At 38.4% G+C, this 121,896-nt stretch overlaps 1 protein-coding gene across 1 annotated transcript; it reads right to left on the bottom strand.

Moving 5' to 3' along the window:
* Positions 1 to 659: 659 nt before the first annotated feature.
* On the bottom strand, positions 660 to 90,371 carry SMPX (small muscle protein X-linked). Its single transcript, XM_072615288.1, has 5 exons — positions 89,814 to 90,371; positions 78,731 to 78,786; positions 64,267 to 64,353; positions 48,385 to 48,535; positions 660 to 4,011 (listed from the first exon to the last, which is right to left on the bottom strand). Exons 2-4 carry the CDS (start codon positions 78,767 to 78,769, stop codon positions 48,398 to 48,400), a joined length of 264 nt encoding a protein of 87 aa, XP_072471389.1. The 5' UTR covers positions 78,770 to 78,786; positions 89,814 to 90,371; the 3' UTR covers positions 660 to 4,011; positions 48,385 to 48,397.
* Between the last annotated feature and the right edge of the window lie 31,525 nt (positions 90,372 to 121,896).

Here is a 121,896-nt window from a genome sequence, read left to right as displayed (position 1 = left end):
ATATGAAATAATACCCAATGTTATACTTTCCTTTCTAAAACCAGAAACATTCCAGATTTCTCTTTCACTTGATTTCATGTCGATCACTTGTACTTTGGGCTTTTTCCTACATTTTCCCAAGACCTTCATAGCAAGTGGCTAAATACTTGTGGGTAACAGAAATAGAAATGGGGGCAAAACCCTAATGTGTGTATATATATACTACATATATATGCTCCATATATATTTCCAGAAGCTATTTTGGAGTGAAATGTGAACGCGATATGACTCCTCTGATAGGACTTGATGGATCTTGTCCTTTCATTGTTAAATGAATTTTAATCAAATAAAGCACACGAATATTAAGCAACTTACAAAACCCATTTGAATTATCCTAATACTGGTTAGTATCATGTTGCAAATCTGACTCGGCCACTTATGTTAACAGATGGGGATTCTTTTAAATAACTTTAAACCAAAATCCAGTTCCTAAACTGAACATGCATAATAACTGAAGAATATAATTCTTCAATACAATTAAATAATATGAACTATGACTGGGGCTAACTGATGATATTATGATAATTAATTAGCATGAATACAACAAGACAATTAAGGTAGGGTTTTTTTTTTAAGATGATGAGATCTTTTGTAAGAATATTTAATAGAAATAAAAGCTGTTACAGTTTTAGTTCAGATTTATTGGACTGAAGAGGAAAACATAGCTGATATTGCTTCACTAACCTTAAGCTGTATAACAGAACCCATGGAGAATTATTTTACATCAATAATTAGCTTGAAGTCTGATATTGAAAATGTTAAGAATTAGATTGATGAAAAGAAAGTAGAGGTTCTTTCATTCTTTATACCCTCTATATCCCTAGCACTTAGCATCTAGCACTGTTACCTCAAACACAGTAGGCATTTAATGAATGCTTGTTGATGAACTGTTCTGTTGATGGGCATGAAACCCAATTCATTAAGAGAATTATCTAGAGACATTCTATGCAATGTTATTCTTTCCAACTTTGGAAACCAGTCGTAATTATAACATATAACAAATATGAAGTGACTGTCTTACATACATGTTAGATTCTTAAAAGCTCATGTTAATTTTTAGGATCACATAAAATTTGAAAACAAAAAGAAGCAACTTCCAAATTCACAACTGTTCATCCCAAGAAAGGTTATAGCTTCCCCTATGTAATGTGAAACAAACAAGAGAATTTGTAACCTCCAGGAGCCTTACCCATTGAAATCTCTCCACTACATAGGAAATTTGCCTGACCCCTGTCAGTGAGATAGCCAGGCTTTGAGAGAGTCACAAATAATCATTTACTAGATTATAAACTCCTTGATGTCAGAGAGTATGTGTTATGTCATCTTTGCATCTCTAGTATCTGTTAGTGTTCTTTGCCCTCACCATGGCAGGGGCTTATAATTGCTGGTGGGCATCTCTATTGATTTGTTTTTTGTTTGGGGAAATTAGGTGTACCCAAAAAATGATAATTACTTAGTCTTACTCAGTGTCTTGATTATATGGAAACATAATATTTCATCTACATTTGCACTTTCCATTTTTATGTTTGTAAATGCCATGCTTTATTTTGTAATCTGCAACTCAAAGTCCATTTGCATAAGTGTAATGGTAAATTAAATGGGAAGATCTTTCCCATTCATTAATAGGATCATGTGACCTGCTTAAATTACATGGAAGCCGAAGTCATATGTGGTAGAAGGAGCTTGCTGAATGGGTGGAACAGGAAGAGTGGAGCAGAACTGGGAGAAAGTTGGTGAGAATGGTTAAGGGTAGAGGAGAGAGAGTACATAGGCAGGCACAGCTAGTCCTGTGAGTATTTGCTTGTAAGGAGCAGGGAAGAGCTTCAAAATGGCTTTGTCCTCTGCAGTCCTAATGTGTATTGACTTCTTGGTTACTATGATGGACTTAGCTTTCTGAGGTTGGGATTTGGTTTTCTGGGGTCTGATTAAATGTTTTTCTTCTGCCTTCTATATGGAGAGTCTGTTATACTTTGTGATTCAGGACTATACCAGCATATTCATAGTCACCATCAGCACTATGACTATTGCCTTGGCAATGCAATAAGACTGTCCTTATTAGTGGATATTGATTACTCAATGCCCCTGCCTACATGAGGAGCAGAGTTGACAAGAACTTCAGAGAGAAAGAGAAAAGACATATGGTTCCAGATTCTATTTAGGCCCCTAAAGAGAGAGAAAGACTGTGGGAGTGATCCATACCTCAACCATGTTCGTATTCCCAGCTTATTACACTAGAGACTTTCCAAAGGGACTTTCCCCTGAAGAGAAATCTGGGACTCTTGGATGATCTGAGATATCTGGCTCCCAATGAGAGAGCTCATTCATTTTATGTATTGTCTGCTACATTCTTAGCTGTGTACCTTCTCTGATCCCTATTTGCAATTGGCTTGGATAAATGAATTTATTTACTTTTTACTGTATGTATTCATTTGGTGGGAAGGGAGTCAAGCCTTGGATTAAAAAGCTTGGGGCATCACTTCCTTCTTCAGGATTTGTGACTAAAAGCTCAGGTTAAAGTTAAAAATTATTTCCCCTAAACTTAAATAACTGAGAGGTGGGGGAATGTGGATTGATTTAATTAATAATGAGGTGAATGTAGTGGTCAGCCTCTCATCGTAATCTTCTGCTTCTCCTCCTGGCAAGAATCAAAGTCTCCCCTGGAGAAGGGTAGATGGAAAAGGCTAAAGAGATAACATATTCATGTCTCACTGCAAACCAAATCTAGACAGACTCATGTAGACATGTATAAACCTACATGAACACCATACTGTATCCCTTTACAATTGGAAGCAGGCTACATGAAGAAGTAGATACTTTAACGTCCAAGTTAGCTACTACCACTAACCAACTGCAGCCTACCTGAATTTTCAGTAAAGGCATTATTTTGTCCAAGTAGTCAGAGCACATAAATGAGTAACTCCGCAAGATCTAATTGCTTGTTCAGTGTTACCATTTAGTAACTGACTATTTCCAACTGGAATTTGAGTGGGCATGGATCAGTCGGTAATTGTAATCAATCAGTCACATAAGGATTTCCAGTTTTACAGCCTACTACTAAAAGACAGTACTACTACTGAAAGACAAATTGGATTGCCTTATCTGAATGTTGCAGTGGAAAGATAACTAGATTTGGAGACAGAGGATAGATATGGGTTCAAATTCCAACCTGGACCTTGCTAGCTGTATGACCTTGGGAATGTCTCATAATTTCTCTTGACCTCAGTTTTCTCTTTCGTAAAATGAAAGGGATTATCCTAGGTGACCTCTAAGTTTCTTCCAGCTCTAGGTCTATGATCCTTAATAAATCATTATCCCATTTTCATTCTAAATATCTTTCCTTTTAGAAAGCTATCAACTGAATTGTCAGCTCCTCAGGTCAATGTTAACGTTTTTGTCTCGTCAAATGTGGCCCCCTTGATTAACATGAAAAATGAGGTGCATTGTCTACTCTCTAATATTTCTATTCCATTATTTCAGCTTGAGAAGTATGATGACAGTATACCAGATTAACTGGGTCTTGATTAACATTCTATATTTATTTGACATTTATTTTAGCTCATAAAAAGTTTTATTGATGTAGTTATACAAGTGCGAGAACTAATATTCATTTTATTTCCTTTAAATATAGTTAAAATATCATGAGAAATTGTTGATATGATTTCCAATGAGGATGAATATGATTTAACATTCTGGGTTTTCATTCATCAGATCATAACTTGTTTTAAAACAACCCCTCCCCTGCCCCCAAACAGGTTTTGCCTGGATACTTTTCTCTGCAGGTGACATAAGCATATTTTAAATTAAGAAAGGCGGCCAACAGGAAAGAGAAGATATAAATGTATAAATAGAATGTTTCTTCTGGAGTCTCTGGTATTCAGGAAGCTCGTAATCTTCATACAAATATATAAAATATTTTAGTGATCTACATTCATTGGAATCCTTTCTTTTTCTCCTTAAGTCTTCAGTCAGGCCCTGCAAAAGAAAAAACCAAACAACTTCTTTTTAGTTTCCGCAAGTTATTTTAGAAGAAAGTTCATAAAAAAATCAGGTCAGAAACAACAAGAAACTGAAGCTCCAGCTTTCCTAGAACGTAACATCCCCTCAACTCCAATACAAAGTGAACTCCAACGGGAAGGTTTGCATCATCAGTATCTATCCAGGTAACTAAATAGATTGCAGATAATGGAATGATTTAAAACTCAGAGTTTTTACTTGCATAAAATAAATAAATGTGTGAAAAAGGATTCCATGTGGGTAATTACAGAGGATAATCCTCACTTGTGTCTCAGGAATAGGATAGGGACTGTTTAAAAATAAAAGAGTGACCCAGAGCACCGAGGAGGTTGTGGCTTAATGAGGGTCACATGGTCACTATGTGTCAAAGGCAATACTTGAACCTGGGATTTCCTAGCTGCAAGACTGTCTTTTTATCCACTCTGCAACTGCTGCTTCATAGGAAGTCACACAAAAATATCTGAAATGATCTTTCTGATACAACTTTGATGACTGCTGATGGAATAGGGTCCTTCCCACACCTTCAATCCAAGAAGATGCTTGATCGCATCACTAGTCTAAAGATTGTCATGCTAAAAGATGCTGCCCATCTCTAAAGAAAAAACTGGTAGAGCCTAGATGCAGATCTAAGATACTTTGCTCTCGTTATTTCTCTTTTTTTTGTCTGTTTTCTTTCACAGCATGTCTTACATGGAAATGTTTTTTGCATGACTACCCATATATAATCTATATCAAAATTTTTCTTCTCAATGGGGATAAGGGGATGGAAAGAGAGAGCTTGGAACTCAAAATTTGAAAAAAAGAACGTTAGATTTTTTACATGTAATTGAGAAAAAATAAAATATCAAATTACAAAATAAAAATATTGTCATGCTTTGCAAAAAGTTAATCTCTATTTCATTCATCAGTCAGGATTGCACTAAGAAGGCTATATAATATACTCAATATCTTCTCACCTTATTGTCACTGGCTGAAGAAGAATGAAAAGTAAGCCAATCAGAGAGACCATTAAAGCCCCAAACGATCATCCTGGTCAGTATGGGAACATAGACAATGAGCAGGTACCCAAAGGCTGTTGTTCAAGGTGGAGTTTGAAGCATGAACAGAAAGGCCCACTGCCATAGCTGGGCCCAAGCTGGCCTATTGCGCACTTGGATTCCTTGGGCAAAATATGGACGGTAGCTCTAAAGCAAAAGGGCCCAGAGCTCTATGTGTTACTCACTAATATGGTAGCAATCCCCCTAGATTTGGAGTTAGGCACCCTTGCTTTGGGGTCCTGCGTCTGCCACAGGCCAGCTTTGGGACTTGCCCTCATAGTGGGAACATGTCCCTTTTAGTCTCAGTTTTCTCATGCAAAAATGAAAGACTTGGACAAGACCAGGAGGTGTTAACCATTTTGGAGTCATGGACCCCTTTTGCAGTTAGGCAAAGCCTATACGTTCCAGAGAAAAGTGTTTTTAAATATATAAGACAGCAGACATGAGATTATAAAGAAAACTAATTGTATCAAAATACAGTTGTCAATATTTTTTCTACAGCTCACACACCCCAGGTTAAAAACCACTGAACTAGGGAATCTCTAAGGCAGGGGTGGGTAATCTGTGGCCTTGAGGCTACATGAGGCCCTCTAGGTCCTCAAGAGCAGCCCTTTCACTGAATCCATACTTCACAGAACAAATCCATATTCCCCACCCCTGCTTTAAGGTATCTTTCATGTCTGTAATCCTTGATTATACAAACCTATGAAGAGAATCTTTCTTGAACTACCTATCTTATAGGGAAGTGTGAGGATAAAAGGAGATCATGCATGTAAAATACCACGTAACATAAAGGCAGCTCAGTGTAGTGGATAGACTGCCACTGAGGCAGAAAGACCTCAGTCTAAGAAGCGCCTCTGACACGAGGTGTATAATGCTGAGTAATTCACTTAGCATCTCAACTCTTAGAGACTACACAAATACACGCACACACACATCAGAAAAGTTGCCCATCTATATTGGGTGTTCCCCACAGTTTATAATAATGATGAAGTCACAGGTACAAACAACAAACTATGTATGATATGGCCTCATAGTAGTGTGTAGGCTACTTCAGAGCAGGGATCATATTGTTTATTTCTGTGTTTGGGGTGTTTCTTATACAGAATGATTGTTAAATAAATGTTTCAGTGTGCCTCCAAACACCGAAGGACTAAGTTCAAGCTGTCGATTCATCAGTCAACTAGCATTGATTACAAATCTAATTTGTGCCAGGCACCGATCTGAGCCCACAGGTAGAAAGCCTCCAGAAAGAAAATCTTGGCAGTATTGATTCCTTTGTACAACTGGAAACAGACCCTTCAATACCAGTCCTCCTGGGGAAATCCTGCCACGGACTCCAGTCCTCACGTTTTGGTAGCTTCATTTCACCAGAAATCGTCCATCTTCAGTCCAAGCAAGCCATGTTCTAGAAACAAGTGTTCCTCCATGTGTAATATAGATATATTTTGTCTTTATAATTCCTAAGAAAATTTCTGAACAGATATTATCTCCATCATTCCAGTCTATGCTAGGAATGAAGATATTCTGCATCCAGGACAGTGGGTCCCCACTCTTTAAAGTCATGCCCAGACAGACCAGAACATCATCACGATCAACTCACCAATAAAATATGCTAGAGCTGATATGCCATTACCTCCTCAACGTCTGTATCCTGTCTTTTGCCCTAGTGATGCTGCACATGTGGTCAGTGTGCAAGCAACAATATTTGCTGCTAAGGTGACCTACTTAGCAGTATCTGGCAAACATCTCTCCCTTTCCTTCCCTGCTTCCTTTCTCTCCACCCCATCATTTTTCTCCTCTCTCTTTCCCCATCCCTTCTTTCCTCCATCTTTCTGCCTCTGTCTCTCTATCTCTCTTTCCCTTCCTCCTTTCCTCCTCTCCGTCTCCCTCTCCCTCTCTGTCCTTTCCTCCCTCCTTCTCTCTGTTTCTGGTATTCTGTCTCTCTCCCTCCTCCCCTCTTTGTCCTGTAACAGTAAGCACCCCAGCATACACAGGAGGGCCTGCTGCACAGGTTCTTAGATCTGCTTTTCTAGGAAAAGCAAACTCAAAAGGGGTAAACAATCTTACTTAATCAAGCACATATATGATTCACTTAAGTTCAAGGGGAAAAGTCAACACCCTGAAATTCAGAGAAAATACAAGAAGAAATCACAAGCAGAAATTACAGACAGAAAGACCCACAGACAAGGCTTCCAATTGTCTGACCACAGACAATACATACATCGTTACCAGAGACAGAAGCACCAACATCTGGATTTTCAAAGCCAAGGGCCTCTTTAATAACTACCCAGAGTCTCTCAGGCCTAATTACACAAACACTCTTCCAGTGATTTGTGCCCCAAAGCAAAACCTCACCTCAGAGTATATGTACATTTTTCAGAGCTTGAGGGCAAGACCTTGGTGACCCAGTGCTTCATTAGCAATTAACAAAAAGTGTGGGCCTTCATATAAAACAAGCCTCCCCAATCAAACTGCCCTGAATAGCCCCACCTGAGGTCTGTTAATGGGTGGGGAAAATTTTTAACTCCAATTACATATCCTCTCTCTCCTTCCCTCCTTCTTTCTTTCTCTGTCTCTGTCTCCGGAAAATACGACCCAAGCAGCTTTTTTGACAATGAGGTGCCCACTGCTCCACTGATCATCAGCAGAAGCAATTTCTTTTAGGTTGGATTTGCAGGATGTTTATGAGTGATCCCTGGACAGGGAAATACTACCCAGAAAACCAGCTGTTCAATCTTTCCTGCAAAAGGGAGAAACTGCAAATGAATTCTTCCTAAAAAGAATACTATCCATTGTCTATGTTCCCTAGCTCTGTTAACACACAGTTATACTGGGTGACTATAAAAACAGCAGGACCAGTAATGAGAGACAGCTAATTGTAGTGGGTGGAGAGCTGTTGGAGCCTAGAAGATGAGTTCAAAGCCTGATTCTGATCCACATGGGCTGTGTGACCCTGGACAAGTCACCTAACTTCTCAGTTCCTGAAGCAACTCTATAAAACTATGGGCTGTAGAACAAGTGCTGATCTTCACTGGGAGAAAGAGTTTCCTCAGTAGGAGTTCTCTATATCAATGAAATCAGTTTCAGTACAAATAATAATGATAAAAGGAATAATTGATGTTTATGTAGCATTCCTAAGGTTTGCCTACTGCTCCCTTCCTCATTTGAACCTCACCATAACCCTGTGAAATTGAGTCTATAAGTATTATTATGCCCATTTTCTCAATAAAGAAACTGAGTCACCCAACAAATTGGCATCAGAGGTGGGATTTGAGCTCACATCTTTGCTCACTCTGGATCCAACAGTCACACCATGACATACTACATAGATCCTTCTAAAATTCATATGCTATCTCTGCATTGCTGTATTTTCCATTGGAACATTAATCTGTGCAACCATATGTAAAAAAGAATACAGGAAGACGGTAGCGTCCATGGATCACTGTGTCAAATGAAGATTTCTGCACGTTATGCCTTCCCTTGCCTGAAGCATTATTATTATTGCTCGTCTCTGGGATCTCTTTTAGAACAGGAGAACGTTAGCTGTGCTCCCTCCGGAATATTGAAGGGAGACTAGGGAAAGGAGCAGTTAAAAAAGGAATGGTCTTGGAGTCAGATCAGGGCTTAAAGCCCAGATCCCATAATTAATGGCTGAGTGCATGTTGATGGGCTAGTCCCCTAACCTCCCTGTTAACTCCCTGAGTCTTATTTGCCTCATCTAAAAAATAAAAATGCACTGCCTACCTGATTGGATTATGAAGGGACAAGTGTTTTGTACTGCAATAGTTTCAGCAAAGAACTGTAGAAACCTTCATGCAGTTGACTACTAAGTACACTTGGATTCAGACACTACATGATAGCCCCATAACTAGTGTGGGGCAGCCAGGGCTTTGTCCCTAGGGAATGAAATGTAAAAGGTTCTGGAACAATCTGATTAATAAAAATAATTAGGTAAAATAAGAAGCTACATTTCTTTTACCTAAGATGAGATCCTTTCTGTCTCTTCCTAGTTCCCCCTACAATCTTTGAACATGCTGTGAAGTTTATTCCAGAAGTCAGAATTGTTAGTTGTAAGTCTAAGATGGGCTGCAGCTTCCAGAAATGTAGACAGAACTTTGCTCTCAATTCAAATGCCCCAAGAGATGCCCAAGAGATCTTTGTGTCTGAGATTTTTGCATACTCTTACAATAGCTTACTTATTCCTTCTGCCTTTACCCCACGTACCAAGGAGGATAAGATGATGCTCAACATTTGCCCCTTGCCAACCTTGAAAGAGACAACACATGAGCTAAAGAAAGACGGACAGTCCTAGGCTCAGAACTCTAGTTTTGACCGATCTCATTGAAAAGGGAAGAACTTGAAATGGAGATCTAAAATTGTCCCATCCCGTAAGCCACACTTGTTGTTTGAGTGCGAGCGCATTTAAGCAGAAAGCTCTTTCCTCATGTGCCCTTTAGGAAGGCAGCTTTACTGCAGGGGCCACAGCTGTCAGATTCTTGTGTGCATGCTATTCTGTTTTGGAATGGCATGTACAGACATATGGGGAAATCCAAGGTATTCTGCTAATGGCATTTGACCCATGCACTAAAACCCTAAACACACAGAGATTCGACGTCTGAGCCATACTTGGGATATCTGCATTTTGCTGACGACGAGAGGATGTGTTGAATATTTCTCCTTGTGCCGATATCTCCCCGTTAGTCCAGGCTGAAAAGCATGTGATGTTTATTTCTTGCCACGATCCATTTATAGATGTGTTACTCACTGCCCACAGTCCCCCATGCATCAATTTAGGAAATGTGGATCACTCCAGGCCCTTGCTTTCATTCGGCACTTTGACCAGACACCCGGCTAGCTCTACACCGCAGTTGTTCATTTCATACATAGTGTTAAATCACAAACCTAGAAACCCAGGCGAGTTTGAAAAATCAGTGGAAAGGAAGCACCGCATGCCCTCTGGTGCTGCTTTCAGGAACTGTGTACTAGCTCATGTAACTGAGCAAACTGGCCAAGACTGAGCCTTCAGAAATTAGCCAAGTGCAGGAGTACCTTAGACAGTGGATAAAATTGCTTCTCAAGATAGCCTAAATTCAGCTAAACACCTTACCTTGGGATCTGTGAACTACTTTGTTTGTACATTTTAATGGTTATTCCAATATAATCAGTTTCCTTTATGATCCTATGTGTTTCATTTTAAGTATTTGAAAATATTATTCTAAGAACATATCTATAACTTTCAGTGAACTGCCAGTGGGGCCCATCACACACACACACACACGTGCACATACACATATGTACATACTGTTAAGTACTCCTGATGTGGTGTGTACAAAGAGCTGTGCTGGAGTCTGGGGAGACAGAATTGAAGAAGCACACAGTTCTTGACCTCAAAGAAATAACCAATTTAATAGTGAGTTTAAGCAGCAGCTAGATGGTTCAGTGAATACGGTGCCCAGAGTCTGGAGCCAAGAAGACTCATCTTCCTGAGTTCAAATCTGGCCTCAGACATCAACTGTGTGACCCTGGGCAAGTCTCTTAACCATGTTTGCCTCAGTTTCCTCTTTTATAAAATAAGCTGAAGAAAGAAATAGCCAACTACTTTAGTGTCTTTGCCAAGAAAATCCCAAATAGGGTCATAAAGACTCAGGTATGACTGAAATGACTGAACACCAACAAAGGGGACTCAGGAGGGTCACAAGCAAAGATTCGCACACAATAGGAATGTAATGAGGGGCAAAGGAAAGGTCCAGACAAAGTGCTCTGAGGTAATTTGAGGAAGTGATTGCATTCATCTCAGGGGAACAGGGAGAAGATTATATAGGGAGAATAAGACCTGGCCTTTAACAAATAAACCCAGGGAATGTGACTGCTATTAATAGCTGTCATGCCTAGAGAACATGGCGTCACAAGATTGAGAACTAGAGAGGACTTTAGAGGTCATCTAGTCCAGGGGTTTGTCACTGAAGTGTCCCAAGATAGATTTCAGGGGTCCAGGAACATGGATGGGAAAATCTTTATTTTCATCTATGTTATCTGTTATCTTTATTTTCTCTACCCTCTAACTGATATTTAACATTTCTTTCCATTTATTTAAACATATTATTCTGAGGACATCCATGGGCCTCCACAGATACCAAAGGGGCCAAAGTCACACAAAAAGGCTAAGAACTCCAATCCAGCTCAACCAGTGCAGAAGAGGAAATTAAGGCCCAGAGGTCCTGTGACTTGCCTAAGCTGCACAGGAGAAAAGTCATAGACCTGAGACACAACCCTAGATCTTCTGATAAACCCAGGACTCTGGATACCACTCTGGGTTGTAATGTGCCTTAAGGGACCTCATTCTATTGACTTCTGGCTACTTGGGTTACAATTTTAAATTTCAATCCTGCATTCCCAATCATTGGAGAAGAGTACACTTCTTATTTCACTACTGAAAACATTCAAGACCCACTTCTAGGACCAATCTGTAGAGACTTGCTTGTGTCTCTCCCAACCTGACAATGAAGCCCCAGTAAGGGAACATATTCTCACATGTCTCAGACAGTTAAGGTTCTAAGCCATTTCCCACCCAGTTCATTAAGGAAGATAAAGATGTTGGCACAGTGCATAGAATGCCAAGTCTGGAGTTGAGAAGACTCATTTTCTGAGTTCAAATTTGGCCGCAGACATTTATTAGATGTGACCCTGGGCAAGTCACTTAACCCTGTTTGCTTCAGTTTCATCATCTGTAAATGAGCTAGAGAAGGGATCTTTGCCAAGAGAACTGCAAATGGGAAAGGCAGACACAACTGAAAAATGACTGACTGACAAAAGATGTTGCATGAGGCAGCATCTTCTATTGTGGGGTTGAATGGGTACATCAGAATACCTCTAAGGTCCCTTCCAACTCTGTATTATTCTACCATCCTAAGTAGAATGTGGCATAAGTCATTGCAATATAGTCGATGAAGGGCCAGACTCCGGAGTCAGAAAGATCTGACTTCAGTTCCAGGCTCTGACAGTTTTTAGCATGTGACCATGAGCAAGTTACTTACTTTCTCCAGGTCTCAAACTCTTCATCTGTAAAATGGGCATAAGAAAAACTTAAAGCCCTTAACTCACAGGATTGTTGTGAGACCCAAATGAGCTCTTGTATGCAAAGCTTTTTGCAAACTTAAAAGTGTTATATGAATGTCAAAATGTCAGGGGCAGCTGGGTGACCCAGTGGATAGAGCACCAGGGCTGAAGTCAAAAGGACCTGAGTTCAAATACGGCTTCAGATACTTTTTAGCTGTGTGACTCTGGGCAAGTCACTTAACCCTCTTTGCCTCAATGAATTGGAGAAGGAAATGGCAAACCACTCCAGCATCTTTGCCAAGAGAACCCCAAATGGGGTCACAAAGAGTCAGCCGTGACCGTACAACAAAAATGTCAAACAGTAAGTGTTCTAGATCCATCCCTGACACTTACTCATCTTTTAAAAGTTAGTTCACCTTTCTGTCCTTCAGTGCCTTTATTGTTAACTGGCTTCAGGGAGAAGCAATAGATGATCCTTAAGGTCCTCTCAGGTGACCCCTTCACTGTACTCTCTTTCAGGAATAAAATCCTAAGGTAAACTCAATAGTCTCACGACTTAAAGTGGCCATTCCAGATGGAATCTTACAGTCCCCATCACTGCCTGCTTTACACTGGTATATGTTGTGTGGGGCTGCTGGGATCCTTATATCTGTGACCCACCCCCTAGAACTACAATAGAAGTGAAAGACTTCCTATACAAGCCCCATGGTGTTCCTAGAGTTCATGCCTCCCATCTCTCTGCCTGCTTCTATCTGATGTTGACTTCATACCCCCATGTAATGGACAATAAAGCACAGACCACGGACATGCTGCTCTAAAGCTGTCCACGCCCCAGGATGGCATCACATCCTCGTTTGCTGTTCAGTCATTTTCATTCACATCTGACTCTGGGTTTTCTTAAAAAAGATAGTGGAGTGATTTGATATTTTATTCTCTAACTCCTTTTATAGATGAGAAAACTGAGGCAAACATGTTTCAGTGGCTTACTCAGGGTAAGGATGAAGACTGGAAAGGTAAGAACTGGGCCAAAACTCTAAATTCAAATATAATTGTGATAAAGACTTGACCATTCTTGTGGTAACCTACCAGAAAACAAAACAAAACAGAAGAAACAAACAGTTTGCCCACAGACCCATTCCTACGGAGTTTTGCATTCCATTCTCATAGGATTTAGAGCTGGCAGGAACTTTAAGAGTAACATAATTCAATTCCCAAATTTTACAAACTGAAGCCCAGAGAGGACAATTAACTTATCAAACAACCAATTCGTAAGACAACCTGGGCTCCTGAATCCCATGCAAATCCCTTCTCTCTAGCACACTGCCTTCCTTAAAACAAACTGATGCAAATATACCATACACACAATTCTATTCAACAATAAATTGTTTAAATGTTTATTCCATTCCAAATATGTATTATGTGTCTTCTTCCTACAAAGCACAAAGCATTATCTTTGTGGATACAAAGAAAAAATAAAATTGTACTTTCTTTCAAATGGCTTGCATTCTCCTATGGGGACATAATGTGTAGAGAAATAAGAAAAGAGAAGGAAATTAAAGGAGAGAGAAGAAATCACAACTGAGAGGGTTAGAGAAGGCCACAGAGGAGATGATAGCCATACTGAGTCTGGATGAGAAGATCTGGATTCTGAAAGAAAAAAATAGGAGTATTTTAACGCTAAAGGGACCAAAATTTAACAATAACTTGAAGAACCAAGCAAATTTTTTACATCAATTGACTTCTCTAGGCCTTTTAGTCATTATGGAAGGTGGCTTCTGCAAATGCTCAGAGATGAGAGATAGAATGTCAAATTCAGGGACCAGCTAGTGGCTCAGTTTAATGGGAAGTCAAAGTATATGAAGGGGAGTATTTTGAAGTGAGGCTGGAAAGGTAGGTAGGATCCAAACTACGTAGGACATTAAATGCTAGGCTGAAGAATTTACATTTTGTGCTAAAGGTAATGGAAAGCCACTAAAGATTTTTGAGTGACCTTTACAGAACTAAGACATGTCAGTCAATCAATAAGCATTGATTTGGACAGATGTGTAGAGGATGCACCAGAGAAGGGAGATATTGAAAACAAAGAGGCTATTACCATTGTCCAAGTCCAAAGGGATGATACACTGGACTAGGGTGATAGTTACGTAAATGAGAGAGGGAGAAAGATACTAGAAATGCTATGGAGGTAGAATCACCAGTTCTGGATAATTGATTGAATTTTGAGCAGGTGGAAGAAGGCTTGAGAAGGTAGTAGTAACCACAACAAGAAAGAAAGAAAGGAAGAAAGAAAGAAAGAAAGAAAGAAAGAAAGAAAGAAAGAAAGAAAGAAAGAGAGAAAGAGAGAAAGAAAGAAAGAAAAAGAAAGAAAAGTAGGGAGGGAGGGAGAGAGAAAGAGAGAAAGAAAGACTTAGGAGAGGAGGAGTTATATGTGGGGAAGAGGAGGGGATCCACTTTAGACTTACTGAGTCTCAATATAGACTTGTGGGGCTCAGTGTGGTAGGGGGAATACTCATGCCTACATGACTAGGGCATACAGATATAGACACATAGCAGGCATCTATTTTTTGTGATTTTTTTTTTTTTTTTGGTGAAGCAAAACTAGAGTTTGAGAGAGAAGTGATATGTTGTTGTTCAGTCCTTTTCAGTCATGTCCAACACGACCCCATGTGGGGATTTCTTGACAAAGACACTAGGTGATTTACCATTTCTTTCTCCAGCTTATTTGTACAGATGAGGAAAACTGAGGCAAGCAGGGTTAAGTGACTTGCCTGTTGTCACATGGCTAATAAGTGTCTGGGGCTAGATTTGACCTCAGGAAGATGAGTATTCCTGACTCCAGTCTCAGAACTCTATCCACTGCACCACCCAGCTGCCCAAGAAGAATGTCTGTTCTTCTCAAAGACAAAAAGCAGAGGAAGGCGTGGTCAGCATTATGAAAAGAGAAGTCAAAGAAAATGAAGGCTGAGATCCTTCTCAAGTCTGCTTCATCCTACTATCAGGACCACTTTATAAGGCTGGAACCTTAACATAATGATTTTCTCAGCCACCTGGAAGTGTTAGCTTTCTCCTTCCTTGGTTTAGTCCCTATAGTTAGCAGCACCAGAAATATTGTTCTACCTTACTCTTCCATAGAACTTATATACAAATTTTGCTTTTTACAGATGTTTCTCTTTCAGTTCTGTTCATTCAAAACCCTCTCATTAACATTCATATTTCATTTCTTTACACCTTTCCTCACTTGTTTAAAGCTTCTATAATAGGGTCCACTAAGCAGTCTCAGGAGTATAGTGTATGTGTGTGTGTGCGTGTGTGTGCGTGTGTGTGTGTGTGTGTGTGTGGTTGGGGGAAAGATGGCCAAGGGTAGCCAAGACTACTCCCCATGCTCTCCATTATTGACTGCCAAACTCTTGCAATCTCCTCAGGACACTTGCCACACAGTACAAGTAAATGCTCATAATGGGTTCCAGCTTCAGAAGAAATGTCAGTTCCAAAGGAAGTTTAAAAAAAAAGATTTATTTTTTTAAAAATATATTGGTGTCCCCAGGTTATTGATCTCTGTGACAGTGGTATTTATATATTTATATAAAACTTCATGGGTCAGAAAACAACACCCTTACAACCATCCCAAAAGATAGTTAGTCCCTCTTGACCACTCTTCTTCCCAATCACATTGAACCCCACAAGTCTATCCCCCCAACACCACCCCCCCTATATATATATATATATATATATGACTGGAGTAAAAGGTAAAGTACTTTCTGACTCTGGTGCCAGGCCTAGAGGCCTGTGGGCTACCCGAGTCTTTTTACCTCACCTCCCGAGGTCTTTGGTTGGCCAAACCGGATGCTCGTATGAGAGAAAGGACGTTCCAGAGTTGAACAAGGGTTGAGCTTTATTTCAGGGTCTCGGTTACAAGTGCAGGGGATTTCTTCCTTAGGAGGGATAGAAGAATCTCCCAAGGAGGCAAAGATCTTACAATAAGAGATTGGAAGTAGAAGTACAAGCGGGGAGAGAGGGGGAGGGGAGAGAAGGAGAAGAGGAAAAGCGGAGCCTTGTGTCCTCTTTGGCTCCTCACGTGCTAAGAGAGCTTTCAGGCTTCCCTGATCCTACTTAACTCTCCAGCAGCATAGTTTGCATCTAAATACCGTGCTGTTAGGTAACTAGGTGTGCTCCAATCTGGGACATCTCGAGGGCGGGGAGATCTCTCTCCCATCACGTTTCTCATGGGAAGAGGCGGAAATACACGAGATAGCTTGGTTCACCTCGATTCCCAGCCGTTTCCTGGGGGGGTCTCGTGAGAGCTCTAAGATTTAGAAGTTCCCACCTTTACATGCCCGAGACTGTCCACACGGAATTGAGCTTCCAACCCCAACACTCTGGCTACCTACCTATTAATCTATGTCCTCCCCTCCCCTAGGATGAACAATTCAACATCCACACATCAATGCAGTTTCATAATCAAGAAAATTGCACAAAATGGAGCAAAAGAGGACCTTAATCCTTAACCCCAATATGCCATGACAGCTGAGAAAATCCAATATTGATTTTGTGTTTTAGATTTGATTCCATTCTGTGATGTATTCTACAACTGCCTCAATCACGTTTTTTCTCTAATTTAAGCTCAGAAGTTCGTGAGTCTAGAAGTTCAGCTTTCCTCTCTGAGTTAAGTTTAACAAATTAAATTTCCCTATAAATGACTTTAATTGAAAGAAAACCATTGTCTTTGTGCCAGGAGCTGCCCTGATACAATTAAAAGAAATTTGTCTTTAAAGGGTGCAGATGGATGCCAGGGAGTCTGGTTTATTATCTCTGCACCACTGACCGTCCTTCAAGAAAGGCTGGTCTCTTGCTGTTATGACACTAACTGGCTTTTGGGATGTGTATAGCATTCTCCATCATGAGTCTTTTGGAACTGTCCTGGATCATTGTACTACTGAGAACAGCTATGTCTACCACAGCAGATCATTGCACAATGTTGTTGTTACTATGTACAGTGTTCATAGGTGGACATCACCAGTGAACTTTCCATTCAACAAGATGGAGAGGGGTTGTTGCTAGACCTTCATTCCTGACTTCCATCTAATCATATTGTTTTTCTGTGATGTATCCTATTTATTCTCTTGTACATCCCAAAACTAGACGGAGAGGCTGGTAAGCCCTACTTTGTGGTCTTTTAGCTGACTGAAGAGCTGAAAGAACCATTTTATTGGTAATTGTCAGCCATGCCAATAAATTGAAAATACTCAAAATTTTGTGCCTTAGTTTACCTTAATTTAATTTATAATACAGCCTTAGGAGTAACTTAGGTGTCGTGGAGAGAATCTGTTCTCCTACTCACCAGTCCATCAAAATTCTCTGGGGATTTGGTTTGGTGCATCAGGGAGGAAGAAAGGTAAATCTAGATGTTATTTGTCCAAAGGTCAGTCAAGTTGTGCATATCCTTTGATACAGCAAAACCACCACCAAAGAAATCACAAAAAAGAGGAAAGGATCTAAATGTACAAAAAAGTATTTATAACAGCCCCTTTTGTGGTGGCAAAGAATTAGAAACTAAGGAAATGCCCATCAATTGGGGAATGACTGAACAAGTTGTGATATATTAATGGAATGGAATAGTAGTGTGCTATAAGGAATGATGAGTAGGCAGACTTCAGAAAAACCTGGAAAGACTTATATGAACTGATGCTGAGTGAAATGAGCAGAACCAGGAGAACATTGTACATTGTTCAATGATCTGCTATGGTAGATATAGCTGTTCTCAATACAACGATTCAAGACAATTCCAAAAGATTCATGATGGAGGATGCTATACACATGCAGAGAAAGAACTATGAAGTCTGAATGCAAATCAAAGCACACTATTTTCACTTTTTTGTTGTTTTTTTCTCTTTTGCTCTGTTTCTTCTTTCTCAACATGACTACTGTGGAAATCTGCTTACATGATTGTACACGTATGATCTATGTCAGATTGCTTGCTGTCTTGGGGAGAGTGGATGACAGGGAGAAAAAGTTTGAAACTCAAAATCTTATTTTTAAAAATGAATGTTGAAAACTATCTTTATACATAACTAGAAAAAATAAAATACTATTTACCTAAAAAAGAAAGAAAATAAAGAATTGCTGTTTGTGCTCTATCACAAGAAGAAAAAGTATGATTATTACCATTTTATAGATGAAGAAACAGATTCAAAGTGTTTAAGAAATTCAAAATACAATTTTCCTGATTCCAAGTTCAGTGTTTTGTCACCTTCAGTCTGGCAAGGGTGACCATTTCTGAGGGCTGAGAAATGTTTCCAACCTTTCTTTAGAGAAGAAAGGTATGAGAGTTAATCAAAAGCCCTTTGCCTGCTCATAGAACTTTAAGCAAGTCCTAAATCCTTCCCAAATAACCCTTGCTCTGTCTCAGAGTCAAAGTTCATAGATTTTAGAAGAAATAACTTTAGAAGATATAGAGTACAATCCCTTTATTTTGAGTTGTGGAAACTGAGGCTCAAATAAGTCAAATGACTTTCCTACGGCCAGATCACAAATAGGAGTTTTTATTGAAGAAAGCCATTTATCCAATTCAATGGCAAAACAGAAATCAGAGAAAGTAAATTTAGGAGAGTATATATCAACAGAGTGAAGGAGCTCTCCCACTGGAACCAAGGTAACTCAGATCAACCAGGACAGCGTTACAGCTCTAACCCAAGAAGCTCCCCAAAGTCTCTAGCATAGAAGGCAGGGGACAGGGATGTGATGGACACATCCAACTCCTTTCATGTTGGCTTCTTCCCAGGGTCTTTTCCTTCAACAATCTAAAATGAGGTTGGATTTTAATCTGGATCCTCTGATTCTAAATCCAGTGTGCTTCCCACCCCAATACAGCTTCTCACAGAGATTCATAAAGGAGTGCATAAAATGAGAAGCGACATTGGAGATCAGAGCCCAACTCTCTCAATGGCACTCAAACTATTTTGAAATTAATAAAGGGTAATGGCAAGGACATATTGGAGCCAACTCAAGAATGGACCATGATTGTTAAATTTTTCAACGTGAATATTCGTACCTCGGAAATCTGTAAATGTTACAAATCAAGCCTTGATTGACTTCTTTGTTGATTGACTACTTAGATCAGTGATATCAAATTCAAATGGAAACAGCAGCCACTAAACCCTAAACCATACATAAAAATCCATGCAGGCCACCTATTGACTTAGAAAACCACATATTAACATTATCTGTACTCTATTCAATTTTATTTTTTTGTTAAACATTTCCCAATTACATTTTAATCTGGTTTGTGCCGTACTTGAGGGCATGACAGTTGAGTCACCCAGCCTGTGTTTGATACCTCTGATGTGTCACTGTTTGTCTATTCCTAATAAGGACCAATGACATTGTGAGGCTGATGTCTTGACTTTCATGGTGAACAGGATTTAGGTGAGGCAGAGCTACACAAAGTCATCTGCCTCACTCTCTCCTTCAGAGTCATCAAAGATGACCAAGTGATGGCCTGGGATGCAGTGGGTGATGTGGACCTTTCTAAATGAAGGTCTTTCCCAGGTCTCAGTTTTCTGAGGTAACACCCATTCAATGACTAAGAGCCAGGTAAGACATGAGAAAAAAAATGGCCCATTTTACCATCCCAATAATATCGACCTGGGAAGAGTGTAGACTGAAGAAAGAGATAAAAAAATGTTAATCATCCAGTAAAGGGAATTTTGTTTTCTTCCAAAGAGAATGCTTTTAAGCATTTATCAGCACAATGCTGAATAATAAATAGTATGCAAAACTTTTACCTTTGGGTTCAGATTTTAAATATATGACAGAGGAAAAGTCCTAGAGGTCCCACAGACTATCAGTGAATAAAAGGCAAGCCTGGACTTCCAGGAAATCTGGACAAGTTCATACTGAATTCTTCCTCCACATTCTACAGTGCTCCGGGGCCTGCAGGAAGTTAGATTTGAAATCCAGTAGAGACATAAAATCTCTGTCCTGCTGCCTTAATTGGCTGATGCGGCTGAAAGCAGTATTTTTGAGAAGAATCATAATAGACCTAGAACTGGAAAATATCTAAGAGCTCATGTAGTCTATACTCTTCATTTTGCAGAAAAGGAAAGTGAAGACCAAGGAAGTTTTTTAAAATGACTTGCCCAAGGTCACCTGGGTAAATACCTAACTGTTTCTAATGACTTAGCCTTCTATAAATAAAGCTTATTAATGGTAGTCACACAATCCCCAGCATAATAACTTGAACACAACAATTCCATAATAAATGTTTGGTTAATGGAATTAATTTTTAAAAACATTTCAATATTTAGGCAGAGGAAGGAGCGGTCTAGGCATGGAGGAAGTTGTGCTTGCTGCCTGATTGCACCGATCAGAGCCAAAGCCTTCGTTGTTCTTCACTTAATTGAAAGACTACCTCTGATACACAAGAGTTCTCTCCCAAGGCTCCTTCTCTCAGATGAAGCCTCTTCAAACACGACCCTGAACAGAAAGGAGTCAGTAAAATCATTTTATTTTTCAGCAATTCGTGCTTAAAAGCCTGTTTGGCTTGAGATAGTGAATTTTGCAGGGAATTACTCCATCCTGGGTGGTTCTAGTTTATTTGGGGTTATGGAAGCCTAAGGTCCACAGAAGGGATTTTCTCCTGCTCCATTTCACTCTCTCTGCTGCCTTCAGGTTTTTCTCACAGATCAAGAGCCACAAACATCAGTCGGATGGAGAGGAGTAGGATAGGACCGGGATTTATCTGGATAGAGTCAGTTTTTAGCCTCAGCAACAACACAAAAGGATTATGCTAGCCAGCATTTGTACTTCAAGGTTTGCAAAGGGCCTTCCCTATGCTATCTCATTTGTGCCACACAACCCAGGGAGGCAGGTGCTATTATCATCCTCATCTGATAAGTGAGAAAATTGAAACTGAGAAAGGTTAAGTGACTATGTCACCTAGATGCCTCCGTATATGTACACAAGTCGAATCAAGTCAACAACATTTATTAAGTGCCTACTATGTGTGAGACCCTGTACTAGAAGCTGGGGATACAAAGGAAGGACCAAAGAAGAGTTCCTGCTTTCAAGGAACTCATAGTCTAATGGAGAAAGACAACATGCAAACAACTAAGGGAAATTCTAGCCAAGACTTGAAACAAGCCGGGGAAACCGGGAAACAGCAATGAGGAGGAAGAGAATTCTAGTGCACATAGTATCTGCCTGGTGGTATTTGAAATAAGACCATTTATCAGGAATTTTTGAAGCTCAGTTATACTCCTACAATCTCAGTTTCTTGGAGAAGTGTGAGTGCAGAAATATCCCAGCCTACAATTAGTCTCCAGGAGTGGGGAAGCTGCAGCCTCAAGGCCACATGTGGTCCTCTAGGTCCTCAAGTGTGGTCCCTTTGACTGAATCCAAACTTCACTGTGAAGGCCTCAAGGCTGCAGCTTCGCTACCCCTGTAATAAATTTCTAGGCCTCATGAGTGAAATAAAGGAGTTGGATCACTGAATCAGCTCTAATGTGCTGTGATTCAGTCCAGCTCACTCAGTCTTTTCTCAGTCCCACACCCCACATCCCACCCCATATCACAGCTCCCCCGTTTGGTTCATCACTGGGCCACCACAGAGGGATATATTTGTACATCTGTAGCATTTCCACTCTTACCAGAAATCCTTGGCTGCTTTTCACAGTCCAGATCTTTCACTCAAGCATTTTTCTCATATAATAAAAGGTATTTTGTATACATAGTTAAAGAGAAAACATTTCCAGGGTGGAACTATTTAAGTCCAGTTAACGTGGGAAAGTGCTGAGTAGGAGGGTTCTGTTCAGGTGTTTCTTACTAGGCTATCTCAGTAGGTGCAGAGTTAAGTCTGAGCATGACTTAGGAGAACAACAACCAAAGGAAGAAAAGATGCCCCAGATGTAGTTATTGTGAGAGGATAAAGCACGTAGGGTACACATCATGTCCCAAAAGTCTTAGTGCAATCACACTAAGACTTTTGGGACACCCTGTACTTTGTGTAGGGAGGGACTTCAAAGGCCATCTGACCCAAACACCTCTTTTTACAGAGGAGTAAACTGAGGCTCAGGGACACCGTAGAGCTATAGCTGGAAGAAGCCTAAGAGGCTCTCTGGTCCAGAACCCAAGGCCCAGGGAAGTTAAACAATTTGCACAGTCACTAGCTGCGAGTATCAAAGATGAAATCTGAGCCCAGGTCCTCTGACTCCAGAGCACAGTGTACTGTGCCATGATGCCTCTTAGCTTCTTACCTGAGAGCTCTGAGACCCTGAATTACTTAAAACTTCCACTTACATTGGAAATCATCTAATCCTCATGACCTTTAATAACCCAGCATTCTGCACTTGCCTGGATTTAGGGGTACTCTAATTAGAAGAGAATTCAACTTTGTCCCTGGGGGACCAAACTGTGTGATTCTTACTTCCTAGGAAATCTTCCTTGTTCCTTATGTCATAATATTTGAGAGAAGATGCAAGGCCTATTTCTTCTTCAAAACTTCCTTCCAAGCAATCAGTCAGACACCTGGCCATTCCACAGTCCTAGCTCCACTTTAATTTGAACAGAGAGAAAACACAGCTTCTCTTTTTAGCTCCAGCTCCACTCTCTTGAAATTCAAACTAATTATGCTAGAATAAAGTTCACAGAAGCCAATCTTTTGTTTATACACCTGTCTGAAACTAGGCAAAGAGCTGTCTCGGAAATATTGGGACTAAAATTGTGGAAGTGATTTTTTAGACTCCTCATCAAACATTGGGCACCCAGAGTTCATGCCACTGTACCTAATATTCCTGTGGATTAAGTTCTAACACAATTTATATGAAAACATAAGTGTTTTCACAAACATTATCTCTATTTAAGTCTCATCCATTAATTCAATAACTATTTATTAACCTCTTAATATGAAGATTACAGTTTAGGAAAGGGATAGCAGGCATTCCAAACTAGATAAAACAGCCAGGGTCCATGAGGGAGAGGGGGGCAGAATGTGCCAGGCAAGTCAAACCAAACTCACCACTACCTTAGACAACATCTCCCCTTTGACCCTGATGGAGAAAGCACAGGATCCTGAATCTGAGAGTCTTGTGGATAGCAATGTCTCTCAAACATAGAACCCTCCCCTCTTCCTCCCACAGCCATTATGGAGAGAATAAATATATCACTGTGGACAAGGGGCCCACCATCTTCATCACCACCAGCAGCAGCTGCACCAGTGACCAAATTTTTGCCAAGAAAACCCCAAAGGAGGAGTTGGACATGACTGAAAAGACTAAAAAGACACATAAGCACAGTAGCCTTGGGAGTAGTCACACGGCCCTCCCCAGACCACCAATCCCACTTCTAGTCCCACCCTCACAGACATCATCCAGAGAAGCCACCACTGCAGAGGAGCCAGCCATCTGCATCAACTGCCAACCAATTGCCACTATGGTGTAAACAAACCAGCCTATCTGAAGTAGTAAGGTACCCAGAGAGAGAGAGAGAGACAGAAGGCAGCATGTGCTACCCATCACTACCTAGACCACCAGATTCTCTTGGGCTCTGATGGAGACAGTCTAGGGTCCTGAACCTGAAAGCCTTAGGAATATCAATGATTCCAACCCCATGTCTGCAGCAGTCTTCCTAGGAAGTAACCCACTTTGAGGTATGACCTGGCAACTGTTCCTATTGGGCAGCTAGGTGACTCAGTGGATCAAGTACTGGCTTGTAGTCAGGAAAACCTGAGTTCAGATGTGGCCTCAGACACTTACTAGTTGTGTGACCCTCAGTAAGTCACTTAACCCTGTTTACCTCGGTTTTCTCATCTATAAAAGGAGCTAAAGAAGGAAATGGCAAACCACTCCAGTATCTTTGCCAAGGAAACCCCAAATGGGGTCATGAAGAGTAGGACACAACTGAAAATAACTCAAAAACAACAACTGTTCTTGCAAGTGATACAGTCACCTAATGGAGGAGATAACCTATGGGGAAGGATTCAGTTGCAAATTAGATGGAAAAATTCCATGGTCCAAAGCAGATGATGATGCCTCTTCCTTTAATGTTTTTTCCATGGATAAAGTGACATTGGTTTCTGATTTTGAACCATTTAAGAATACTAAGGACTTTGGTAGCAAGAACTTTTTTTCCTGGATCTTTAGTACCCATGACTGTATTATCTGCAGAAGTAGTTGTTGTGTTTGAGTTATTTTCAGTTGTGTCCTACTCTTCATGACCTCATTTGGGGTTTTCTTGACAAAGATACTGGAGTGCTTTGCCATTTCTTTCTTTAGCTTCTTTTACAGATGAGGAAACTGAGGCAAACAGGGTTAAGTGACTTGTTGAGGGTCACACAACTAGGACTGACTTTCCTTTTTGTTTGTACCCAAAACATTTAGCATAGTGTTTTGCACACAGGCAGTGTCTAATAAATGCTTCATCTATTATAGAACAGAGACACAAATATGAAGTAATAGGAAATAAATAGGAACAGCGATTGAATTGGGATGGGGCAATTGGAGTTTTATTTCATGGCATTAAAATTTAGAAAGTACTGAAAATACCTACTATTAAGTTGCATGCTTATTAGAAAATGTGAGTCTACATTGATTAGATGGCTTAATACCTTAGTATGAGGTCCCTTTTGGTTGTTGAAATTGGGGTGAGAGGGTCGGGATTAAAATGACCAGGCATGAAAGTGAGAAACTAATTGGATCATTTAATCAGATTTCTTAGATGATTGAAAAATACATGCACAATGTACAATTAAATTACAATTTCATTGAGGATAAGGAATGTGTTAATTTCCATTTTGTATCCCTATAACTAGCACAGCGCCTGGCATAAAATCGGTACCTTATGAATATTGATTGAATTGAATTGAAGCTGCAACAACATTTGAAGGATATGAATGGGGCCCAAATGGATAGCAAACACTCCCAGACTGTTTATAGAATGGCAGAGAGCAATCAAAAAAATCTTGGAACTTAGGCTTGATGTGCTTGGGAGAATGGATATCCCTACACAGGAAAACTTTACAAACAGCAACATTATGGCAACATGACAACTTGGTCCATTACCTCTACCCATTTTATTCAAGGTTCAGTATTATCCTATGAATCACTTAGTATGTCAGATGATACAATGGGTGTCTCCTGTTTCTTTGCCAAATCAAAGGATAACACTCCTGATTTGTGGTTCAACTCAGATTTGCAGGGAAGGTCATACTGGGATGCCACCTGGGCTCCATTTTTACTTAGGACACAGTATTATATTCCCTCCTAAATTTTCCAGTAGATGTAAAATAATCTATTGTTCTTTGAACTTCCTTTCCTTTGTCTTTGAAGGACTTTTCCTGGTCACCTACAGAATTTGTTTTTTCATTGAATTGTTCAGTTTAACCACTATATGTCTTGAAGCTTGCTGCCTTGAGTTTTGGGTTGGTTGGTTGGTTTGCTGGAGGCAATCTATTCATTCTTTCAATTGGTATTTCATTTCCTGTGCTCAAAAGTTCTGGGAAGTTTTCTTGCATTATTTCTTGCGTTATAGTGTTGAGCTTTTATGACTTGTTGTATTCCTCTGGGAGACTTGTGATCCTTAGACTTTCTCTACATAACCTGTCTTCAAGATCAATCAGTATGTTTTGTTTGAATACAAATGTTTATGTTATTTCCTTTTACTTCTCTTTTTCTAGATTATCCTTCTTTTCTATGTACTTACTTTCCCAATCAGTGGTCTCCCCTTTTGCTTCTATGTGAGAGTTGTCATTGCAGATTCAAGTTTTTCTATTCTGTCAATTATTTCTGCTGTGAAGCCTATAGGTTAAGCTCATACAATTCTCATTTCTCTTTTAAAACGACTCAGAAATAGTGTTGTGGTTCATATTCTCCCCAAATTCCTCTCTCTTTGAATGCTGGGTCATTTTCCTGTTTTGCAGTATTTATTCACACATGCCTGAAATCTTTTACTAGATCTGGAGTCATATGGTCTTTTGCTACTTCCATTTTCCGTGTTGATTTATCTGCTTACGTTCAAAGTCTTTGAGTTTTCTTCCTTCTGGGATCTTTGGTAATTTCAGCTTTTTCCTATTACCTTCTCATTTTGCTCACTTTCTGACTCCCTCCCCTCTAATGATGGCTTTCCTGAGAGCTGGATCTCAAAGGGTCTAGAGACAGAGATGATTCCTATCATTTGGACTTTGGATTTCTGAGACTCTGAGGGGAATCAAGTATGGAGGTTGAATTCTACTTCAAGTTCAGACATGTGTCCCACACTGTTCCCTCTGTTCTTCTGCCTTCCTGCAGAGATCTTTGGAAGCACTGCATGCTGCCACAATGCTAACTACTGAGGTCTCAGCAAATTTCTGCAGTTTGGAGCTCAGATCTCTATAGCACTGGAAAGATGGAGGGGACTCAGGGTGCAAGGTTACATTTTGTTAAAAGATGATAGGTCTCGTATGCTAGTTTAGCTTTGCTGCTAGTAGCATGGTGGTTGGTGGGGTAGGAAATGCTGAGTGATCTCAAGATAGGAATTAATTCATGAGATTTTTAACCTTCCTTTGGTTAGGTTAAACCTAACCTTCCATTGTGGACCTTGGAGACTTCTAAATATGTAATTTCTGTTATGAAGAGGTATGAGAGATTGTGAGTGTCAGAAAAAAATGTCAAGTCCTCCATCTTGTTTGATCATGTGACCCTAGCATGTCTTCTTAATCAGTAAATAAATAAGGTCAGTTAGAGCCAAGCTGGTTATTTTTTTTATAATCATGATCAAAGAAATAGGTTCTCTTTTTTCATTCACTAAGAAATCTAACTCTTTTTTCATTATGAGTATAGTGGAGATTGCTAACCTTTTCTATCAGAGCACTACAGCTGCTTATAATCAGTCGTCTTGCTGGGAACCTGTCGCAAATAGTGGGGTCCCAATTTTCAGTTTAAGAGGAATTATACCTAGTGTTATATATGTGAATTTAATTAGACTTAGCTAATAATTAATTTTCCAATTAGCTTCCACTTTGGAAAGTATATGTTTCCATACAGGAAAAATATCAAACCTCTCCTTGCTTGGGAAAGCCACTTGAACTCTTGGTATCTCAACTTCTTTACTTATCAAATCACAATAAAAATTCCTGTTTCATGTATCTCACAAAGGGGTTTTGAAGGACCAAATGAAATAATGGATTTAAAAGTACAAACCCGTAAGGTATCGTCATTCTATTTATTAGGGTGATAATTTAGCTTGTGATATAAAAACCACAACAAACAAGTGTCCTTTCATTGCTTGGCACATGACAAGACTTCTGCTTTGTTCTCCGAAACTCTGTATCATTTAATTATAAATATGCCTGGCATATGGTGGGTGCTTAATAAATGTTTATTAAATTGAATTGAAATGTCAGAATCTGTAGAAGTGGGATAAAAAGGATGCTTTCCAAAGTAACATGACTCGGAAAGAGGGTTGGAGTGAGACCAGTGACATGATAAAATACACATCAAAAACCCAGGTACTTCTGAGCTGCGTGTATAAATATGTCAAAGTGTACAGAGACATTTCATCTTGCAATGCTATTGAACGGAATATATAACAGAACGTAACCTGCAAGGAGAGTATTGTTGAAAAGAACAGGAAACTCTGGTAGTCAGGGCAACAAAGAAAGATAAATTGAGCCCTGCATGGAGTGTTTTGTTCTGTTTATACTTACAAGCTGGGGAAAGGGAGGAACTTATTTTTTTTCCTCATCTAGGAGTTGGAGAATGTAGAAACTCAAGAGAGAGTTGCTGGTGAAAAATACAAGGAAAGGGGGAATTGGAGGAGAGAAGTGCCTTGAAATTTCCAAAGCAAATCAAAAAGGCGTTGAAACAAAGATTTATAATTTTATCTTTTTCAATGTTAAGTGCATTGAGGCTGGAAGTCAATGAACATTCTAAAAGCCACATGGACCTTGACTGCCTCCTTCTGGGGAAAAAATGCCTGCACTTTATTCAGCACTCCTGGGCCTAATAAATAGAAAACTGTCAGCCTGGAAATTCTCCTTCTTACATGTTTGAAAGGCCTGTAACAGAATCGTTTCAGGCACTGCAAATTAATAAGCTTTTTCACGCTCAGTGAGGTTTCTCATATTCTCTGGGTAAATGCATGGAACTGTTGCTCTTTTTAGAGACTTTAGAGTTCCAGTACTTGGACTACAGCATTGGAGGGATCACTCACAACCTCCAACCAAGTATTTTATCATGAGACCTGGGTCTGTAATACTCTAAGACTACCATAGATTCTTTCCGCACATTTGCTGCGGACTAAAAACGAACATTGAAAAGTCCTATTAGTTAAAATGCAATGGATTCTTCTGTTACTGTCATTCCTACTACCAATGAAGTAGGTACGAAAAGGAAATTCAGATAAAAATGTAGACAGACAGGTAGAGAAAGTGTTATGAATTCTCTCAAAGAGCAGTCAAGCAAAAAAAATCTTGAATAATTTAAGGAGATGATAATAATGGCCTGAAGTTTTTAAGCATTTTACATACGTCATTTCATTTAATCTTCACAATGACCCTATGAAGTATATACTATTATTGTCCTCATATACGTATATCAAATACACATATATATGTTTTTAATATAAATTTCTGATGATTCCTCTTGGTTTTACATCACCTAAATTTCCCCCTGCATCCCTTCTACCCCTACCAGAGAGAAAATTCTCCACATCAAAGACTTTTTATTGCAGAGGAAAACAGGGAAAAATCAGCAAAATTAGTTAACATATGCAAAAAAAAATCTAACAATATGTGCAACGTTCCACACTTGTGGGCCCTACTTTGTCAAAGAAGAGAGAGACAAGAAAGAGAAAAGAGAGGAGGTAAGGTTGGAGGACAAGGAAGAAGAGATGATTCTCAAGTCTCTTCCAAAATTTCTCAACATTCATTTTTAATTCCATTAAACAAGCATTTATTAAGTACCTACTCTACGCTTACGCATGAAGGATACAAAGGAAGGTAAAAGATAGTCCCTGGTCTCAAGGAGCAGGGTACATGTAAATAACTATGTACAACCAATATATGTTCAGGATAAATTGGAGATAATCAACAGAGGGAAGGCATTAGCATTTAGGAGGATCAAGAAAGGCTTTTTGAGCACTGACTTACGAAATCCTGAGTTCAAATCCAGCCTCAGACACTTAATAGCTATGTGACCCTGGGCAAGTCACTTAACTCCCATTGCCAAAAAAGAAAGAAGAAAAGAAAGGAAGAAAGAAAGAAAGAAAGAAAGAAAGAAAGAAAGAAAGAAAGAAAGAAAGAAAGAGAGAAAGAAAGAGAGAGAGAAAGAAAGAAAGAAAGAAAGAAAGAAAGAAAGAAAGAAAGAAAGAAAGAAAGAAAGAAAGAAGGAAGGAAAAAGGAAGGAAGGAAGGAAGAAAGAAAGAAGAAGAAAGGAAGGAAGAAGACTTCTTGTAGAAGTAAAATTTTAGCTAAGTCATGCAGCAAAGTGCAAACATCCTGGAGTGGTTGGCCATTTCCTTCTCCAGCTCATTTTACAGATGAGGAAATTGAGGCAAACAGGGTTAAGTGACTTGCCCAGGGTCACACAGCTAATAAGTGTCTGAGAGGAGGCCTATCCAACACTCTAGCTGCCCTTACATAGCAGGATGCAAACACCCCCTTCCCTCTCAAGTCTTGGTTACGTATTTATGTCTCTAAATGTGTGTCTAATAATGGATGTGTCTAAAGTGTTTGGTGAGATCTTGAAAACAATTTGTTCTAAACACTTGCTGTGTGACTTCAGATAGGCATTCTACTTCTCTGGTCTCAGTTTCCTCTTTTATAAATAAAGGGATTAGAGCAACGGAGATGGCAGGGCCTGTCCACCTCTAAGATTCCGTTCTGCTGTCCTCTGTTCTGTCTGTCCTGCTCTGCTCTCTATTGTTTATGCTGTTAATTTGTGCCTCAAATGTTTGCTCAGTCAAGGTAAAGTCATTCTGGCCTCTCTCTAAATCCTTGCAGATACTGAATTAATCAAGGTTGAATGAATGAGAATTTGTTTTGGTCTATTTTTAAGCTTAATAGATCTATTTGATAATTTTCCTTAATTAATTGGTCCTTCTGGACCAAAAGGGCAGCTACCCTCTTCAAAATTGGGATCAGTCAAATAAGTTCATTCACTATTCAGTATTAGAGTAGTACCTGTTGTTTTGCATAAAAAGATTTTGGAAAGACAAAGTTATACTGCCTATTTTTCTGTCCTTTTTTTATATCAATGCCCCTGGCCATCTGTTAACAGGTCATACTTGGGGATTTTTTTCTTTCCAATGTTAATGATGAATTACTCCTAGCCATTAAAACCCTCAAGCCCAGGATTCTCTGTAACCAGTAACACATAGGTCCAGAGCAGTAGTCTTTGGCAGCTTAATATTCATTTTGGGTTTTTTTTTTTCCTTCTGGGTAGGTTAATTGAATCACTCAGGATCAATTCAGCAAAACAGATCTTATTTGCATAATACTCTTAAGTGACCTGATGTGACTGCAGCCCAGACTGGTGGTTTTGAAGAAAGCACACAGCTAATAACTGAATACTTCGGTAAAGAACTTGAACTTCAGTTACTGACTCCTGATTTTCCCTTCATGAATCTTCCTCATGCCCACGGACCACAGAATGTGGAGGAAGCTGAGACAAACAGGGCTGTCACGATGCAGTGGCTTCCTGCCTGATTGCATGCTGGGTGACTCAGCCACTCAGCTCTGTGAGTGGGCTGTGCTCAGTGTGAGAGAGGAGGGAGAGAAAGATCCAAGCAGGAGAGGATAGGGCAGGGGCAGGGGAATGAGACAGCTCTTCACCTGTCTGGGGAATCCAGATTTGATACAGGGTTGGGTTCAATATGTTTTAGTTTGTGCAAAAATGGAGCATGTGTAGGCTCCGATCTATTCATGGTCTGTTCCTTCTGCCTCTCCCTCCATCTGTCTCCCCCTGCTGTTCCTTCTTTTTCTTCATTTCCCTTATACATACATACATACATTTAGTTAGTCAGTTAACAATTTATTAAGCTTTTAATTTGGTAAGTAATAGGGAAACAGAAAGGCAAAAAACCAAAAATTCCTCCTTGCTAACAGTGTGATGGGAATGACAACATATAAACAACAGGGAGAGAGAGACAGACAGACAGACAGAGACAGAGAGAGAATGAGAATGAGGATGGAAGCTAATCTGTAAGAGAAAACCATTAGCAGCTGAGGAGACCAGGAAAGACTGCCTGTAAAAGGTGGGTTACATTAAAAAGGGGGTCCTTATTAAACCTTATTAAAAGTACTCTAGCTAGAGAGAACACATATGAAATAAGGCTTTGTATTTGGAGATCTGAAGTAATTTTAAATAATTGCTGGGCTGTTTACTATATTTTGGCACTTTTAAGATAAAATAATCCATCAAAAAGCTGTTAATGGGGGAAGCATCATGTGTGAGGCTCTGTACCGGAGCTCAAGAATAATTCTTAGTGGGTATTCAGTGTTTGTGATTTATAGACGGATAGTACTTCATTTAAGTGTGCCTAATCCCTATTTCAGTTAGGTCTAAGATTGTTGTTTCGTCATGTCAGTCATGTCTGACCCTTCATGAACCCTTTTAGGGTTTCTTGGCAAAGATAGCTGTTTAAAGAATAAGAAATTTAAGGGAAAAATACAGCAAACCCAAAGTGGTTTGAGACCAGATTTGAACTCAGGTCCTCCTTACCGCCAAGGCTGGCATTCTATCCATTGAGCCACCTAGCTTCCCCAAGTGTTGAACAATATGACTATACCAATACTCTTCCCATAAATACTTTTCCCATAAACAAAATCAGTTGGTTCATTTTCTCTGAGAATCCTGTCAAACATCTTCATTTAAAAGGAAAAGAAGCTTTCGATAAGCCATAAGCTCTATCCCAACATTAACCTATTAGGTGCAGCTGAAACTCTGAAGAACGATCTTGGACACCTTCTAAGCATCTAGGCCCATGTGAATGTAAACAAGAGATCAGTTGGACTTTGGAAAACTGTAATTTGGACTTTTGAGAATTCCCATGAAAGATTATATAAAGCTTTTCTGTACTTTTATATTTATATACGACCATCTGCCCTTTGGATAATTGGTTCTGTAACATCATCTTCAAAACCTGCACCTAAAAAATTTCTATATAATTATAGTTCTTACCTATCCCTGTGTTTCATCAGGATCCCTGTTGGGACGTTTTACTCTGAACTTTCATGTATACTCACAAAATACTCTATTGCCAATACAGATTTCTCGCTAGGAAATCAAACATGAAATCTTACAAATATATATTTTAATACAGTGCCATTGTGCTGGTTTATTGATTGAAACAGAAATGCAGTAAGTGAATTTATTGCACATTGCCATGACTAACTTAGTCTTTTCTTATTTAGCCTAAAGAGTTTTCTTTCTTTCTTTTCCTTTTTCTCCCTTCCCTTCCTTTTTCCCCCTTTTTTCCTCTTTTTTTATGTCTGCCCTGGCTGCGATAGTTTCTAGGACAAGAGATTCTTCCAGAAATAAAAAAAATTGGATGAAATCTTAAAGCAGTTAGACATGGTGAATCCATTGAAACTCTGACCCAGTAAGTGGCAGCAACAAAAGACACCATTCTAAAGCCAGAGGAAAATTATCCTCAACCAGACAGCAGCATATTCCAGCATGAAGGCATTCTATTCAAAAAGAGAGAACACAGTTCTTAGAATCAGGTCAAAGCATCACATATTTCAAAGTTGGTGACAAAAATTGCCCAGTACAGTAAGAGCGGAAATTTCCAGGCGATGCTTTCTGAGTTTAGATCTCTGTAAGCCAAATAGTTGACCTTACTATTGATGAAGAAGGAAAACTTGTGAAATAATAAGAAAAAGATGACGCAAAATGAATTATTCTGATTACATGTCAGAGAGATGACATTTCATATCATCTGTCAAATTAATTAACTGTAAATTATGCAAATATGCTAACTACCTGGGAGAGGAAAAAGTAAATTTCCAAATTATGTGAGCTGTTAGCTTTTCACCTTTGGTGTTATAGATCTCCACTATATGACTCATGAAACGGTCAGAGTAAGCCTCACTAGAGTTCAAATATATATCAATACCCATTGAAATAGTACATTGGACTGGGAGATAGGATACCTCCCTCAAGCAACTCAATTGATTCCTCGGGGCCTCAGTTTTCTTTTCTGTAAAATGAAAAGGCAGGATTAGAGGATCTCTATTTTGTCCTACCTCTACCATTCTATGATGCATTTTATGGTGGGCTTAAAGATAAAATTTCCTCCTTAGTTCTGCTTAAAAGTCCTTTGGTTAGCCAGCTTTTGATTAAGCAATAAAACTTCACAAAGTGGAGATCATCTATGGCAGAGTCTTTACATAATAGGAAAAAGTTATCACTGGGTTTTTTTTCCTTTGCCATCTATCCTGCTCCACATTTAAGGAAAAAACTGGAAATTTAAAGTTTTTGTTGCAAGTTGCAAAACTGACACCATCCCCCCGACCACTTCATTTTGCACAATTTCCTATATGTTCCTATGCCTGTATTAAGCAGTCTTTCGATCTTGTTTTACAGATGGGAACAGACCCAAATGAAGTATCAAACGTAAAAATAAAGCCAAGAAACTTCTGGCTGAGATGGAGGTGTGAAAGGTTGTAGAAGAACCTAGCTTCCAACATATACACCAGCAATGATCTAAAAAAGCACCGGCTGGAATAATGACCAAGAAATCCAAGGCAAAACAATAGTTAGCTCTTTCATCAAGCCTGGGACTGAATAAAACAGAAAAAGTAAAATGCCTCAAGAAGAAGGAGGCTTCGAGGAAACACTTTATGAATTCTTAATAAAATCAAACAATCATACAAAACTAACAATACAGTAACTTCATCTAAAAGTGCATACATTATACATAATTAACAGCAATATATTTTCTCTCCCTCCCACCCACCCCCATCTCACTGAAAAAAAGAGAAAAGGAAAATAAATTCCTTGTATCCAATATAAATAGTCAAACAAAATAAATTCCCTCATTGGCTATATGTAAATAATAAAAATCTCATTCTGCATCTCTCTGTCGGGAGGTAGATAGCATGTTTCATCATCAGTCTTCTAGAATTATGGATGGTAATTTCATCCATAATAAAATGATGTCTTTTAACTCCCTCTTTTAATTATTTACTATTCATCCTGTATATAAATTTTATACACATTTGTTTACTCACTATCTCACCCATTAAAGTGTAAGCTCCTTGATGACAGGAACCATCCTTTCCTTCTTGTATTCCCAATGTATAAGGGCCTCATTTCTCAAATATATCCTGAATATTAAACTGAGTCAGATTTGTACAAACAAGAGCCATTTTACAATTTACAAATAGTCAAAGGATACGAACAAGTCCTTTTCAGAAAAAAAAATCAAAGCTATCTATAGGCATATAAAAATGTTCCAAACACTATCAGAGAAAGGCAATTAAAACACCTCTGAGGTACCACCTCACAGCTATCCAAAATGACAAATAGTGAAAGAGATGAGAGAAAATAAGCACATGAAGAACTTTTGCTGGAGTAATTGAGCTGGTCCAAGCATTCTGGAGAACCATTTGGAATTATGCCCAAAGGACTATAAAGCCATGGAACCCTTTGATCCAGCAATACCACTATTAGGTCTGTACAAAGAGTTCAAAGAAAGAGAAAAGGATCTATCCGTACAAAAATATTTAGAGCAGCTTTTTTTCATAGAGGTAAAGAACTGGAGATTGAGGGAATGCTCATCAATTGGGGAATGGCTGAGCAATAGGGCATATTATTATGACGGAGTGCTAGTATGCTATAAAAATGATGAGGGAGATTTCAGAAGAACAAAAAACATGGTAAGACCTATATAAACTGATGCAAAGTGAAAAGAGAAAAACTGGGAGATCATGTGAATACCATACCATACAAATAGCACACATACCAGATGCATGGTAATGGCAGCGTTGACATGATAAACAACTGTGAACGAACTTGCTACTGCAATCAATGCAATGATCCCAGATAATCCCAAAGGACTCATGATGCCATCCATTTCCAGATAAAGAACTTATGAACTCTGAGTGCAAATTGAAGTATAGTTTTCTCCCTTCATTTTCTTTTATTTTTTGTGTGTGATATGGCTATGTTTTGACATAGATATATTATATATATGTGCACATATACATGTATATGTATGCATGTATAATTGATATTACATTGTTTTGCTTCTCAGTGGCTGTGGGAGGTATGGAATGGAGGAAGAGATCTGGAATTCAAGATTTAAAAGGAAGAGAATGTTAAGAATAAATGGTTTTTTTAAAAAAAACAGTTCAAAAAAATTGAAGAAAATTAAATATATCTACTATTCAAAATATGTGCCCAAGGGAATGGTAAAGGAGAACTCACTTAAGACCCGCCCCCCTTCAAGTGCCATGACCAAAAAAATTAAAAGCCTGACTGTCATAGGAAACAACCTAAATCTACTAGAAACACATAGGAAAGTAAAAACATAAATAATCCATTTATGACCTCCTGAAAGACACTCCAAATGAAAACTCTCAGTAATGCATGGCCATACAGGGTTTTCATGTCAAATAAAAAAATGCAAACAGTGAAACAAAAAGAATTCAAATATTATACCACAGAACTACAATCAAGATCACAAAAGTTGTAGTAGCAACTACTATAAGGAAGAGAAAATTGTAGAATATGATATTCCAAAAAGCAAAATATATTGATTAAAATCAATAATAACTTCCTTGTAATACTAAGTATAATCTGTGGGAAGAGGGGGGAAAGAAAGGTACCTTTAGTGGAATAGAGGACTTCTAAATATTCTTAGTGAAAATAGATTGAGTAGAAATTTTGATTTTAAACATGAGCCAAGAAAAACCTGAAAAGGTAAATACATTTGATCAACTAGAAAGGTTCAAACAATGTTGAAGTATACACCTTTTAACAGAAGAAGAGACAAATGTTCTTTGAAAATCGCAATGACTTTAAGGATAGCAAAAGAGCATTAAATAAGATCAACAGAGGGACTAGGGTTGTATTGTTTTAAAAATCTTAAGAAAGGGTACAAAAGGATAGGAAAAGCAACATATTAGAGAAGAGATAAGAAAAAAGGGAGCTGAACTTTCTACATTTCATATAAGCTTCACATAAAAAGAAGAGTTTACAAACATGGAAGAATGGATGGAAACAGTGGGCATCCCATGAATCTGACCCTTATCTGAATAGGACAAAGGAGGGTTGAACATTTATTCATACATGCCCATATATAATTGTAGTGATACATTAAACTCAACAGGGAAACTAGAAGGCATGGAGAAAGAGAAAAAAGGTTTTAGAAGGAAGGGTTAAAAAGGGAAGAGTCACAAAGATGAAAAAGAGCAGGAATAATATAAGGATATAATGGAAAGAAATTCACAATTAACAACCACAACTAAATATGAATGGTATGAACTCACCCATAAAAAAGAAGAGAACAGATAGAAGAATATATTAGAAAGCAAAATTCAACAATATATCATTGGCCAGAAACACACTTGAGGCATAAAGAGTCTTACAGAATTAAAAATGAGGACATGGAGAATTAGTTCAAATTATTCTATTGATATTTCATTATTATTTTATTAAATACATCTATTGTGATCCATATCCTCTGACTCACTAGTAAAAGTAGAGTATTCTTATCCACAAAATAAGTAGAAACTGAGAAAGCTTGTTAGGAGCTCATGGGTGAGGTAGGGAAAGGGGAGTCTCTCAGGTGTTACAAAGTCATTTCTATGACTACATATGTGAAGTTAGGTGGCACAGTGGATAGAACACTGGGCTTGGAGGCAGGAAGACCTAGATTTAAATTTGGCCTCAGATGCTTACTAGCTGTATGATCTTGGGTGACGACCTTAACCTCTGTTTGCCTTAGTTTCCTCATCTGGAAAATGTGCATAATAACAACACCTGCCTCCCAGACTTACTGTGAAGATCAAATGAGATAGTCATTGTAAAGCACTTAGCACAGTGCCTGGCACAGAGTACATGCTACATAAATATTAACTATTTATTATTATAGTTGTTGTTGTTTACATTCAGTATGACGTTTTTTTAATAGAGATGGTACATTTTTTTTCTCCTAGAAAAAAAGTATTCTGAAAGTGCTTAATAATGCCAAAGTATTAAAATGGGAAGTGGTCTGGGGATTTCCTTAGAGCTTAATGAAATGGGAAGTGTTAAGGTGAAATATAAAAACAAATCTAAGATGACCTTATACTATAAATGTTTTCTCTCTGGATGTCAGTTAAGAACAGCCTTGGATTTTTCATAGTCAGGCAAAAAACTCGGTAAATAAACATACAGATTCAGAAGGAAGGTTGTTTTCCTAGGAAATCCTCTGTAGTAAAAGAAGGAAATCAAGTAAAAACAGCCAAATTGCTGAAATATCATATGGAAATGGAGTATTGTTCTTCCCCCTGAAAAAATTAGCTATAATAATTTCCCTCCTGGACTAAAATATTTGCAAACTCATTTTTAAACTGAAAGGCACATTTGTCAAATATGTTGCTTCCTGTGGCATTGTGGGGATTTTTTGTTTTGATTTGTTTTGTTTGGGGAGGCAGATCCAAGATGCAGAGTACAGGCAGCAATCCAGCTGAACTATCCAATATTCCACTTGAAAATAACTCCTCGAATTAAATTATAGAGCCAATAAACAATCAGAGTAGGACATTTTTCCAGTCTGAGACAACTTGGAAGGTTGACAAGAGAAGTCTGTGACACTGGGGTGGGAGATGGCCCTGGGCACAGCAGGAGCACCAATGATGAGCCTTGGAGGTAGTGAAATAGCAGCAGCTGCTTCAGGAGCTCTCAGCCCACAGATGGGTAAGGGGATCAGACAACTGGTCAAAAAGAGATTACCCTTTGCTAGCACAGGGGTACAGTTAATGCTGATTGGCAACTTTATTTCTTATAAGCAATTCTGGATCACAGTTCCAGGGTAGAGAGGAGTTTTTGTGATCTGTCACAAGGGAACAGAGGCGCTGATCCTAGATACAAGGCAGAGAGAAAGACTAGGACTTTGAGCTTCAGGAGAGCCAGGGACTATGTCATCATTCCAGGACCAACAAGAGGGGTAGTATTTGTGGACACAAAAGAGCAGGACCCATTCCTAGATAAAGACTAGAGTTCAGACCAGAAAAGCAGTGACTACACCTCTTCCTGGATCACAGAACCTTGAAAACACCAAAATCTTGCAGAAAACTAGAATTAGCAGAATGAAAAAGTCTAAAGTTTAGAATAATGCCTTTCCACCCCAAGGTGAACAGAGCTCAATTTTAATATAAAGTACAAAGTCAAGATATAAGTTGTAAAAATGAGCAAACATTAAACAAACAAAGAACTGGACCATAAAAAGCTACTACAGCATCATGGAAGACCAAGACATAAACTCAGAAGAAAACAAAAATGTGAAACTAATTACAAAAATGCCTCAAAGAAAAATGCCAATTAGACCCAACTCCACCAAGAATTCCTAGAAGAATTAAAGAAATAATTAAAGAATGGTGGAGGAAAAAAATTGGGAAAAATAAATGAGTGATACAAGAAAACTATGAAAAAATAAAGAATTATTTGATTTGGGGGGAACACCAAAAAAAGCTGAAAGAAAGAACTTAAAGAGCAGAATAATGCAAATGGAAAAAAAGAGGTACAAAAGCTCAGTGAAGAAAACAATTCCTTAAAAATTAGAGCAAGTGGAAGCTAATGACTCAGTAAAACATTTTTTAAAACCAATAAAATAAAAGCCAAAAGAAATGTGAAGCATCTCATCAGAAAAACAACTGACCTGGAAAATAGATCAAGGAGAAATAATTTAAAATTTTTGGACTACCTGAAAGCCTCGATTAAAAAAGAGCCTATGCATCACATTTCAAGAAATTATGAAGAACTACCCCTATACCTTATATGCAGAGGGTAAAATAGAAATTAAAAAAATTCACCAATTGCCACCTGAAAGAGATCTCAAAATGAAAACTCCCAGGAATATTATAGCCATATTCCAAAGTTTCCAGGTCAAAGAGAAAATACTGTAAGCATCCAGAAAGAAACAATTCAAATACCATGGAAGTAAGGAGCACACAAGATTTATCACCTTCCATGTTAAAGGAGTAGAGGGCTTAAAATATATTTCAGAAGACAAAGGAGCTAGGATTACAACCAAAAAGAACCTATCCACCAAAACTTAATATAATCCTTCAGGGGAAATATAAATATTTAATGAAATAGAGGACTCTCAAGCATTTCTGATGAAAACAGAAATTTTAACATTCAAACCCAAGACTCAAAAAAAACATTAAAAAGCTGAACATGAAATTATAATCACAAGAGACTCAGTAAAGTTAAATTATTTACATTCTTATATGGGAAGATGATAACTGTAATACCTAGAACTTTATTAGAATACTTAAAATTAGTCTACATAGACCCAAGACATGAGTATGGATCAATTATTTGGAGATGATCTCAGAAAATGAAGGGATGCCCTGAAAGAAGGAGAAAGGTAGATGTACCATGGGGGAAATTATGTCACATAAAAGAGGCATGCAAGAAAGAACTTTTACAGCACAGAGGAAAATGAGGGAGTGGCAGGCAATGAACTGAGGCTGAAATACATATATATGTGTATGTGTGTATATAAATAAATATGCACATATATACATATACACATACATATACACATATACAGATGTAATACACATACTCAACTGACTATAGAAATCTGTCTTACCCAACAGGGAAATAGAAAGGGAAGAGGATAAGAGAAAGGGCAGGGAAGAGGATGATAAAAGAGAAGAATTAAGAGAGGAAGTGGTCAGAAGCATAACAGGCTTTTTAGGGAGAACAGGATAAAAAGAGAGACAGAAGGATAAACTGAAGCAAATAAAATGAAGGAAAATACACAGTAATCATAACTGTGAATGTGAATGAGATGAGCTCACCCATAAAATGGAAACAGCAGAATGAATTAGAAATCAAAATCCAACAATACATAGTTTACAAGAGACACAACTGAGACAGAAAAGCACACATGGTGTTAAAATAAAGGGCTGGAGCAGAATCTCTTATGCTTCCTCTGAAGTAAAAATGTCAAAGGTAGCAATCTCAGACAAAGCAACAGTAAAAACAGACGTAATTAAAAGGGATAGTCAGGGAACTATATTTTACCAAAAGGAACCATAGACAATGAAGTAACATTTTTTGCGGCATGTTTCTCTGCTAAAACCTCATTTCTCAAATTTTTAGAGAAGTGAGCCAAATATATATAAAAAAAATAAGAGCCACTCCACAATTAATAAATGTTCAAAGGAGATGAACAGGTAATTTTCAGAAGAAGTTAGAGATACCAGCATGAAAAAGTTCTCTAAATCACTATTGAATAAAAATTACAAATTAAAACAACTCTAAGGTACCACCTCACCCTTTTCAGAAATGACAAATGCTGCAGGAATAAGGGCAAAATAGGTACACTAATAAACTCTTGGTGGGGTTGTGAACCGGTCTAACCACTCTGAGGAACAATTTGGCACTATGCTGAAAGGGATATTGACCCAGCAATACCAGTACTAGATCTGGACCCTAAAGAAATCAAAGACAAAGGCAAAGGACCTATACATATAAAAATATTTATAGCATCTCTTTTTGTGATGGCAAAGAATTGGATCATCAAGGGAATGATCAACAGTTGGGAGAACGACTGAGTAAGTTGTGGTATACAACTGTGATGGAATAGTATTGTGCTATAGGAAATGACAAGGTGGTAGTTTCAGGGGGAAAAAATATGGAAAGACTTATAGGAACTGATGCAAAGTAAACTGAGAAGAACTGGCAGTTCTTTGTGCAAAGTAACCGAAATGTTATAATGATGATCAACTGGAAAAGACTTGACTACTCCAATTAACGTAATGATCCAAGACAATTCGAAATGATTCATGAAGAAAAATTGATGCCTACCTCCAGAGAAAGAACCGATGAAATGCAAAATGAAGCACAATTTTCTTACTTTATTTTGAGGGATATGGCTAATATGGAAATATATTTTTCATGATTCTACATATATAATTAACTGATTTTATTTTGCTTACCTTCTTAATGGGTGGGGGAGGGTTGGGATAGAAGGAGAGAATTTGGAACTCAAAATTTAAAAAAGAAAATAATGTTTCAAATTATTTTAAAAGAAGGGGTAATAGCTGTATTAGTCTCTCATAAAGTTAGGTCATTTGCTCCAAGTACCTTATTTCATGTATCACTCTGCCATCCTGCCAACTCTATTAAAATAATTTCTTGAATTTGGCAGCAATGACAATGATGTATGATACTTCAAGTTTTAAAGTAATGAATGTCTCCTATCTTCTTCAATCAAAGATGACATTCCTCTTATTTATTGGTCTGTAAATATGTCTTATCCAGAAAGAAAAGCTTATTTATTCAAATAAATTCAGCTTAATCCTTGTAGAACAATTTTCTCAAAGTTCTTCATACTTTTTCTTTTTTCCCCTCTAAGGAGCACAATTCAAATCCCCAAAATCTTTGAACTATTTTCTGGCATTTTTTCCTCCAATTTGCAGAGAAATAAAGGAAGGATCAATGAACTAAGTGGTAAAACTTTGAACTCATTTGTCATGGAAAGAATGAACTTAGCCCTTGCTAGATACTGATGTAATTTTCCATGGAGGTTGCCCTAACACTCATACCCTACAGGATTTGGAGAGCAGAGTAGGATCCAGCTGATCTGATAGAATGTAAATGCAGGTAGTGTTTCATTTTTGTCTTTTTCATTCCTAGCCCCTAGCACATGGCAGGTATCTGATAAATATGTGGTAGCTCATTGATTTTCAAGAGCTTCTACACTGATGCATAACGATTTTACTATGAAGTCACAGTGATTCCCCCCTAGATGGAGAAGTTAAACATTTCCTCCATTTCCTGGTTCTGTGGAACCCATGAAAATCACAGTCAAGGTCAGTGTGTCCTACTTTGGGACTGAATTGTGAAACTATTGTGAAACTATCTTCTGTTAAGAAATTAGAAACTATTTGAGTTTAATATTCTAACCTTATGTCCTTCTCTCATACTATTTCCATATAAACCCTTTTGTCTCCAGTTAGACTGGACAGTCAACTAGTCATCAATTACATATGAGTTGTGCCTTCCTGACTATGCTTCCTTTGATCCTTTCTTTACTCTTCTAAGAATTTTAAAGGGGGGGGGGAGAGGAATATGCAAGAAATAGACCAGAAAAAGAAAGGATTGAGGAAAAAAGAGAAAATATACTCCTTATACACACATACATATACACATACACACATTTATTGGATGTCCTTTTTCCTGCCAGTTGAATTATGGATTATTATTCCTGCCAGAATCATTGACTTATGGATTTGAAAGGGACTTACACAGTTGTTGGACTTAACCTTATTCCTAAAAAAGAATCCCCACTCCAATACACCCAAGAAGTAAACCCTCTTGCAACTTTTGTTTGAAGACTTTTGATAAGGGAATCCTACTACCAAGGCAGTCAATTCCACTTCTGGAAAGCTTAACATGGTGCCTGACACATAGTAGGTGATTAATAAGTGTTTATTTCATTCATATCTCCATTAAATTTCATGTTGTTAGATTTGCTGTAATGTCCTACGTCAACTACAAATTTAATCAGAAAACCATTATTTGCCTTTATCTAAATAATTCATAAAAAATATCAAACAGCACAAATCTTTGAGCCACTGTATACCTCCTTCCAAGTTCATATTAAACAATTAATGAGTCCATTTGAGATATGACTGTTCAACTACTTCCAAATCTACCTAATTAAACTATTATCTAGCTCATATCTCTGCATTTTTGTTTCTAAACAAAAGTAATGTGAAAAGTTCTGTCAAATGTTTTGGAAGAGTCTAGGTAAACTCTATGAAATTCCTCTTTTCTTCTAGCTTAGGAATCTTATTTAAGAATGGAAATAAAATGAGACTGATATAATACAGTGGCTCTTTGTGATCAATTCTTCCTCTTCTTGCTGTTCATTACTCACATATATAATAAAATGCTCAAGAATTTTGTCTAAAATTTGAGTCATGCTAATTGACCTATAGATAGTAGACTCTTCCCCTTAAAAAATAATTAGGACATAATTGGTCCTTTTCTATTCCTCTGGAATTTGTTCCAGTCTCCCAAAGATCATTGACAGTCACTTAGCATCCACACCTACTGATTCTTTCAACTCCTGAGACTGAATTTCACCCACACCAATGACTTAAACTCATCAAGTCCAGCTAAGTGCTGCCTTACTCTCTCCTTATATATATCTCTACTATCAACTCCTAATAGGCATATTGGTTTTAAATTTTTTTAAATCATTATGTTTTTAAATTTTTTCAAATTTTCAGTTCCAAATTTTCTCCCTCCTTCTAACCTTTCCCCCACCCATTGAGAAGGCAAGAAAAATGATACTTATTAATATTATTCTCCTTGATAGAGAAAAAGGAAGCAAAATAAGGAATCAGCAGCACTATGTTATCTGTCATCAGTTATCACAGTACTACCAGCCTCAGGCAGCAGTAATATCACTTCCTTGGTCTTCCTCACATATTGACCCAATCAATATATTCCAGTTTTACCCCCGACTTAGAGTAATCAATATAGATATTCTAGCAGATAAGAGTTTCAAAGTACCTTTGAGTTTTTTATGGAAGAATGAAACAATATAAAAAGCTACACTAGTGCTTTACACAATTAAAATTTTTAAGAAAAAAATCACGATTCAGATCTTGACTGTAGGAGACCATCTTCAGAGTAATAAAAAAAGTGGTTTTAGTTTTGAAACCTGATAGCTTTATGAATATTTTACTGAGCAGGAAGTTTTCCCTTTAACCATTTATGCTAGAGTAATGAATCAACTTTCTTGCCCATGCCAACTAATCACCATACTAGATTCCTCCTTAAGTTAATTCTACATGTTTTAGGACCTTCCAACTAAATTCCTTCTGGAAAGAGAGATGAGGTTAAAGCTAGAACAGTATAGATTTAATAAAAGCAAACTCTCTAACGATAGAATTAGAAATTCATATGTCCAACCAATGAGGAAATTGTTTTTCTTGACTATCTACATTTGTTATGGTTTGGGACTTTCTTTTTAGTTTACAATTGAGGGGAAAGGTGTGTGTGTGTGTGTGTGTGTGTGTGTGTGTGTGTGTGAGAGAGAGAGAGTATGTGTGTGTGCACGTGTGTGTGTGTGTGTTCATCCTTCGTTGCCAAAGAAGACCATGACATCAGAAAAATGATGACATGACTTGCACTTGACTTTGTTTTGAGTGAGGGAAGGCTGTGCAGGTCACCAGCCTCACTTCTCCTCCAGAGCCATCTGAATCCAGTGACCAAATATTCATCAGGATGACTGGAGATGACCCAGGATGAGGCAACTGGGGTTAAGTGACTTGCCCAAGGTCACACAGCTAGTGAGTATCAAGTGTCTGAGGTGAGATTTGAACTCAGGTCCTCCTGACTCCTGCACTAGTGCTCTATCCATTGCACCACCTAGCTGCCCCGAAAGGAAAGGAATGAATAAGGTTAAGGCATAAGGTTCTTTCCCCTCAAATGAAAAGAAAACCCCAAAAAATGCCAGAAGAAATCACAAATAGGACAATTTTGGAAGTTATATGTTGAATGTACTATATGAATATACTATACTCTGCACAATTCTCAGTTTTACCTACAATCCTCTCTTTCTATTCCATAGTATTTGTGGAAGTGGCGGTTTCATCGGGTGCTTGGTAAGTTCAGATGTTTTTATTTTCTAAAGAAATTCATGTATCTAAGTCACCTTCTTTGATAATCATATCAATAAAGACCATAAAAAGTTGATTTCCTTTCTCTGAGATTTCCTATAAGAAAATGCTGAAGTTTCTTAACAATCACATTTTATCTCAGTTGGCAAAGCTGCAAAAGGATTAAATAACAGTAAAAAAATATCAGTGTGCTCACTGATGGCATAAAAGTAAATTATGTTGCAACATGTTTCCAGCTAAGTCCCTCTAAATATACATCATTTACATCAAAGTCCCTGAAATTCTTTCAGTAGTTACTGCTTCACTACATTTTGATTCTTACCCTTTTTTTTTTTAACTACGCTCAAAATCAGGAACTGCTCTTTTATTTTACATAAAACAGTTTTTCTCTGTCTCTGGGCTAAAAGAGTGAGTTTCAGGAGGAAATTTTCAAATGTACCAGTTCAGTCAGTTTAGGTGTGACCCAAATAACTTGGCTTCCTTGAAGCCAGATTGAGCTATGCCCTCTGAACAGAATGTTTGTTCCGATTCTGTTCCCAATAGATGGTGAATTCACTTCAGGACCCTTGGCATTCGACGACTTACTCCTCTATTTTTATATAACTAGCAAGTTCTTCATTAATATCAGTGAGGAAGATTAAGCCAATGTGTGTCATTTCTAGGAGCAGAGGAGAGGGATTCTTTGTAGCTGGATGAACAAATTCCTCTCTTATTAACCCAGGGTAGCCCTCTCTCATTGTGACCTGACTGATCCTCACTAGGTCAGTCTACTTGGGGAGCAGCAGGGGAAAAGGCATTGGGGTCAGAAATGGTTTTGTTGCAAATTTTAGACAAAGAGAGAATTTAATCCACATATCCAAAGGAAAAGAGGAATTATTTGAGCCCAATGCTCCTCCTGCTGGCTGAATTCTCATTCAAGTCCATGGGAGGTCTATCCACAGATGGAGGACTGGATGGAGCCCCAGGCAGGAGATCACTGTTGTGTGGATTAAAAGGAAAATGAAAAGAGAATCACAGCCTGTGATCTTGGTATTTCATCTGTTCAACTTCTAAGTTCTCTGAGGGGATCCTGACTCTCTAAACTAGGGCTAGGCTCTGATTCTAGGCTCCTACGACTGATGAAGCCAGCCATAGGACTGTTTTGGAGAATTGGGCTGTATGTGAATATTTGCCATTTTGTTTCCATGACATGACTCTGCTGAGGGAGAATCCTCTGGGACACTGCCCTCTAGCAGAGACACCAGAAGATCACTGTTGGAGACATTGCTGCTGAGGGGATTCTGGGAGCAGAGTGGCCAGTAAAGAGCTTACCTGAGGTGGGGGATCTCTAGGAATAGGAAGTATATCGTCCTTATCGTAGCTTCCTATTTTCACTGTTCTTGCTAAATAGTTGCTAAGTTTAGGTATGGCTAAGTTGTTGAAGGAATCAGTGCTGTCCTCACCTTCTGTATCCTAGTTTTAACTCTGCTTCTCAGCTTCCAGGTAGAAAAATGGAAACAGGAGGTTGTTATTCCCTGACTTTCCAGCATAAGAGGGAAAAAGTCAGGGGGAAGGGGGAAATCTTTCCATGCATCCTCTCTCTCTCTCTCTCTCTCTCTCTCTCTCTCTCTCTCTCTCTCTCTCTCTCTCTCTCTCTCTCTCTCCCTCTCTCTCTCTCTCTCTCTCTCTCTCTGTCTGACTCTGTCTGTCTCTCTCTCTCTCTGTCTCTCTCTGTCTCTCTCTCTCTGTCTCTCTCTCTCTGTCTCTCTGTCTCTCTGTCTCTCTCTGTCTCTGTCTCTCTCTCTCTCTCTCTCTCTCTCTCTCTGTGTGTGTGTGTGTGTGTGTGTGTGTGTGTGTCTCTCTCTCTCTCGTTTCCAAAACTAGATGTCTAATCAAAAGAACAGAGGCTTCCAAAGCTCATCAGTATGTCAGGCATTTGAAAAAGTAAGCTAGGCAAAAAGAGAAATGCAAACTCTAAATGAACACACGAGACCACACTCCTGATCACTAATAAAGAATTGCAAATTAAAACAATTCTAACATTTCACTTCACGCCATGCAAACTAGCAAAGATTAAACAAAATTAATGGGAACACTCAGTGTTGGAGAGTTTGGGAATACAGGCACACTGATGACAGTTGGTGGAGCACTGAAGTGGTTCAACCCTATTATTTCAGTTTGAAACGATGTAAGGAAAGTGACTAGAGCAAGGTATATTCATAGTTGTATTTCATATGGGAATAAAAATTGAAAAACAAAGTCAGCCCCCATTGAGTGAAGGGTGACTGAAAAATATTATAGTATGGAATATTATTGTGTGGTATGAGATTACAAATATGAAGAATTCAGAGAAATATGGGAAGTTTTGTGTGAAATAATAAAGAGAAAAATCAAGAAAACCAAGAAAACAACATACACAATCACCAAAGTGATGGAAATGAAAAGAACGTTAAAACAAAACTGAATGCTACATAGTTATAATGAATAAAAGAAAGAAAGAACAGCTGAGAAAATATACTTCCTTCCATTCGCTGTTGAGTTGGGAACTCTAGGTATGGAATATTGTGTCAACTGTCAGACTTGGTCAGTGTGTTGGGTGACTGCTGAATTACCTTTTTTCCTTTCCTTTTTAATCTGTTACAAGGAAAGGTAGGTCCAAGACCTCAACCACATCAATGAAAAGGTTCATCATAGGAAGTTGAATTCTGATCATGGAAAAACCAGTAAAGATCCTTATGAAAAGAAATTAAATTTACCTCTTCTCTCACAGTAGAGAGGTGGCATTCTCTCAGTTCTTTTTCTTGTCATTCTTATAGCTAGATTTTCTAGTGCAATATTGAACAGTAATAGTGATCATGGAGATCCTTGATAGTAAGTCTACTAGGATGCGAGCTTTATTCCATAAATAAAAAAATAAAATTAAAAAGAAAAATTAAAAAAAAAGAATCACTTAAACTGTATGTCAGAATTGTCTCTACATGTAATTGAAAATATAAAGTACTATTAAAATAAAATTTTTAAATATACTAGGATAGAATACTGCATATACTGCCAGATATAGTTCTGGAAAGGGTGCTTTTGATTGTTTTTCTTTGTCATAAGAGAGGGCTCAGTCTCAAGGGATGGGTTTGGAAATGACTGTGTAAAGACAAAAATTCTCAATAAAACATATTTTTTAGGAAGAGAGGAAAATGTAGCCAATACTTAAGTTAATGTTTGTGTCTGCACACATGAATGTCTTTGCACTATATGCAAGGAGTTGAAGGAAAAGTGACTGGCCTCCATCATAGCAATCAATAGTTGACAGAAGTGCCTGTCCTTTCGCACCCATCCTACCCAAAACACCTTTGGAATTCCAGGCACCACTCACTTGGCTTTTTTTTTAACGATTTTACCAAAGTTTTGGAAAATTAAGAAAATGCTCACCTTTCTCTCTTGACTACTGCTCAGCCTTGGGGACATATTTCAGTTCACTTTTTACATTCTGGATCTCTGATAAGTTAACTGCAGGTCCTGGCAGTTTCTTTGCTCCTGGAGGTACTTTCTTCTCTGAACTTTCTGTGGTAGGAGGAGGGCTCTGAACAAAAAGGGAGAAAAACGTCACTGAATTAAGAGGGAGCCAAGATTCTTCCTCAGGTCACTGCTACACTACCCACAAGGATGACAGACTAATAGATCACCCAGTAACATTGTCTCACTTTACAGATGTGGAAATTGGATCTCCAGAGGTGAAGGGACTTGTACAAGATCGCACAGAAATTGTCGGGCTGGACTCCAGCCTATACCTTCAGACTCCAAATTCATTGCTTATACATAAATATATATATAATATATATGTTAAATATATACACATACATATATATGTATATGTACATACATACATACACATATATGTATATATAGAGAGAACATAAACAGCAAAAATGGTCATATCTATTTACACATATGACACAAAAAGAGGATTGTATCGGTAATTATGAATCTCTATTGCATGTCAAATTTTTTAATGTGAGACGCACACATTACTTTGAAAACTGGCTTGCTTATACGTACTTTCTAACTTCTTTTTGTTCCCTTTTAAATTAAAGAAAAACTTCAATGGCTTTCTCTGTCCCTGTCTCTCTGTCTCTCTCCCTCTCTGCCTCTGTCCTTCTGTCTCTCTCTGTCTCTTTCTCTGTCTCTGTTTCTCTGTCTCTCTCTTTCTCTCTGTCCACCCCTCCCTCTGTTCCTGTCTTCATCCCTCTTTCTCTTTTTTGGAATCAATATTAATAACTCCCTAGACAGCTTTCAAGAGAGAGAGACAGAGAAAAAGACAGAGAGAGATGCACAGTTAAGCAAAGTGAATCCTCAGAGTGAGCAAATCCAAAAATATATCTCCGTCTATATCATCACCTCTGGGCAAGTCAATCGTTCCTGCTCCTTTCCTGGGGTGGGGGAGTGAGGGGGAAATGAAAAGTATATTGTCTCTACAATGACACTCTTTCATGTAGAATGAAATTAATTTTAAAATTCTCTGTGTTTTTATTATAGATTAAATGCAATACATATTCATGTTACTCCTGAGATGATTGCTAATTGTGCCACATTTTTAATCATTTCCCTCCCCATAATACTTATGGTAAAATATTTAAGCAGACAGTCCAGCTGATGGATCTAATGAACATGAAGTTCTTCAGGGTTTCCTGTACAATATTTAATAAACAAGTGTGGAGGGGAATGTCATTATGAATTACAAATCTGTAACTAATGCAGGGAAAGTGGAACTCTGCCCCAAGATGCCCACATTCCTAGGGACTGGTAAATTTCATAGCCACAGTGACTTACTCTCTCTTTACTTCGTCTTATGGTCCTTTTCCAGCCCATATCACTCCACAGTATGACCTACACCCTACCCCAGCCTATCACCCCCAGGCCCTCGCCTAGAGAATCACCTTCCCCTCAATCCCTGTTTTAGCATGATCTGGATTCTATTGGGGACGAGTAATTCCCTTTATTGTCATGGCTGCATAGATAGTCAGACTGTACTCTGTGTTCCCCCTTGCAGCTGAAGCTGCCCATCAAAAACACCTCGTTCTAATAGAGTCTATTGATGCTGTTATTAAAAGTGAAAGGATCCCCAATTGATAAATGATCAAAGGATATGAACAGTCAATTTTCAGAGGAAGAAACTAAACATATCTATAGTCATATGAAAAAATGCTCTAAATCACTACTGATTAGAGAGAAATCAAAACAACTCTGAGGCACCACATCACACCTATCAGATTGGCAAACATGACAGAACAGGAAGATGATAAATGCTGGAGAGGATGTGGGAGAGTTGGAATACTTATTCATTGTTGGTGGAGCTGTGAGCTGATACAACCATTCTAGAGAGCAATTTGGAACTATGCCCTAAGAGCTACAAAAATGCGCATACCCTTTGACCCAGCAACAGTGCTTCTAGGATTATATCCCCAAGAGATCGTAAAAATGGGAAAGGGTCCCACATGTACAAAAATATTTACAGCAGCTTTCTTTGTGGTGACCAAAAACTGGAAATCAAGGGGATGTCCATCGGTTGGGGAATGCCTGAATAAATTATGGTATATGAACATAATGGAATACTACTGTGCTATAAGAAATGATGAACAAGAAGATTTCAGAGAGACCTGGCAAGACTTATGTGATCAGTTGCTGAGTGAAAGGAGCAGAACCAGGAAAACTTTGTGCACAGCAACGACCACAGTGTGCAAGAGTTTTTTTCTGGTACACTTGGAACTTCATTGCAATGCAAGGACTTAAAAAAAATTCCCAATGGTCTTCTAAAGCAAGATGCTTTCCACATCCAGAGAAAGAACTATGAAATTCAATCGTAGATTATAGCAGATCATTGTGTGTGTGTGTGTGTGTATTGCATTTTGGTTTGTTAGATGATTTTTCCCACTCATTTTAATTCAACATAGCATGACTATAGTGAAAATGTATTTAATAGGAATGTATGTGTAGAACCTATACAAAATTGTATGCCATCTCAGGAAGGGAGGGGGGAAAGAGGGGGAAGGGAGGGGAAAATAATAATCTAAATTATATGGTAGTTATTGTAGAACACTGAAAATAAATAAAATTAATTAATAAAAAGAAGTGAAAGGACAAGCCACATCATTTTCCTGGACTTCAGTTTCCTCGTTAGTAAAAAGGGAGAGCTGAAATAGATGGTTTCTTAAGTCCTTTACAACTCTAAATCCTAGGATCCTGTAAGTAATATTATATCCTTTGAAAGGTTTAAAATGGCAGGATAACATATGTGAGGCTGTCCTAATCAAATAGTAGTAAAGAAAAGTGTTTGCATACCAATGATACTGGAAACCTATATTGGCCCTTTGGCTGTGATGCAAGAAAGTTCAGATTTTGGTTTAGGTTTTGGGTTTTTACTATAAATTTATCATTATTTGAATCTAAAGTCTCATGTAGAGCACTGGGCCTGGAGTGAGAAAGACTCATCTTCCTGTTCAGATCTGACCTCGGACACTTACTAGCTGTGTGGCACTGGGCAAGTCACTTAAACCTGTTTGCCTCAGTTTCCTCATCTGTAAAATGCGCTGGAGAAGGAAATGGCAAACCAGTCTAGTATCTTTGCCAAGGAACCCTCCAATGTGGTCACAAAGAGTCAGACATGACTGAAATGACTCATCAATAACAACAAAAGTCTCCTGTAGGTAATTGAAATTAATCCTACAACATGACTTGTCTTCCCTTTAGGGGCTAGTTAGCCTTCCTGAGGATTAGCAAAGCATTTCTTGAGCAGTAACCAGACTTGAAGTCAGGATGACCCAGCAGAATCAGGAAGCCTAGCTTAGAGTTCCAAGCTCAGTCACTTACTATACTGTCTGATTCTGAATAAGGCACTTTACCACTTAGAAGCTCAGTTTCCTCTTCAATAAAATGACAAGGTTGAACCAGACAATCTTGAAGATCCCTTCTACCTCTGGCATTTCATGCCTTTAAATCCCCCCACACACACACCTTCTCTATGAATACATCCCAGACAACTCCAGGCTGCAATGACCTTACTCCCTTCTGTACTCAGAGAACCCATTTTCTGTGGGTCTCTTATCTTATCCCTTGAGTACCTTTTTTTGTGTTGGTATTTCATTCTTTTATTTTTTTTTAACTTTTCATGTCTTGTCTTCTCTAAACTCCTAAACAACAGATGCTGTGTCTCCACATCTCTCCCCTGTATCCTGCATACAGTAGTTGTTCAAAAAAGTATTTTTTAATGTTGAAGAGGAGAATCCATAGAATGCAGTAGATGCAAAGAAGTCTTGAGAGTGTGGGCTTAGCCACATGTTGTCTTTGGGGAATTTGCAGGAAAGTTTAGAACTGATATTAATACAATTTTGAGATTACAAATAAACAAAAAGAATTGAGAATAATAATCCACAAGTCATAAGTAGCAATTATGTATCTATACAATGTTATATAGTTGCGTGGTTTAACAATGTGATTAGTTTCAGAATATGACTTGGAAATTCATCTTCTGAGTAACACTTTGAAGCTGCAATTAGAAAGCACTTTTGTATCAGTTAACTAATCAACTACCACTTATTAAGTGCTAGACACTGTGCTAAGTATTGGGGCTACAAAGCCAGGCAAAAAATAATTCCTTCTCTTAAGGAGCTCACTGTCTAATGGGTTAGATTGGCCTGCAGACTGTGTAGGAGGCCATTCTAACTCTGAGCAACTCTCTGCTGTCCTATCTCATAGATGCAAGGCACTCCACTACCTGTTGAGTAAACAATACTCACCTTTACATGACACTGTTCAGAGGCCTAAATTTAAAATATGCAATTATTTTCCACCACATACAACTTCATGAATTGAAACAGAACTCAGAAACATCTTGTCAACTAAGAACATTCTCTAAATTCCTTAGAGAAAAACATTCCCGTTGAAATATTAGCTAGCATTCACATAACAAATCTATGTACATATACACAAAAATGCCACAAGTCAATGCTAACCTTTTCCAAGTTTTAAAGCATCTTAGAATGCTTCAAAAATCAGGGGTGTTCAATATTTTTTTACGTCATGGTCCCTTCAGCAATCTGGTGAAAGCTACGGTCCCCTTTTCAGAGTAATGTTTTTAAATGCATAAAATAAAATATATAGGATTACAAAGGAATGCAATTATATTGAAATAGAATTAATTTTAAAACCAGATCCCTGGTTAAGAACCCAATTCCTGCAATGTCTTGAGTCTGGTTCAGAATTAAGGATTAAATCAGAAAATCAGGCCTTGTCAAAAAGAAAAGCTAGCTATATATAACAGGCATCTACAAAGTCATATACAGCTCTCTTTTTCTGTCCTACTCTGTATGTAGAAATGTCCATGGGGGAAGAGTAGAAGTGGAGGGATGTTTATTAACAAGAAAAATTTTTTGAAAAAGAAAATTCAGGCCAGGAATAAACTTTTGCACCTTTGTTCTTTGTAAGAGCCTATGACAACTTGCACAGAGTTTCTCTGAGGTTTAATCAAGGCCACAAAAAGCATACAGACCTCAAGTTAGCCATAGGATGAATCAGATTCTTTCCCCAACTTTTCTTTTTCCTTCCCTTACCCTATCAACTAATTGCAATGCTCAAAAACCCCAAAGCATAAATCTGGAAGTAGAGATAACAGATAGCTCCTTGTTACTCTACCAGTCACCATCCTGATGCCCCTGAAAAGTGAGGGAATATCCCTAACATATAGTGGTGAGGAAGCTTTTCCTATAAAAAAAATGGAAGGCAAAAAAAAATCACATTTGGAGGAGATGCCACATTCCTACTCTTCCCTACTCTTGTGGGACTGCCATGCTACCACCCCAATCTGAACACAGACCCAGAGATCTGCAACCTCTCTATTTCCAGTCTGTGGCCTCTCTGCAACACCTTTTAATAAATCTCATTTGGACACCTGAGTCTTGTGCATAGATTTTCTCCTTTTCCGTCTGATCTGTTACAGGATCACTTAGTTGGAAAGACCTTTGACACCAAATGTTGGAAGTAAAACAAATAGAAGAAATTGATTAATTCTCCTTCTTCAAAATGCCTAGAATTCACACAAATTCATTAAAATTGTTACAGTGAACAGTCCTAGTGTAATTCAGATCAAGAGTAGGGTAAATTGGTACCCCTTTATTGGGGCTAATTCACAAGCCAAGTGAAAAAAAATAAAGCATTGAGGTACTCAAGGGTTAATGACATTTTCCTTCATTTGTTACCTTCCATTCTCTTGGGGCTGCTCCAACTAGCATATTCATCACCCTTATAACACAATACCAAAATAACACAATACCATCTACCCCTGCAGCACACGTCTGAAAATAATTGCCCTCTCCTTGGTATATAAACTGTGAGCCACAGGACTATACTTTCTCCCAAGTGTACATTCATTTGGAAACATGAAGGAAGAAGTTTGAAAACCTTTTGCTGAAACTGGCACACTAGAAAATTCTGCTGGGACTTTCTTTAAAAGAATGTTTAACAGGCTGTAAAGATGGTTTTTAATACGTACAGTGTTGACATGAATGATCTTCCCTCCTTGAAACTGTTTCAACAGTTTCAAGAGAGATAAGTTTTAGTAAGGAAATGGAAAGGAAAGAAAAATGCTTCCTATTCAACCTGTTAAACTCCTGGGTAAAATTACATTCTGTATCTCTGTAACATCCCACCACGATGTATTTGCAAATTTTATACACAAAAGTAATGTCTGCATTTGTATTTATACGTGCAAAGAGTTGTTACATGAACTTACAAAGAATAAAAATAATGCCAATGAGAGTAGTATCTAATATTTGAATGAAACTCTTCTTCCAAGGAATTTAAATCTTAGTGTATCATATTCTTCTTTAGCAAGATACAGAGTTCTGTTTTCAATAGATCAGGATGCATACAACAAAAAATAAAGGTGTTTTTCAATTTAGGCATCCAAATGGTGTTCTGTAAGGGTTGTTTATTTAACAAAGCTTCCATTAAAAAAATGAACATTGTGCATTAACTGTTCTGATTTCTCTGAATTTAAGAATCTTGCTTTGTTTGGGGCAGGAAATAGGCAGATGGTCACTTTTTATAAACTCTTGGTGATAGAGAAGTTCAACGTTATGAGGATCTCAGAGGCAATCTAATCCAAATAATTCCTGCCAAAGAATCTCATCTATAAAATCCTTTGCAAGGAAGTCATGAAGTAGTCATTCAGTCTTCAAATAAGGACTTTTCATGAGTTGGGAAGCCATTATCTCCCAAAGCTCTTGGTTACACTTTTGGATAAATTCTAATTAGGAAGTTTTTCCTTACGTCAAACACAAAACAGTCTTTCTTCAATTTCCACCTTCAATTATTACTCTTAGTTCTTCCTTTGGGGGCCAAATGGGACAAGTATGGGCAGCTTGATGGCACAGTGGGTAGAGTGCTGAGCCTACAGTCAATAAGATGCAGCTTCCTAAGTTTAAATCTAGCCTTAGGTACTTACTACCTGTGTGACCCTGGGCAAGTCACTTAACCCTGTTTGCCTCAGTTGTCTTACCTGTAAAATGATCAGGAGAAAGAAGTGACAAAACACTCCGGGATCTTTGCCCAGAAAAAATGGGGTCATGAAGAATCAGACATGACTGGAATGACTTGAACCACAGAGAACAAGTATAACTTTTCTTCCACATGACAATTTTTCAAGTATTTGAAGTCTTCTTTTTTCCTAGTTTAATATCTGCAGCGCTTTCAAGCATTTGTCCTGTGCCATGACTCTGAGTCCTCTCCACATCCTGGCTACATTCCTCTGAACCATCTGGAAGTGATCCACTTACATCCCTAGGTCTTTCTTTCCCTCAAAGCTTTGTGTCATCTGCATAATTGATGCACGTGCTATATAAGACTGTATCAATGATCCTGATAAAAAAAATTTGGGGCATTATGAAACCAGGGAAAAATACTTTAAGCACTCCACAAGATACCTCCCTCGGTGAGAGCCTACCCATTCTGTACCTACTTGTATCTGTCCAATGCTTTGCTCAAATCAAAGTAGATTACATCTACCACATCCTCCTGGTCTACTAGTACAATAACCCTTAAAAATACAATGAAGCTGGTCTGACATGGCATGTTCTTAAACTTACCAAGCACTGTTCCCCCTTGGAGGTATTTATGAACTACACGTTTAGTAATACATCCTGGAAATCTGCCCAGGAACTGAAGCTAAGCTCATTGATCCAGCGCTTAACACAGTGCCCAGCACATAGTGGATTGTTAATAGATGCTTATTGATAAATTGACCTATAGTTTGTAAGTACTTTCCTTGAAAGCTGGGCCATTTTCCCTCTCTGATCAATACTTCTCTCATTCTCCATGATCTTTCAAGGATTTCTGATAGCACCTCAGCTATTACATTGACTGGCTCAGCACCCTGGGATATATATAATCTGAGCCTGATGACTTAAATTCATTGAGAGCAGCTAGGTATTCTCTTACTACATGCTTATTTATCTTGGATTTAAATACTCTACTAGACATTTTATTTTTTCCTTTCTAATGCAAAGATTATTCTCCTCAGAAAAGAAAATAAGCAAAATAGTAGTTGAGTAATTTTCTCTTCTATCATCTGTTATCATAGTCTTATCCACCTGAATAGCACTCGATCTCTTCTTTAATCCTCTTCTGTTTCCTCAGAATAGGGAAGAAAAAGCCCCTTTTCTCCAGATCATTCATTATTAGCCTTTACTGGGCCATGACATTCTTTTATATTCATTTTCCATTCCCTACCCTTGTTTCTATCTCCAGTGCTTGTCTTTCAACTCCAAACTGGTTAATGAATTCCATGGTATCCATCTGTATCAACCTCTTTAGACAACTCCTCTTTTCTCCCTCAACAGAATTTTTTCCTCTTTGTGCCTTTAGACTTTTATTCCTTAAACTCTGGTTAATGAAATAACCAATGATGATTCCAGATAACCAGTGACAAAACATGTTACCTCCTTCATATTAGAGAGGTGATGGACCCAAGCTGGAGATGACACGAACTTTTGGACACAGTCAAAGTGGGAATTTGTTTTTCTTGATTATTCATATTTATTACAGGACTCCACCCCCTCCCTTTTTTTCTTTTGGAGGTAGGTGCTGGAGAGGAGAGAACTAACTATAAAGCTATCAAAAATAAAAAGGAAAACAAGAGGGCTACTGAAACATTTTAAATACACCAAAGAGACCAGAAAGAGGACCAAAAGGAAGGACAGAAAAGCAGGACATCTTTGGAAATTACATGGTGGATTTCTTATATTCTTAAAAGGAAAATCAAACTGCATGATAGAGATTCATGGCTTCACAAGAAATCTTCTTTTCTGGTTCAGTTTTGTATATGAAAATGATCAATTTATCTGGCATTCAGAATGCAAATAATTTCTTTTTAAAAATGATTCATTCTTAAGAGTTTCCCAATCTTCTTGAGTTGGCTCCACCTATGAAATCTAACCCCTTTTTTTATAAAAGCCTTTGAAATCTGCTTCCCCAGTATCTACAGCTGATGTCAGATTATGATCAGCTTTCCTCTGCCTCAACACAAAGTCTAACATGAAGCAGTCACCTTTGTCCAACATTCCCATCATTTTTATTTCAACCACCATTTCCTCTTTGTCAAAATCAAGTTTCAAACAGCAGCCCCCATTGCTGCTTCTTCCACTTTTTGGAGAATGAAAGTGTCATGAAGGTGTAATAAAGAACTGACCCATCAGTCCAAGGAGTCCAAGGAGGCCTAGAAGGTTTGGCTGATGCAATTCCCACACAGATTTTTTAAAAGGCATATATTTTGGAAATGTTTCTGGTCTACTAGATGTGATGAAAGATGTGACTATGCAGCCAATCGAAATGTAAATGGCAATTTAAAAGACCCTAGTCAGTAAGAGCAATTCTCTTACTTGGGACTGTTTCTAGGATGTTTCACCCAAGAATGTGGATGAATTGCTGAGTATCTTTGGGTGAGGCAGAGCCTCAGGCCCTCTCTTACTGGTAGCTGGCATGAACTGGAGTCTGCATTGCCCTGCTTTTGCTTTGATTCTTTTCTGCATTTAAGTGAAGATTAATGATGGCTATTTTCTTGCAAATTTCTAAGAGTCAGAAGATCAAGCTATGAGGAGGTCTGGGAATAGCCTGTTCTGGGTTTAGAGACCAGATAGTCCATTATCAGTGCCCAAAGAAGGGCTTTTGGAAGCTTGCCCAGGGTTAGGAGATATGCCATTTTTTAATCTGGTGGGATCAAACCTATGTAGAACCTATGCTAAGTTCAAGCCCTCTCTCCACAAGGACAGAGCTGGTACAGTGAAAAGATTGCCCCAGATGTTGGGAGGAAATGTTTGGTACTTCTGTTCCAGCTGTTATGGGACTAGGTCACTAAATACTGGGGCCTAAAAGGAGGAGGAACAGAAAACCAACCAGCTTCCTCAAAATGGTTCAGGCTGACTTCAGCACGTAGAAAGCTATAAGTACAAAACTGCCTCCTTATTTTAGGGATCTCTAGTTTATCTTACATTGTGTATTCGATAATAGATATGACCATGGGATTGATTGCTGGCTCTTTTGTTGGATTTTTCACCTGTGAATCACCAGATATCTCTACCACTAATATCCCTGTAGGGGCAGCTGGTGGTGCAGTGGGTAGAGTGCTGGGCCTGGAATCAGAAAGACTCCTTTTGATGAGCTCAAATCTGGCCTCAGACACTTACTAGTTGTGTGATCCTGGGCAAGTCACTTAATTCTGTTTACCTCAATTTCCTCATCTTTAAAAAAAATGAGCCAGAAAAGAAAATGGCAAACTCCTCCAGTACCTTTGTCAAGAAAACCCCAAATGAGGTCATGAGTGATAAGACAGAACTGAAACAACAATGATAATCTTCCTATAGTGAGCTGTTGTTCCCTAAAGCATTTAGTGTAGTTAGTACAAACTAACTCCAACTTCCCTCCCACATAAAAGTCTTCTTCTTCAGATTTTTAACTAACAAGTATGTTTATTTTATCAATTTCTCATTTGTAAATAGAGGCAGTAGAAGATAGAATGAGTTGTTTGATTTAAAAATTAAAGAGGGAAACTACAAATCTCTTTTCAATCAGCAGCTGTACTACCCTCACAGAGCACTGGGCCTGAAGTCAGGAAGACTCGTCTTTCTGGGTTCAAATCTGGTCTCAGACCAAGATATTCATAGCTTTTTTTAAAGAAAGCCAGTGATATCATGTCTTGAATGGAGCATAAATTGGATTTAAATGAGGCAGGGTTGCACAAAGTCATCAGCCATACTCTCTCTTCTGAGTCATCACAGTCCAGTGGCAGGACAACAGTCAAGTCAACTGGTGATGACCCAGGATGCAGGGATAACCTTGGCATCTCAATGTCTAACCAAGCTCTAAGTGCTCCTCAGTGCCTGCTTCAGTTGTCTTCATGACCATTACAACAAATTGTTCTCATCTACCCATTGTGCCATTCAAGTATGGGTATTGATCTGCACCAGGAGATGGTACTGGGTACATAGATTATATCTAGGTTTAATATTAATTCCACCAGAAAGTTTAAATAACTAATCCATTCTCATACCATGTCATAAGCGGTAGAACTGAGATACACTTGAGCACCCAACTGTACAGCACCCCCTGACTGAAGATCACTTACAGCCATTTATAAATTGGTGTGGGGAGCTTCAGAATACATTTGCACCATAGTTGCCATGCCATAAATGAAAATTATGTTCCCATTCAAACTCACAGGACGCAACCAAATCCATGATGCCACTGAGACCTAATGATTTTTTACAGTGTTACTTCTAAAGGAAAATGTGTTCTGAAACCACTTCAGAACTTGAAACACTGGAAATATATCTCTCCCTTCCACCCTACCCCACCTTATTCCAGCTGTGGCAGCTGGCCCAGCCATGAGAGTTACCAACCACCAAAAAGGATGGAATGTAGCTCCAGGGGTCACATTGCACCTGCCTCTCCAAATTCACCATAACCATTGGTCTCCCAGCCAAAAAGGAGTACAGTGACTGGAACATCACTTTATGTTCTTCAGAGATTTGGGGATATTCCTGTCCATAACACAGCATGGTGCAGAATTCACAGAATCACACACTTTTAGAACTGGTAAGGACTTTAAAATCCAATGCAATTCAATAAGTTCATAATGTCTACCAGGTGAAGAGCACTTAGGAAAAAAATATCACATTTACATCACATGTTAAAGTTTATAAAGAACATTCCTCACAATTCTGTGGAGTAGGCAGGGTAAATATTATTAACCCCATTTTACAGATAAGGAAACTGAGGCAGAGAACGATTAGTTGACTAGCCCATCAATATACAAATGAGAAAGTTTTGAGCTGAAATTAAAGTCTAAATATCTTGATTTCAAGTCCAACATTCTTTCCAAGAAACTTGCTGCCTCTCCCCCAAAGTTACCTCCTCCATTTTACATGAGAGGAAACAGAAGCCCAAAGGTGTGAAGAAACCACACAGGTGTGCGTACTGGTTTTTGCAATGGAAAAATGTGTTCACATGGACATTAAATGAAGTCTCCACTTTTAGGATGTGTCAGAACCAGCAGAGAAAGATAAAATGAGGGTAAAATCACAATCGTTAATGGCAAAATAATTCCCTAAACATTTAATGAAGGCAATTGTTTTAAGGAACATATTAATTGTTCCAGCAAGAACCAAGTGACAGAATTTCTGTGGAAAAGTGGCAGAGCAAAAAAAAAGTCTGATTTACAATCATTTCAGGCAATTGAGTGAGAACAACCAGGTCATCAATCCTTGACAAAATGAGTCAAAAACAATTACTTATTATCATAATGGCAAAATAATCAGTTAATGAACTAAATGTTTCTACATTAGAAGGAACCATCTAATCCAAGGGTTCTTAATCATTGTGTGTGCCATGAATGTCACTGGCAAACTAGTGAGGCCCATGGATCCTTACTCAGAATGTTTTTAAATAAATAATAAATGATGTTTTAAATAAATAATAATGTTTTGAATTAAATTTTAAATTTAAGATTTAAAATAATATTCTAAGTAAATGAAATACATAGGATTATAAAGGAAACCAATTATATTGAAATACAGCTATCTAAATATCTTTAAAACAAGTTCATTTATCCCATGTTTAGACCCTTTAATCTAATACAATACTGTCATTTTACAAATTAAGATACTGAGACTCTAGGAGAGTAAATGATTTGTTTGAGGTGACACAAGTAGTATCAGAGGTGGGACTTGAGCCCTGGTTCTCTGACTCTAGAACTCCTTCCAGGGCAGAACACTGCTTTGTTCCTGTGATGTAATGCAGAACCACAACAGCAAACAGAGGGAGATACTTCTATTCCATATAATGTGGACTTCTAAAGAAACTTACAGATTACGCTCATACCTTCACCATCTCATGCAACCCTGTGCCCTTTCTTGGAACCTGAGAGACTATGGATCACAGACAAAGCCCTGTTAGCTAACGAATAACCCTAAGTGGGTTAAGAATTGATCGATTCTGTGTCTCTCTCTGCCAGTGACTCTCTGTGTCGTGGTGAAAGAATAATATCACTTCCTTTCCATCAAGTAGAAAAGATCACTATGTACCTAACCATGGTATTGGGAGAGTTTGTTTTGAAATCTTTTGTATATTATAAATGTAACCTATGCCTGCTGCTTCATCATTGCCCCTGTGGGTGCACAACAAAAAGGACCCAGACTTAATGGTCTATCTTTAGCTTTCATTGTTATAATTAATCCTGTTTAGGCTTTGTGAGTATGATCTGATCTCCGGATGGGTATTATGTAAAGTCAAAATGAGCTGTAGACTCAAAGAAGGCTTATCTGTCAGTATTTTATTGTATGCCTTCTCATAATGAAGTCTTATAAAGGAAGGAAGGAAGGAAGGAAGGAAGGAAGGAAGGAAGGAAGGAAGGAAGGAAGGAAGGAAGGAAGGAAGGAAGGAAGGAAGGAAGGAAGGAAGGAAGGAAGGAAGTAGAGTGAGTAGGGAACACATCTGTAGTGCCAAAGCACCATTTCTAGTATCTGAAATCCGTTTTAGGAACCTACAGGTCCCTAAAATTGTCAGATCAATAAAGACCACATGAATGAAGCCCTAGAGAAAGATAATGCCACGACTACCTAAACGAATTCTGGAGTAATATCGCCATATGCCCATAAAATTGCTCAAAAATAAATGAGTAAGGAAAGATTTTCAGCTGAGGTCCAGGTGTGCCCAAGTTGGACAATGCCCTGGTGTGACATAACCCTACCTGTTTCTCTTGGAATTTTTAGACAAGAAATTGAATGAAAGAATACCAAGTCTGTCGCACCCCCTGAACTGCCTTTGAATCTGATGCCTCAGAATTTTTCTTTTCATTATAATCTTCACCTCAGGCTAGTTTCTTCTTATCCTTACAAGTAACTTGCTTTTTTTTTTTTTATCAGCCTCTCTCATCTTCAAAGTTAAATTAGGAGATGAACCGCCTATTCCCATGAAAAAGTGTCCTAGTTCATCTGGTGCACAATGGCAGTGATGACTGTCTTAACGGAGGGATTTAACAGCAACTAAAATTTGCCATTGAAAATGAACTTTCCTGTCTTCTACCAGATCAAAGAGATCTCGAAAAGGGAGGAAATTATCCCATCTGCCCCTGAAAACTATGTTGTCTTGACTCTCCAGGCTCCTAGTGGAAGATTTTATTTCACATTTCCCCAGACAATCAGGGTGATCACACATGTGAGCAATGAGGAGGCGTCAGAACCCTGGTCTCATGACCTAAGGTCAGAAGTACCCTACATATAAAGACAGTTAATGTAGTAGATCAGAGGAACAAATACATTCACAAAAGTAAAATAGACTGAGATATTCCATACTGGTCCTAACATAAGCACCCTCCTCGCTTTCCCTTTTTCTAGCTACTCTTTAGGTTTTGTCCTCCCCTATTAGAAGGTAAGCTCGTTGAGAATGTAAATTCTTTATTTTTATAGCCCCAGCACCTGACACAGTACATGGCACATAGAAATATTTTAAAAATGTGCTAGCCATCCATCCATCCATCCATCTATCCATCATCTGTCTATCCATCTACCTATCTATCTATCCATCTACACCAATCCAAATATCTAGGTAGCACTGGTAACTCTGGGCCTGGAAATGGAGAAAATGGAGAGGATTGGGCCTCTGGCCATGTCAATAAAGTCCTCCAAGTGCTTCTTCTAAATTGCTCATTTCTTTTTGGCATAAGAACTTAAAACTACTTCAAGAATGTTCATAAAGAAAATATTGGACACAGCGAATAAAGTTTTATTAGAAACCACAGGTTGGGTATTTGGTGTTCAACATCAAATCACTCGGTCCTTGGAGTTAAAATAACCTTTAAAAAAAAGTTTTAATACCTATCTTCTCTGCCCCATGGGCCCCGTTAGATTCCATTTCCTTTGCCTTATTGTAGCAAATGCTTCTAAAACTTTTAAATTATTATTTCTTTAAAGCCAAACTCTCCCCGTTTCATCAGGGATGTTACACAGAGGGAAAGAAACAAGCATTTAAAAGTAAAGAAAGAACCTTCATTTTGGCTTCACTATTCGCCTTTTTAGTCTGACTTCCATTTTAGCTCAACAGTTTCTTGGTCAAAAAGAGGAAGGAGAGAAAAAGGCGCAAGGAGGATTGTCTGGGAGAGCTCATGGCAGAAGTGTTATTGATGTTGTTTTGGAAGGGAAATTTTTTACTTAATGTACTTTAAAATTTTTGTTTGTTTGCCTATTTAATGCTCCCACACAACTTTGTTGGCTTCCTACCTACCCACCCACTCAGCTTGGGTTGCCCGAGTCCATCCCACTCAGATCCATCCCACAAACCTCCAAGCTGGAGCAAATGCATTAAATTGATTGGATAGAATTATAAAAACCAGAATGAACCTCCACCCTCTCTCCTCACATTCCCCCCACTCCCATGAATCAGCCCCCAAATCAATCAACAAATATTTAAGGAATCCTTTTGTACCAATATACAAATAATACAAAGCTTAACTAAGTTTTAAAATACAATCGCATGGGAAAATTGGCTCAAAACTAATTAAACTAGGTACTGGGGAAAAAAAGTCACTTCACTCAATATAGTGGGAGATAGATGGAGAAGATGTCTCCAGACCAGGTTAGTCAGTATCAGTTAGACTCCCAAGCCCAGAAAGAGCTACTCATGGACCAGCTCGTGGCCTCTGCTGCCCTCTACCGGGAAGAGATGGAGCTTACAAAAAGCATCTCCGCCCATGTTTTCATCACCTGCCCTTACCTCATCTGTTTCAGGAGTAAATTCTTTTCTTTTGGGAGGCTGTCCTGCTCCTGGCCGAAAGGCTCCCATTGGGATGTTGATATTTGCCTAGAAGAGAAAAACATTGAGAGATTGGCTACAGGAAAATAATGAGCTGACCGTGAATTCCCGGAAAGACATCTTGCTGCACAGCTAAGTACTGGAGAGAGGAGGGTTCTGGGGAGAAGGTATACAGATGCTGAATTTTCAAAGAAAGGATGACACCTTCATGTGTTTGTTGTAACAGAACTACCAGCTTGTCAGTCCAAAGCTATTTATAGCCAACCTCATTACTACCCAAGGGTTCCACCCTTCAGTTTATAGAATATGAACCAAAGACAATAAGGGCTGTCATTTCCTGCAGTACATGGCTCTTTCCTGTTCTGCTCTCTTCTGTCCATGATGGAAATGCATATTCTCTAAGCACAGAGAGGAAAGTATTCTCTGTAGCCTGATTCGAATCTCTTCCATCCCTCCACGTTTGCCCAAGGCTTTTATCTGCAGTGGCAGATTAGCTAGGCTAGACAGTCTCTCTCCATATCCTCATTCCATAAAAGTTCACAGACATTACCAGCATATAAATGAGTCTTCACTCCCTATTATGCAGTCATTTGTGGTAGTGACTGAGAAGGGCAGCAGACTGGAGAAGCAAGGCTCCCATATACCATTCAGATGATTTAATATAGTCATTATATTAATCAACAACATGTCAGGATTATGATACGAAACTTAAGCACTCTAAATTTTAAAACTCTTTAGGAAGAATGTTAAGACACTATGAGTTGTATAAAGCTACTCATGAATGAATGAATGACAAAGCATTAATAAAGGTTGAGAATGTGCCAAGCACTGCACTAAGCCCTTGGAATGCACAGAGGAAAAAAGTGAGACAGACCTTGTTCTCTAGAAGGTCACGTTCTAATAGGCAGAGATGGCAAAGATAAAGGAATTCATCTGCAGGGCAGATGGAAAAGCCCCAAAGGACTGAGTTCAGTGTGGAAGACAAAGCTTAGAGATCATAAGAGTCCGTCCATAAGTCCTACATCAGGGGCTAGAAGTTATAGTGGTAGCGCAAATAACCGGACCCCAAAGGACCCAGTGGCAAGGCAGATGGTAAGACCTGGGGGTCCTTCACTGAAACCTAATAGTTTGAACTTGAACCTCACAATAGTCCTTTTAAGTGAACATTCTCATCCCCATTTTACAGACAGGGAAAATGAATTGCAGAGAGGTTAGGTTATTTATTTGCTAATGGGCACCCAGCTAGTGTCAGGGAAAATATTTGAACTCAATTCTCCTAACCTCTCTGTGTCTCAGTTTCCTTTTCTGTAAAGTGAGACATTTGGACTTAATAGCATCTAAGGATTCTTTCACCTCCAAATCTATGATCCTGTGACTCCAGGTATAATATTCTATGCACTATCCCATTTGCTGTTTCTCAAGTAAAGTAAGTACTTGAAAAGCAAAATAAAAATGTCTTTAAATATCATAGAATCATGGGATTTAGAGCTGAATGATAACTTTTGTCATTGTCATTTTTCAGTTATATCCCACTCTCCATAACTCCATTTAGAGTTTTCTTGGCAAAAATACTGGAGAAATTTGCCACTTCCTTCTCCAGCTCATTTTGTAGATGAGGAAACTGAGCAAAAAATGACTGGTCCAAGATCACAGAACTAGTAAGTGCCTGAGAGCAGATTTGAACTCATGAAGAGGAGCCTCCTGACTCTAGGTGCAAGGTTCTTTCCACTGTACCACCAGTCGCCTAAGAGGAAGCTTAGAGCTTACAAAGATAGGGGAAAGGAATGGGGAAAGTCCAGCACTTTAAAAAACTGAATATGTATAATATAATGAAATATAATATTTCAACATAAATGGTCATTGGACTAGCTTATGATTTCATTTCAATGGTATATAAAAATATTGTTGCCTGAGCAAACAGAGTACAGAAAATTTCCTAATACTGATGGTAGGTATTAGATGACCATATTAGAACGTATAGTTTAATTTCACAGAGTGTACGCCCTCACACACGCTCTCAAAAAATTGACTAAAAGTTTGGGGGATGGAAAAAAAGTTTTTGGATACAATGTTTAAGGTTCAAACTCATTAGATGAGAAGTTAAAGGATTATTTGAAAGATTAATGAAGGGAAGTATTTAAAGGACCGAGAATGTTACTTCTAAGAATCATCTGCTAATGACACTTTTTGAAACAAGTTTTTGAGAGTTTTGCCTCTTTCCTCAAACTATGAATGAACTGATAGTTCAATGCTTTTGACGACACAACGAACACCCTCCACAAGTATAAATTGTAACCCATCAGTTCTATGTGGTTTTTGTCCATGTCTCTTCTTATAGCCCCTCCATAGAAGATCAGCCAACGCACAAAACCAAAGGTGATTCCCAATATCTTGGAGAGCGTTAGAGAGTGGGTCGAAATAGAAGAGGGATCCCTTTAATAGACATTGTTCTCCAAGTATTCCTGTCAGTATCAACACAGATTGCTTGTATCAAGTCCAGAAACATTACAGAACTGCCTCAGGATGACCTATGGCTATTGAAAAAGATCAGTCAGATAAACTAAGAGGATGCAGAACAGATATAATAGCTAGTGATTACATAGCACTCAAAGATTTGCAAAGCAGTTTACAAATATTCTAATTTTATCCTCAAAACAACCTTGAGAGATTGTTCATATTATCCCCAATTTAAAAACAAGGAAACCAAGGCAGGTAGAGGCGTGGGTCACACAGCTAGTAAGTGTCTGAAGCCAGATTTGAACTCAGGAAAATGAGTTTTCTTGACTTCAAGCAACTTCCAGGACTCTATGGCACCTAACTGCCCCTTCTGAAAAATATGGACAAGAATTTCAAAGAATGAGAATATATAAATGGTTTGCTATCTGTACTAGTGTGAGCGATCACATGAAAGAGATGAATATCAAAAGATGAGAGCAAAAAGAAAATCTACAGAGGCAGCACATAGTAGGGGGGAAACATACTAGAGTCTGGATACCTGGGATCTAGTCCTGAATTTACTACAGAGCATTAAGGAAGCCATTTAATCTCTCTGCACTTTATTTTACTTATCAGTTAAAATAAATTTTCAATTGGGCCCCATTTAATTCTAAAATTCTATGACCTATGCTCTTCAGTAATGCAAAATTAAATATGAATACTAGATACATGAGAAAAAATGAAAGTTGAATTTTTCTTATAAACAGAATTAGAACACATATGACCAATGTTAACTAAGTCATGCTTTCGGAAAAGACTATTATGTGCAAAACTACACATTTTGGTTTATTTCTGCAAGAATTGCAATTTTATTCCGCTCAAGTACACTTTAGTCACACTCAGCTTGTGGAGTCTTACTTAGCAGAGGCCCTTAGGAGACCTGCCTTACTGAACAGATCAGAATGGTATGGAGGTTTCATAGCAATTATTTGTATTTGTAGGTTCTTGAAAACAGTTGATTTCCTTAAGAATATAGAATTCATTGTTGTAAACTCTATAAATAATGGTAGGAAATGCTTGACATCAACAACTTTAATTTTATAAACGGGTAAGAGTACCTAAAAGAAGAAACTGCAGTATTATTGTAGCTTTTTAAATATGTATTCACCATCCTGAGGGAATGTTTATTTCTACTCATAAAAAAAAAATGTGGAATAAACAAACTGCTGTAGTTTTTAATCCAGATTATACAAGTAACTGAAAGCCTGATGCTTACCACCACAGAACAAGAATGCCTTCAAGTTTAACGTCCCCTAAAAGAGGAGGCAGCATTGCAAAGTATGAGGGATATGTAATAAAAGGACCTGGATTCAGATTCCTGTTCCGTTACTGGCCTTGGGCAAATCATTTAATATCTACGGGCCTCAGTTTCCTCTGCTGTAAAATGAGTCAGAGTGGGGGGAGAGGGTGGTCAGACAAAATGACCTGTAAGGTCCCTTCCACCTCTAAACATGTGATCACAGTACTTATAAATTCCCACATTTAAGTTATGGAAAACTGATTTATTTATTTTTTTTTTAGCAATTGTGGCTTGCTCTTACCTCAATGATTGGGAAGGATGCAAAGCTGTTTCCACAGAATACAGCTCCTTTCTAAGAGGAGTACCTACCAAGTACATGAGCCAATATTGGGTAACAGAGCACAGATACTGAGAATCGGTCCTTAGGAATTTCAGCTGTGTTTATCACATAAATCACTCTTGGAAAGAAGGAAGGAAACAAGCATTTATCAGGTGCCAGTCACTGTGCTAGGCACTTTATAATTATCTCATTTGATCCTCACAGCAACACTGGGAGTAGGTGCTAATGTTATCCCCTTTTTGCAGTTGAGGAAACAGAGGCAGGCAGAGATTAAGAAACTTGTCTAGGGTCCTGTAGCTAGTAAACTCCTGAACCTGTATTTGAACTCAGGTCTTCCTGAATCCAGGCCCAGAATTCTTTTCACTGTGGCACCTAGACTGGATTCAAGTGGGGAGAGGGGGCGTTCCAAATGGGAACTAAACTGGAAAAATATTATTTTCTCTGAGGTTAACTAACTGAAGTGAGGTCATGTCATTGCAACATATTTATTAATTCTTGATAAGAGATGAGTGAGGTTAACAAATTGTCATTTTTTTCATAGCAAATAAAATCTAAAGAAGTGCATTTCCTGTATACTTAGAGTGTGGAGTAGTAATCAGGAGAATCCCTAAACAATTTGGTGAGTACCCTAATCCACTTGAGGAGATTATGGGATATGATCAGATTGAGAAGCAGGAGCCTTGCTGGAGGACACAGTGAGCTCTCTGATTGGTCCCTAGTGACTAAGGCTGCATCAAAGATTGCTAATGGAGAGTCGGGGGTTATTCAGTCAAAGAGCCACACTTGAGGACCTAGAGGGCCACATGTAGCCTTGAAGCAGCAGGTTTCCCATCCCTGGGGGGATGAGGGGGATAGATTTGTTAAAGGAAACTCTCTGAACCAGTCTATAAGAGCTAGGGGAAATGGTTCCATCTATCTCTCTTTTGAAACTCTTTTACCTTCTTGCAAAATTTCTATTCAGAAATGCCTTTCAGCAGTGGGATGAGGAGAGGGTCTCTCTTTCCTCCTCCTCCTCCTCCTCCACCACTAGCAACTGAAAGAATAATGTTGACTTATAACAGAAGCACATTCAATAAAAGGCATGAACTTGCCCAGAGTTGCCTTAGAGGGGAGTTTCTAGAACATTCAATTCCCAGATGCTTTTCTTGTCTTTCATTTCCTTTGCTGAGTCTAGGTCGAGCAAACAGCAAGCAAGATAAATGAAATTTATTCCAGCCTTGACAGTTATCTTGTGGGGTGAGAATTCCTGAGCTTAGTGTCCAGGTGTCAATTGACCAGAGGGAGGAAATTTTCCATAACAGCACACTTCTCAGAGGAGAGAAGGACCACTGCCAGGATTGCCCTGTATCCATAGAGCTCGAGAAAATAATGCTGGCTGGTCAGGAGATCTAGACCTTGCCAGCCCTCCATGATAATTGCTGTGGGTTTCATAGCCAGCGCAGGTCTGAGGGGAATGGGAAATGTCTATTTAAAGTTACACAAGAAGTCTTTACCTTCCTGGGGACAGAGAGAAAGGGAGGCAGAAAAAAATGAGTGTTTCATGTTTCCATTCTGTGGTGGAATTTTTGTTTCACACTTTCCTATACCTGATACCTTTGTATCAGGAAAGGTGCCCTATGATCAAATTTGAGGAGCCCCTCCCCCTTTCAGCTTCCTTTTGCATGTTATCTTTCCCCAATAGATTGTAAAGTCGATTATACTGTCTTTCTTTCACATTTGTATCCCCAGCATGTAGCGCAGAACCTGGCACACAGTAGGCAATTAATAAATGTTAAATTGGTTGACTAATTTACCCAACTCATGACCCATGTCTAATCTTTGTTTTAGAAATTTCCCCATTTCAATCCAGACCACAGTCAGAGAAACAGATATGCTTTTTGGTGTTAACACCCCTCACGATGGGCCAAGGTCCATGTGAATCCAGAATCCCCTGCAGGTCCTGAGCCACAGGGCACAGATGAATAAAAGGGGTTACCAGTGCAACATATTCAATGAAATAGTATGGCCCCATTTCCATAAGATTTCATATGACCAAATTATCTTGCCCTAAAACTGATTTGGAGTTAAAGGGGGAGCCACTATCCCCACATATAAATTAGCTGCTCACACTTCTATCTCATCTCATGGGAGGGAGAGTTTGAGACAGTGGAAATATGAACCTTGAATTGGGAATCAGAAGATCTGTGTGAGAGTTCCGTCTCTGCCAGTAACTTATTTCAGGCACATTACCTCACCTTTCTTGGTCTCAGTTTTCTTCTCTGTACAAATAGGGGAATAGATAGATAGACAGACAGACAGAAAGATAGATAGATAGATAGACAAAAATATGGATCATAGATAGATAGAAATATAGATAGATGATAGAGAAATACTATGTATGGATGGCTATGTGTGTATATACCTTGCCATATGACACATATAAAAATAATATATATTATATAACTTTGAAGACCCCTTCCATGTCCAGACTTTTTCTACAGATCTATATTGTGAGAAAGGTTTTCAAAATAAGTGCATAAAACTATTCATGCTAAAGGCAGAAAAGAAATAAAGACCAGTCTGAAAAATGTTGATAGTTACATGAATAGTCTCTGTTTCAGGGAGCTTAATACTTAAAGAAACTGCACCAGAATATTTTTAACACAGATACTATCTAGAGAACCCCAAGTGATCACAGGCACTGAATTAAATATTTCAGAATTCAGCTATTTAGACAACATGATATACAGCAAAGTAATTACAAGCCTAAGTTTTTGGATAACAACCTTACCATACCCTCAAATTATTATCCCATATCCCTGCTAACTTTCTGAGCCAAAATCCTAGAAAAGAATTCACTGTCCCCTCACTTCCACCCTTTCCTCTTCTCTTACTCCTTTCCCAGCCCCTTGTAATCTGGCTTTGGGTCTCATAATTTAACCAAAACTTCTCTCATAAATTGTTGGTTGATCTCTTAATTATCAAATCGTGTGTACCTTTTGGGCTCTCATCCTTCTTGACCTGTCTAAAGCAACTGAGTGACACAGTAGATTAGAGTGCGGGGTCTGGAATCAGGAAGACCTGAGTTCAAAGATAGCTTCAGATACTAGCTGTATGGCCCTGGGCAAGTCACTTAACCCTGTTGGCTTGATTTCCTCCTCTGTAAAATGAGCTGGAGAAGGATATGGCAAACCACTCCTGTATCTTTACCAAGAAAATCCCAAAAGGTATAACAAAGAGTCAGGCACAACTGAAAAAGAACTGAATGGAACCTAATTGGTCTCCCTACCTTAAGTCTCTTCTCACCTCAGTCTATGACCCATAATGCTATTAGAATGATTTTCCTTGTGTATAGCTCCATGTCACTCATTCCCTACTCCTCTGATGAGTTTTTAAAGCCCTTCACAACTTGGTCTCAAACTATCTTTTCAGCCTTGTTGTACACTACTCTTCCTTCCACATTTTGCAGCCTAGCCAGTGTTCTCTCTTTTCATCACACACAGTACTCCATCTCCCATCTTCAGGCAATTGCACTGGCTTTCTTCCTGGAATCCACATCCTCCTCACTGCCTTCTTATTGCCTCCCTATCTTTCTTCACGACCCAGATCAATCACCACCTTCTCCCTGAAGTCTTTCTGGTGCTCCTCCCCTCTCAATTGTCAGTGCCCTCCTTTCCAAAATATCTTGTATTCAACTTCTTTCTATATGTTTGCATTTACTTACTTTGTATTTATGCTGTATATATATATGTGTGTGTATTCATATGAGTCATAAATGTATACGTGCATGTACATATATCCATTAACTTTCTGTGAAAGCACAAGCAAATCAGGTTCTCTTGGTGACTTCACTTTTCCATCTGTAAATCAGACACAAGGTATTTTACCTCTTTCAAAGGGGTGTACAGAATAATGAGCTAATTTCCTAAACAAAACAAAACACCCAAAAACAAAAAAACTCAGCTGAGATCAGTGAATATAAATAGTTATCAAACTGGCCAGGGAGCTCCTTTGTAGCCATGTAGACTCATTATTATAATAGCCGTTCTGAATAAAGGCAAAGGAAATCAGCCTCTAACGTTTTTCTTTTCTTAATGCAATCAAACAAATTCTCATTGTCCTCTCCTTTTCCTTTTCCTCCTCTGTAGTTACATCTGCCAGACATTTCTAAAGACCCTCCTGCCTCAGCTGGCATTGCTCATCACTTTTCCAAGCTAGGCATCGCTAGTTACATCCTAGAAGCTGGAGACGGAAAAGATCAATTAGATCCCTAGGCTTGTCCTCTGCCAGAACTGGGTTAAGTTCCCCGATAGGCAACCTATCTGATGTGAAACTGATCCTACAACTGATCTCAACAGATGGACAGGAGTAGGAATGAAGTCCTTGTAAGCCAATTCCTCCCCTCTCTGAATTATTTCTACTGTTTTCTGCATGGCCTCCTACTTGGCCCCATCATTTGGGTACTGAGGATCCCAGAAGCACTATTCCCCTACATAGCCAGTAACCTTCGCTGCATTAGATGGAATAATGTCTCTTTCCCAACTTCGCTGGATTTGGGGTGTAGCTACTGAACACTGTGGGTTCTTATCTGTCTTTGTTTGCCATAACCCCCCTTGCTCTCACCCTCACACCTTTCCCTCCACACTCCTCCACTTTTCGCCTCCTCTCCTTCTGGGAGCTGGCCAACACTTGCCACTTTCATACTTGCTTTTAGATTCTTTTCCACTGATATATTCATAGTATTCAAGATCCTTAACCCCCTCCCAGAAGCCCCTGCCAAAATTAGTATTCCTCCTATATACCCTTTGCCAACTTAGCTGTGATGAATGAATTTTTGGAGTGGGGGCAATGTTACATGGCTGCATTTTGAAGTATGGTATTCTATCTCTCCAAGTTGTCCTCTTCTCTTACCAGACTCATTCTGTCCTTTCATTAACAGCTGATGATATTTTGTAATTTATTGCTAAGACAATAGGAACTTCCTTCAAAGAGCTTCTGAAAAGATATGAGTTTTATTGTTAGGTTATTTTAAAAATGAGATACTTTCTTAATAAGTCTTTGTAAATTCAAAGCAAAAATATATATTTAGGAATATATACTAAACCATTAAAAGAAAGGAATAAAGAAAATAAGGAAGGAAGGAAGGGAGGGAGGGAGGGAGGAAAGGAAGGAGGGAGGAGGGAAGGAAACAAAAATTCTCAGATTCTGCCTCAAACTTTACTAACTGTCGGACCTTAGACAAGTCACTTAACCCTGTGAGCTTCAGTTTCCTCATTTATAATATGGGGGTAATAATACTATCTACCTCACACGGTTATTACAAGGACCAAATGAAATAATGTATGAAGCCCTTTGATGACGTAAAATGCTAGCTATTATTATTACACATATCATATGTAAGAGGATGGTTTAAGTTAATGTGCTTTTTTTAATCTCTCTCACCTACAACTGTTTTCTTCAATGTTGCTTAAAGTTCACTAACAGAAATTCAGAGAATCATAGTGATGTGACTGGAAGGGGCACTTGATGTCTTCCCATCTAAATCCTTATTTTACAAGTGAGGATATTAAATATTATTTTGTATCAAACATTGCCCTTTCTGTGACATTTTTTAAAAACATATTTAAAAAGATCTACTCCTGGAAGCTGTAACTCCTTCAGTTGCTAAAATCTTAGTGTGAATAATTTGCTTTTCTCTCCAATGGCCCATGAGAACTTTAAGAGATAAGGAGAGAGAAAATGCTAAAAAGGAATAAAAGTTTATTTGCATCCAAATTTTGCCCAGGCTTGGGTCTGAGTACTGGCTAATACCACTCTGTAAAGGTACTAATGGAAAGTCTTTTTCAACTTCATGAGACCACAAGTTGGGAACTAAGGAATTTTTTAAAAATAATTTTCATTTCTTCAAAGGAGGAAAACCTTGTTTTATCTCATCACAATGATTTTAGTCAATGAAGAACTAAACTGGAATTCAAAGGACCTGGATTTTTTGGTTTGCAATGCCTTGGTTCTCCATGGGACTTAGAACTAATCACTCTGTACTTCTTTTCTCCCCCCTTTGAAACAAAGTTTTGTTTCCTGTCTCCCCAGAGGTTCTGATGATAAAAGATATAATATTTATGGAAGCTCTCTGGATCCATTACTCTTCATGGCATGGGAAACATCCTCCAAATAACTGAGTAGTGTATATCTATGCATTGGCATCTAGTTTCTTCTACTTTCCTTTAAACTACCAAGAGTCATTTTTGAATCCTTGCCCTTTGAACCCAGAGAGAAGAATGTTACATGAATGCAGGTCTAATTTGAAGAGAGCCTTAGAGTTGCTTTCAAGAAGCTCTTAAGTTTCTTTTAGGAACACCCAAAGGATACTGCGATTATAAGTTGGACCAAGAAAGAGAAGTGATCTTCAGTTCAGCTCTGGAGGGGATTTTTTTAAAATATTGAGCCTAAAAAATGGAAATGATCACCATGGCTCCCAAAATAAGGAGGACTTTCTGAAAAGCAAAAAACAAGAGATGGTGCCAATGAGCTGTATGTCATTTGGTCTCATTAGGAAGCTGTTACCATGCAGATTGTTGATAGGATTAGATGTCACAGCAGTTCTAGCTTTCATCACAACCTGTCATGTCAAATTCTTTAACTGCACATATCAGATCCAGTGCACCCTGGTGTTTTCTTGATTTCCTCTGCTTTCATGTCAACATTGGAAGAACCTGCACTTGGACATCATGCCCTAGGAAATAGCATAGCTCCGCCAGAAATTCAACAGAATAAAAGTTCTCCAACCTGGGTGACCATCAACTGAAATTCTTTTGATTTGTGATTCTACTGAACTGGCTGAGGTTTTATTCATCCAGGCTACAAGGTATTTTGTTATGGTTTCTCCTCATGAAAGTTGATGGGATGAGTGATTGGTGGGTCATGGCTCACCTCCTCTAGAGGTAGGCAGAGAATCACTAAGCTCTAGTTTCTCACCACACAGTTTCACTAAGTAGATGAAACCAGTTGGAAAGAAAGCAAATCCACATTGGACATTACTGTGATGACTTTTGGCTCTATGTCATTGACCCAAGAAGGGTGCAGTAATCCTATTCTTTTAATTCCTGGCCACAGGTTCAGCGTGGATTAGTCATATTGACTTGATCCAGATGAGGTAGGTGAGATGCTGACAGAAAAGAGAAAAATGTGGTGTGTATAGGGCAAGCTACTTCAGTCCTTCAACCAAAATTCACCCTGGTGAGTGAGCTCCATCTTTGACAAGCAAATTCTTAGGACCTCAGGACTGAAGCATATGCTTTGGATTAACATAGATTAATATGAAATTTTTAATCCTTATGATTAGTAAGAGTTTTTTTCAAAATTTCCTTTTCAATCTTTTCTTTTACAATAAGTTATTTTAGGCAGCTAAGTAAGATAGTAGGTAGAGTGCTGGACTTGGAGCCAGAAAGATCTGAATTCAAATCTCACCTCTAACACCAACTGTCTGATCATAGGCAAGTTATTTAATCTATTTCTCAGCTTCAGTTTTCTCAACTGTAAAATGGGGATAATGATCACATCTACCTCCCAGAACAGTTGCCAGGATCAAATGAGATGTGTTTTACCAACTTTAAGGTGCTAAATATTGCTAGTTATTTTAATTCAATGTGACACTTTTTCAGTATCCCTCAAATGACATCAGCTACTCAAAAACATGGTATTGGGGAAAATGAGTGGCTCTGCAGTGTGGGAGGACTGTTTCTGATGGACTAAGCCCTTCACAGCAATGCAACATCCCCATGGGACCCTTGAGGCAAAATATCATCCACATCCAGAGAGAGAACTATGGAATTGGAATGCAATTGTGTTAGGCTATGTTTTGTTTTGGTTTTTTCTCATGGTTTCTCCCATTCATTTTAATTCTTCTATACAACATGACTAATGTGAAAATGTATTTAATAAGAATGTATGTGCAGAACCCGGATAAGATTGCATGCCCTCTTGGGGAGAGAGGGTGAGAAAATTTAAGACTTATGGAAGTGATTGTTGAAAACTAAAAACAAATAAATTAATTAAATTTTTTTAGAAAAGACAAAAGTGGCTTGGGCACAGGATCTGAGTTCAGATCCCATTTCTGACACGTAATCTGTCACCTTGCAATAGCAATATAACCTCTCTGAACTCCCATTTTATAAAATAATGAGTTTGGGTTTACGTAGCCTTTAAAATTCCTTTCACTTCAGCACCTATGGTACTAAGAGATTTTTAAAAGCAGTAAATCTACTCCTAATGGGAAAAAGAGTACATTTCTTCTTCTTTGAGGGTGTATTAAATCAGTCTACTTAGAGAGCACAGAGTTTAATGGAAGAAGTCGTACCCCATCCAAAAACATAAATTGTTGGTAGCATGGACATTTTTGGGGTTTTGGTTGGTTGGGCCACTTTGGTTTTTACCAGAATAAACACTATTAAGATTGTTTAATAGTTTCTTTTAAAATTGATACTGAAACATTTCTATATCTACAAAGCTATTAGGGCTAATATTGGCACATTTTAAGTGAAAAAGTAAGAGAGAACATGAAGCAAGAGACATCAGCAGGGATTTTTTTCCCCCAAAAAATAAGGAAGTGGATTAGATCAAAGGGAAAAAATAAACATCCTCAAAAACTGTCCATGTATCTGTGACATATATAGGACAACAGCAAAATTCATTTTAGTACATTGTCAGTGCTATGAGATAGTATGACCTATGGGGTGTCATTAGATAGTGGTAACTGACAGAGATCTTTGAAGTTCATAACACACTTTACATACATAATTTGAGTCTTACAAAGTGCCTATGACATAAATTGCATTATTGTCCCCATCGTATAGATAAGCAAAGTTCAGAGAGGTCATAGGACTGGTTCGTGGTCACACAGCCAGTAAGTATTAAAGGCTAGAATTAAGCCAAAATCTTCCTGACTGTCAGGATGTACAGCAGTCAGAGCATTATATCATCCTGTCTGATCCAATTCCCCTCCCCATCCTCATTTTCCCATGGCCATACAGCTAGTAAGCATCAAAGTTAGCATTCAAATTCTGGTCTCTCTGATTCCAGGTCTAGGATTCTATCCCCTACATGAAAACAAATGAAATAAATGTCAGTCATTGAACCAAGAAAACAGAGAATAATTAATTAAATGCGTAGGCCTAGGACTTCAAGTCATTTCAGCTGAGCACACAAGAAATTAGGATATGTCCTACTCCACGAGATAGAAGCTCATCTGGTTACAAAGGCCATGCAGAATAGCAATTAGTGAGGTCCATCCTAGGTCTTTTGTTCACCACAGAGTATCCAGGGCATGCTGGACATCTTGCTCCATTAATTAAGAGCTCCATTAATTCAAGGATATACATTAGTCATGACTGATAATGTGCTGTGCATTCCCTCACAGTTCCCACTATACCTTGTGATAGGATTTCTCCAGTGGCTCCGTGGCAACCCCCCCATACCTGTATCTCAAAAACAGCCTTCATGGCTTCCCACTCTACTTCTGATATGATAAAGTGTCAGAGCTAAAATTAAAATGAAACTCTTTAAACATTATTGTATTCAAGACAGAATCGAAGCAAAATTAGAACTATTCCCTTCAGGGAAAGAGATTGTCTCCATTTTTGTCAGCAGATACCAGTAAACCAAAACTAGAGTTAGGATGTTGCTTGGAAATAAGTCTAATAGAAGGAAAGGAAAGTTGAAAGGTCTCTTGGGGTCCTTCAGAGAATTAACAAACCAAATGGATGACTGCTCAAGCAATATTAACAACTTTTTTTTACTTCATTTCAAAATGCATATACCCTCCTTTCAGGGTCAAGCTAGGTTAATTTGGCTAAGTGGAGACTAAGTATGAGAGAATGAAAACGAAGGAGAGCTTAAATAGATAAGACAGGAAAATATTATAGGACACACAAAAGCCCCAAGAACACTTTGTTTCAAGAAAGTAGTACTTGTAATTCAGATCAATCAATGAAAACATGAAAGTGAATGCATCATTCACTTTCACGTGGTAGACCTTTTTTTTAAGCAGCATTTAGAAGGAGAAATAAAGTATTTTCATTCTCATTCATAAATTCATTTCTCTTTGTTTTCTTATTTAGAAAAATTAAGTAAAAATGGTTTCTTATTCTTTACTCGTGCACATATCCCCAAGAGAACTTCCTTCTGTTCTTGGAGTTAAAGATCAACTAGTCTGACTGTAATGAACAAAACCAATAACAGTAAGTATATATGTATGTGGGTGTCTATATATATATATATATGTATATATATATATATATATATATATACACACTTTATTAAGCAGACAAGATGGAGATCCCACAGTTATTGCTAAAATAAATATTGTTGCTTACCTGAATGGCCCTGACGTTGGAAGCTGGCTGTTTTGACATATTCAAGAAGTCTTATCCTTGGAAAACAAATAAGAAAATGTTAGAGCCTGAAGCATTCAGATTCTCCACCTTGATAAATTAGAATTCAACTCGTGATTCTACTGGACAGGCATACCTTTCACTAGTCATATACCCTTTCAGTCTCAGCTTTCAAAGCTACTTAGCTATTCCCCTTTCAAATACCTGAGGGAGAGGGAACACCTGAGCTTTCCTGATAAATCATTCATAGAAAGAAATGATGATATCCCTTGCACCTAATGTTAATGAGAGGCAATCAGAAATGAAGGGTGCTATCATCTACTTGCCCCATCCCATCCATATGAGTAGAGCAAAGAAAAACCATTGTGGGCATTGACCCTCCATTATTGTCCATCACTGCCACAAGCTTTCTGCTTAAAGCTAGACTTTGGAGATGAGGAAGGTGACCTAGAGAAACACTCCTCCTCTGGATTTCTCTGATGTTTGTTGTCTGAACCAACTCTTTGGCACTCTTGTGCTGCCCTGTATAATTAGCTATAACTTTATGTGCTTGCTTTTCCCACTCATCCCCCCATTAGACTGTGAACTTTTTAAAGGTTTTTTCATTCTATCTCTGTGTCCTCGATGTCTAGCACAATACTTTGCACATATCAGGTGCTTATTAAATGCTCATTTGGATCATAAGATCATAATGGGCAGTTCAGTGTCACAGTAGATAGAGTGCTAGGCTCAAGAGGACCTGAGTTCAAATCTGGCCTCAGACATTTATTAGTTGTGTCACCCTGGGCAAGTCATTTAACCCAGTTAGCTTCCATTTCCTCATCTATGAAATGAACTTGAGATGAAAATCGCAAATTATCCCCATACTTTTGCCAAAAAAACCCCAAATAAGGTCATAAAGAATTGGATGTGATCTGACATGAACACCAACAACTGAGCAACTGAGCCACAAGATCTATAATTGGAGGACACCTCAGAGGCCATTGAGTCCAACTCCTGACTTCATAGATGAGGAATCTGAAGCCAGGGAGGCTAAGGGACTTGCCCACTGAAGAAAATGCTTACTTTTTTTAATTTCATGCATCTCATCATCATTGACATCTCCTTGAGGACTAGACCCTGTATCTTATTTGTTCCTTTGTGTTTACCATAGTACTCACCACAGGACCTTACTCATAGTAAATAGGAACTCATGAGCTTTAGTGCCAGAAGATATCCTAGAGACTGTCTAGTCTAAACCCTTAATTTTCCAGTTAAAGAAACTGAGATTCTCAACAAATGTTGGTTGATTCCTTTGAGATTCTGACAAACACTGTTTCCCTCCTTTTAACAAGAAATTACTGTCTCAAAGGATGTGGCAATAATCTCATATTTGTACATCACTCAAAGTTTTTAAAGCATTACCCTCATAATTCTGTGATATAGGTAGTATGAGTATAATGATCTCCATTTTACAAAGGATAAAACTGAGGTTGAGGGTTGTGTAGCTTCCTTGGAGTCACACAGCTGGTATTTGGCTAATGCCGAATTGCCAAACTCAGACCTCCTGCCCACAAGTCCAATTTCTTTTTTACTATACCTTGCAGCATCTCAATTTAATTGAATGATGTTATATCATTTGTTCAGATCTCAAAGATCTGGAAAGTTCTTTTTTTGTATAGGATTTTCTTCACTCTACTACACAGAATGTTAGGAAAGAGGGCTGGGTTTGCAATAAGATAGATGTAGAATTTATTTGTGCCCTTAATAACTATGTCATTTGGGAAAGGGGTTGGCAGAGAAGGAGGAGAAAAAATAAATCCTTGCTAATTGAAAAAGATGTTAATTGAAAAATAGATAAAGGTAGGGTCACTCACTTGAGGAAGCTCCCTCTGAACCAGGAGGAAATGTCAAACAGGAGAGGCCATCTCTCTCCCACTTCTCTCCCACTTTGAAGGTAGCAAACCTCAGAGTTAAGGTTCTTAAAAAAAGGCTTCTAAACAATTCTAGGCTTAAGACCCTTTGCCTTCACTGGAAAGAGCACCGTAACACTCAGTCAAGTTAGAGTCTGGAAGAGATGAAGATTGCAACTATCCATCAAAGAGTGAACCTGGGAGTCCAGATGACTGACCTGTCCAGCACACCCCCTGAAAAGAACTCAGTAGCAGAATGACCTCCTTGGTGCAGTCAGGTAGCAGCCAAGTCTAGTGAGAAGCCAGTTCAGCAGCCAAGTGACCTACTTGGCACAAACATCAGATTGGCCATCCAGCCTCCCCTAAAAGATAAGCTGCCTATCCAGAAAAAATGCCATGCCCTACCCTTTGACCCAGCAATATTGCTTCTTGGGCTGTATCCCAAAGAGATCATAAAAATGGGAAAAGGTCTCACATGTACAAAAATATTTATAGCAGCTCTTTTTGTGGTGGCCAAGAACTGGAAATCAAGGGAATGCCCATCCATTGGGGAATGGCTGAACAGGTTGTGGTACATGAATGTAATGGAATAATACTATTGTGCTATAAGAAATGATGGACAGGTGCACTTCAGAAAAATCTGGAAAGACTTAAATGAACTGATGCTGAGTGAAATGAGCAGAACCAGGAGAACATTATACACAGTTACAGCCACAGTGTGCAAGGACTGTTTCTGACAGACTTAGTCCTTCACAGCAACGCAAGGACCTAAAATATTCTCAAAGGACTCTTGAGCCAAAATGCCATCCACACCCAGAGAAAGAACTATGGAATCAGAAAGCAGAATGAAGCAGGCTGTTTTCCCTTGTGTTGTGTTTTGGTTTGGTTTTTCTCATGTTTCTTCCATTCATTTTAATTCTTCTATGCAACATGAATAATGTGAAAATGTGTTTAATAAGAATGTATATGTAGAACCCATATAAGATTGCATGCTATTTCAGGGAGGGAAGGAGGAGGGAGGGGAAGAAAATTAAAAACTTATGGAAGTGATTGTTGAAAACTGAAAACAAATAAAATAGCTAAAGAAATAAAAGGGGAAAAAATGTCATGCCCTGCAAGAAGCCAGTCCCCCTGAAGAGTGGAGCATCACGGATGCTCCTTACAGCAAAATTCATGAGGTTCTTCTAGAGAAGAAAAGGACCTGAAGGCTCTGCTCACAAAGAGCTGTGAATTTCTACACATGTGTGTTCTCTCCACATGTGCCTTAATCCCATTGTACTAGAAAAGACCCTGATGTTGGGGAAGATTGAAGGCAAAAGGACAAGCGGATGGCAGAGGATAAGATGGATAGATGGTATCATGGAAACAATGAGCATAAGCTTGGATGAACTTCGGGAGGATAGAAGGGCCTGGGGAGCTATGGCCATGGGGTCACAAAGAGTTGGACATGACCCAATATCTGAATAACCATTGTGTCGATGCTAACTCTCCCCACACAGACTGTATGTATTTGTGAGAAATCATGTCCCAGGTTTTAGAGGCTTTATAACTACTATACTTGCTACATCTTTTCTAAAATTAGTAAATACATAACTGTGTCATTTTGGGGAAGTCACTTAGTTTCAGAGTCTCTATTTCCTCGTCTATAAAAAGAGTACAATAACACTGACCCCGACTCCCTCAAAGGGAGTTGCTATGAAACCAAGTGAAGTAATTTCAATATCTCTACTCATTGACATCTTCCTTTAAATCTCAGTTAGCTCAGACACTACTTTCTGAAGGAAATTTTCCCCAATACCCCAGACCTTCCCTTCTCTGTCTTTTCTCTTCTCTGTTGAACTTTCCCTAGACAGTTAAGAGTTAGAGCCTTTGGGATCATCTAGTCCAACTCCCTCATTTGTAGACCCTTAGAGTTGAAGTGACTTGCCCAAGGTCACACAGTAAAGTGCAGAACTGAGATTTGTACATATCCATTTATACAGTTTCTTATTTCAGAGCCAATGCTCTTCCTAATATTCCTTGTCATACTGATCACATTCTAGTTTATATTGAAGTAATTTGTGTGCATGTTTTATCCCTCCCTCCTCAGATTGTAAGTATTTTGAGGGCAGGGACTTTTGTCATTTTATGTTTGTATCCTTGGTGTCTAGTACAGTCTTACACATAGCAGGTTGTTAAGAAATGCTTCCTAACATCATGGAATCATAAGATAAAACTAACTTATAACCATATAATGACTATAAATCTAAAGCCTGATGGGCCATCAGAGCCTGTCTACTCCAATATCTTCATTTTATAGATTGGGAATCTCAGGCTCAGAGGGAAGTGACTTACCCAAGGTTATATAGCTAGAGGTGACTTGGATTTTCATTTTGTATCCCTAGATAGCGGTGGGGAACCTACAGCCTCAAGGTTGTATGTGGCCTTCTAGATCCTCAAATGTAGTCTTTTGAATCCAAATGTCACAGAACAAATCCCCTTAAGAAAAGGATTTGTTCTGTACAACTTGGACTAGGACCTAGAAGGCCACATGTGGCCTTGAAGCTGCAGGTTCCCCACTCCTGCCCTAGAACATTCTTAGTATCCTTGCTAATAGTGAGAGGTTCACAAACATTTCGTGAACTTAATATATGTGTAGTGGTAGCTATCCCATGGAGCTTGTCTACAGATGGGCCAGGGTTCTAGACCCTTTGGTGAACCTCATGTGCCCTGGCCCTTGGATAAAGGACATGCATGACTAAGGTCTCCTGGTATCCATGGCCCAAAGGGCCAAAACCAATTGGTGAATGAGACAGGAAAAGCTCCTGACTCCAGAAGCAGTAAGAGGAGAGGACAATCTCTGCCTCTGTCTCTCGTATTCTCCTTTCAGTGTGTCCCCCCGAGGCTCTGTCAGCTTTCCTTTGGACTTCCAAAGGGAGAGTGCAGGGAGCAGAAATTTTCCCCATCTCTCTCCTAAGCAGTAGCAATGGCAATCATGCATTGATCAGTGGTAACACGTGGTTGCTCAATTTAGCCTGAGTCTGGATTCTTGACTGCCTCTTCTGCTTTAGATTTCTATCTCTGAGGACAGGTCACCAAACAGCAAAACTGAAGGATAGCTGTTTCCAGCCTCAGTGATGCCTCATGTTTACAAGGGAGTCAGAAGCTAGTTGATCAGTGAGAAAAGAGACCTGAATATGTACCTTTTCTGAAGAAATGATGACCACTGCCTGGGGAATAAACCAAGCCCTAGTTGGTGAAAAGAAGTGGACCTTGAAGTTTTTTTTTAATACCGCAGACTAAAGTAAAAGTGAAATCTACTAGCCGTCCCACAAGCCTCCTGGGAGCCTTTCCTACCTCATGAGAATATGATAGAGGTAATGGGTTAGAGTTTGTTTTAAGTCGTTGTTAATACATGCTTCTGCATCCTTTGTGCTTTAAGGGTTTCTTTTGAGGTGGAAGAAATAAATGGCTATTCAATACCTGCTTTCTGCTACTTTATACAGTGAATACCTTCCTAGAAGGGACCTTGTCAATCCCTTTTAGCGAAAATTCTGGATATGGAACCATACCTAAGATCTTTTTAAGAGATTTTCCCTGATAATTCGCAGTGAGGGGTACAATGGCCCAGCCTATCCCAGGACTGAATCTGGGTCTGCTTCAATTCAGAACGTGAGTCCCTTCTGAGTATCTCACCTCTCCCACCCCCTTCCCATACCCCAGCTATATCATCTACATCGTAAGTAATAAAGCTCATATAAATATAAACTATTTTAACTTGATCCAAATGTTCTGGAACCAATTTGTAATCATGTGAGAAAAGTCACTAAATTATTCAAAATCATTGATCCAGCACTCCTACTGACTGAATCAAAGGCAGTCAAGGATAGCCAGATTGAGGGGGAGGAATCTCATATTTACCAAAATAATCAAATCAGCACTTTTTGTGTGAGCAAGAAAAATTTGAAACAAAGTGGGTGCCAATGTATTGCAAATTGGTTGGCATCTGAAAGTAATGAAATAGTATTGAACTTCAAGAAATATGTGGATTTCAGAGATACATGAGAAGATTTGCATGAACTGATGCAGAAAGAAGAAAGCAGGACCAGGAAAACAGTGCATTTACAAAGACCTGTAAAAAGACTTCACACTGACGCACTGATGGTGGAATTGTGATTTAGTACAACCGTTCTGGAAAGCAGTTTGGAATTATACAAAAAAAAAAAAAACTGGCTAAATATCCATACCCAAGGTCATTTACAAAAAGAAAGTTCTCATATGCTAAAATAGTTATAGTGGCATCTTTTGTTACGAAAAAGAACTGGAAAAAAAAAGCAGATGCCCACTGGTTAGGTAATGGCTTAACATATTATTGCGCATGAATGTAATAGAACATTATCTTGCTAAAAGAAAAAAAAACATAAGAAATACAGAGAAGCATGGAAAGACTTAACATAAATTGATGCAAAATGAAATAAGCAGATCCAGAAAAACAATGTATACAATGACTGCAACAATGGAAAGAACTATAAAATAGTTTTTAAAATTAATTTTGCAATATTATAAAGAATAAGAGCTAAAAAAATCACCTTACTTTGGTCCTTTGCAAAGATGGGGAGGTAGAGAGTCCACAGGTGCAGCACATTGCATAGAAAGTTTGTTGGATTTTTAATGTATTGATCAATTTAATTGAATTTTTTTTAATTCTCTTTTTCTTTAAAAAAAATCTTTGTTATAAGGCTAATAAAGGTGGGGAGGGAGCAATACAGGGGAAAACCTAAGTGACGTAATAACAAAGAAATCAAAAATCTATTTTAAAGGAATAAGACAAATTCAGTTGAGTGAAAGGGGGAGAGAGTCATAATAGTGGCTCATAGATCGGGATTATTAATAATGCGATCTGGTTAATTTCAATTTAAAATAATTATTCTTGCTAGCTAGGTGCTAAACTATTAGTTGGTAACTAAGTGGACTTGCCATGCTGCCTCAGATGGAGTTCACGTGTTAAAATTTTCCACAGGTCCAAATTTCAGTGACAGGACCCTATGTAAGAGCAAGTTTAGAGTGTCCCACTGCCTAACAACGATCAAAGCTGACACTATTTTAATAACAAAGTGAGTATAAATGCAAACACAAGGTGATATTTTTCATCTTGTCCATAGTTAGCAATAGAATAACCTTATCAGCATAGATATTGGCACCTGTGAATATTGTGGAATATAAAATATAGGAGAAAGGAACCTGTTAACATGTTTATGTTGTCATGTGTCTGCATAAAACAAAACGATCAAAACTGCAGCTGTCTGATGTTATGAAGATCAAACAGGTGAGTCATTGACCCGTTTCACTTTCCTACTGGCTAACTTGGTGTTGTCTAAATACAAGCTTCCTTTGTGCATCCTGGGGCAGTAGCATGTTGATATTTTGCTTTTTTTTATTTCTATTAACTCATGTCCAAATTTTAAAAATAATGATGAAACAAGAGATGTGAGGGTGAGTTCGCTATATTGTATATAGCTTGACTGGATGCCACCACTTTTTGTTTGAATTTAAATCAACAGATACTCATGAAGTGCCTACGAGAGCCAAGCAGCATGCTTAGATACAAAGGCAAAACGTAAAATTGTCCCTGGCTCTAAGGAGTTCACATTCTATCAGGGAAACACATACATAGTTAGGTAAATGCAAATATGTATGTGTGTGTGTATCTATATAGAGAGGTAAGTATAGAGATATGTATATATAAAGTATATAGAGTAGGTATGTAGATATATCCACACACACATATCTGTGTATCTGTACATATATATGCAAAGTACATACAAAATAATTTCTGAGATTGGTGGAGAAAATAGTAGGAACTAGGAGAAATCTACATTTTTTATGGTGTTGATTGGATCTAGGACAAACAATGGAATTCTCAAGGGGAAACTAAAGTGCTGTGACGTTTTAATCCATCTATCCTCAAAAGCTATTTAAAGTCCTACAGATCCACAATCCCCTAATGGATCTTAAATGTATTCAGAAAAAGGTACTCTGTCTTTGTAATTGAAATTAGAAATTAAACAAATAAAAAAGACCATATTCCAAGAACGCATTCAGAAGTATTCTGTACAATCTTAGAACAAGATTAGAACATAGAATAAATACTGAGGCAGCTAAGCGGCAAAAAGAATCCCACCTTTGATACTGACCAGCTATGTGACCCTGAATGTCATTTAACCTCTGCCTGCCTCACTTTCCTTATCTGTAAAATGTAGATAAAAATCGCTAATAATAATACCTTCCAGGGCTGTGAGGATCAAATGAGATATTTGTAAAATGCTTTGTAAACCTTCAAACATTATAGAGATCCCAACTATCATTATCATTATCCTGTTACTATTAGTGAACACTGAAGTTTTGAATAAAGTTCTGAAACAGCCTGGTGTAATAAATGATCTTTGGACAAGTGGCTCTATTTAAAAGTTTTATCACCCTGTGGCCAGGTTAGTGATTTGTTGTTATTCAGTCATTTTCAGTCACGTTCAACTCTTTGTGCCCCCATTTGGGGTTTCCTTGGCAAAGATACCAGAGTGGTTTGTCACTTCTTTCTCTGACTCATTTTACTGAAGAGGAACTGAGGCAAACAGGGTTAAGTGACTTGCCCAGGGTCACACAGCTAGTCATTATCTAAGGCTAGATTTGTACTCTTAAAGATGAGTCTACCTGACTCCAGGTCTGGCACACTATCCCAGCTCAGGTTTGTGATGGCTCTGTCCACATTTTGCAAGGTTGGCTCTCAGACTACAAGGACTGAGCATGAAGGGAAAAATACCTCAGTTCTAGTCCTGGCTAACTGTATAGCACGGGCAAGTCACTGCACCTCTCCATAACCCAGACACAGCTATGGGCAAGCTGCATCAACAGAAGATGCTTCGATACAAGAAGCTCCTCACAGAGATGAACTCACAGATCTGCATCAGAGAGGAGGGCTCTCAGACAGACACAGCAACAGACTCAGAGACGAGAGAAACAGAAACAGAGACACAGAGACAAAGACACAGAGACAGAGAGAGGATAGATAGAGAGATGGATAGACAGACAGATAGATAGATAGACAGAGATAGATTATAGATAGACATATGCATGCACACATTTATACTATGAATTTATACCTAGATGAGGGTATGAAAGGAAAAACCACTGGATTTGGCATCAGAGGACCTGGATTTAAGCTACAGTTCTGCCTTGGGTGAGTAACTTCAATTCCCTGGCCCCTAATTTTTTCATCTATAAAATGAGGGAATGTGGGTGCCCTAGATGATCCTTAACCCTATCCCAATTGGAACGTATTAGGATTTCACTTAAGCCTACACCAACTGCTTAAAAAGTGAAAAATTTCAGCTCATGCAATTATTTTTATTATTTTTTTCATTATATTATCTGAACACCTTGTTTTGATTTGTAATAAGCATCTCCTAAATCTTCTGTCTCCGTTAGTGTTTTACCTTGTCTTTCTGTGCATTTCTGAGCATTATAGATGCATATAGCTGGGGTCATGACTGCTACACAGATCAAATCTACATACAGTTCTCTCTGTGATACATACCTTGAGCTTTATTGAATGTCTACAGGAAGTTGGTCAGATTCCAACCTTAGCTCCTAAGAGAAGGTGTACGAATGACACGTTTGGGTAAATCTCTTAGGCAGCTGTTCTTACTGTCCTCATTTACTTCCAGAGAAATCAGGGCGAAAGCAGACCAATGAGTAAAAATAGACAATATTTCTTGGCTGCTTCCCTGTCCCATGGCTCACCTCCATTACTGTACTGAATGCTGCCTCATCTTTCTACCACATTTTCCGACCATTTACCAAAGTTATACCACAGACATATTTACTTATACCACATCCCAAGGTCTTATAAAGCTCTTTAGCTCAAGCTGGGATCCTGTTCTTTGAAGCATAATATGACTAAATCTCCTTTGCTCTTAGTATTCTGCTAAAACCTGGTAACTATATGACCGAAAAGTCATCTATTGATTTTGACTTTCAGAAACACCTTACTAAACTAGACATCCTTCCCAATTTAGGATAAAAAAAAAAAATGAAGTTTGTCTGTTGGCTACTCCACACATTAGCATTAACCTTTTATGGATTTTACGCTTAGTCATACAAACTGGAAATAGAGCAAGCCCCGTGTTTCAGGTGTGAGGCATTTAATATCCCATTTTTAAATGAAACTTTTTTTTACTTCCTAGTAAAATCGCATCATCCTGGTGGATAGTTGCTAATTACATTGGAAGGACTCATAAAGAAATAAGCCAATGTTTGGAGGGATTTTTATTGAAAGGTCAAATATAGTGGCAAATCTAAAACCCACAGGGAATTATCCTCTGCCTGGAAGTTAAATATAATTCCTGAGAAGGGTGTGGAAAGATGTGCAGCTGTCTGGACTGACTGACTCCTTATTTAATTTGCCTTAAATACGCTGAGGGAAGGAGGGAGGAAGGAAGGGAGGAAACATACCTTTATCCTCTCCATGTTTCATAGTTTGGTGCCAACAGAGAAAAAAAAAGACAGTAATGCTACCCTCCTACCCATACTGTATAATAGAGGCAGACTGTTACACAACAGGGTCGTGGACAAATGACCACAGAGCACTGATGTGTGTGGAAGACGTGGGCAGGAGCTATACCACTAAAACAGAGACTGACATTCAGAAGGGAAGGTAAAACATTTAAAACACTTCTGAACTTGAGAAGGTGTAACAACACATGGTCACTGCTTTGCATTGTAGTCAGACAAAAGCAATAATACTGTTTTCTCAAACCATTACATTCCTGATTAAGCATCACAGCCTCTGAGGAATAAGATCCGAATCTGTTTGCAGCAGCTTGCCAACTTTAATAAGTCCCAAATTGACAGCACATTTTCAGGTCACACGTATTTCATTCTAATTCTTCGGGTTTTTGTTTGTTTGACTGGGTTAGAGAGGAACTTTCAGCTGAGCATCCCTTTGGAGCCAAACAAACTAAAAAGAAAAAAAAAAACACCCAAAAGCCATCACAACGTACAATCACCTCCCAAATCAGCTGTCCCTGCTCCCTGCCAGCAAGCAGACAAAACTATGAAAGGAGCAATCACTTCAATCATTTATGAACAAATCCATCATACAACAAAGCCCAGTGTCCACAGCCAACTCCTTAGCTTACCTGGTTGATTTATTTATTTAGCGCATAAGAAAAAAATCCAAGCAGTCAGGTGAGTGAGTCCAATGCTTCCTGGAGGCTGGGAAGGAGATGCTGTCTTCAGCAGGCTGTGATCCTGTTCCTGGTGTTCTTCATGAGGCTGAAATAACTCAAGTGCTTTGTGTCCCAGCCGGCACTGAGAGCCACTCCAGGCTGGGGTAGAGCTCTGTTTGGAAGTAAAGTGTTAAAAGAGAATTCCTGCCATTGCTTACAGTTGTTCTTCCTAAATATAGAGTTTGACACAACCCGTAACTCCGTTCCCTCTAAAAGGCTTGGCCATGCCAAAATCCAGGCTCATATGTCAGCTAGTAAGTGTCTAAGAAAACACCTTGGGCTGTTCATTCTCTGGCCTCCTGCTTCTCACAGCTGATGCCGTATCTTTCCATACAGTCTGAAGGGGGCATTTGGAAGTGCGAGAAATACAAAGTTTCTGAACTTGGCTCTATAGGTAGATTGGAGTAAGTGCCAGATGCAAATGTGATCTTGAAACATTGAAGACAACAGAAAGAGTTGATAAGAAGTCTAGGAAAATGTTAGAAGGTTCCAGAAAGAGGAAATGAGATGAAACATTCCCAATGCAACATAAAATCCCAGGTGCTCTTAATCTTTTCTTCTTTAATAAACTCCTTTTCAATATACTGAAATCAATGCCCCTTTATCAGAATCATGGTTGTTGCCTACATTCTTAATTGAAGAAAATGCTAAACTTCATTTACAGGGTTTGTCAAAATAAAGGTTTTTTTTAAACCATCCAAGTTTACAGACTCATTAAAATCTATGTACAGATCCTGGAAGAGCGGAATGAGTGATGGCTCTGGAATCAAAGAATCAGGGCTAAAAATACAGACTACTTTTGAGATCTTGGACAAGTCATTTGACTTTTCCAGATCTCAGTTTCATCTGTAAGATGAAATTGAGCTAAATGATCCTTTCTAGCTCTAAATCTAGGCTCCTAAGACATGTTTAGTAAATAAGTGAGTTTTCATTAGTATTGGCCATTTGGCGGCTTCTATTTATTCCTAATTCACAAAGTTGATATTTTTCACTGTGCAGGATGTTCCCTTAATAAATATATTTTTAAAGAAAAGTTTGTAGTTAGGAAGAATTGCTGATTTAATTGCAAAGGGAAAACCCATTGCATTATAAGAGCAGAGGTGTCCTACTCTAAAAAAATGTTATAGACAAATTTCTGCATCTACTAAACAGAAAAATTAGAATAGAACTTTACATAAGGATTCAGTAGCTAGTTATTTTAAAAAGGGAATTATACCAGTGCATTTGAATGGAATGAAATATCAGTTTGTTTCCGGAAATTTTTTGTTTCTCTAGTTTTGTTCCATCTTTCTACTGGGTGATCCAAAAGTCTTACTGTAGTTTTAAGTTTGGGACACCCCATACAGGACATTCCCAGTCCTGTGATCTTGTGAACATGGGCACTCCCTTCACTAACTGCAAATCATGATCCTTCAATACTTTCTGTAGATGATCTTAGTAAGAGGCTGTGTCCTTAAGTTTCATCACTTTGTGGCCAAGCTGGTGATGGCCCTGGTCAAGCTTAGCTAGGCTGGTCCTCAGACTAGAGACCCGCACCATCATTGGGCCTCCACTAAAGACTTTTCTGGCTTGGGAGGATGTACAAGCTTGTGTCTCACTGGCGTAGCCTTTTGGAATTCAGAACAGTGCCATAATGAGACATCAGAGAACTTCAGTGGTCTGGTTAAATCAAGTTTTAGAAACCACAGTAATAATAATATGAGCTTGCATTTATATAGTCCTTCCAAATTTACAAAGCACTTTATGAACCACTTCATTTGATTCTCACAACAACCATGAGAGAAAAGGTGCTTTTTTTATCCCCATTTTACAGATGAGGAAACTGAGGCAGGCAAGTTAAGCAACTTCTCCAGGATCACATAGTTAGTAAATATCTGGGGCTAGATTTGAACTCTGATCTTCCTGAATCCACATTCTGTGTTCTATCCACGCAGTACTCCCAAAACATACTTATTCAGGTCTCATTCAACCTTATTTATATTTATTTGAAAGGGGATGAGGAAAGTTTGGCTTGTTTTTGACAAATTTCTATTTGTCAGTTAAATTACAAAATAATATTTTGGTCCTGCCTATTTTGGCATTTAGCTGATTTCCATAGTTCAGTTCTAGTTTTTGCCTCATCATTCAGTCTGACTCAAATGCTCATTTAAAATATGATTTGATCTATAAGGATTCATTTTTACATACCACTCTTCTAAAACACATTCCTGTGATCAAAGAGTTATTCCCCTGCACTTAAGAATGGTATAAAGGCACAGGCTTTGAAAACCTTAATGCTTTCTCAGATGTATCTGGCTTTTCCCATGAGAACCTAAGAAGAGCCAAGTATAGAAGTGACATCACCACCCTGTGCCCCTCCAGCATACTCAGTGCTGAGATGAAATACTTCTGATTGCCAAGCTTTCATTCCTCACTTTGTAACTCTTTGCCTTCCCCTTATCCCCAGTGCTCCTACCCTACAACCTGTTGGAGATTCCACCCTACACACACACACACACACACACACACACACACACACACACACACACACACACACACACACACAATCCACCCCTAGTAAAACTCACTAGTATTTGTCCCATATTGGAGCAGATGCTCAGCCAACATTAACCTGAACCCACGACTAGCCTTACACAGAGTGATCTATTCAGTAAGAATTAAAAGGTACCAAAATGCCTTGCTGCCATTCCAATGCTCCCCTACCAGTCTGTTCCTGTGACTGAACTTTTAACTATTACAGTCACTTTTTAGGCTAAAGTATTAACGGATCAAAGTCTCATTGTTTCATAAATTTGAGGCTGGAAGAAACCTAAGTCATCTAGCCTAACCCCATAATCTCATTGGTATACTTGTGGCATGGGACCATACATTACAGAGTTTGACAAGAAAGGAAACAAACTTTTATTTAGCGCCTACTGTGTTCTAGGCTTTATGCTAAGCACTTTAAAATCTCTGTCTCATTTGATCCTCATAGCAAATTTCTAATGTAGGTGCTATTACAATTATTCCCATTTTATAACTGAGAAAACAGAGGCAGACAAAAGGTTAAGTGAATCCCCTAGAGTTACACTGTGGGAGCTGGGGTCCTGCTTAGAGCTATTAAGTATCTACTGCTGGATTTGAGTTCTGGACCTCCTGGCTCTAGGCCCAACATTCTATCCTCTAGACCACCTAGCTGCCTCCTTTCTAGGAGAAATGTAAGGGATTATATAGTCCAATGTGATTGTTTGACAGATCATAGTATCTGTAAATTTTCTTGTATTTACTTTGTAAATATTCTATAGTAAACATGCATTCATGTTATTGTCCCTGAGACAATGTATGCTCACTGAGAACAGGAACCATTTTCTTTTTGTCTTTGTATCGCAACACCTAACATAGTGCAGTAAGCGTTTAATAAATATCCATTGAAATAAAGTTGAGTTAAGTTGACTATATGGGTTCTAAATACTCAGCTTTAAATCTTGTGATGTCAGATTATGAAGTTAAACTAACAACTGTCACCATTTTAAAGGCCCAGGTATGACCCTTCTGTCTCTGGCACACAGTCTTCCAAAAAAACCACGGAAAATTTGGGACAAAAACCACGGAAAAGAAACTAAGTGACAAAATGAAAAGAAAATGAAATTGAAATGAAAAGTAAAAATGAAAAAAATGGATTTGTCTGAAACATTGTTAGGTTTAACTGAAATGATCAACAAAATGAAGATTGATTAGACACGTCAGATTTAAGAAAGAAAAGTTATCTTTAATTCCACAGTCTTAGTGACCTGCTTTATGTTGCACAAGTACTAATTAGAGATACATTCAAATGTTAGCTGTGTTGTGGTTTTTCATTTCTCCCATGCTTGCTGTTCACCTGTCTTCAGGCATCCTCAGGACAGATGTTTTCCTTCCTTCCCTAACAGACAGCAGCATAGCAATGGGCCTCAGGTATTGAATTTCCTTCCTCACTCACTTCTCATCAGTTCAGAGCTTCTTCAGCTTTGGTCAGTAAAGAAATTGAGGAATTTCGATACAATGATCACTGGAGCTCCTAAATGGGCACATAACATAGATTGAAGAACCCTTGACTTGACGGTAATAAAAAAATGGAATTAAACTAATATAATAGGTCCTGCTTCAGAATTAGATGTTTTCCCTGATAACATGAAATTCTCTCATTCAAAGGATAAGATATTTTTTGGAAATAATTGATCTCCCCATGTGAATAACTTTATATTTTACTTTGGATAAGGAGAGAGAATGCTGATTTCATCTCATTTATTAGAAGAACTCCTCAGGGTGCCAACTACGGGAAGAGCAAACATAAATAGGATGGAGTATCAGGAAAATAAAGTTTGTTTGTTTTATAAATTTCCTTTTACTGTAAGGATGGGTCCAAAGCCTGAAAAACTTTGCGACTTTGCTCACACACACACACACACACACGTCTATATATGTATATATATATATACACATACATACATACATACTCATACATATACATACATGCACATGCATCTATATCAATATATAAGAATGTGGCTAAGCACATAGGAATGGATAGCTAGATGGTGCAGCAAATAGAGTGCTGGGCCGGGAGTCAGGAAGACTCATCTTCCTGAGTTCAAATCAGGCCTCAGACTCTTAGTAGTTGTGTGACCCTGGGCAAGTCACTGAATCCTCTTTGCCTCAGTTTCCTCATTTGTAAAGTGAGTTGGTGCAGGAAATGTCAATCCACTCCAGCATCTTTACCAATAAAACCCCAAATGGGTTTTGGGTCACAAAGAGTCAGACACAACCAAAACATGACTGAACTGAAAGCATGTAGGGAGAGTCAACGATGCTGCCCCTTGGCCTTAACTTTCTGTCAAGTGCCTTTCCTATCCCTACTCCCACTGATAACCATGAGATGATATAATTGAGAAGTTAGGAAAACCCAGAAGCCCAGGATACTAGGCAGTTTTTAGTTAAGTAGACTCTAAATCGATAATAATTATGTGTGGATTAGCCATCACAGATTAAAATCAAAAGATTTGTGGAATGTCTGCCTTGAGTTAGAGGGAGGTGAGGTTCCCTACAAGGATGCAAGACCACTGTAGGGGAAATTCAGTTGAAAAAATAAATCTGAGACTGAGGGGCACTGGGTTTTTAGCCAGGGGAAATCTTGCTTCAAATTCTTCTGAACTTGGCTTTGGGGACAAAGAGTCTCCTTCTGAAGATTAGGAGATTTCCAGTGAAGACTCTGAAATGCACCAAGCAGGGCGCTCTTTAAGGGAAAGGACAAAGAAGCTTGCATTCCCGCCCACCTTCTCCTCCCCAGTCCTCACCCTCTACACACCAGGAAGAGTTTTTGCTGATCCATGATTGGGGCTGTATCATCTTTCTAAAACTGACACAAAAAGTCTTAGGACTTTAAAATGAAAGACCATGGCAGAGTCCGCTCTTCTTTTGTGGAGGAGATAATGCTATAATCAAGGACTTCTGCTGAATCTAAAAGGTGGAAGTAGAGAGATTCCTCAGCCACATAAATAGCATGTCCATGCCTGCAAGAAGCCAGTAGAACAGCAGTGGCCCAGCAATTAAAAAAGACAAACAGGCCTGATAGAAGTAACATGATGAAATGCCTAGAAAATGTCAGGGACCCGACGTAATCAGAAGCATAAGTTTCTGCTCCATATGTATGTTTGGGGCATGGTCACCTTGCCTACATTTCATGTGAATGTGTTACATGTATGTTCCCTCATAACACATCCCTTATGTATGCCTCTACATGTTCACTCTACATGTATCCAGTCTCCCCAGTAATGACGCGTATATTTGTGGGATAACGCGTTCCAAGTTTATAAGGGCAAAATTTTATTGCTACTGTAGTACTTCATTAAATGTCTTTGTTTTGAACTGTGTCCAATAAAGGCAGACAAATTGATGGGGTTCATGAGCTATGGTTTGGAGTGACTACTAACCCACAGAGGACTTTGAATCTGAAGTAACCTAGTCTGAAGGACCCATTGTAGACAGTGCAGTGTGTCCTCTGGTGCTGTGTTAACCATGGTCTTGAATATTGTCCTTAATAATTGACACTGAGGCAGCTAGTGGTATAGTTAAGCTGGAAATGAGTTCAAACTCAATAAAAACTTGTCCAAGTACTGGGCAAGTCACTTAACCTCTGTCTGCCTAATTTGCTCAATAGTAAAATGCAGATTTTGCAGGCAGCTCCTTCCACCCAGCATTGTGAGAATCAAGTGAGATCTCTGTAAAAGTAGATATTTAATAAATGCTTGTCTCCTTCCCTCCTGGATAATGCTCATTCTTCTTTTTTTTTCCTTCTATTTTCTTGTCTCCTCATATGTCTAAGCATCAGTCAATTATAAGGTTGGCACTTAGATTTATATACTAAATTTAGAAAAAGAAAACAGCCTTTGGTCACTATGCAAGAAAACATTTTGCGTTATGGATTATAACAGAGAAAAATCAATGGATATAAATCTATTGTCCTTTGCTCTCTCTCCAATGTTTATAAGCTATTAACAATTAACTGTTAGAAGTCCATTCTTGGAGAGCACCATATTTGTGGCTGATATATTTCTCATGCTCTGGTCTGGGGTTGGCTTTTTTCTGTGTTCATGTCTTAATCCTTCTCCCAGCACGGGTGCTAATACACGATTACTGACTGACTGAATTTCTTACGGTATTATGAAGTTAAATTATTGGCATACGTACCATATCCCCGGTTATACTGTCAGTTCCATGAGGGAAGGAACTATGTTTTACCCACACTGTAGCAGCTAATGCAAAGGTCTGTGCACAGCCAGCATTTAATATTTGGTAAAGTGCTTTTGAATTATACATCATAGCTTAAGGGATGGAAAGTCTACAGCTGTGTCATAACATCAACACTAGAATATCTTACATACCCTTTTAGGACTGTTGCTTCAAAGCTGCCAAATATCACTTGACATGTTTTCTTTTGTTTATAAATACACCGTGCCTTTTATGGCACTGAGCACACTCTCAGACACAGGTACATGCTGCTTACTGGCCTGCATTTATAAAACGTGAATTACAGTGTACATCTGGGTGTTTTCAGACTCAGCTCAAGTGTTTCCTTTTACTTGAGATCCTAGAGGGATTGCTTGTGCCTCCCCTCCTAATAAATGATTTTTAATGACCAAATGAACACTCTCTCAGAGGACCCTCAGTTTGTTTATAGTAACAATTTTTGCAGTAGCAAAAAAATGGAAGAGAAGTGGGTGCTCTCTTCCTATCTTCTTTGCAAAGAAGGATTATGGATGTGAAATATCGTATATCCTGTGAGATACAGACCAGAGAATCAGAGCAGTGGAGCAGGTTTTCAGCATCCCTGTAGGTCAATCCATAGAAGAAAAGAATTCCCCACTATAACATACTTGGCAAATAGGCCATCCATCCTACGTACCTAGTTACAAGCATAGTCCTCCCCCATTTCTTTGAAAGCAGGGCCTATTTTTTTTTGTTTTGGTTTGTTTTGGCTTTGGTTTTTTGGTTTTGTTTTCTGCTTTTCACTGAGCACAGTACCTGGACCACATCAAGAACTTAATAAATCTTATTGACTGACTGACTTATATTGCCCTTGAACCCTTGAGTCTAAGCATCCAAACAGTTCTGAATGAATCTAATTGTCTTATCATTTAATCTGCACTTCCCCATCTTCTCCAGAAGAATACTGTGATATAATTTATTAGAAACCTTGAAAAAATCCAGGTTAACTTCATCTACAGCATTCCTCTAATATATTAATTGAGTATGTCTGTCAAAAAAAGAAATGAGGTCCGTCTGAAATGATACTTCCTTTTTGTAATTGTACTTATTTTCTTTTTAATTTATGGAATAAAACAAGCATTTCCAGAACAGAATAAAAAGAGGATGATTGCTCATGAAACTACAGATCTATTATGTACGATTTGCTATTCCTTTAAATATATAATAAAGTTAGCATGTAAATTTTTCCCTTCCCGCCTCACCCTAGAGGTGGCACAAATTTATGTAAAATCATTCCATACATACTTCTTGGGGTTCAGTTAGTATCTTCCTTCATATGTCCTTTGTGGTTAACTTGGGTTTTTATAACAGTCAATGAAATGACTGAAATGATCATTTCTTGATGAAGCCACAATGACTCTGTGATCTGCTGCCCTTTCTAGATCTTCATCAGCTGTTCTTTTATTGTTCTCTTATAAACCTTTCCAAAGAATCAGAGTTAACCTCACTGGCCACAGTTTTCCATATTCCATTTTCTTTCCCTTTTTGAAAATAAGGACAATATTTTGCTCTTCTCCAAAAGTGTGGCAATTCCACCATTTTCCACAATCTCTCCAATCCACCATTGATACTCCAGTCATTTTGCTGTTCTGATATTTCCAGGGCAAAGATCATTTTCCTTGACAGAGGAAGATGGACGACAGAAGCAAAACAAGGTTTGAGTAGCTCTTTGTTCTCTCTCTTATCAGTTATCATCCTCCCTTCTATGCAGGGATATGCTGGTAAATATTTAACAACCAACCTGGGCTGGAAGAGTGACTAGAGGATATACTTATAACATACTTTTCAGTTTTATCTGCATTATCAATATTTTCACCATCATTTAAGCCTATACATTAACAAAACAATAATTCAAGCCCTGAGCTGAAGTGCTTGCTTATTTCTAAAGTAAATATGATAATTCAAAAGTCAGTCATCATTCCGGCGCATCCCGGTATCTATGTCAAGCAAAAGCACCTATACTTTCTTCAGTCCTCTCTTTTCTCTCTGAACTAAGCTTTAAAGAAATCATTTCTTTCTCCTTAGCCCTTACCAGCCTCAGGTGGTTTTAAGCTTTAGCACCCCTGATACTATTTTTACTGTGGACTGTACCATACTCATATTCATTCTCTGTTACCTGCCTTGCTTCCATCTCCTGCACATTCCTTTTAAGAATGGAAAGTGGTTGATAAGTTGACTGTGTATCCACATTGGTGTCTTTAGACGTATCTCACTTTCCCCTACTAATCCCTACTTATTGGGATTGCTTTCTTTTTTGTCTGGAGAATTTACTTCTTGAGCATTTCCCATCCCTCCTAAGCTGACCTCCTCTATAGAATTTTAGTCCATAGGATTCTACTTTTCTCCCTTCTGAACTCTTAGAAATCCACTTTCCCAAAATCTAGGATATATGTCATACTGTTCCTCTTCTTCTCTATCACAAACTGTAGGAGGGAGTGGTCATTTCCCCCAAAGGTTCCTATTATTTCCACCCCAGCAACCCATTATTCCCTGATGTTGAGAATCAGGTCCAGAATAGACTTCCTCCTTGTTGGTCCCTCCACCTTTTGAAGGATGAAATTATAAATAGGGCAAGTCAAGAAGTTATTACTCTGCTATTGACAAAAAGAGAGATCTAGGAGATATCTGAATAAACTGAAGTTACCCATCGCTACGATATCGTCTCTGTGCCAGGCTTGTGATGTTTCCCAGACTCCTCATGTATTTCCTCTTTTTGCAGGGGTGGTCTATAGTATAGTCCAATAGTATAGACCAAGACTATAGTATAGTATAATCACTTTTCTCTCTCCTCTAGCTCTCCAAGATACTTCTTCACTATGGTTCCTGGATTTGATCATATAAGTATACCTCCTTGACATACAAAAATTATATTAAAAGTCATTTCAGTCATGTCTGACCTTTTGTGATCCTAGGGGCCTCTCTACATGGGGTTTTCTTGGCAAAGATATGCTCTTTTTATTGTGGCAAAGAACTGGAAATTGGGGAATGACTGAACAAGTTGTATTATATAATTGTGATGGAATACTACTGTGCTATAAGAAATGACAAACAGGATGCTTTCTGCTGGGAAGACTTATGTGAACTGATATATGCTAAGGGAAATGAGCAGAACCAGGAGCTCACTGTCCACAGTAACAATAATATTGTACAATAATCAACTACGAATAACTTAGCTATTCTCAGTAATACAATGATCCAAAACAATTCTTAAGAACTGATGATGAAAAATGCTATCCACTCCCAGAGAAAAAGTGATGATGTCTGAATACAAATTGGAACGTACTTTTAACAAAAAAAAAACCCCACAGAAGTATATTATCCCTTTGGGGTTTTATGGATTCATTGGTTTTGTCAAAGTGCATTTTTTATCTCTTTTTACGTTAAAAATATTTGTTACAAGGGATGGTTCGCTGATAGAAGAAAGGGTGGATTGTATCTGGAAATGAAAATGATGTAAAAACAGACGACGTCAATAAAAATAAGATTGTTTTATGAAAAAGAAAAATCAGTGCTCTTTGATTAGGTAATGCTGAACAAACTGTGGCTTGGGAAGATAATGGAATACTACTGTGCTTTAAAATAATAAATAGCAAGAATTCAAAGAAATATACTGACTTGTATACAGAGACAAATGAGCAGGACCAGGAGAACAACTGACATGATGACCAGAATCATGTAAAGGAAAACAGTGCAGGTAAGACCTGAGAACTCCACCCATTACAGTGACCAATGAGAACTTCAGAGAAGTGATACAGAATGAGGCAGAGGCTTTCCAGAAGCAACTAGTGACCCTTTATTTTGCTTTGCTTTGTTTTGCACTTATCTGTTAGAAGGGAGTTTTGCGGGAAAGGGTAATTATCAGAAAGTGACAGCCATGCAAAAAAAAAAATCTATAAAAAAGTTCTTGTAAAGCCTCATTTAAATTGAATAGATTTTTATTGGCCTATATTATTCCAAAGCTTGAAATAAGCATTTTAATTTGGTTTTTTTTAATTATTGAAGCTACATATTGAGTTGAAATTGACCCTCTTAGTTATATTTTAGCATTGTGCAAACCTATTTAAGGTTATGCTTTACTGCATTTTCTCATCAGCCAGATATTCCACCGCTGCTTATATGCCCCAAGAGGCAAGCTGCTTTACCTTTGTGATTCATTTCATTTCAGTTCTGTAAAGCAAGGAAAATCACATCTGCACCTTCTATACTACATACAAAGGTTGCTCATCTCTATCCTGCTTTGCAAAACTGTTTTAGTGATAATATTAATTATGCATTTGAAAATAAATGAGGTAATATATTTGAAAATATGTAGGTTCTCCTCTGCAGAAAAGACATTATAGAAATCCTAGGTATTAATGCTACCATTCTACATCTGGAATGGGAATGATTAGGTGGGTCAGCATGTAACACTGCAGATAACCAAGGCACCATCTGTTTCCTGTGTGTTCTTCTTCCTGTCTCCCTATTCCTAGCACCACGCTCCCATTCCTTGTTATGAATATAACACTTGCACTGGGATTTATGGAATGTTGGATCTATGCTAGCCTCGCTTCTGCTTCCTCACTGATCCAACCACTCATCTTTTGCTCCCCTCTGCCCTACGTTCTACACCAAGTATTCCGCTGAGTAATATGAATACAACAGAGAAAAGTAAAAAAGTTCAGTATTAAGAGCTGACTGCTATGCATATACAGTAGTTTCAAGATTTAAAGGGTATTATATGTTATATAAATATATATATATATACATATATATCAGTTCATTTGACACTCTCAGGACCTTTGTAAGATGGAAGTGCAATTACAATGGTGCTCAACTTCTTGGTCAGGATTTTTTATCTTTTTTTTGTGTCATTGGAAGTCTGCTGAAGTCTATTGATCCAGTCTCAAAATAGGATTTGCTGTCTACATGCCCAATGGAAAGAAATGTGAAATTTTCAGTTAGAGGTCAGAAAAAGAAAGCTGTCATTTTCCCCCCATCCAGGTTCACAGACACCATGAAATCTGTTCACCTACTCACCCATATAGCTACACCCCAAGTGAAGAAGCGTTGTTCGTATCCTGTCTTAGACACTTTCTAGCTGTGTGACTCGGAGTAAGTCACTTAACCTCTCTGACTTATTAACCATATCTATAAAATTGAGATAATAACACCTATCTCTCAGACTTGTTGAGGATCAAATGATACATGTAATGTACTTTATTTATAAACCTAAAAGTGTTATATATTTCTGTTTATCATTATGATCAATTACTCCCATAGAATCAGCTCAACTTTTGATAGGATATAAACTCCCCTTCCTAAGACTTCAGTGCATGGCTCACAGTCTTCCTCTCCATCCAATCCTTACCAGCATCCTCGGTCCAGCTCTGCCCTTCCTCTGACTCACGCCTGCTGAATCCGCTCCGATGTCCTTCTCATGTAATCTATTCAAGTCTTCCGCTCAGTTCTACCCTCGCTTTCTGCCTTTACTCTTGACCCACTTTATAGCCAGCCATTTCAATAAGGTGCTTCCTTGCCTCTTAGAGCCTAGTCTGTTTCATATCTCTATGATATTAATCTACCACTATGAGCACCTTTCTCTGCTCCCACCTGCAAGTCACCAGTCTTTGCTCACCTAGTCAGCTCCATATTTGTGTTATGTATCCTTTACTAGATCCTCAGCACAAGTCATTTCCATTCATGTCTGATTGGCTCCCTACCATACTCCCCACACTTGCTGTTCCAGACCCTCTCTTTTCTCAAATTCCCAGCTCTATGCCCTTGCCTGGCCCAGTTCAGGAGATAATTTGTCTTGTACTCTACCAAGAATATTGACATGATAGGTCTTAACATCCCTCAACTGCTATTTGCTCCAAACATCTCTGTGTCATTGCCCATCCTTGTCTCCTCTCCAGTCTCCTCTTCTCTGTGAAAATTAACCCCCTTCTTTTGTGTCCTTTGTCCCACCCCTTCCTGTCTCCTCCAATAGCTTTCTTCCTTAAATATTCCCTCTCTCTCTTATTTTTAGCTTCTTCCTCTTTATTGACTCTTTGCCCTCTACTTACAAAAATGTTTAAGTCTCTCTTGTCATTAAAAATAAATAAATAACAAAAAACTTTCCCTTAACTCATTAAGCCATTGTATATACCACTCCTCTTTGTTGCTAAACTTCGAGAAAAAGGAATTTATATTCTCTATTTCCGCATTCTACTAAAATAGCAATATCCAAGGTCATCGATGATCTCTTAATTGCTAAACTCCATGCCCTCTTCTTAGTCTCCATCCCTACTGACCTTTTTGTGGCATTTAACGCTTGGGGCCATTGTCTCCCACTTTTGACATTCTTTCCTCCTATGGCTTCCATGAGGCTGCTCTGCCTTGATTCTCTCATTGCTGAGTCGTGTCCTTTTCAATCCCTTGATGGTTCCTCTTCTCCCCTCAATTTTCTAACTATCCACCAATGTGCGGTCCTCAACCCTCTTCTCTCTGTACTCTCAAATGGAACAACACATCATGCATCTCTATGGCTTCAAATATCACCTCCATGCAAATGTCTCTTCAAACTAAATATTCAATTCCCTTCTTTCCGCTTACCTCCAGTCCTAAATTCCCACCTGCTTGCAGAATGTCCTGACTGACTCCTTAAATTCGATGTGCTAAAAATGAAGTTCATCTCCCCAGTGAAATCTGCCCCTCCTCTCAATATTCCAAATGATGTGTTACTAAACTCCCAAGAACCCAGGCTCAAAACCAGAGGTCCATTTTTACCTCTACCATCTCTCCCCTCTCCCTCTTCCCCACATCCAAGCAGGCCCCCAATACTGTCAATTCTGTTTCTATATTCTGTCTTCCCTCTTTCCTTGTATTCCCCATCACGTACTGTCACCACTCTGGTTTGGACTAATCTAATAGCCTCCCAGCAAGACTCTTCACTCGGTAATCCATCTTTTGAATGATACTCTTTTCGAATGGATATTCCTCATGGAGAGCTCTATTCATTTCCATTCTCAAAAATCTTCAGCTACTCCCCACTTGGATAAAATGCGATCCACAGTCTGGCTCTGACCTACTTTTTTTGTCCTTCTTTTATACTGTACCCCTTTATACACTGCATATTTCAGACAAACTATACTAGTTGGTCTTTTCCAAACATCATTCACACTCCTGCCTCTGTGTTTATGCAAGACATCTGTCCTGAAACACATTCTTCTTCCTTCCAGGGCCAGCAAGCATGCTATCACCTCGGTGAGGCCCTCCTTGACTTCCCCAACTGCAAATGACCTTTCCTCCCTCAGAACTCCTTAAAGCACCTTGTTTAGATCCATAGTTAGCAATTATCTCTTTCTCTATAGTATCATATTTATTTGTGAATGACTTATTCCTGCTTCTAGATCAAAATTCCTTGAGGACAGCAACCAAGTAAATTTTCACTTAATGCAGTGCCATGTACATAACAGACACATTTTTTTAAAGTTGAATTGAATCAAATGCATAGATTTCCTTTAAGTGTTTTTATTGGTATCCTGTTGCCTACTAAGTAAAGCTCAATCTCCTATGAAAGAATGAACGAACGAATGAATGCATACATGTAAAAAGTACTTGCTAAGCACTTACAGTGCCAAGCACTGAACCTATCAATAATGGCTTTCACCATCTGCTATTAACTTACTTTTTTCAAATTCCTTTATACCCCTCTTCCCTTGTTCTTTGCTCCAGCCAGTCTAAGCCACTCTCTGATCATTGCCCACATATACACAGCACTTTACCACCTACAGACCTTGGCTCACACTGTTCCTCATATCAGTGACAATGACTAATAGATTAAATTAGTTGTGTAGGAGATGGGGAGGTTGGGTGAAGAAGACAGGACTTGACAAGGACCCTAGTTTGAGTGTAACAATATGAAGTTTGATAGCATATTCTGTGGCTTAGAGGGACAATAAAGAATGTTCTCCCTTCTCTAACTGCAATGCCAGAAGAATGTGGTCACTTTCTAATGACTGATGTCTGTTATCTAGGACTACTGTGCACTAACCCTAGGAAAGGAGAGTGGCTCTGAAGTGAAGGAGGAAGAGGTTCCAGGGAAGGCTGATGACAAGAAGACTCGAGGTTTCTGAGCAAAGACAGATGATCCCTCGCCTTGGGTGATGTCAAGGAAGGCATTGGAGTCTGCCCTTGAAGGAATTTCAAAAGGTGAACGTGTGGAGGGAATATGTTCCAGGCACAGGAGCTGTCCTGAAAAATATATGGAGGTTGGATAGCACAGGCAGGGCAGCACAAGATGTTTGAGGAGCAGTGTTTGTCAGTGGGTCTTTTCATTGGCCATCCCCCAGGATTGGGACACACTCGCTCTTCACTTCCATATTATGAAATCTGTCACTTTCCTCAAGATGCAGCTTAAGTACCACCTTCTGCTAGAAGGCTCTCACTTCCTGAGTTACTAGCACCCTCCTTCCCTAACCACCTTATACTTAACTACCTTGTATTTTTATATGTGTACACATATGTGCATGTGGATATATATATGTGAATATGTACGTGTATGCACACATACATATAGATATATACATTGCACATGTATGGGATATATCAATATATATGTATAGGTGCACATGCATATACAAAAGTAAAATAGTTTAAATATATATAAAATATGTAAAAATATTTATATATAGATAAAATATTAAAAGTATATGTACATAATATATATATTCACTTGATGAATACTTATGTATGTACTTGTTATCTCCCCTAATAGAATGTAAACCCATTGAGAGTAAAATTGTTTTGTGCTTTGTCATTGTATTCCTGATACTTAAGACAGCGCCTGAGATAAATATAGATATATTGATAGATATAGATCTATGCATATGGCAGGCTTGTTCACTGATTGATTAATGAAATAGAGGTGGCATATCAAGAGTATTAGATTGGGAATCAGACATAGTGGATTCTAATCCTGCCTCTCTCACTTACTGTGACGTTGAGCAAATCATTTCTCTGGATTTCAGTTTCTATATCTGCAAACTGACAGAATTAATCTAGATGCCTCTACAGGTCTTCCGGCTCTGAATCTATGATTTTATGATCCATGATGTTGTAAGAGGAGATTTCTTTTTACATTTAGTTTGGTCTAAAGGGCCTCCATGGTGCCTCCCAAGTCAGAGATTGTCTGATTTTATTTGTAAAAGATAAAAGGAAATCAGGCTCCAAATGAAAGTGTATGGGGGTTGGGACTTGTTACAAAATATATACAGTCTTAAGGTAACCTTAAAATTTGATGCAAATGTGTGGTAGGGGAAGTGCCTCCACTTTGTGGTAAGATTCTATGGTCAGAAAGGTAGAAATGACGTTAGAAAGGCATTATAATAGATGCAATGAAATTCACTCAGTTGGTCAACTAGCATTTATGAAACACCTATTATGTGCCATGATGCACTGTGCTAAGTACAGGTCTTACAAAGAGAGGAAAAAGACAATCCCTTCCGTCAAGGAACTGGCAGTCTAATGGGAGAAAGAAACAGCGTGCAGTAACTACATACAAACCTACTATTGACAGGGGGATAAATTGTTGTTGTGTTCATCCTTCAAGTTTTCGAAGAAGACCATGACATCAGAGGAATGATGACGTGGATAAATTGTAGGTAATCCACAAAGCGAAGGAGCTAGAAGTAAAGAGGATCAAGAGAGATTTCTTATAAAAGATGAGATAGTAGCTGGGCCTTGAAGAAAGCCAGGGAATCTAGTGGGAAGAGATAAAAATATTCTGTGCTATAAGGAGTGATGAATATGAGAATTCAGAGGAGCATGAGGATATTCATATGAATTAATCATAGTGAAGTTAACATGATCAGAAAAACAATTCACATTTCTATGACAGCATAAAGGGAAAGAACTTTTTTCAAATGAAACTGAATGTCATGTAATCACAATGACTAAGTTCGACCCCACAGAAGAGATAAGAAAATGGATATGAACATTACATGTACTATCAGACACAGCTGATGTGTTTGTTAATTTTGCTGAATTTTTTTCTTTCTCTCTTTTTTTTTAATTTAGTATTAGGATAAAGAAAATGGAATGAGTATCTATATAGCACCTACTATATTCCAGGCACTGTACTCAGTGCTTTACAAATATTGTCTCATGGGCTACCTGGAGGATATGAGCAAGATGCTGTGTCACATGATGGTGAGCTCCAGTAGTAATCCTTAATTGAAGGATCAAGTGAGGTATGTATAATAGATCACAAGAATTTAGGAGGAATGATATGGATTTCCCTAAGACAAGGACAATTTTGCATAATTGATCCTAAAATCCTAGCAGCTAACTAAAGAGAAGAAACTCCAAGATGTAAGATAATTCTCAGAAAGTCTGTTGGAGAAAAGTCTCCTCATCTGTGCTTATCCTAGGTAATCGCAATCAGGATACTGCTTAGGACCCAGAAGAATATTACAAAATGCAAATGGTTATTTTGAGAAACACATCTTTGCAAAAGGAGGTCTTCCTTATAACATGAGAATTTTATTAACAAATCTTGAAAGACAAACATAAATTTTAAAGAGCTGACTAAAATTAGTCAAGCTGGAGGCACAATCCAGGATTCAATTTTTCTGAAAGTCTTCCCTTCCCAGGGTCTTCTCTCAGGCAAGTGGTTTCTTTGAAGTCATATATCATAGCAGTACTGGGGAATTCAGATGAATACTGTCAGTGCCCACGGAGATAGCTCTAACAACCCTTATTGTTACTCACAAGGGGAGGTGGAGGAGGACAACTGTTAGCTATGACAAATTCAGTGTGTGATCTCCACTCTTGCAATGGGCAGTGCACCATACAATGAAATAGTGTAGAACTTTTCAGGGCTCAAGCTTGGATATCAATTGACCTAGAGCCAAATGGGAGACTGTCCTGTTATCTATAGGACTAGTAAAGTGAAGGCATTTTCTAAATTACCTAACGAGGATCAAGGAATTAGGGAACTTAGCCTCAGTTGTACCAATCAGTAAGAGAACGAAAAGGAAGAGTTGCTGGGATGATATAAGTCTAATAGCTTCTCACTGGCTCATAATGTTGCTGTTGTTTAGTTGTGTCCAACTCTTTGTGACCCCATTTGAGGTTTTCTTGGCAAAGACACTGGAGTGGTTTGTCATTTCCTTCTCCAAACCATTTTACAGGTGAGGAAACTGAAGCAACAGGGTTAAGTGACTTGCCCAGGGTCACACAGCTAGTAAGTGTCTGAGGATGGATTTGAACTCTTGACTTCAGGTCTGATACTCTCCTGCACCACCTGGCTGCCGTAGCTCACAAAGGTTGTGCTATATCATAGAATCTCAGAGTTGGAAAAGAACTCAGAATTGCCATCTAGTCAGAACCAGACCTGCATAGGATCATGTATGCAACATACTCAACCAAATCACCCAGCTTTGGCTTAAAAATCTTTAGTGAGTGGAAGCTCGCCACATGTGTATGGCCACTATTAAATGGTAAAACAGGAGCTGATTTTGTTGTAGGTGTTACTTTAGCAGAAGCAGAATGAGAATTCACTGAGTGTGAGGGAATATTGTGGAGAATCCAGTCATTCAGGCTTCAATTAATAAACTTATTGAATTATGAGTTAGCATAAATTTCAAGAGAAACACAGAAAGAAATGGTGACAGACTTAAAAGAGAAAAATGCCCATATGCAGATGGACTCCAAGAGAAGTTGTGAATAATTCCAATTTAAAAAACAAAAGAATCCCACCAAAATGAGCTCTTATGGTGACAGGGATGCTGAAGATACAACCCCAGAGAAAGATAACTCCAAAACAGCTACAAGCTATGCCTCAGAAAAAAAACACAGGTTAGGCACAAATTCAACTAGAATTCCTGGAAGAGATGGAACAAAAGTTTTAAAATATTTTAAATGCTTTTTTTATAAATGAGAATGAGAGAGTTTGTGGGAAAAATTGGAAAAGAAATATGAGCTCTGGAAGAATAAATTAGAAAGGGAATTAATAGCTTGGTACAAGAGGTTAAAAAAATTGTCCAAGAAACAAATTTCCTAAAAATTAGAATGGACCAATAAGGCATATTAGAGGCAGCAACCTAGACAAATTCTCCCAGTGTTCCCCTCTAAACAATTTTAAAATAACTCAAATCGAATTTGGGAGTGCAGAGTCAACGAAAGGTCAGGTTTAAACATTTTCCCAGCCTAAGATAACTCAAGTCAGCAAGAAAGGTCTGTGACAGATGTGTGGAGGTTGACGCAGAGCTCACAGCAGCACTGGTGGCAAGCCTTGGAGTTAGCTGTGAAAGCAGCAGCTTCAGGAGCTCTAAGCCCAGAGACAATAAGGGGGTCAGACAACTGGTTGGAAAGAGATTATAGGGGACCCTTTGCTGGAACTGGGTGTAACTGACACTGATTGACAACTCTATTGCCCATAAACAGTCCTGGGTTGTATTTCCAGAGCAGAGCAGCATTTGTGGCAGGTCATAAGGCAGAGAGAAGCACTAGCACTTCCAGCTGCAGAAGACAAGAGGACCTGGTCACATTTCCTTGGTAAAAACCAGAGCATAGACCAGGAAAGCAGTGACCACACCTCTCCCCACATTATACTCCCTTAAAAGCACCAAATACTTACAGACCTCCAGAACTAACTCTGAAAATAGTAGGACAAAAAAAGCCTGAATCTTGGGACAGTGCCTCCCCACTCCCAGGGGAGCAGAGCCCAATTTTAATATATAGTTGAAAGTCAAGAAATAAGTCAGAAAAATGAGCAAGCAACAAAAACAGACCATCAAAATCTACTATGGTGGTAGGGAATACCAAGACATAAACTCAAAAGAAGAAAACAATGTGAAAAACCTAAAGAACCAAAATCTCAAAGAAAGGTGCTAATTGAACACAATCCCAACAAGAATTCCTGGAAGAGTTAAAGAAAGAGATGAGTAGTGGAAGAAAATTGGGAAAAGAAATGAGAATGATGCAAAAAAAAACTTATGAAAAGAGAATTAATAGCTTGGTAAAAAAAAGACATAAAACTATTAAAGAAAATTATGCTTTAAAAAACAGAATTAGACTAATGATAGAAGAGGCACAAAAATTCACTAAAGTAAAGAACTCCTTAAAAATTAGAATTGGACTAATGGAAGCTAATGAGTCTATGAGGCAACAAGAAACAATAAAACAAAGTCAAAAAACAGATTGTAAGAATTATTGGACTAACAAATATTTTATACTGTAACTGGGTATTCATTTTTGTCCATTGGTTAAGTGACTAAATATAAAAAATGAATTTCCATCTCTCAGCAAGAAATCTTACAAAATTGTTCTACAGTTTTCTATCACATATTTCTGTGATTAAATATTTTCACTTTATTCTTGCTTTAAATCAAAATAGAGAAATAAATTTCATGCAGAACCATAAAAAAAAGAATAATTGGATTGCCTGAAATTTAAAAAAAAAATAAGTCTAGACATCATATTTTAAGAAATTATAAAGGAAAACTTCCCCAATTTCTTAGATCCAGAAGCTAAAATAGAACTTGAAAGAACCCATCAGTCAGTTCTGAAAGAGAACCCAAAATGAAAACTCCCAGAAATATTATAGCCAAATCCCAGAGCTCCCAGGTCAAGGAGAAAATATAATAAGCAGGCAGAAAGAAGCAATTCTAACATCATGGAGTCACAGTCAGGATCATTTAAGATTTGGCAGCTTTCACATTAAAGAATTCTAGGGGCTTGGGATATGATATTCTGGAAGGCAAAGGAACCAGGATTACAACCAAGAATAGCCTGCCCAGAAAAACTGAGTATATTCCTTCAGCGGGGGAAATGGATATGTAATGAAATAGAGGACTTTCAAACATTCCTGATGAAAACACTATAAATAAATGGAAATTTTGACATTCAAGACTTGAGAGAAAGGTAAACATGAAAAAGAAAACATAAGAGACTCAATAGGGTTAAACTGTTTACATTCCAAATGGGAAGATGATATATGTCATTCCTAGAACTTTACCACCATTTAGGCAGTTAGAAGCAGTCTACATAGATTGAAGGCACAGGTGTGAGTCAATTAAATTGAGATGATCTCAAAAAAAAAAAAATGAAGAGGTGAGAGAGAGGCATACACTGGGAGAAGTGGGAAGGGAGAGATAGAATGGGGAAAATTGTCTCACATAAAAGAGATGCACAAGGAAGAACTTTTACACTAGAGAAGAAAATGGGAGGGGAGGAATGGCATGCAATGCTTGAACCTTACTTTTGTGGGAATTAGTTCAAAGAAGGAAGAATACACACACACACACACACACACACACACACACACACAGATTCAGTTGAGTATAGAAATCTACCTTACCCAACAGGGAAAGAGGAAGGGAAGAGAATAAGAGAAAGTGGGGATCATAAAAGGGAGGGCAGGTTAAGGCGGGCAGTGGTCAGAAGCAAAGCAGACTTTTGAGGAGGAACCGGACAAAAAGAGAAATGACAAGCAGAAGAAAATAGATTGGATGGAAAACACAGTTAGTGATCATAACTGTGAATGTGAATGGGATAAGCTCACCTATAAAATGGAAGTAGATAGCAAAAGGGTTTAGAAACCAGAATCCAACAATATGATGTTTACAAAAAATACCTAAAATAGAAAGACATACACAGTTTTAAAAAAGGGCAGGGGAGATGGAGTGGAATCTATTATGCTTCAGCAGAAGTAAAAAAGGCAGGGCTAGGAATGAATCATGATTGCAGACAAAGCAAAAGCAAAAATAGACCTAATTGAAAGAGATAATCAGAAAAACTACATTTTGGTAGAAGTTGCTATAGATAATAAAATAATATTTTTTAAATTCATAACAAGTTTCTCTGATAAAGGCATCTTTTCCCAAATACATAGGGAACTGAGTTTAATTTATAAAAAAACAAGAGTTATTTGCCAATTGATAAATTGTCAAGAGGTATGAACAGGCAGTTTTCAGAAGAAGGAATAGAAACTATCTATAGTAATTTCTAAAAATTGTCTAATTAGAGAAAGACAAATTAAAATAACTCTGAAGTACCACTTCACATTCATTAAAAATGAGAAATGCTGGAAAAGATGAGGAAAATAGGTACACTAATAAATTATTGGTAGAGTTGTAGACTGATCCAAACATTTTGGAGAATAATTTAGAACTATGTCCAAAAGGCTAAAAACTGTACATATTTTTTGACCCAGCAATATCACTACTAGATCTATAAAGGAAAAGGATCTGTATGTACAAAAATATTTATAGCAGCTCTTTTTGTGGTGGCAAAGAATTGGAATTGAAGGGATGCCCATCAATTGGGAATGACTAAACAAGTTGGGGCACATGACTGTGATGGAAGACTATTGTTCTATAAGAAATGATGAAGGGGGTGGTTTCAGAAAAATGAGAGAAGACCTATATAAGTTGATGCTAAGTGAGCAGAATTAGGAAATCATCATATACAGTAACAACAACATTGTAATGATAATCACCTGTGATCTACATCACATGAGCTATTCTGATCAATGCAATGATCTAAGACAACTCCAAAGTGCTCGTGATGAAAAATGCCATCCACTTCCACAGAAAGAACTGATGAACTCTAAGTGCAAAGTGAAGTACTGCTTTCCTACTTTATTTTTCTTGCTTTTTTTAAAACATGGAATTTGTTTTGCTAATAAGGAGATATTTTTGCATGACTTCACATGTACAATTGATATCATATTGCTTGCCTTTTCACTGAGTGGGAGAGGACAGAGGAAAGCAGAAAATTTGGAACTCAAATTTAAAAAATGTTTAAAGTAAATAAACATATTTTTTTAAAAGATAGAATGGAACAAGCAGAAGATAATGACTCCATGAAACAATAAAAATGATAAAAATCAAGTTAAAATACTGGGGGAAATGGAAGAAAATTGAAAGAAATCAAATTAAGGATAAAATTGAGAAATTGAGGAGAAAAGATTTAAGTATTAAGGGACTACCTGAAAGCCGTGAACATTCTCTCCTCCTCCACTCCCCCCCCCCAAAAAAAGCTAGCATATATTTCAAGAAATCATAAAAGAAGATTGCCCAGATCTCTTAGAAAAAGAGTGGAAATAAAAAGAATTTATTGGTCACTTCCTGAAAGGAACCCAAAAAATGAAAGTTCCCAGGAATATCATAGCTAAAATCCAGAACTCACAGATTTTTTAAAAAAAGTTCAAGGCAAAATTATAAGCAGCCAGAAAGAATTCAAGTATTAAGGTGCCATGCTCAAGAAAGATCAAATATAATTTAGCAGCTGCCACTATAAAGGAGTACAGAATTTGGAATGTGGTATTCCAGAAGGCAAAGGATATGGTCTTACATTCAAAACTCTTTCCACAAAATTGAGTATAATGCTACAAGGGTAAAAATGGACCTTTAATGAAATAGAGGACTTCCAAGCATTCCTGATGAGAAGATCAGAGCTATGAGTCTTATATTCAGAGATTATACATGTGTTCCCTCTGAGCCTTAGTATCATCAGGAATCACAAAGGGTTGAATGTCACTTTGTCATGCCTTGATGATCTTAAGAAAAGAATGGAAAGAAAGAGGAAGAAGAATACTGTGAGTGGGAAAAAGAAAAGGGAAATTATCTCACATAATTAGCACACAGAAATAGACATACAAAGATGGGGAGTTAGGAGAAAAAACTGACAGTTTAATCTCACTCTCATCTGAATTGGTTAGAAGAAGGAAGAAAGGAGAGAGACAGACACAGAGAATTAAGTACCAAAATACATTTCATTCAACAGGGAAGAGGGAAAAAGAAGAAGGCAAGAGGGGGAATTAGAGGAAGGTAGATTATACGTGCTTGTAATAGGGTTTGTTTTTCTTTATTTCTCAAGGAGGAAAGAGAAAGGGGATGGGGGAAAAGGGCAGATCTTTGCTGATTGAAAAATAAAACTTATATTGTACATTGAATCATTTTTATTTTTTAAGGAAAGATACCATCACACATTTTGGGGGACTATCTTAGACATAAGCCATATAAACCTTTCCTTTAGAGATTTCCTCAGAGCTACTCTGAGATTAGGACAATGAGCCAGAAAGATACAGAGAATTCTGGCCAACATCCCTTTGGGGTCAGGTGTCCTTAGGAAGAAATCAGTTTTTAAAACCCTGATGTAAGAGATTAAACTTGAGCTGAACTGAGAAAGAAACTAGGACTTCCATGACATGGTGTGTGGAGAAAGCACATTTCTGGTATGGGGTGGGACTAGGAAGAAATGCAGACACAGGAGCTGAAGTGTTATGTAAAATGAACTGCTAAAAGGCCAATCTGTCTGTCCCACAGAGTGCTTGAAGGCAACGTGTGTCCAACAATCCTGAAAAGGTAGACTGGCATCAGGTTATGAAGGGTTTCCAGCAAGAGACAATGGAGAGAGAGGTTTTTAGGGGTTTTTCAGAGTTTTGTTTTGTTTGTTGCCTTTCTTTACATTATCCAGTGCCTGACATATAGTAAGTAGATCCTTAATAAATGTTTGTTGATTGATAACCCATGTCATGAACTGTATCTTCAAGGTACAGAAAGAAGAGAAAAACCTCTTGGACTGATGCTCTTTAGAAAATTAATGGTAGCCCACAATAACAAAGATTTCAATTGCCCTTACTATATGTCAGGCCCTGTGTTAAGTGCTTTATAATTATTCTCTCTTTTGATCCTCACAACAATCCTATGAGGTAGGTGCTATTAATGTCTTTATTTTACAGTTGAGGAAACTGAGGCAGGGAACAGAAAAGTGACTTGCCTGAGGTCACATAGCCAGTAAGTGTCTTGGTTCTTCTCAGCTGCAGACCCAGTGCTCTATCCACTGAGCCACCCAGCTCCAGCGATATGGGCTAGAGTGGTACATGATAGGAAAAAGAAGAAAGGTGTTGAACTGTGTAAATGATAGGGGTGCCCACACTGAGGAAGTCATGGCTCTTTTGCAATATCAAAGCAGAAAAAGCACCCTTTGGTCACCTTTTGTGGGTGCCTCATCCCTCATAGCTTCTCTACATCCAACTGCCTCCTTTATCATCAGTCAAGAAAGCGAGACTCTGGGTTCAAGTTCTGATTCTGACACATACTTGTTCAGTCATTTCAGTTGTGTTCTACTCCTTGGGACCCCATTTGGGGTTTTCTTGGCCAAGGTACTGGAAGGGCTTGCCATGTCCTTCTTTAACTCCTTTTACAGATGAGGAAACTGAGGCAAACAGTGTTAAATGACTTGCCCAGAGTCGTACAGCTGGTGAGTGTCTGAAACCACATTTAAACTCAAGTCTTTCTGACTCCAGGCCTAAAGCTCTGTCTACCTGCCCTATGACACATAGTATTTGTCACTTAATCTGTCAGTATTCCCAATAACTAAGACTTTATAAGTTACGTGTGAGTTGCTGTTCTATATCAGTGGGGGAAGTTTCCACATCTGGAATTACCTACACTATGAATAATACCTCTTCCAATTTCCCTAACCTCTTTTTACTCCTTTGCTCTTAGGAACACTTGTGCCTATTTTCATAAGTCAAAAATACCATCCAGTTTCAACCAAGTTCTTTTACAATCACATAAGAAACATTTACAACAGGATAAGGCATTCTCAGTTGTTCCACAAGCATAATTGTCATACAGTTACAGCACAGAGTTCTGATTATTATCAATTTTCCTAAAAGACAGGAAATAAGCAAATGATGTTGGGTTACCTCATTACAAAAATGTGTTTCTTTATTTTTAACTCGGCATTTTCTTTTTACAAGCGAAAACATTCTTATCGTGACAATCTGTCCAACGGAGAAATACGCGCTCTGTGTTGAGGAGACCTGTCTCATTTATTGTTGCTAGGAGACCTCTCTGTAAACCCCAAAGCTCTAGCTTCTTTTAATAGCCACAGAGGTATTATCTGAGTTCCAAGAATTTATATTAAGCTTTTACAAACTGTATTCTGAACATAACAAACACTGAAATATAATCCTTGAGCAGCTGTATTATTATTGCCCAAGTCATAATTTCAGATACCATCTGTTCTTTGAATAAAGCAATGAAATCTTCATCAATGGGGGAAAATGAATAAACTAATTTAAGTGGACCCACAATATGTTGGGAAGGATGCTGAAAGAGAACTGTGTTCAAATTCTACCTCAGAAACCTTCTAGCTATGTGACTGTGGGCAAGTCACAACTCCTCTGAGTCTCAGTTTCTTCATCCATAAAAAGAGGATAATAACACCTACCTCACAGGTTTGTGGTAAGGATCAAATTAGATAATGTATGCAAAGACCTTTGCAAAGCTTAAAGCCACATATAAAGTTGAGCAATGATAATTATGATAAGGGTGATAACTAAATGATGACAATGGTGGTGAAGATTTTAGGGGCAGGTGTAGTGAGAATTCATCAGAATTTGTAATTCCAGAAAAATTCAAGTCACATTCAAAAGTCATTACAAATCCACATAATTTTGGTGTTGGGGCCCCAGAAGACAGTCCAACCTATGCCTGACATCTTTTCCTTCACAGCTATACCAGTAAGTTATCATTCAGTTTCCACTTAAGAAAAAGCTAATTCCTAGTTATGGGATATTTACAGGAAACACTTCCTTCTTTCCCAAAAGGATATGATAAAAAAAAACGCATATAATTCAATAGTTCAGTACTTCAAAGATCTGTAACTTAGTCAGTGTGGGCACTTCTTCCACCAATACAGGTTACCACCCTTTCATGACTTAGACTGTCATGATTTTCTGTGGCTGAAGGATGCATACCCCTGTGGCAAACTTTGTGAATAGCCTCCTTGAATACACTCAAGTTGATCCTCAGATAACTGACATATGATCCAACAATGAGTCCAAATTTATAACCTTTCTACTTGGCAGAATTCACTGGACCTTTTATTCCACTCACTCTGAGAACCCAGGGTCACCTTCACACCATGAGAATCCTACCATAGTAAACATGCACAGTAAGATGAGAAGGCTGAGAAGTGAAGTCTCATAGACAAGGAATGTCAAGTATTGGGATGGATGTGGTGAAATTGGAGTAGGGCATCTGTTCTATCAAGGTGAATGGACTGGTGGGAAAAGTCCAAGATGGTTTTTGAGGGGCATAGGTATCCTGGAGGAGGAGGAGGTTATCATGTCTGGAGATTAGCAGACAAGGATGTCATTGCCAAAAAGCTCCTGAATTAATAATGGCAACTAGATCATACTGTGGATAGAACACTAAGCTTAGAATCAGGAAGACTCATCTTTATGAGTTCAAATAGAGCCTTAGATATTTACTAGATGTGTGACCCTAGACAAGTCACTTTACCCCATTTGCCTCAGTTTCCTTATCTGTAAAATGAGCTGGAGAAACAAATGGCAAACCATTTTAGAATCTCTGCCAAGACAACCTCAGTAGGGTCATGAAGAGTTGGACATAACTGAAACGACTAAACAACAGTAACCAAAGAATGATTGAGATTAAGAAGAAAACAGGGGAAAAAATAAGTTCCCCTTGAAGATTAATACTTGGCACCTTCCCACACAAAGTGTTCTTATATACTTTATTTCATCTTACCCTGTAAAGTAGATAATTCAAGATCAATTCCCCCCCCCCATTTTAAAAACGAGGAAACAGAGGTTCAGAAAGGGTAATTCAGCTCAGGAGCTTATCAATCAAGGCCCTCAAGTTACAAAGCAAGAGGTCGAACTCAAACCTAGGCCTTTGTCTCTGAGGTTTGAAGAGTTTTCCTCTATGTTGCACTGTCTCTTTGCTTTGGCAAGTTGTGTAAGACCAAAGAAATACCATCCCAAAGCAATAAGAACAATAATAAGGGGAAATAAAAAAATAAAAGTCGAGAGAGAGAGAGAATGCTACCTATCTCCTGACAGAGAACACCAAATCCTGAATCCTGAATCCTGAACTCAGTATACAGAGCGATACATGACTTCTTGGACATGGACAGAATAGTAATGTTTGACTGACTATGCATCCTTGTTACTGGGAATGTTTTCTCTCTCATTTTTCTTTTAAGTGGGAAAAAGTGAAGTAATAGGAAAGAAAAATGTTTGTTAATGGTGGGAGGATTTAAAAAACAAATTGATAAGAACCAGTTCAACCTCAACTTTTCAAATCAGACTTGATTGTCCAGATTAAATGTTTTCTATCCCTTTGTCTTATTCCTCAATGATATTTTACTCTTTCCTCATCTCCAATCCTCAGAAATGATGTCTTTAGCTATAAAAATCAGAAGCAATGTATTGGAGATGAGGAAGAAGAAATAAAAGGTGAGAGAATCTTGTAAAAATAAACATATGTATTGGGTAAGAAGGTGATCAAAAGTCAAGTAAGAAGTGTGTTTTGAGGCTAAAAGGAAGAGGGAAAAATTTAATTAGATCTGTTGGGGGGGAGGAAATGCAGCTTCTATAATTTCTAGAAATATTTCAGTCAATTCCCAATATACTTTGTGTTCAGACTTTAATTGAAGAGGAGAATTCTTCCATTAGAAGTCTCATTATGTAACAAATTGTTTTCTTAACAGCAGCCTTGAGACAGGTTTGTGTTAATTCAGTAAATCTGGAAGGTTCTCTATGGCCATCTGCATGGACATATATAACAACAGCCTTACTTTGGCTGAACATCAACTTCTCCCCACACTAGTTCGCTCTTCAGAGAACTCTTTTGAAGACATTGTCTAGCTGTACATAGATGATGAAGTGTTCCTATTCATAATACAAGTGCACTTCTCCATTCTAGATGGAGAGCAGATGTTCCCAGCCTTGTACATTGTTCGCTTCTGGTTTCCATAGCTGAAGTGTTTCAGAACACAGAAAACAATACATGCATTCTTTCTTATGCCACTTTGGAATGGCACAAAAGAGAGTCACAGCTGAAAAGAAGACTTTTGATTAGTTAAGAAATGCAAATAATGACCAGAATGATCATTGACTGCTTTCTAAATCAGGAAATGTGGAATTAGCACTGTCATGACATTCCTATATGGTCTCAAGCCATATTGAATCATCTTTTTTCCCCCTGAAGAAGGAGAACCAGTGCTGAGAACTAAAAGATTTCTGTGTTTGATGAGATGGTTCACCAAACCATATAAGGTTTTCAAATAAGAAATTCCTGTCTGTTTCTTTAAAAAAATCAACCAAAAGTTTTGGGGTTTTTTAAGCAACATATTCTAAACTAAAGGAGTTAGTTTTAGTTCTAAGAGAGGAAAGTATATGTCTGATTGGAGACTCTTAACAATGGTGATGAAATCTATTCTGTGGAAGAAATAATTGCTTCCTATTAAGGAGATTTGTCTCATTCATTACTACTAGGTGACCCATTGTGATTCACAAAGCTCTATCTTCTTTTAATAGTCAGATGTGACATTCTGCTACACTGTGTATGCTACCCAGGAAGTTTTGTCACAGCATAGTAGCATCTCAGAATTAAAAGGGCTCTTAGAGGCCATCTATTCCAACCCATCCCTGAACAATAATTACCTCAACAATTCAACAAGAACGAGGGATTCTTACTCTAGGGTGTGTGATCCTTAAAAAATATATATGTTGATCCCTATTTTTTCATTGATCTTTCATAATACATATAAAAACATTTCCAAGAAGGGATTCATAGGCTTCACCAGATTAGTAAAGGAGTCCATGAAGCGAGAGAGAGAAAGAGAGACAGAGAGAGAGAGAGAGAGACAGAGACAGAGAGAGACAGAGAGAGACGGAGAGGGAGAGAGAGAGAGAAAGAGAGAAGAAAAAGAACTCTTACTTTAAAAAACATTCCACAAGTGGCTACTCAGACTTTGCTAGAAGACCTCAAGATGCCTTCCTGACACCTGTTAGCTGTGAGACTGAGCAAGTTACAACTTCTCTGAAGCGTCCTCATCTGTACAAATAAAATAACCATACCTACATCACAGAGTTGTTATAAGGACCAAGAGATAGTGAATAGGAAGCATTTTATAAACCTTAAAGAGCTATGCAAATGTCAACAATGTAATAATGTTGATGATCATGGCAAGCATCAACTATCCAACAACAATGATGGTGATGAAATAAGGGGTAGCTGTAACCCACTACCTCCCAAGGGATCACACTCTACTTTCAGAGAGCTCTAACTGTTGGCAAATTTTTTCCCCGTGTTCTGTCTAAATTTGCATCTTTGCAATTTTTGCCCATTGTTCCAAATTCCACCATCTTGGGCCAAGCCAAACAAGTTCCCTTCTCTTTCCCCGTGGCAGATCTTCAAACACTTCAAACGATGGTTACCACATTCCCATGGTGCCATCTTTTCTCCAGACTGTTGTTGCTGTTCAGTTGTTTCCCTTGTATCTGGCTCTTCATGATCCCATCTGGGGTTTTCTTAGCAAAGATACTAGTGTGGTTTGCCATTTGCTTCTACAGTTCATTTGACAGATGAGGAACTAAGGCAAACAGGGTTAAGTGACCTGCCAAGAGTCACACGGCTAGTAAGAGTCTGAATCCAGATTTGAACGCAGGAAGCTGAGTCTTCCTGACTCCAGGCCCACATTCTATCCCAGGGGTGGGGAACCTGCAACCTCGAGGCCACATGTGACCCTCTAGGTCCCCAAGTGTGGCCCTTTGACCAAATCCAGACTTGAGAAGTTGGGTCACATGTATCCTCAAGGTCACAGGTTCCCCACCCCTGCATGCACCGTGCCATCTAGATTAACTTCAGATTAACTATCCCTGTGATTGCTCAAACCCTTCCTCTTATGATCTGAAGTCCAAGCCCTCTATCATCCCAGTCACCCTCTTCTAGACATTTTCCAGGCTGCCTTTCATCGTTAGCACCAGGGCAACACTTTGCATACGGCAGGCACTTAAACGCTTCTTAAATTTGTTGGATTGAATTGGATTACAGTTAGATACAGAATTCTTTGACATCTACCTGGAATAAACCTTCAGTGCGACCATTTAAATCCTATGGGTATTTGTAAATAGGATTTTATCAAGAGTTAGCTTTATACTGTTTTTACATACTTTAATTTCCTTGAGAAATCCGAGGAACTCTTCACATATAAAACCAAGGCAAGTATTCTGCTCAGTTTGCTGGTAAAACAACAGCAAAAGAAATGAGAACTTCAGCAGTTTGCCCCAAAGGCACTACAGGTTAGCAATTAAGTTTGGATTCCAGGGACTTTCATCTGGTCCCTCTATGATCAGATTTCTGAGTATTCATTGACTTATTCCTTTGTTTGTGAGTTAACAGGGAAAAAATCCAAGGGTCAGTGAAACTTGTCTCAGTGCTTTACATGAATTGACTAATGCCACCTATGCAGATTCTGTATTCCTAGCAGGTGAGAACAGGGGGAGCCGTCCTTCCCAGGAGGGGAGGTGGCATCTCTGTTTTATTATTTTAAAAGAAGATGACTCATCCTGACTTTTTTCTTGATTGAGGACCCTATCTAAAACTTACTCTCTGCATCTCAAAAAAGTTTTACCAATGTAGGAACAAAGTGGCTTCCGAAGTCTGCAGATGACACTTGGAGAAATGCCTGTGAGAACCTGGTGCCTGGCAGTAATCTTTCTTAGTGTGTCTCTGACTTAAAACAGGAGCAACCAGAGAATGTGTGACATAGAGCATCAGCCTTCATCCCTTAAGATAAGGGCATTAGAGGGGAGGGAACTGGGAGCTAGTAAATGTCTTAAGTTCACAAAGGGATTTTTATTAGATCAGGAAAGTATAGGAAGGAATGGACTTAAATAGTAGAAAAAGAAAAGAAAAAAAACATTGTGTGAGTCTAGACCCAAGATAAAGGTACCATGGCTCTGCCTTGTTCTTGCCCCACTCGGATGACTTGTGCACAAAGATTAAAAAAAGGCAACAAAGTGGCCCCAATCCCAGACTCTTTCTATTTTCTGCTTCCTCTAACTGTTCCATACAATGAGGATCCATGAGGATTAAAGACAGAGAGACATAACTGAGAAATATTCTTTAATATATACTAGATCCTAGATCCCCTCTCTGATCTCCTCCTGGTCTTTTTTTCATCAATTTTCTCTTACTGTTTCAAGCTGTCCCTCACTACTAGCCTTTTCCTCTCTGCCTACAGACATGCCCAGGTCTCCCCAACCCTATGAAAGGATTCTTGACAATTTGTTCCATGCCATAGGAGTAAGGCAAAGTGTAAGGCCAGGTTCCAGCTGCTGGGGCCATAGGAGATGAGGTAAAAAGGGTCCTGGACTTTAGATAAACCCAGTGCTTAAATATAGCTGAGAAAA

The sequence above is a fragment of the Notamacropus eugenii genome, chromosome 5, assembly GCF_028372415.1.
Source record: "Notamacropus eugenii isolate mMacEug1 chromosome 5, mMacEug1.pri_v2, whole genome shotgun sequence".
NCBI classification, from domain to species: domain Eukaryota; kingdom Metazoa; phylum Chordata; class Mammalia; order Diprotodontia; family Macropodidae; genus Notamacropus; species Notamacropus eugenii.
Note: the sequence above shows the minus strand (reverse complement) of the source record. Positions and strands in the feature narration are given on the sequence as shown.

Bases quoted from the DNA above. Each gene is read 5' to 3' on its own strand.
- SMPX (XM_072615288.1), bottom strand. From the start codon at position 78,769: ATGTCAAAACAGCCAGCTTCCAACGTCAGGGCCATTCAG. The intron at 64,354-78,730 runs GTAAGCAACAAT...TTTCTCTTCTAG, and splicing joins CCAACGTCAGGGCCATTCAG to GCAAATATCAACATCCCAAT. The intron at 48,536-64,266 runs GTAAGGGCAGGT...CTTTTTGTTCAG, and splicing joins TTACTCCTGAAACAGATGAG to AGCCCTCCTCCTACCACAGA.